Here is a 144,179-nt window from a genome sequence, read left to right on the forward strand (position 1 = left end):
AGAGAGATCCCCCCCTAAAATCAATAAAAACTGTTCAACATCTCGACATTTAATAGTGAAGCTTGCAATATCCAAAGATAAAGAGAAGATCCTTAAAGCAGCAAGAGATAAGAAATCCCTGACTTTTATGGGGAGGAATATTAGGGTAACAGCAGACCTCTGCACAGAGACCTGGCAGGCCAGAAAGGGGTGGCAGGGTATATTCAGGGTCCTAAATGAGAAGAACATGCAACCAAGAATACTTTATCCAGCAAGGCTCTCATTCAAAATGGAAGGAGAGATAAAGAGCTTCCAAGACAGGCAGGAACTGAAAGAATATGTGACCTCCAAACCAGCTCTGCAAGAAATTTTAAGGGGGACTCTCAAAATTCCCCTTTAAGAAGAAGTTCAGTGGAACAATCCACAAAAACAAGGACTGAATAGATATCATGATGACACTACACTCATATCTGTCAACAGTAACTCTGAAGGTGAACAGGCTTAATGACCCCATCAAAAGGTGCAGGGTACTTAATGCAAAAAAAAAAAAAAGGTGCAGGGTTTCAGACTGGATAAAAAAGCAGGACCCATCTATTTGCTGTCTACAAGAGACTCATTTTCGACAGAAGGACACCTACAGCCTGAAAATAAAAGGTTGGAGAACCATTTACCATTCAAATGGTCCTCAAAAGAAAGCAGGGGTAGCCATCCTTATATCAGATACTAAAATTTACCCCGAAGACTGTAGTGAGAGATGAAGAGGGACACTGTCTCATACTTAAAGGATCTATCCAACAAGAGGACTTAACAATCCTCAATATATATGCCCCGAATGTGGGAGCTGCCAAATATTTAAACCAATTAATAACCAAAGTGAAGAAATACTTAGATAATAATACACTTATACTTGGTGACTTCAATCTACTCTTTCTACCCTCAATAGGTCTTCTAAGCACAACATCTCCAAAGAAACGAGAGCTTTAAATGATACACTGGACCAGATGGATTTCACAGATATCTACGGAACTTTACATCCAAACTCAACTGAATATACATTCTTCTCAAGTGCACATGGAACTTTCTCCACAATAGACCACATACGGGTCACAAATCGGGTCTGAACCAATACCAAAAGATTGAGATCGACCCTGCATGTTCTCAGAACATAATGCCTTGAAATTAGAACTAAATCACAACAAGAAGTTTGGAAGAACCTCAAACACGTGGAGGTTAAGGACCATCCTGCTAAAAGATGAAAGGGTCAACCAGGAAATTAAGGAAGAATTAAAAAGATTCATGGAGGGATCCCTGGGTGGTGCAGCGGTTTAGTGCCTGCCTTTGGCCCGGGGCACGATCCTGGAGACCCGGGATCGAATCCCACGTCAGGCTTCCGGTGCATGGAGCCTGCTTCTCCCTCTGCCTGTGTCTCTGCCTCTCTCTCTCTCTCTGTGTGACTATCATAAATAAATAAAAATTAAAAATTAAAAATTAAAAAAAATAAAAAGATTCATGGAAACTAATGAGAATGAAGATACAACCATTCAAAATCTTTGGGATGCAGCAAAAGCAGTCCTAAGGGGGAAATACATCGCAATACAAGCATCCATTCAAAAACTGGAAAGAACTCAAATACAAAAGCTAACCTTACACATAAAGGAGCTAGAGAAAAAACAGCAGATAGATCCTACACCCAACAGAAGAAGAGAATTAATTAAGATTCGAGCAGAACTCAACGAAATCGAGACCAGAAGAACTGTGGAACAGATCAACAGAACCAGGAGTTGGTTCTTTGAAAGAATTAATAAGATAGATAAACCATTAGCCAGCATTATTAAAAAAGAAGAGAGAGAAGACTCAAATTAATAAAATCATGAATGAGAAAGGAGAGATCACTACCAACACCAAGGAAATACAAGCTATTTTAAAAACATATTATGAACAGCTATACGCTAATAAATTAGGCAATCTAGAAGAAATGGACGCATTCCTGGAAAGCCACAAACTACCAAAACTGGAACAGGAAGAAATAGAAAACCTGAACAGGCCAATAACCAGGGAGGAAATTGAAGCAGTCATCAAAAACCTCCCAAGACACAAGAGTCCAGGGCCAGATGGCTTCCCACGGGAATTCTATCAAACGTTTAAAGAAGAAATCATACCTATTCTCCTAAAGCTGTTTGGAAAGATAGAAAGAGATGGAGTACTTCCGAATTCGTTCTATGAGGCCAGCATCACCTTAATTCCAAAACCAGACAAAGACCCCACCAAAAAGGAGAATTACAGACCAATATCCCTGATGAACATGGATGCAAAATTTCTCAACAAGATACTAGCCAATAGGATCCAACAGCACATTAAGAAAATTATTCACCACGACCAAGTAGGATTTATCCCCGGGACACAAGGCTGGTTCAACACTCGTAAAACAATCAATGTGATTCATCATATCAGCAAGAGAAAAAACAAGAACCATATGATCCTCTCATTGGATGCAGAGAAAGCATTTGACAAAATACAGCATCCATTCCTGATCAAAACTCTTCAGAGTGTAGGGATAGAGGGAATATTCCTCGACATCTTAAAAGCCATCTACGAAAAGCCCACAGCAAATATCATTCTCAATGGGGAAGCACTGGGAGCCTTTCCCCTAAGATCAGGAACAAGACAGGGATGTCCACTCTCACCACTGCTATTCAACATAGTACTGGAAGTCCTAGGCTCAGCAATCAGACAACAAAAAGACATTAAAGGCATTCAAATTGGCAAAGAAGAAGTCAAACTCTCCCTCTTCGCTGATGACATGATACTCTACATAGAAAACCCAAAAGCCTCCACCCCAAGATTGCTAGAACTCATACAGCAATTTGGCAGCATGGCAGGATACAAAATCAATGCCCAGAAATCAGTGGCATTTCTATACACTAACAATGAGACTGAAGAAAGAGAAATTAAGGAGTCAATCCCATTTACAATTGCACCAAAAGCATAAGATACCTAGGAATAAACCTAACCAAAGAGGTAAAGGATCTATACCCTAAAAACTACAGAACACTTCTGAAAGAAATTGAGGAAGACACAAAGAGATGGAAAAATATTCCATGCTCATGGATTGGCAGAATTAATATTGTGAAAATGTCAATGTTACCCAGGGCAATTTACACGTTTAATGCAATCCCTATCAAAATACCATGGACTTTCTTCAGAGAGTTAGAACAAATTATTTTAAGATTTGTGTGGAATCAGAAAAGACCCCGAATAGCCAGGGGAATTTTAAAAAAGAAAACCATATCTGGGGGCATCACAATGCCAGATTTCAGGTTGTACTACAAGCTGTGATCATCAAGACAGTGTGGTACTGGCACAAAAACAGACACATAGATCAATGGAACAGAATAGAGAACCCAGAAGTGGACCCTGAACTTTATGGGCAACTAATATTCAATAAAGGAGGAAAGACTATCCATTGGAAGAAAGACAGTCTCTTCAATAAATGGTGCTGGGAAAATTGGACATCCGCATGCTGAAGAATGAAATGAGACCACTTTCTTTCACCATACACAAAGATAAACTCAAAATGGATGAAAGATCTAAATGTGAGACAAGATTCCATCAAAATCCTAGAGAGGAACACAGGCAACACCCTTTTTGAACTTGGTCACAGTAACTTCTTGCAAGATACATCCATGAAGGCAAGAGAAAAAAAAGCAAAAATGAACTATTGAGACTTCATCAAGATAAGAAGCTTTTGCACAGCAAAGGATACAGTCGAAAAAACTAAAGACAACCTACAGAATGGGAGAAGATATTTGCAAATGACGTATCAGATAAAGGGCTAGTTTCCAAGATCTATAAAGAACTTCTTTTTTTTTAATTTATTTTTTATTGGTGTTCAATTTACTAACATACAGAATAACCCCCAGTGCCTGTCACCCATTCACTCCCACCCCCCGCCCTCCTCCCCTTCTACCACCCCTAGTTCGTTTCCCAGAGTTAGCAGTCTTTACGTTCTGTCTCCCTTTCTGATATTTCCCACACATTTCTTCTCCCTTCCCTTATATTCCCTTTCACTATTATTTATATTCCCCAAATGAATGAGAACACCAAAGAAACAAACAATCCAATCATGAAATGGGCAAAAGACATGAAGAGAAAAATCACAGAGGAAGACATAGACATGGCCAACATGCACATGAGAAAATGCTCTGCATCACTTGCCATCAGGGAAATACAAATTAAAACCACACCGAGACACCACCTCACACCAGTGAGAATGGGGAAAATTAACAAGGCAGGAAACCACAAATGTTGGAGAGGATGTGGAGAAAAGGGAACCCTCTTACACTGTTGGTGGGAATGTGAACTGGTGCAGCCACTCTGGAAAACTGTGTGGAGGTTCCTCAAAGAGTTAAAAATAGACCTGCCCTACGACCCAGCAATTGCACTGTTGGGGATTTACCCCAAAGATTCAGATGCAATGAAATGCCGGGACACCTGCACCCCGATGTGCAGGTGTCCACAATAGCCAAACTGTGGAAGGAGACTCGGTGTCCATCGAAAGATGAATGGAAAAAAATGTGGTTTATGTATACAATGGAATATTACTCAGCCATTAGAAACGACAAATACCCACCATTTGCTTCAACATGGATGTTACTGGAGGGTATTATGCTGAGTGAAGTAAGTCAATGGGAGAAGGACAAACAGTGTATGTTCTCATTCATTTGGGGAATATAAATAATAGTGAAAGAGAATATAAGGGAAGGGAGATTAAATGTTTGGTAAATATCAGAAAGGGAGACAGAACATAAAGACTCCTAACTCTGGGAAACGAACTAGGGGTGGTGGAAGGGGAGGAGGGCGGGGGGGTGGGGGTGAATGGGTGATGGGCACTGAGGGGGGCACTTGACGGGATGAGCACTGGGTGTTATTCTGTATGTTGGTAAATTGAACACCAATAAAAAATTAATTTATTAAAAAAAAAGACCTTGGTGCTAGATTCGATCACTTTACTTCCCTCATTTGCTGGGTGGCCATCTGCCTTTCCTAAGTCCTTCCTGTTCAGTCTTTTTTTATCCACATAAAACCCCCAAGGCATTTGGTGGGAGATACTGCTATGCTTTATTTTTAATATTTTTTAAGATTTATTTATTTATTCATGAGAGACACAGACTGAGAGAGAGAGGCAGAGACATAGGCAGGGTCCTCCCAGGGAACCCGATTTGGAACTCAATCCCAGATCCTGGGATCACGACCTGAGCCCAAGGCAGGCACCCAACCACTGAGACACCCAGCCATGCCAGTGCTATGCTTTAATTAGCAAAAGAAAATCAATACAGAGAAAGGTGGGATCTTATTAGCACAAAGCAAGTCCAAAGCAAATAGATACGCAAACTGCACTTCAGTCTACCTATGGGGAGACTCAGATGCATCAGATAGACTCAAGACTTGGGTCTGTTTGGATGGCCAGAACTGTTAGTAAGGTACACAGTGTTCTTCTAGTGTAGCAGGATAGGATGTACTGTCATATTAAAGAAAATCCGATCCTTTGGAATGAGAGAGTATCAAAGGAAAAACTCTGTGACATGGCCAAAATGTAGCTCCAGGGCAGAACTTACAGATCTGCCATAATGCAAATCACCATTAAGTTCTAGGCCTTTGAACCTTGTTTTTCTGCTCTTCTGTCCTGGTTCCAGGTCACAACCTCCTCTCCCCCTCCCCAAGTAAGAAGAGGCCACATAAAAGAGCTATCAGCCAGTTCCTCACACACTCAACTCAAACACCTTCAGAGGTAAGTAAAGATAAGGGTCAGGAGGCACCAGCTTTTATTGATGGCTTGTTTGGATGAGTTCTCTGAATAGGTGGCATCAGCACTATTCCTGTGAGATGGAGATTACTGTCTCTGGTGTTTGAATAAGAAACTTGAGACAGAGGGGACATACCTGTCTGAGGTCTCACAGGTAAAAGGGGCATACATGAAACAAGATATCTGTATTCTTGACTCTAAATCCAGTACTTTCTCCTCTTTAACATTATCTGGTAAGCCCAGGATCCTGAATTCTGAGGGGAGCAGTTGGTCTGTGTCTTTGCAAACCTAGGGGTTTTGTCATTATCCTACCCTCGATCTCAAAATGACCAAAGAATTCACCCAGAATTCTGTATGTGAGTAGGACCCACCCTGGACATGATTATATATTTCTTCTGGCTTGTTAGTGCACCTGAGGTGTGCAAAGAAGAGGATTGAGCATCCCCAGGATCCTGAGCACCCTTTAAGGGCAAGTACAGAACTCAGAGAACTGGACTAAGAGTAAGGCCTTTTCAATGAACAGATCTCAAAGTTCTGGAAAACTGAGATCTAGAATGAAAGTTTTATATTTTTAAAATATTTTTTCTTTTGTTTTTATTTAAGTTTGATTTGCCAACCTATAGTATGATGCTCATTCCATCAAGTGCCCTCCTCGGTGTTAGAAACAAATACATACATAGCTTCATGGAACCCATGGCTTTGGGTTTACTGTGTTTCTGTCAGTGTGCACTAGTTTTCCTCCTTCTTTGAGCAAAGGCAGTGTCCAGGAATGCAGCCCACCCCAGGGCCTACTCACCTTCACCCAGCTACCTCCTACCTCATATCCCCACCTGAAAGTGGCTGACACAGCATCTGCATTGCTCATCTGCCTTGCTATGCACTGCTGCTTACACTCTGAGCCAGGTTGAGGAACTGGATATCCTACCACCTGAACTGACTTTTTTTTTTGCTAACTATGTGAGTGATTTATAGGATTTCTGACAATCTACCATGCTCCAAGATAGTTGGCCTTTGGCCTGGAGCTTTTCCAATTAGGTTGTATCCCTTGGTAAGTATTGCCCAGTGGTAAATGAAGTCTTAATACCTTCAGTTGGCAGTTCTCCTTCATGGCAGGGACACAGGTTCTGAATATAGAAGGTTGGAGAACAGATGTAAGCAGCTAAGAGTGGAAGCCCTCCAGCCTCAGATCTTTTACATTTTAAAGGCTATCCTCCTCCTTTGCTTTCTCTCCATAATCTCCTTCTCTTGTTCTTCTCCTCAGGTCTTCTAAATCTAATCTGCTCACAGTCAATGTGTCAAATGTTCATATGCCTAAAACTTGCATTTTTCCAGCTTCTAAATTTCACTTTTTCTGAAAGAATACATTTTCAAAACTGCCTTTGAAAAATTTTATGCTTTTAAATGATCTCTAGTCAACACTTGCTTTTGAGCAGAGGAATTTTCCTTGATTCATCTCGAGCACTGTTGTTCACTAGAACTCTCAGGGATGTTGGAAATGTTATATGTTTGAGCTGTTCGGTATAATAGCCATTAGCTACATGTGGCTATTGAATGTGTTGAAATGAATGGAAGTCAGATTTTAAATTTAATTGAAATTGTCACTTGTGGGTAGTGGCTATCGTTACTGGACAGTACGGGGGAGGCTTTTCTGTTTGGTGGAAAACTTCTGAACAAATATAAAGACTTCTAAGGAGAAGGACAATCACTGCCTTGTGGCCATGTAATTCATAACATTGGAATTTTATTCTTCTCTTGGACTCTTTTATTTTTCTTCCTCTTTATTTCGGAATATGAATATATTTCCTTATTAGGATGCTCACAAGAATGACACACTAGCACTGTCCTTCTGATGTGATAAAGAATACATACATCTGACCCTGACCCACATTCTGGCAGGAAACAGGCGTAAGGGCTCTCAGAGCTGGTACCAAGTATCCATTGAAGGCAACTCCATTCACCAGAAAGGATGTTTCCTTGATTCCAATGTCTCTGCTATAGCTTCCAGTCAGGTCTCCATGATTTGCTCAGACTTCATTCCAGTGTCAGTGGGCCCTCTTTTTTTTTTTTTTTTCTAGCCACTTCTCAACTCCTTACATCAGCTGCCCCATGTCTAACTCACCCAAGTAGCCTCTGGAATTCTGCAGCACATCTCTTTGGTATGCTGCTGCCCTGCCGCCCTCAGGGGCATGGTTGGGATTTGGGGGAAAGGGGAACAACATCACATTACCAAAGCAAACAGCAGGAGCATTTTGGCAAATGACACTTGAACACACACCTAACAACCTCAAAGAATACATGCTTTCTCCCCTAATGATTCATAATCCCTTAGAGACCAAACACATATGGCATGATTTTGTACTCCAGGCACAAAGGATACAAAGTGAATGGTGTTTACATCCATCATGTCCTACATGCAACAGGCAGTGAGCTCAAACCAGATCTCTGACGAGGCTCTTCCTGCCTCTGAATGGTGTCACCACTCTGTTTCTGCCTGTTCTTGGCATTAGTTCATTTTTCAAAAGGGAGGATAGGATGGTAGAGAGAGAGTAGAATGGGAGATGGAGGTGGGGTGGGGGATTAATATACAGATAACAACCTGTAAAACAAAAATAATACAAAAATGCAAAACCCGAATTTAGTACTAGAATATAACAAGAGAAGGTAGCTGGAGAAACTACATGCGAACACACATGATATGATACACAACCCCAGGGGGAGGACTCACTGAGGAGTGGGACAGAGGCCAGTGGTTTACACTAAGAGCCTTTCAATGGACTGCTGAACGGACTGGATCTGCTGCTTCAGCTGGGAGCCTTCTTTGATGGTGACAGAACAGGAGGCGATGACAGGCCTGGACACCCAGCAGGCCCACCCAAGGGCCTGCTTGGAGCACACAAACATGTAGGGCATGTCCTTATCTTCACACAGCAGCGGAAGGTGCAGGATGATCTCCAGGGGCTCAGCGTCTGCAGTCATCACGATGAACTCAGAGATGCCTCTGTTGAAGGTTTCGGTGGCTTCGTTGGCTCCTTTCTGAAGCTGCTTGTAGTTACATGACTGCTCCATTCACCAGAGAGGATGATCCTGAGAGGATGGAGAGGAAGGCCCAATAGTTTCTTGTTGAGGTGGGCATCTGCAAAGGGGTAGGCCTTCGCATTTACATCAGCCTCAGTCATATCTGCGATTCTGCGGTCCCGCCACCCCTCCTTTTTCTTCCTCTTTGATTTCAGGATGGTGAAGCAGCAGATAAAGGCTAAAGGAGGCAGATGGGAGAGCTCTGGGAATTTTAGCAGTAATTAATGCTCCTGCTTCCAAGGCCTATGTCTGTGCCCCACCCCCCACCTCAGCTGCCAGTTGTCAGCAGGCTATTTCCTCTTCTGCTTCATTGTTTTCTCTTTAACAATTACCACCATATATGGAGGAATGATAGTGATATTGATAGTTGGATTGTTGGCATGACTTGTGTGATGTGATCATATTATTTTGTCTCTCTTGCCTGTATACTTTATTCAGATTGGCTAGTTGTTTCCTTGCCTCTTTAGGAAAACTAGGTGGGACCCCCTAAATTGTGTGACTCTCCAGTCACAAAACAGCTCAACTTAATAATTAAATGTGCAGGCCCATGTAATTAGCCACAATTCCAAAACTGTTGAGAACTGTGGACTCTCTCCTCCCTCAGAAGCTCTAGTTATAAGAAATGATGTGGTATCTCCACCTTGGGCTCTTCATGATTCTGTTCCTTCACATCTATCTGGCTAAAAAAAGTTTCTGTCTCCTAGGTAGTAGAGGCAGGAAGAACCAATAAGTAGGAGTAGGACAGTTCTCACACAGTACACTACTATCAAAAGCTAGATTTGTGCTTCTGGCACTCTTCCATGGGAGATTTCAAGGGTTCACTGAAGAGTGAACTAGATGCCAAAATGGTATCTAGCCATTTACAATTCAGCTGGACTCCAACTGCAGTTCTCTTCTTTGGTACTGAAGGCCACTTTAGCCAGATTTCTTACCCTTCCAAGTCTTCAGTTATGTTTCAGGTCTACAGGATCACTACAAACTTCTGGAGATGCACAGTAAGCTCTATGAGTAGTATCCACCAAGTCTTTTCTGTCCACTTGGAATCAGAAGACAGCTTCCTCACTTCTTGAACAGATCTTCTTACCAATAAAATCTTCAAAACCTCTGCAACTTCTTCAACTTTGGGTCATCTATTTAAATGAAAGTTTTAAGAGTCCACTAACTAATATCTGGCCATCAACTTTCTCAAGTCTTACTGAGTAACCCATCTCCCATAACTCACTCTGGAATCACTCTGGCACTCTGGCTTAGGGTCAGGACCAACACTTTCATTGTATTATAATATTACATATGTTCTTACGTAAAAACATCAGGATCCTTGATATGTTCAGCTATTCCAAGTTTATAGAAATTCTGAGACCGAACATACACAGGGTATCCCTAGGTAGTGAAATCTAATGCTTATCTGTTTCCTTTTTGTATTTTGTTGTCGTCATTTGACAAATTATACAAGCTGAAGATTTATTGCTTTTTAATCAGAAAAGAAAGAAATGGATTTTTAAAAGAAGCAATTTTGCAAAGGAAATGGCTTGTAATGTGAGTTGAGGAAGTAGTCTACAGAAGCCAATGGCTAGCTTGATACGTTGTTAGGTGCCAGAGGGTGAAAAGGAAAAATAGGAGAAAGAATAACCCAATATTCACAAGAAATTTCTATCTCCTTCTGATCCTAGTCCCCTGAATTCCTGTTCTACCTCAGGTGGCATTAGGAGAAGACCTATCTTCTGCCAGAAGTTAACCCAAACACACAGAGTGACAACCATGAAGCCCCAGGTTCTCCTACACATCATGCTCACAAATGGGTTTGTGATGCTTCTGCCTGTGCTGGGAGGTGTCAAGGACAAGACTTTTTGTAGGTGGTATGACATGGGAGGAGGGGTCTCTGCCCAGGCCTGGGATGACGGGTGTAACTGAGACTGAGTGTAACTGGGACTACCTTTTCTGAACCACAACCTCCTTAAAGCAGGGATATCCAAAAGATTTAGGATATGTTTCCAGTTTGGTGCCCCTCTAAATCCCCCTCTGAGATCTGAAAGTGATAATGAGCATATGGAAAGGGAACCTAGCTTTGCCTATAAGTACATCCCATAAGCTATCAGAAATGATAATTTCTAGTATTAGACTACCTTAGACAGGGGAAACACCAACACAGAGCTGCCCTCTGAGTCCATATTTTCAGGTCTCTTGCCTTTGATGAATACCAAAGGACAATATTATTTACTTGGAAGGGAAGAATCTTTTAGAATATGAAAAAATGGAAAAGACAAGAAAGGGATTCTTAGGAGTTAAAGTTTGGGGACAGATGATAAAGAGGGGATAATGAAGGAAGGGTTGTGGGCTAGTAAAAGATATGGAAAGTAGAGAGAGGTTGAGTGCTTAGGTGGTATGAGCACAGAAGCAAAGAGACAAGGGAAAAGATAGTACCTATTCTCCCTCAGCTCAGTTTTCCATTCTGTAAACTGGGTACGGATAGTGGAGCTAGAGAATATTGCAGGCCCTGAAATCCCAAGTACTAAAGAAATAGACTGGTGAGGTAGTACCATTGTTGTGAAGTTGTCCTGGGTCGTATCTTTAGGGAGCTAGGGGAGGGTCCAAAGGCCTGCAGTGCTATGGGGACATGTGCAAAGAGGGAAAGCATGTGATGCAACAAGGGTCTCCTGTGAAAAGACTCAGCTAGAATTCAAGGAAAGGATTTTCTTAAAATGAAGGGAAATATTTTGTTTGTGACTTTGAGCTCAGGATTCAGAGCTTGAGGATTATTAAGCTTGGGAAAGGTGTGTGTTTTCTCTAAGTTGTGGGTGATGGATCTGCCAACATCTACCATCTCAGTTCCAGTTGGAAGAAGAGCCACTGAGCAGTGCTGGGTACAGCCTCTGTTAAAGTATTGTAAGAAGAGGTGCACTAAATTACAGGAGTGTTTATCTCCCAATCATACATGTTGCTGGACCTTCTGTGGAAATATCTGCTTGGACAATGAGTGAGTTGGTTGGAGTGGGAAGGTTGGGCTTGGACATGCTTCCTCAGTACTGGTCACCCTCATTCAGAAGCTGTAACATGGAACAGAGTCACCAAAATCCTGGTCAAAGAAATAGGCACTCTAATCTCAAAGAAATAGGTACTCTAATCTCTATACTGAGACTGCCATTCAGGGCAAAAAACCCAAGACACCAATGTAGGGGTGGGGGGTTCACTTTTCTTCCTTTGCTCTCATTCAGTTCCCCCAAAGGGTCATCCATCGGTTTGTTCATCCCTCCTTTGTCCAAGGTCCAGACTATTGCCTCCTTCGTCTGGCCTTTCCATTGGCCCCTTGAGGCAGGCAGGCCCAAAGAGTCCTGGGCTCCACCTATCTCCCCAGTTGGGAAATCTCTTTGGAGAAATTGCTTAAAATGGGTAACTCCTCATCTTACAGAAAGAATTTCTGTTCCCATTAAGAGGGACCAGGGTGCTATTAAGTTTGGCTGTCCCCAGGGCTCCCTGCATTTTAACCACTTGACTTTTCTCTTCCAGAGAACCCTTTAAAAGCATGCTAAACCCCTAGGTTCTAGCAGGCCCACCACTAGTGTGGACTAGAGGATGACAGTTTAACCTAAGAAGAGTGCTACCTGGCTCCCTACTGGGTTATTCACTTGCCCTGGCTGAGGATCCTTCCGTTCTCCCCTTGATCTCTTTGTCCTGAGAAGATCCAAGTGTCTGCCAAATAAACTGCTAACCAACCTGAGGGCCCTGCTTTGTCTTATGCTGCATTCCTGTAGTTACCTTCTGTTTTATGATGACCAACTGTTGTTCCCATCTGATCACCATTGGGTGTATAGGCACCCAACTCTGCCTTCCCGGTTAGACCTATATATTAATCAATAACCTCACAGCTGTAACAAAAATGCAGAGATTTATAAATATCCCAGTAAATGAAGTAAAAGCTTATTCTCAATTCACTGAGCCTGTGCAGTGAATGACCCCATGCCATGTATGATTCAAAATCCTGCATCCTTCTATCTATAACTCAATCATTATTCAGGGTGGCATCTGCAACCAGACAGCAGATTGGAGAAAATGGAAGTATGGAGGCTCTTACAGAAGCTTTTTAAGGGACAAGCATAGAAAGGGAACTCTATTTTTATCTACATTCTGTTTGCCATAAGGTCATCACACAGTCTTCTTATTTGCAAAGGAGACTGGCAGATATAATCTATCTGTATTCCCAAGACAATACAAAGCAGGGTTTGGTGAACTCACAGCAGTCTCCGATTTATCTAATAATAGAGAGCCAAACTCCTCAAGGAAGACCCAATACCCTGCCCTCCACATCACTGTCCAATGGAGCAAGCATCCCCCTGTCATTAGAGTAGGCATTACTGCCCCCAAGGTGGGCACTCTGAGCTTCCAGAATGATCCTTCCTTCTGCTGTGTCTGTATCCTCTTACTCCATACTCTAGCCTATTTTGTCTGCCTGGCAGTTTATACTTGGCTATAGTACTCATATACTGGATGTCTGGTAATGCAAGGCAGGCTTTCCAGCCCATGCTGTCCCCCTAGCATGTATTTGAATTTCTACCATAAGTATCTTGAAGGTCAAAAAAAAAAAAAGTATCTTGAAGGTCATTTTAATGATGTAACTTTCCGTGGATGAGGAGATTATAAAGTCCCTACAATGTGTTCATCTCTGTGCCTCTTTCTGGTCTAGAGAATGAGATATTCTCATTTAGATGAGATGAGTCAGCACCTCACAGTTATCAACTACAGAGCCCATGGTAAGGTTCCAGGATTGGATACAGAATAGACTGAGGCCAGGCAAGGGACTAAGGCCTACCAGAACCCTAGTTAGTGTCTTAGAGCTCAGACTCGGGGTCTCAGGGAACCATCCTGCAGGAGTGGGGCTTTGTCTTGATCTTCAGGGATAAGGAGCACTTGGAGTGCTATCCAGTGAAAGTAGCTATTCCTTCTCAACAAAAGTAGTAGAGAGGAATAAAGGGTTAGAGACCCCTAGGGGAAGGACAGGGAAGGAATGTGTTGTTCCCTTGGGTATCCTAGATATTATGGGGAAGGGAAAGCAGTTTCCCGCTATCCTTCTGGGTTCATGGCTAAGACCCCCTGCTACAAGAGACAGATAAGCAGGAGAAAAGGAAACACAAGTCTACTCACAGGGATACAGACAAGGAAAACTGAGTCACTTCCCCAGATGATCCAAGCCATCTCCTTAAATATCATCTGCAGCTAAAGACAAAAGATGTGGAAAGGAAGGGGCAGGTCAGTTATGAGAGGTCACGAGGAAGGCACAGTGAACAATGGTATGGTTGTCATACAGATTTCTCCTACAGGCTCCACTGATAAAAAGAGTTTATAGAGGTTGAAAGTCATCCTCCTCTTTCACTTACAGAGAGAGAGAGAGAGAGAGAGAGAAACCCTTACAAATGGAGATATCCTCATCCATGTAAATGTCACTTATGAAGGGGAGAAAATTTTGCTAAGCCAAGTTATGCCTCTTTGGCACATTGATTATTTGAAGCTGGTGATTTTTAAGAAACACCAGACACAGGTGAAGCTCTGAAAAGTGAATAGAGGTTACTTCTTTTGTAAGAACAAAGATTTTTGTCTAATGCAATCCTGGGTCATTTAGAGGTGGAAGGGAGAGAAGATGTGTTGCCCCAGGTGAGCAGTTGCTTAACTTTGGAGTTTTAACACTCTTTTTTAAAAAGCATCTTCTCCTTATTTCCATCCCTTTGAACATCTGAAGGGATTTTATTTGGTTCATCTGGGGCATTCCAAAAAGGATGTCACTTTAAGGAGGACAGTTCCTTGACAATCAGAATGGTACACTTTTTGTCACCTCTTCTATTTCTCTTTCTACCTGGGACAGAAATGGTAACACACTGGCATTAAGAGGGTAGAGTCAAAGAATGCACCCCTAGCTGAAGCCGCTCATCCTAAGCATCCTGTAAGTAGTTGCTTTTCCTTTGTGGGGGCTCAGAAAGGCCTCAGCCTCTGTACCAGTGTTTCTCAGCTCCAGGGCCATATCCAGCAGCACTGGGGACTTCCCTTCACCATCCTCATGGTGGAACTTCAACTCTCCTGGATTACAGAGCCTGTTTCCTGGGTCCTACCCCTCCCTCTTCTTAAAGACCTCATTTTGGTAGCATACACCCCAGAGGGGCTTCCTGAGAGAGTACATGAGAAATAAGTAAAATAGAGACATCTTACGCCTCCATTCTACATTAATACACACTTTGGCTGGTATTTCAGGTTGAATAAGTTCTGACTACATGATGACCTCAACAACAACAACAACAACAACAACAACAACAACGAGAATAGTGGCTTAAAGAAGACAGGTCAATTTTTGTTCACCTGGAAAATTCAGGTGTTAGGTATCCAAAATGAGTTTAGGGACTTCACAAGACCATGGACCATCCAGGCTCTTGCACCTTTTTCTCCATTCTCCTGACATGAAGTTTCCATTTCCAAGATCATCACCTCATGATTCACAAGGCCTAAGCGAGATATTAAATATCCCCCTCAGCCAAGAATAAAATTCAGACAGAGTTGGTGGGAATGTGATCTGGTGCAGCCACTCTGGAAAACTGTGTGGAGGTTCCTCAAAGAGTTAAAAATAAATCTGCCCTACGACCCAGCAATTGCACTGCTGGGGATTTACCCCCAAAGATACAGATGCAATGAAATGCCGGGATACCTGCACCCCGATGTTTCTAGCAGCAATGTCCACAATAGCCGAACTGTGGAAGGAGCGTTGGTGTCCATCGAAAGATGAATGGACAAAGAAGATGTGGTTTATGTATACAATGGAATATTACTCAGCCATTAGAAATGACAAATACCCACCATTTGCTTTGACTGGATGGAACTGGAGGGTATTATGCTGACTGAAATAAGTCAATTGGACAACAAACATTTTATGGTCTCATTCATTTGGGGAATATAAAAAATAGTGAAAGGGAATAAAGGGGAAAGGAGAAAAAATGAGTGGGAAATATCAGTAAGGGAGACAGAATATGAAAGACTCCTAACTCTGGGAAACGAACTAGGGGTGGTGGAAGGGGAGGTGGGTGGGGGGTGAGGGTGACTGGGTGAGGGGCACTGAGGGGGGCACTTGATGGGATGAGCACTGAGTGTTATTCTGTATGTTGGCAAATTGAACACCAATAAAAAATAAATTTATTATTAATAAAAAATATTTTTAAAATTTAAATTCCATTTAATTAACATATAGTGTATTATTAGTTTCAGAGGTAAATTTTGGTGAGTCATTGATTTTATATAACACCTGGTGCTCATTAAATCAAGTGCCCTCCTTAATGCCCATCACCAGTTACTCTATCCTCCCAACACACCTCCCTCCAGTAACGTTCAGTTTGTTTCCCAGAGTTAGGAGTCTCTCATGGTTTGTCTCGCTCTCTAATTTTTCCCACATAGTTCCCCTCCTTTCTTTTATAATCCTTTCACTATTTCTTATATTCCACGTATGAGTGAAACTGTATGATGGTTGTCCATCTCTGATTGACTTATTTCACTCAGCAGGATACCCTCCAGTTCCATCATTCTTTTTTTTCTAGTTAACTATAGTGTAATATTGATTTTAGGAATAGAATTTAGTGATTCATCACTTTCATATACTACCCAGTGCTCATTACAATGAGTGCTCCCTTCAATACCCATCACCCTTTTTAGCTCATCCGCCACCCTCCTAACTCCATCAACCTTCAGTTTGTTCTCTATCCTTAAGAGTCTCAACACCACCTCACATCAGTAAGAATGGCTAAAATTAACAACTCAGGAAACAACAGATGTTGGCGAGATTGTGGAGAAAGGGAACCCTCTTATACTCTTGATAGGAATGCAAGCTGGTGCAGCCACTGTGTAAAACAGTATGGAAGCTCCTCAAAAAGTTAAAATAGAGCTATTCTACCACTCAGCAATTGCACTACTAGGTATTTATCCAAAAGTTACAGCAGTAATTCTGTGGGATACATGCACCCCAATACTTAGAGCAGTAATGTCCACAATAGTCAAACTATGGAAAGAGCTCAGATGTCCATTGACAGAAGGGTGGAATGGATAAAGATATATATAAACAAAACAGATGAACATAGAAGGAAGGGAAGGAAAAATTTAAAAAGACAAAAAGAGAGGGAGACAAACCAAAAGAGCCTCTTAATTTTAGGAAACAAACCGAGGGTTACTGGAGGGTTGTGGAAGAGGGGGTGGGTGAGGAGATGGGGTAACTGGATGATGGGCACTGAGGAGGGCACTTGATGGAATGAGTACTGGGTGTTATACTCTATGTTTGCAAAATGAATTCAAATTAAAAAATGTAATAAAAAAGAACATGTATAAACCACCCTCTGTCCACAAAAGCAACCACAGCTAAGTGAATTAAAGGCAGTTTGAGTTCATCACCTACACTCCTTCCACTTCACTGGGGTTTCAAACAGACCTAAATTTAATTTCTAATTCTTACACAAATTAGCTCTATGGAATTGAGCAAATTATTAATTTTTTTAGAGTTTATTTATTTATTCATAGGGACACAGAGGGAGAGAGAGAGGCAGAGACATAGGCAGAGGGAGAAGCAGGCTCCACGCAGGGAGCCCAATCCCATGTCTCCAGGACCAGGCCCTGGGCCAAAGTCAGCCCTAAACCTCTGAGCCACCCAGGCTGCCCTTGAGCAAATTATTTGATCTGAACTTGACTGTTCTCATCTCTGATAAAACAATAATACAAATTTCATGGAGATGTCAGATGATTACCTGAGATAATGAAGATCAAGATGTACCACAGAATCTGGCATTTATGTGTTTCATAGGTGACAACAGTTGCTGATTACAATTACTAAATCTCCCATATGTAACAGGGATTGAGTATGCAGTCAAGGCCTGAGTATCAGCATCAATAAAACACAAATTAGCCAAAATAAGAAGGAGGAAGACGAGGAGGGGGAGAGGGAGGGGGAGGAGGAGGAAGAAGACAGAAAAAGAAAGAAAGAAAGAAAGAAAGAAAGAAAGAAAGAAAGAAAGAAAGAAAGAAAGAAAGAAAGAAAGAAAGAAAGAAAGAAAGAAAGAAAGAAAGAAAGAAAGAAGAAAGAAAGAAAAGAAAAAAGAAAAGAGAAGAAAAGAAGGAGGCGGGGCAAGATGGTGGAGGAGTAGGGTCCCCAAGTCACTTGTCCCCACCAACTTACCTAGATAACTTTCAAATCATCCTGAAAACCTATGAATTCGACCTGAGATTTAAAGAGAGAACAGCTGGAACGCTAAAGAGAGAAGAGTTTGTGCTTCTAACAAGGTAGGAAGACAGAAAAAAAAATAAAAATAAAAAAGAATCAAGTGGGGGAGGGCCCCGTGAAGAGCCGGGCTAGGGCCAGGCAGCAAAAGCCTCCAGACAGGAAAGCCCAGTCCCGGAGAAGCAAGAACTTTAAAAATCCGCACCAGATTCTTCCCAGAAGGAAAGGCATTTAGCAGGGAACTTGGGCAGAATCGCAGGAGGGGCAGTGGAGCCTCCAGGTTCCCAAGGTCACTAACAGAGGAAGTGTGCCCAGGGGAAAGCGCACCACACACCTCATACTGAGCTTGGTAAAGGGCTGGAGTGCGCCCAGTGGGGCCTCGGGAGAAGCTCAGGCAGCAGCTCTGAATGGAGGGGGCTGTGCCCTGCTGCCTTCGCGGGCCACCGCCCCGGGAGCGCAATTCCAGCAGCACAGGCCTGGGATCCCAGGGCCCTGGGGGACATAGCCCAGGATCCTGTGTTCCCCCTGGAAAGACAGAGGCAGGGAGGGCACAGGACAGCAAGGATACTCCTGTTGCCCGGTGCCCCCAAGCTGTGCACCCCCTGCCCCCAGGAGCATCCAGGGCACTGCAGACTGGGAGACTGCGGTAGTTACTGTGGGCGCTGACTCCAGGGCTGGAGAGCTGGCCCCGGCCAGTGTTCTCCCTCCTGGTGTCATCCTGTGCATGGAACGGAGCAGGGCCGCCAGGGAACAGGGGCCTCACAGGATAAGCAGCTCCCACTGAGCCCTGCACCTGGCAGGGGGTGGGGCAGCGTCCCCAGGTGCACACACCTGAGAATCAGAACAGCAGGCCCCTCCCCCAAAAGACCAGCTGGAAGGACAGGGGAAGAGCAAGTTCTTGACCAGCAGCGCTGGAAAGCTCCAGGGGAAGTTGAGGGATTTACAATATATAGAACCAGAGGATACACTTCCTTGTTTTTTTTTTTTCTTCTTTTTTCCAGTACAACTCGTTTTTAGCCAGTCTGCAGTGAGCAAAATGACTAGAAAGAAGAACTCACCACAAAAGAAAGAATCAGAAACAGTACTCTCTCCCACAGAGTTACAGAATTTGGATTACAATTCAGTGTCAGAAAACCAATTCAGAAGCACAATTATAAAGCTACTGGTGGCTCTAGAAAAAAGCATAAAGGATTCAAGAGACTTCATGACAGCAGAATTTAGATCTAATCAGGCTGAAATTAAAAATTCAATTAAATGAGATGCAATCTAAACTGGAGATCCTAAAGACAAGAGGGTTAATGAGGTAGAAAAGAAACAGTGAGTGACATAGAAGTTGATGGCAAGGAAGGAAAAAAAGAGAAAAACATGAGTAAAGGCTAAGGGAAATAAATGACAGCCTCAGAAGGAAAATTCTACATTTAATTGGGGTTCCAGAGGGCGCCAAGAGGGACAGAGGACCAGAAAGCATATATGAACAAATCATAGCTGAGAACTTCCCTAATTTGGGGATGGGAACAGACATTGATATCCAGGATATAGAGAGATCCCCCCCCCCAAAATCAATAAAACCACTCAATACCTCGACATTTAATAGTGAAACTTGCAAATTCCAAAGATAAAGAGAAAATTCTTAAAGCAGTAAGAGACAAGAGATCCCTAACTTATATGGGGAGAAATGTTATATTAACAGCAGACCTCTCCACAGAGAACTGGCAGGCCAGAAAGGGCTGGTAGGATATATTCATGGTCCTAAATGAGAAGAACATGCAACCAAGAATACTTTATCCAGCAAGGCTCTCATCCAGAATAGAAGGAGAAATAAAAAGCTTCCAAGATAGGCAGAAACTGAAAGAATATGTGACCACCAAACTGGCTCTGCAAGAAATATTAAGGGGGACTCTGTAAAAGAAAGAGGACACCCAAAGAAATAATCCACAAAAACAGGGACTGAATAGGTATCATGATGACACTAAATTCATATCTTTCAATAGTAACTCTGAACATGAATGGGCTTAATGATCCCATCAAAAGACACGGGATTTCAGACTGGATAAAAAAGCAGGACCCATCTATTTGCTGTCTACAAGAGACTCATTTTAGACGTAAGGACACCCACAGCCTGAAAATGAAAGGTTGGAGAACCATTTACCATTCAAATGGTTCTCAAAAGAAAGCAGGGGTAGCAATCCTCATATCAGATAAATTAAAGTTTATCCCAAAGACTGTAGTGAGAGATGAAGAGGGACACTATATCATACTTGAAGGATCTATCCAACAAGAGGACCCAGCAATCATGAATATTTATGCCCCAAATGTGGGAGCTGCCAAGTGTATCAATCAATTAATAACCAAAGTTAAGACATACTTAGATAATACACTTATACTGGGAGACTTCAACATGATGCTTTCTACAAATGACAGATCTTCTAAGCACAACATCTCCAAAGATCAAGAGCTTTCACTGATACACCAGACCTGATGAATAGATATTTACAGAACTTTACGTCCAAATGCAACTGAATACATATTCTTCTCAAGTGCACATGGAACTTTCTCCAGAATAGACCACATACTGGAACACAAATCAGGTCTTAACTTATACCTAAAGATTGGGATCGTCCCCTGAATATTTTCAGACCATAATGCTTTGAAACTAGAACTCAATCACAAGAAGAAATTTGGAAGAAACTCAAACACGTGGAGGTTAAGGACCATCCTGCTAAAAGATGAAAGGGTCAACCAGGAAATTAGAGAAGAATTAAAAAGATTCATGGAAACTAATGAGAATGAAGATACAACTGTTCAAAATTTTGGGACACAGCAAAAGCAGTCCTGAGGGGGAAATACATCGCAATACAAGCATCCCTCCAAAAACTGGAAAAAACTCAAATACACAAGTTAATCTTGCACCTAGACGAACTGGAGAAAGAACAGCAAATAAAATCTACACCCAGCAGAAGAAGAGAGTTAATAGAGATTTGAGCAGAACTCCATGAAATAGAGAACAGAAAAACTGAGGAACAAATCAACAAAACGAGGAGATTGTTCTCTGAAAGAATTAATAAGATAGATAAACCATTAGCCAGCCTTATTAAAAACAAAAGAGAAAAGACTCTAATTAATAAAATCAAGAATGAAAAAGGAGAGATCACAACAAATACCACGGAAATACAAACAATTTTATTTATTTTTATTTTTTATTTTTTGTTTTTTTAAACAATTTTATTTATTTATTTTTATAAATTTATTTTTTATTTTTTTAATAATAAATTTATTTTTTATTGGTGTTCAATTTGCCAACATACAGAATAACACCCAGTGCTCATCCCGTCAAGTGCCCCCCTCAGTGCCCGCCACCCAGTCACCCCCACCTCCCACCCTCCTCCCCTTCCACCACCCCTAGTTCGTTTCCCAGAGTTAGGAGTCTTCAATGTTCTGTCTCCCTTTCTGATATTTCCTACCCATTTCTTCTCCTTTCCCCTCTCTATTCCCTTTCACTATTATTTATATTCCCCAAATGAATGAGACCATATAATGTTTGTCCTTCTCCAATTGACTTATTTCACTCAGCATAATACCCTCCAGTTCCATCCACGTTGAAGCAAATGGTGGGTATTTGTCATTTCTAATGGCTGAGTAATATCCCATTGTATACATAAACCATATCTTCTTTATCCATTCATCTTTCGATGGACACCGAGGCTCCTTCCACAGTTTGGCTATTGTGGACATTGCTGCTAGAAACATCGGGGTGCAGGTGTCCCAGCGTTTCATTGCATCTGTATCTTTGGGGTAAATCCCCAGCAGTGGGTCGTAGGGCAGATCTATTTTTAACTCTTTGAGGAACCTCCACACGGTTTTCCAGAGTGGCTGCACCATTTCACATTCCCACCAACAGTGTAAGAGGGTTCCCTTTTCTCCGCATCCTCTCCAACATTTGTGGTTTCCTGAATTGTTAATTTTCCCCATTCTCACTAGTGTGAGGTGGTATCTCATTGTGGTTTTGATTTGTATTTCCCTGATGGCAGTTTTAAAAATAAAACAAAAAAGTCTTTTATGGTTTTCCTTCTAGTACATTCTTCTCTTTATTTCCCTTCCACACATCCACCTGTTTTGTTTAGTAAATTCCACATGAGTGAAATCATGTGGTATTTGTCTGTCTCTGATTTATTTCACTTAGTATCATACATTCTAGCTCCATCCATGTTGCTGCAAATGGCAAGATTTCTTTCTTTTTGATGGCTGAGTAATGTTCCACATCTATATAGCATATCTTTATCCATTCATCAGTCAATGGACATTTGGGCTCTATCCATAGTTTGGCTGTTGTTCATAATACTGCTATAAACATTTGGGGTCCATGTACCCCTTTGAATATGTATTTTTCTATCCTTTGGGTAAATATCTTAGTGCGATTGCAGAATTGTAGGGTAGTTCTTAATTTTTACTTTCCAAGGAACCTCCATACTATAGAGAATGACTATACCAGTTTGCATTCCCACGAACAATGTAAGAGGTTTTCTCTTTCTCCACATCCTTGTCAACGTCCTTTGTTTCCCATGTTGTTCATTTTAGCCATTCTGACAAGTGTGAGGTGGTATCTCACTATCATTTTGATTTATATTTCCCTGATGCCAAGTGATGTTGAGTATCTTTCCACGTGTCCATTAGCCATCTGTATGTCTTCTTTGAAAAAATGCCTTTCCATGTTTTCTGCCCATTTCTTAACTGGATTACTTGGTTTTTGGTTGTTGAGTTTGATAAGTTCTTTATAAAATTTGGATACTAACCCTTTATCAGAGATATCATTTGCAAATATCTTCTCCCATTACTTAGACTGCCTTTTAATTTTCTTGACTCTTTCCTTCTCTGTGCAGAATCTTTTTATCTTGATGAAGTCCCAATAGTTCATTTTTGTTTTTGTTTTCCTTGCTTCTGGAGACATGTCAGGTAAGAAGTTGCTGTGGCCAAGGTCAAAGAGGTTGCTGCCTGTGCTCTCCTCTAAGATTTTGATGATTTCCTGTCTCACATTTAGGTCTTTCATTCATTTTGAATTTATTTTTGTATATGCTGTAAAAAAGTGGTCCAGTTTCATTCTTCTGCATGTGGCTGTCCAATTTTCCCAACATTTATTGAAGATGCTATCTTTTTTCCATTGGATATCCTTTCCTTCTTTGTCAAAAATTAGTTGACCATATAATTGTAGGTCCATTTCTACATTTTCTATTATATTCTCTTGATCTATGTGTCTGGTTTTGTGCCAGTACTATACTGCCTTAATGACTATAGTTTTGTAATAGAGCTTAAAGTCTGGAATCGTGATGCCTCCAGCTTTGCTTGTCTTTTTCAGGATTGCTTCAGCTATTCAGGGTTTTTCTGGTTCCATACAAATTTTAGGATTGTTTATTCTAGCTCTGTGAAAATGCTGGTGGTATTTTGATAGGGATTGTATTATTTTTTAATAATAAATTTATTTTTTATTGGTGTTCAATTTGCCAACATACAGAATAACACCCAGTGCTCATCCCGTCAAGTGCCCCCCTAAGTGCCCGCCACCTAGTCACCCCCACCCCCCGCCCTCCTCCCCTTCCACCACCCATAGTTCATTTCCCAGAGTTAGGAGTCTCTCATGTTCTGTCTCCCTTTCTGATTGTATTAAATGTGTAGCTTGCTTTGGGTAGTATAGACATTTTGACAATATTTTTTCTTCCAATCCATAAGCATGGAACTTTTCCCATTTCTTTGTGTCCTCTTCAATATCTTTCCTAACAGTTCTATATATATCTTCAGGGTACAGATCTTTAACCTCTTTGGTTAGGTTTATTCTCAGGTATCTTATGGGTTTGGAGCATTTATAAATGGATCAATTCCTTGATCTCTTTTTTTCTGCTTCATTATTGTTGTATAGAAATGCAACAGATTTGTTTTGGGTTTTTTTTTTAATTTATCAAACTTTTTTTATTGGAGTTCAATTTGCCAACATATAGCATAGGACCCACAGATTTGTATATGTTGATTTTCTATCCTGCAATTTTGCTGAATTATTGTATCAATCCTAACAGTTTTTTTGGTGGAGTCTTTTGGGTTTTCTACATAAAGTATCATGTCACCTGTTAAGAGTGACAGTTTCACTTCTTTCTTGCTAATTTGAATGCCTTTTATTTCTTTTTTGTTTTCTGATTGCTGAGGCTAAGACGTCCAGTACTATGTTAAATAGTAATGGTGAGGGATGCCTGGGTGGCTCAGTGGTTGAGTGTCTGCCTTCAGCTCAGGGCGTGATCCCGGAGTCCCAGCATCAAGGCCCACATAAGGCTCCCCGCTGGGAGCCTGCTCTCCCTCTGTCTGTGTCTCTGGTCTCTCATAAGTAAAATAAAATAAAATAAAATAAAATAAAATAAAATAAAATAAAATAAAATGTAATGGTGAGAGTGGACATCCCTGTCTTGTTCCTGACCAAAGAAGAAAACTCTCAATTTTTTCCTACTGAGGATAATATTAGCTGTGAGTCTTTCATATATAGCCTTTATGATGTTGAGGTATGTTCCATCTGTACCTCCTTGTTGAGAATTTTTATCAAGAATGGATGCTGTGTTTTGTCAAAAGCTTATTCTGCATCTGTTGAGAGGATCACATGGCTCTTATCCTTTCTTTTATTATTGTAGTGTATTATGTTGATTGATTTGTGAATATTGAACCACCCTTTTAGCCCATGAATAAATCCCACTTGATCATGGTGAATAATTCTTTTAATATACTGTTTGATTTGATTTGCTAGTATCTTCTTGAGAATTTTTGCATACATGTTCATCAGAGATATTAGCCTGCAACTTTCCCTTTTTGTGGGGTTTTGTCTGGTTTTGGAGTCAAGGTGATGCTGGCCTCATATAAATAGTTTGGAAGTTTTCCTTCCATTTCTTTTTTTTTTTTTTTTTTGAACAGTTTGAGAAGAATCGGTATCAATTCTTCTTTAAATGTTTGGTAGAATTCCCCTGGGAAGCCATCTGGCTCTGGACTTTTGCTTGTTGGGAGATTTTTGACTATGTATTCAATTTTCCTTGCTGGTTATGGGTCTGTCCAGATTTTCTATTTCTTCCTGTTTCACTTTTGATAGTTCATATGTTTCTAGGAATTTGTCCATTTCTTCTAGATTGTCCAGTTTGTTGGTATATAATTTTTCATAATACTCTCTTATAATTGTTTTTAATCCTGTGGTGTTGGTTGTGATCTCTCCTCTTTCATTTGTGATTTTATTTATTTGGATCCTTTCTCTTTTCTTTTTGATAAGTCTGACCTAGGAGCTTGTCGATTTTATTTATTCTTTCAAAGAACCACCTCTTAGTTTTGCTGATATGTTCTACTGTTTTTTTTTTGTTTCTAGATCTTTATTTCTGCTCTAAAATTTATTATTTCCATTCTTCTGCTGCCTTTAGGCTTTATTTGCTGTTCCTTTTCTCAGTCTTTTAGGTATAAGGTTAGGTTGTATATTTGAGACTTTTCTTCTTTCTTCAAGTGGGCCTGTATTAATATATACTTCCCTCTTAGGACCACCTTTGCTGCATCCCAGAGGTTTTGGACCATCGTGTTTTCATTTTAATTTGCTTCCATGTATTTAATTTTCTGGTTAACCCATTCATTCTTTAGTAGGTTGCTCTTTAACCTTCATGTATTTCTGGTCTTTCCAATTTTTTTCTTGTGGTCGACTTCAAGTTTCATAGCATAGAGGTCTGAAAATATGCATGGCATGAGCTCAATCTGTATTTTTGAGAGCTGATTTTTGACCATATGGAATCTATTCTGGAAAATGTCCCATGTGCACTTGAAAAGAATGTGTATTCTGCTACTTTAGGATGAAATGTTATGAATATGTCTGTTAAATCCATTTTGTCCAGTGTGTCATTCAAGTCATTGTTTCCCTGTTGATTTTCTGCTTACATAATCTGTCCATTGCTTTAAGTGAGGTGTTAAAGTCCCCCACTATTATTGTATTATTATCAATGAGTTTCTTTATGCTTGTTATTAATTGATTTGTATATCTGGGTGCTCCCAAGTTGGTGGAATAAATATTTATGATTGTTAGATCTTCTTTTGGATAGATCCCTTAATTATTACATAATGTCTTCATTCATCTTTTATTATAGTCTTTGGCTTACAATCTAGTTTGTCTGATATAAATATGGCTACTCCACCTTTCTTTTTTTACATCTGTTAGCATGATAGATGGTTTTTCTTACCCTCACTTTCAACCTGGAGGTATCTTTAGGTCTAAAATGAATCTCTTATAAGTAGTATATAAAAGGTCTGGGTTTTTTTTTTTTAATCTATTCGGATACCCTGTGTCTTTTGACTGTAGCATTTAGTCCATTGCTGACCTAAAAAGTCAGCATTTATGAAGATTTTCTTTGTTCCTTTCTAGTCTTTGTTATACTTTTTGTCTTTTTTCTCCACTTCAGGGGTCCCCTTTAATATTTCTTGCAGAGTAGTTTAGTGATCACAAACTCCTTTATGTTTGGAAAGCTTTTTATTTCCTCTTCTATTCTGAATGATAGCCTTGCTGGATAAGGTATTCTTGGCTGCTTATTTTTCCCCTTCAGCACATTGATTATATCATGCCACTGTCTCCTGGCCTGCTGTGTTTCTGTGGACATATCTGTTGTGACCCTCATCTCTCTTTCCTTGTAGGTTAGGGATTCCTTTCTCCTGTTATCTTCAGGATTCTTCTTCTGTATAGTCGTTTGTATTCTTTCCTATCTTCTATATTATGCAAATTTTACTACAGTATGTCTTGGTATTGGCTGGCTTTTGTTGAATTTGATGGGTGTTTTCTGTCCTTTATGGATTTAGATGTCTGTTTCTTTTTCCATATTAGGAAAGTTTTCAGCTATAATTTGCTCAAATAAATTTTCTACCCCTTTCCCCCTCTCTTCTTCTTCTTCTGTGACTCCTATGATAAAAATGTTATTATGCTTTATGGAATTCCTGAGTTCCTTAAGTCTACATTTGTGATCTAATTCTTTTCTTTCTCTCTTCTCTTCAGCTTCATTATTTCCCATAATTTAATCTTCTGTCTCACTTATTTATGCCTCTGCTTTGTCCATTCTTGATGTCATTGCATCCAGTCAGTTTTTCATCTCAATTACAGCAATTTTATTTTGGCCGGACTCATTTTTAGTTCTTTTATATCTGCAGAAAGGGATTCTCCAGTGTCCTCTATGCTTTTCTCAAACCCAGCAGCATCCTTGACACTTGTTTTAAATTCTGGTTCAGGCATATTGCTTATATCTGTTTTTATTAGATCCCTGGACATAATGTCTTCCTGTTCTTTCTTTTGGGATGAATTCCTCCATCTTGTCATTTTATCTAGGTCACTGTGTTTTATGTGTTAGGAGAGCTTGTTTATTTCCTATGCCTGAGAGTAATGGCTATATTAAGAAGATATCCTACACTGCCCTGGCATGGCATCTCAAGAAGTGTTTCAGAGTGTGCACTCTGTTGTTATGTTTTGGGTGCTCCTTCCCTCAGGTTTCTCTACAGAGTTTCTCTTTGCCTGCAGTGGAGGTGTTTGGATCTTGTCCACACTCTGGCAAGTTTTAACTAGGTATGTTTTGGTCTGCATGTTAAGAGGCTAGATCCTATTTTCCCTAGAACTGAAGCTTTGAAGCACTCTTCACGGTAGACATGGTGTGTCTGAGGGGTTTGTGCTGGTCTTCTGGGGAGGGAGCTGCTATGCTGGTTCTCAGGCTAATTTGCCCTAGTAAAAATGCACCTGCAGGGTGCAGGGTGCTGTGTCTTGACATAAGTGACTCCAGTCTCCCTTGAAGGAGCTGTGTTCTTCACTGAAATCTGTCAATGTTGATGGGCAGGGAAAATGTGTCACTGAGCTTGCTTATCCATAGGGTGGGGACTTCTTACACACCACTTTTCTGTGAGCAGTGCTCACAGAAGAGCTGTACTGGTCATGGAGCCTAATTAGGACACTCTCTGCCTCTCCCTCAGCCACTCTCCCAAAGTTTCTACTCTATCTCTCAAAAAAAATAAACTTGGAAAAGGCACATGTCATTATAAGCTAGGGAAATAATTTGGAGGCATTAGGTGATGGAAGGATTCAAAGGACCAAGGAAAGTGAGCAGGGAAAGTTATCTGAAGCCACAAAGGAAGTGGCCTCAAACAACGTAAGTCCTTACCTCCCAACTGACCCTCACTTCCAGGAAAACCTCCTATAGAGGAGAGACTGCAGCTCCTGTGAACCCATATTTCACTCTTTTATTAGATGAGGAAGTGGTCTCCTCAAAGGAGAGAAAAAGAGGCAGCAGGAGCACTACACTCCTCCAGAAGAAGGTGGCACTGTGGAGAGAAGGCTCCTGTGTGAGATGAGAAGAGGCATGGGGATTCAACACAAGCCAGACAGACACACAGACCATGAGCTGAGAATTGTGGAGATAGTCCACCAATTCTCTCAGTTCACAGATGAGAAAACCAAGATGCACAGTGGGGAAGGGGTTTGTCTGAGGTCACGTGGAGAGTAGGGCAGGACCTTCAGGCCCAGGATCCTCCCAGTGGCCCCACACTCTGCCATGGTCCTGAACCATGTCCCACCAGGACACTTGCCCATTGTCTTGCTCCTCCATGAAGGATCACCAGGATTTGTCTGGAACAGTTGCAGGGCTGGTTTTTGCTCACGTCATTCCCAGGGCAACCCCAGACATGAGTGAATACCTTTTCCTTGCTCCACTGTTGACAAGAGACTGGTGGTATGAGATCTTCAACAGGTCCTGAGCATGTCCCCCAGGGTCTTAGTGCCCCAGGAGCAAAAAATCCCAGGTGACTTTGGGTGAAGAAAAGGATACCACAGCCTCTTTCTGGTGTTACCAAGTCTAGTTTCTGATACTCCCAGAGCACTCCACACAGATGACCCTCCCCACTCACTCAACCCCATTTTCACATGTCTCTTCTTTGTCCTTATGTACCTTTTAGATTTGTGATGTGAAGAGCTGATAATGCTTTACCATGTTCCTCTCACAGACTAAATGCATCTTGAAAACAGCAAGAGAGAGAGACAGAGGCAGAAAGGAAGGGAGACAGAAAGAGAGAGCGGCAGAGAACGTTGTTATGCCCAGGAAGGCACCTATGTTATTTGTGGAACTTCAGACATGGGAAAGGCATAAAGTCTTTTCCAGATCTCCTGAAACCATATTATGGGGCTGCCTAAGACTAAAGACTTATAGCAATGTCTTCATTTTTGTCCCCAGAATTCTAATCCTGCATCCTCCCCACATTTTACAACAGTGCCTGGGCTGTTCAGTAATGACAATTATGGCCCCAAACTCAGTGACGCTAATTTTTGGTCCTGGCTGGTAACTTAGCACTGTAGCTGTCTCTTGAGCCTTAGTTTCTTCATCTGGAAAATGGAAATGATACGACCTATCTGGCAACTTTGGCATCACTGTGAGGATTAGATGAGATTGGGTGAAGAGTATTCATGAAGTGGCATGGCATGGTCAAAAATAGTGCTTGGAGTTGAATCTGAACTCATGTGGTGGATCCCCCACTTGACAGCTCCGCCTATTGGCTCAGCACGAACCTCACTGAGCCTTTGTCTGTCTGTCTTTCCTTCTTTTGTTATTTTTTTAGTTTTTTTCGTGGTTTCTGTTATGATTTTAGTTACAAGTAATCTCAGCAATTCAGCAGCGTGGCAGGATACAAAACCAATGCTCAGAAATCGGTGGCATTTCTTTAAATTTTTTTTATGATAGTCACACAGAGAGAGAGAGAAGCAGAGACACAGGCAGAGGGAGAAGCAGGCTCCATGCACCGGGAGCCCGATGTGGGATTCGATCCTGGGTCTCCAGGATCGGGCCCTGGGCCAAAGGCAGGCGCCAAACCGCTGCGCCACCCAGGGATCCCGGCATTTCTATACACTAATAATAAGACTACAGAAAGAGCAATTAACGAATCTATCCCATTTACAATTGCACCCAAAAGCATAAGATACCTAGGAATAAACCTAACCAAGAGGTAAAGGATCTATACCCTAAAAACTACAGAACACTTCTGAAAGAAATGGAGGAAGATACAAAGAGATGGAAAAATATTCCATGCTCATGGATTGGAAGAATTAATATTGTGACAATATCAATGCTCCCCAGGGCGATTTACACATTTAATGCAATCCCTATCAAAATACCATGGACTTTCTTCAGAGAGTTGGAACAAATCATCTTAAGATTTGTGTGGAATCAGAAAAGACCCTGAATAGTCAGGGGAATATTGAAAAAGAAAAACCAGAGCCAGGGGCATTACAATGCTGGATTTCAGGTGGTACTACAAAACTGTGGTCATCAAGACAGTGTGGTACTGGTGCAAAAACAGACACATAGATCAATGGAACAGAATAGAGAACCCAGAAATGGGCCCTCAACTCTATGGTCAACTAATATTCGACAAAGGAGGAAAGACTATCCACTGGAAAAAGGACAGTCTCCTCAATAAATGGTGCTGGGAAAATTGGACAGCTATGTGCAGAAGAATGAAACTAGACCATTCTCTTGCACCATACTCAAAGATAAACTCAAAATGGATGAAAGATCTAAATGTGAGACAAGATTCCATCAAAATCCTAGAGGAGAACACAAGCAACACGCTTTTTGGACTTGGCCACAGCAACTTCTTGCAAGATACATCTATGAAGGCAAGAGAAACAAAAGCAAAAATGAACTATTGGGACTTCATGAAGATAAGAAGCTTCTGCACAGCAAAAGAAACACTCAACAAAACTAAAAGACAACCTACAGAATGGGAGAAGATATTTGCAAATGACATATCAGATAAAGGGCTAGTATCCAAGATCTATAAAGAACTTATTAAGCTCAACAGCAAAGAAACAAACAATCCAATCATGAAATGGGCAAAAAACATGAACAGAAATATCACAGAGGAAGACATAGACGTGGCCAACAAGCACATGAGAAAATGCTCCACATCCCTGGCCATCAGGGAAATACAAATCAAAACCACAATAAGGGGATCCCTGGGTGGCTCAGTGGTTTAGCACCTGCCTTTGGCCCAGGGCGTGATCCTGGAGTCCCGGGATCAAGTCCCATGTCGTGCTCCCGGCATGGAGCCTGCCTCTCCCTCCTCCTGTGTCTCTGCCTCTCTCTCTCTCTCTCTCTCTATGTCTATCATAAATAAATAAATCTTTTAAAAAAAACACAATGAGATACCACCTCACACCAGTGAGAATGGGGAAAACTAACAAGGCAGGAAACCACAATATTGGAGAGGATGTGGAGAAAGGGGAACCCTCCTGCACTGTTGGTGGGAATGTGATCTGGTGCAGCCACTCTGGAAAACTGTGTGGAGGTTCCTCAAAGAGTTAAACATATATCTACCCTATGACCCAGCAATTGCACTGCTGGGTATTTTGCTCAAAGATACAGATGCAGTGAAACGCCGGAACACCTGCACCCCAATGTTTCTAGCAGCAATGTCCGCAATAGCCAAACTGTGGAAGAAGCCTCAGTGTTTATTGAAAGATGAATGGATAAAGAAGATGTGAGATAGATATATATATCGGATTATTACTCAGCCATTAGAAACGACAAATACCCACCATTTGCTTCCACGTGGATGGAACTGAGGTTATTATTAATTATTAATTAATTAATAACTGTGGTTATTATTCTGAGTGAAATAAGTCAATCGGAGAAGAACAAACATTATATGGTCTCATTCATTTGGGGAATATAAATAATAGTGAAAGGGAATAGAAGGGAAGGGAGAAGAAATGGGTAGGAAATATCAGAAAGGGAGACAGAACATGGAAGACTCCTAACTCTGGGAACGAACTAGGGGTGGTGGAAGGGGAGGTGGAAGGGTGGGGGTGAATGGGTGACGGACAGTGAGGAGGGCACTTGACGGGATGAGCATGGGTGTTATTCTGTATATTTGCAAATTGAACACCAATAAAAAATAAATTTATTATTACAAATTTTTTTAAAATAAAAAAAAGAAACGACAAATACCCACCATTTGCTTCGACGTGATGGACCGGGAGGGTATTATGCTGAGTGAAATATTCAATCGGAGAAGGACAAACATTATATGGTCTCATTCATTTGGGGAATATAAATAATAGTGAAAGGGAATAGAAGGGAAGGGAGAAGAAATGGGTAGGAAATATCAGAAAGAGAGGCAGAACATGAAGACTCCTATATCTGGGAAACTAACTAGGGGTGGTGGAAGGGGAGGTGGAAGGGTGGGGGTGACTGGGTTATGGGCAGTGAGGAGGGCCCTTGACGGGATGAGCATGGGTGTTATTCTATATGTTGGCAAATTGAACACCAACAAAAAATAAATTTATAAAAAACAGTCAATCGGAGAAGGATAAACATTATATGGTCTCATTCATTTGGGGAATATAAGAATTAGTGAAAGGAAATAAAGGGGAAAGGAGAGAAAATGAGTGGGAAATATCAGTGAGGGTGACAAAACATGAGAAACTCCTAACTCTGGGAAATGAACAAGGGGTAGTGGAAGGGGAGGTGGGGGGGGGATTGGGTTAACTGGGTGATGGGCACTGAGGAGGGCACTTGACAGGATGAGCAATGGGTGTTATACTATATGTTGGCAAATCAAACTCCAATGAAAACATATACCAAAAGAAAATAATCTCTATACCCAACTTGGTGATTATACTCACAAGCCTGAGATCAAGAGTTACATATTCTCCAACTGAGCCAGCCAGTTGCCCTGCACCTCAGTTTTCCTTTTACCCCTATTTACTCTTGTAAAGAACGTATATTCCCCAGTAATTCTGAACCTTTTTGATACACAGCAGTTACTTGTTATTTGTGTTGTTCAAATATTCTAGATCCTTCCTGGGTTTGTTGTATTTTGTTTTGTTTTGTCCTGCCTGTCTATTGGTAACTGAGAAGTGTCTCCAAAGTGTCTGCTGGTCAATTATGCTTCTGGCAATGGCAGGCAAGTTGACTTGGGACAAATCCTTCCAAGAATGCAAAATGAAATCTCCTGGGGGGCTCCAGCCCCAGATTTGCTACTGGTCACCTCCTAATTCTGCTTCCAGAGTAGGTTAACTCTGAGCTTTGAAGTGAGACACTCAAAAGCAAAGTCTCCATGTATTCCTTAATGTACCCACCAGATAATGTGTCCTATCTGCCGGTGGCTCCAGAGTCTTTCTCAACTGCTTCTTTTTGTTAATTGCTTAGCAGGAAATAGTTCATTGGTTTTGTCCTAAGGCAATCACCCCTGCTAGTTCAGGAGAACACTATGGACCTGTCCTCCTCCGCCCATCTCAGCTATCACTCTTCCCTCACAGTGCCCGTCCCCAACCCTATTTGCCACCAGATCCCCTATTTTATTTTATTTTATTTTTTTGGTATATTTTTTATTGGAGTTCAGTTTGCCAACATATAGCATAACACCCAGTGCTCATCCCGTCAAGTGCCCCCCTCAGTGCCCGTCACCCAGTCACCCCATCCCCCCTCCCACCTCCCTTTCCACCACCCCCCGCCCGCTTCCCAGAATTAGGAGTCTCTCATGTTTTGTCACCCTCTCTGATATTTCCCACTCATTTTCTCTCCTTTCCCCTTTATTCCCTTTCATATTTTTTATATTCTCCAAATGAATGAGACCATATAATGTTTGTCCTTCTCCGATTGACTTATTTCACTCAGCATTGACTTATTTCACTGGAACCCTCCAGTTCCATCCACGTTGAAGCAAATGGTGGGCATTTGTTATTTCTAATGGCTGAGTAATATTCCATTGTATACATAAACCACATCTTCTTTATCCATTCATCTTTCGATGGACACTGAGGCTCCTTCCACAGTTTGGCTATTGTGGACATTGCTGCTATAAACATCTTGGTGCAGGTGTCCCGGTGTTTCACTGCATCTGTATATTTGGGTAAATCCCCAGCAGTGCAATTGCTGGGTTGTAGGGCAGGTCTATTTTTAACTCTTTGAGGAACCTCAGATCCCCTATTTTAAGCACATCTCTGGCCCCTGACATACATGCATTTCAGGAAACTCAAGTATAGGAACATGTAGACAATGAGGTCTACATATCTATTTGTCATCAATCTGCTGAGTGGACTTGAGTAGGTTCAGCCACCTGTCTGTGCCTATTGGTTTTCCTTTGTTAATTTTAGCAAGTGTGTGCTGCAGTATTCATGGGTATAACAACAGAGATCAAAAATGAGACTTGGCAAGTTACTAGGGTAGGGTGATAGAGCCCATAATCCACTATTGCCCACAACTTCATCTGTGGTGTCAGGGACAGAAGGAAGGTTTGTTATATCCTTCAAGTTATATCCTTCAAGTTATATCCTTCAAGTTCCCTTTCTTCTCCCCCCCAGTCTATATTTAATCCTGTCATGGAGGAAAACTAACTTTCATTTCAGTTACCCCAATTCCTCCTTACCCCTCAAGGTATGACCAAACATCTCTTCTTCCAGTAAATCTGATACCACGACACATGTAATGATCTCTCTGTACTTATATCTTAAGGCACTAACTATATATCCCATTTATCCCTTTTTGCCAAGACCCATCCTGGTTTCTGCTTGTTTGGGTCATAAGACTTGGCCTATATGCCAACAGAGAGTTAGTCACACCTCCATGCATGGGAAGCGGTCCTTGCCATGAGCCTGAGAACAATGTAGGTTCTCTATAACCTTCCAAAGTTTGCCTCTTCTTTCTAGAAGTATTTACACTTGAAGATATTTCTATAGATTTCAAGTGTTTGAGTAAATAATGCTGACATAAAGGCATTGAGTACTGGGTGTTATACGCAATTGATGAATCATAAAACTGTACCTCTGAAACTAATAATGCACTGTATATCAATTAATTGATTTTAAAGGAAAGAAAGAGGAAGATGAAAAGAAAAGAAAAAGAGAAAAGAAAGACCTTTTCAAGACCTCATTAGAAGTTATGGTAATAAAAAACTTCTTTCTTGAAAAAAAACGAATATCAAAAACAAAACAAAAAAAAAAGTGACTTGTCTGAGCGGAGGGCTTGGAGAGGCCAATGGCATTTCCTTTCAATTCTAGACCATGGGCACTGTCACCTGTAAGAAAAATTGTACTTCCCTGGATTAAAAGGTGGCCACTTGTGGGAACCTACTAGAATCACAGTCCTGAAAAGGAAAGAAAGGCTGCACCAAGAAATTCTGGGGAACCAGAGGGATGGTGTTTCCTATAGCCAAAAGAACATCCCACACATAGCAGTTTTCCTCAGAGATGATAGTCAATGAACAATAGAGTACAGGAGTCTTGGCTAAGGAGTTCAATCTTCTGAATGGTGAAAGGGCAGAGAAATCCACCGGGAGGCAGGAGTTTGGGGCTTAAATAAAAGGTGGAGGGAGCTAATGGTAGTAGGACTATAGAAGAAGAGACAGATGTTCTGGGTTACTGCCACTGTTTATTTGTCAATGAACTGAAGCTGACAATATAATTGTTCAGAGAAGAGGGTTGACAAGTAGGGGAGACATGTCCTCCTCCTTCCCCCAACCCACCGAGACAAAACAATGGTCCCACTGATTATCAGGTAGTGTTATGATGATGATGCCTCTGGAACATCTCAGTGAAATTCAAGGGAACAACAGTAGACACCACCGTGGTGCTAGGGTGGTTGCTATCACTGAGGGTCTCTGAAAGAGAGAAGGGGTAGGTATTCAGTGACCACAAAGTAAGCTGAAACACATTTCTTTGAGAGAAACAGATCCTCCCAAACCCCAGGAGCAGGGATATTTTCTGTGGTTTAGGAGATGCCACACAAGGCTTCCCTCAGGCTATATGTATTAAGTCCAGTGATCAAAGAGACATAAATATCTGACTCCTGAGTTTCATATAAATCAGCAGGCTTGAAAGTGAACAATAAAAATGGGGGCTTGGACTGGGAAGAAGGAGTGGGGATCCCCATGCTGGAATGGGTACTGAGACTAGGGAGGCATAGTATCCTTCTGACTGTTCCCTCACATTTAGGGGTTCCATGGTCTTTCAGAACCAAATTGCAAGAGAGGGGTGATTCTTAGATCTTACCAGGTTCTGGCATTTTCATGCAGATTTTTCCACAGACAGACAAGCAGCATTCATTGCCAATACCACAATCTGAGTAAAAGTCGCACTGTTTCTTGCAATCATAGTAGTTAGGCATATCCGGGCAATGTAATAGTTGTGGTGTACGTATAACTGAGAAGAAACACATGAGCAGTGACTCCAATAAGAGTTTTTTCTCACTATTATCAGCCCCTCTGAGGCCCTAGCACCCATTGCTTTCTCTTCTTCTCCCTGCCTGGGGTCTTGGTGGCTTGTCCATTCCCAGAGTCAAAATCCAGCTTCTACCTCCCAACAAACCAGCAACCATGAGGCCACCTCTATGGAATTCACCATCATATGACCGGAGTCCTGAAACCCAGTTTACAGAACAAAGAGGACCAAGAGATTCTCTGGTCTCCTGCTCTCATTTTACCAAGGGAGAGAAACAGAGTCCCAAAGGAAAGGAAGAACTGTCTCATTCTTTTCCCTGTCTGGCTGAGACAACCCTCCAAACCTAGCTGTTCCTCAGAAACCTTTGCCAGACAGTAGGACCTACTACTCTCCTCTCAAATCTGTTGATTTCAATTCTTTTACCACAGGCATTCCAAACTTCTCTTGGTCAATCACCCATTTTAGTTCTCTTCCCCACACCCAATGTTCTAAAATACTCAATTTGGTAAACAAAGGACATATTTCAAGAAATAATTACTCCCCCTTGCCCAATTTGGTGCTCATCCTTGGAACTCCCAAGTGGAGGACACGAACTCCTGATGGTTCAAGCTAGGCACCCTCTATGCGGGCTTTGAATCCTGTGCAGCTTTCCACGGCTATGAGTCCTCTTCAACAGAAACACCATGTAGGCACCACAGTCCCCACAACATACAGAAAAACATCATTACTTGTCACATCAGGAGTCCCTCAAACTTGAGAACTGCACATCCAGCTTTCCTCAGGTATCCTGGCTTAAAAAAGGAACCAACATTTTCATTATGCCAGTGCCTGGCTCCTCGTTTTCTAGCCCCTCTTCAGATTGAAGCTCCACCAAAATACCTACTGTAAATTGGAGATGAAGTTACAATCTCAATTCTTTCTTTCATTTTTCCTGTCACTGGCATGATGACCAGGCAGTAGAGTGTCACCACCTGGAGAAACAACCACTTCATGATGTTAACTCTGGATGTCTGAGTGTGAGCCTGGCAGCAGACCCAGTATTTTACCAGGTCTTGCAGGGGTTACCGAAGGGCTTTGGGGTGTGGAGTTTGAAGAACATGTGACTGGTCTCTCACTGCCCCACCTGGTTTTGCTTCATCTCCTCCAGGCACCATTCCTTGGCTGGGCACTGCCATCTCCTGAGGTACTTTTCTTGTCTTATGCTTTCTACTCCTCTCATTACAGAAATGAATTCTTCATAATTTTATCATTATTTAACTTAGAGATTTGAAAAACACAGAAAAGCACAAAGAAAACTAATCAGATATAATCAGTTATCCACTACCTAGATACATAATGATGTTATTTGTCTTTCATGAAAGACAGCTTTAGAGTTGAACCCCCAAATCATACATATTTATTATAGAAGTGTTCTGGTATATTTGGAAAGCCATTTAAGAATATCAGTAAATGGGGGTACCTGAGTGGCTCAGTTGGTTAAGCATCTGCCTTTGGCTCAGGATCTTATCTAAGGTCCTGATATCAGAGTCCTGTTATGGATCCATTTGTTGGGCTCTCTGCTCAGCAATGAGTCTGCCTCTCCCTCTCTCTCTGCTCCCCGGCCCCTTCTCAGGCCTTCTCTTTCTCAAATAAATATAGTCTTTTTCTAAAAAGAATGTCAATAAATATGTTAACTAAAATTTAAAAATCACCAGAGACTTTTAAAAATTGATTATAAAATTTGAAGTGGACAACTTTTTCTAAGCCTGCATTTCCCCAACATTTTCTGGGTTCCACAAGAATTAGTTCCTAAATGATAGCAGCACATTACATTTTGAAAGAATACTGAATTTAGTTTTTATAGATACACTAATTCTATTTCATTCAATTTCATTAAGGTATTTTTGGGAGTGACATCAGCAAGATGACTGAATAAGACTCCTGTGCTTGAGCCCACACACACACATGCAACATTTGGAATCTACTCACAGACAAAGGTACCTTTGTGGAAGCTGTGAATCCAGCACCATATGCCAAGGGACCAAGGAGGAGTCTCAGCTATGGATTGGGTCATAGGCATGGAGATCTCAGGCTTGGCACAGGACCCTGAAGTGGCCTGAGAACTGGCTCTATCTCTCCTCCACCACAGACCAGGAGCCACTGGAGAACACACATTTAGACAATAACCCACAGGTGACAGAGCTTTGTGGCTGTCCAGGCTTGTAACAGAGTTCCACCACACTGATGGAGAAAAAAATCCAAGTGTGGATGCAATGGAGAGGTTAAATATAACAGTTTGACTCTACCCACTTCACACCTACCCAGACTTTTAAAAAATATTTTCTAAAGAACTATGAATGCAAAAATGTTTATCTATGCACTCAGGGAAAATGATATATAGTCACTGCATCAAACTTAAGCTCATTTCATGCTCACATCATTTACACATATTGTGCATTATCAGTTTCTTCCCCAGATTACTAACTGAAATATTTTCTATAATAGTAGAATCTTATGAATGAGGTTGACATGAGGCAACAATAACTCTGCCTTTCCTCGTGACCTCCCATAACTGGCCAGCCCCTTCCTTTCCACATATGTCTCTACGGTAATATGAGACAGACAAATAGAATGTGGATAGAAACAGAGCTGCGCTTATGGACCTGGTCCTCAAAAAGCTTCCGTAGGAGCCTCAATGCTGCCATTTTCTCCAATCTACTGTCTGATTGCAGAGGACCCCCCAGAAAATGATGGAGTTATAGGGAGAAGGATGCAGGGTCCCTAAATCATGCATGGAATGGAGGTCATTCACCGAAAATGCTCAGTAAATGTATTGTGAAAGAGAATAAACTTTTACTGTTTTTACTGAGATATTTATAAGTCTCTGCATTTTTGTTACAGCTATAAGGTTATTGATTAATATGTTGGTCTAACTGGGAAGGCAGAGTTGGGTGCCTATACCCATGGTGATCAGATGGGAACAACAGTTGGTCATCATAAAACAGAAGGTAACCACAGGAATGCAGCATAAGACAAAGCAGGGCCCTCAGGTTGGTTAGCAGTTTATTTGGCAGACACTTGGACCTTCTCAGGACAGAGAGATCAAGGGGAGAATGGAAGGATCCTCAGCCAGGGCAAGTGAATAACCCAGTAGGGAGCCAGGTAGCACTCTTCTTAGGTTAAACTGTCATCCTCTAGTCCACACTCGTGGTGGGCCTGCTAGAACCTAGGGGTTTAGCATGCTTTTAAAGGGTTCTCTGGAAAAGAAAAGTCAAGTGGTTAAAATGCAGGGAGCCCTGGGGACAGCCAAACGTAATAGCACCTTGGTCATAGGTACTATCTTTACCCTTGTCTTTTTGCCTCCGTGCTCATACCACCTAAGCACTCAATCTCTCTCTATGTTCCATATCTTTCACTAGCTCACAACCCTCCCTTCATTATCCCCTCTTTATCATCTGACCCCAAACTTTGACTCCTAAGAATCTCTTTCTTGTCTTTTCCTTTCTTGTTTTTTCATATTCTAAAAGACTCTTCCCTTCCAAGTAAATAATATTGCCCTTTGGTATTCATCAAAGGCAAGAAACCTGAAAATATGGACTCAGGGCAGCTCTGTGTTGGTGTTTCCCCTGTCTAAGGTAGTCTAATACTGGAAATTATCATTTCTGATAGCTTACAGGATGTACTTATAGACAAAGCTAGGTTCCCTTTCCACATGCTCATTATCACTTTCAGATCTCAGAGGGGGATTTAGAGGAGCACCAAACTGGAAACATACATCTTAAATCTTTTGGATATCCCTGCTTTAAGGAGGGTTGTGGTCCAAAAAAGGTGGTCCCACAATCAGTTACACCCGTTATCCCAGGCCTGTGCGGAGACCCTTCCTCCCATGTCATACCACCTACAAAATGTCTTGTCCTTGACAAGTACAGGCAGAAGCATCACAACCTCATAGAAGAGCATGCTGAGTAGGAGAACCTGGGGCTTCATGATTGTTACTCTGTATGTTTGGGTTAAGTTCTGGCAGAAGACAGGTCTTGTCCCAATGCTACCTGAAGTAGAACAGGAATTAAGGAGTTAGGGTCAGAAAAAGAAAGTCTTGTGAATATTGGTTTGTATACCTTGAAAAATACTGCCCAATGGTAAATGAAGTCTCAATACCTTCACTTGGCAGTTCTCCTTCATGGTTGGGACACAGGTTTTGAATGGAGAAGTTTGGAGAACTCCCACTCTCAGATGTTTACATCTGTTCTCCAACCTTTTCCATTCAGAACCCATGTCCCTGCCACCTAGCCTCAGCATGGCTTGATGAAGGAAAACTTCATCAATATAATACTTGCCAATGGACACTACCTAATTGGAGAAGCTCCAGGCCAAAGGCCAACTATCTTTGAGCATGGTAGGTTGCAGAAATCCTATAAATCACTCACATAGTTAGCCAAAAAAAAGTCAGTTCAGGGTGGTGGGATATCCAGTTCCTCAGCCTGGCTCAGAGTATAGTTGTGATCCTCTGGAGTCAGCAGTGCATAGCAAGGCAAATGAGCAATGCAGACTATCTGTCATCCACTTTCAGGCAGAGATATGAGGTAGGAGGCAGCTGAGTGAAGGTGAGTATGCCCTGGGGTGGGCTGTATTCCTGGACACTGCCTTTGCTCAAAGAAGGAGGAAAACTAGTGCACACTGACAGAAACACAGTAAACCCAAACACTGAGGAGGGCAATTGATGGGATGAGCACTGGGTGTCATATAAGTTGGCAAATCAAACTTAAATAAGAACAAATGAAAATATATATATATATATAACTATCATTCTAGATCTAAGTTTTCCAGAACTTTGAGATCTGTTCATTGAAAAGGCCTTACTCTTAGTCCAGTTCTCTGAGTTCTGTACTTGCCCTTAAAGGGTGCTCAGGATCCTGAGGGTGCTCAATCCTCTTCTTTGCACACCTGGTATGCTAACTGAGCCAGAAGAGATATATAATCATGTCCAGGGTGGGTCCTACTCACATTCAGAATTCTGGGTGAGTTCTTTGGTTATCTTGAGATAGAGTATAGGACAATAACAAAACCCCTAGACATCACAAAGACACAGAATGACTGATCCCCTCAGAATTCAGGATCCTGGGCTTTCCAGATAATGTTAAAGAGGAGAAAGTACTGGGTTTAGAGTTAGGAATACTGGTATCTTGTTTCATGTATGCCCCTTTTACCTGTGGGACCTCAGACAGGTATGTCCCCTCTGTCTCAAGTTTCTTATTCGAACACTAGAGACAGTAATCTCCATCCCACAGGAATAGTGCTGATGCCACCTATGCAGAGAACTCATCCAAGGAAGCCACCAATAAATGCTTGTGCCTCCAGACTCTTATCCCTACGTACCTCTGAAGGTGTTTGAGTTGAGTGTGTGAGGAACTGGCTGATAGCTCTTTTATGTGGCCTCTTCTTACTTGGGGAGGGGGAGAGGAGGTTGTGGCCTGGAAACAGAGACAATGGACCAGAAAAACAAAGTTCAAAAGCCTAGAACTTAATGGTGATTTGTGTTGTGGCAGATTTGTAAGTTCTGACCAGGAGCTACATGCTAGCCATGTCACAGACTTTTTCCTTGGATGCTCTCCCATTCCAAAGGATTGGATTTTCTTTAATATGAGCAGTACACCCTGCTTAGCTAGGAGGAAAACTGTATACCTTACTTGCAGTTCTGGCCACCCAAACAGACCCAAGTCTTGAGTCTATCTGATGCATCTGAGTTTACCGATAGACTGAAGTGCAGTTTGTGTATCTATTTGTCTTGAACTTGCTTTATGGTAATAAGATCCCACCTTTCTCTGTATTGATTCTCTTTTGCTAATTAAAGCATAACACCGGGAAGCCTGGGCGGCTCAGCGGTTCAGCATCTGTCCTCAGCTCAGGGCATGATCCTGGAGTCCCTGGATCCAATTCCACATTGGGATCCCTGCATGGAGCCTGCTTCTCCCTCTGCCTATGTCTCTGCCTCTCTCTCTCTCTCTCTCTGTGTGTCTCTCATGAATAAATAAATAAAAACTTTTTTTAAATAAGAATAAAAAGAATAGAATACAATAAAGCATACCACCATCTCCCATCAAATGCCTTGGGGGTTTTACATGGACAAAAGAGACTGAAAAGGAGGGACTTTAGGAATAGAAAATGGAGGATGCCTGGGTGGCACAGCAATGGAAAGTCTACCTTTGGCCCAGGGTGTGATCTTGGGATCCGGAATCGAGTCCCATGTAGGGCTCCTTGCAGGGAACCTTGCTTCTCCCTTGGCCTAAGTCTGTCTCTCGTTTCTCTCTCTCTCTCTCTTTCTCTCTCTCTCTCTCATAAATAAATAAATAAATAAATACATACATACATAAATAAATACATAAATAAATAAAACCTTAAAAAAAGGAGTCCAGGTGCCAAGGGCCAGGGCTCCCAAGGAACAGACTTCCTTCTTTCAAACTCTATGTCCAAGAATATTTCATACACGGCCTGGAGACATCCATGTATAAGCGATTTTTCCTAGGATTCATCAGATGCATTGAACAGTAGGAAATGTACGTCAGGGTCCTGGGGACTTGGCTGCGGAGGGTAGATTGTATAGAGACAAAAGGCAGAATTTGGGTACCTGGGTACAAAGGCGTGGGAGCAAACAGAAGGGAACTTTGATGGGTGGGGACTACAAAGGCTGCCACACCTAAAATGATTGTGTTATGGAATCCCAAGACCTCTTTTTCTATGGCCAGGTAATAATGTTCTGTGTGGGGCAATCACAGCTCTGCCCTGCATCTGGTCCAGATATTGGCGGGACCCTAGTGGTCTGTTTGAGGAGCAGAGTCACTGAGAGCACCAAGGAGGTTCTTCTGGGGACTCTTGCCATGCTTGGTTCTGGACTATGCAGATGGGTCTGCAAAAAAGCTGTGTAGATTTTAGGAAAACAGCAGGCTCCTGATCTCTCACTATGTAAATATTTTATACACACAATACACATGTATATGCACACATATATGTATATATGTACATATGAACACATAATATATACACACAACAGGGGGAGGAGCAAGATGGCGGAAGAGTAGGGTCCCCAAATCACCTGTCTCCACCAAACTACCTAGAAAACCTTCAAATTATCCTGAAAATCTATGAATTCGGCCTGAGATTTAAAGAGAGACCAGCTGGAATGCAACAGTGAGAAGAGTTCGCGCATCTATCAAGGAAGGAAGACGGGAAAAAGAAATAAAGAAACAAAGGCCTCCAAGGGGGAGGGGCCCCGCGAGGAGCCGGGCTGAGGCCGGGGCGAGTGTCCCCAGGACAGGAGAGCCCCGTCCCGGAGACGCAGGAGCCGCACCGACCTTCCCGGGCGGAAAGGGGCTCGCAGGGAGTTGGAGCAGGACCCAGGAGGGCGGGGATGCCCTCGGGCTCCCCGGGACAGTAACAGCAACTGCGCGCCCAGGAGAGTGCGCCGAGCTCCCTAAGGGCTGCAGCGCGCACGGCGGGACCCGGCGGGACCCGGAGCAGCTGAAGGGGCTCGGGCGGCGGCTCCGCGGAGGGGGCTGCGCGGCCCCGGGAGCAGCTCGGAGGGGCTCGGGCAGAGGAAGAGGCTCCGTGCGGAGGGGGCTGCGCGGTTCCAGGAGCAGCTCGGGGGGGGCTCGGGGGCGGCTCCGCGGAGGGGGCTGCGCGGCCCGGGAGCGCGAATCCACCAGCGCAGGCTCCGGAGCACTGGGCGCCGGGACACAGCCCAGGATCCGGCCTCCCCCGGGACAGGCAGAGGCCGGGAGGGCCCAGGACAGCAAGGACGCTCCCGCCCCAAGCTGAGCAGATCAGCGGCCCCGCCCCGGAGCCTCCAGGCCCTGCAGATGGAGTTCCTGCCGGAGCTGAATCCAGGTTTCCAGAGCTGCCCCGCCACTGGGGCTGTTCCTCCTGCGGCCTCACGGGGTAAACAACCCCCACCGAGCCCTGCACCAGGCAGGGGCACAGCAGCTCCCCCAACTGCTAACACCTGAAAATCAGCACAACAGGCCCCTCCCCCAGAACACCAGCTAGACTGACAACTTCCAGGAGAAGCCAAGGGACTTAAAGAACACAGAATCAGAAGATATACACACAACAAACAATACATATATACACATACATATATGCATATATGTATAAACAGACAAGCATGTATATACATATACATGTGTATGTATATGGATTTATGTATACATCTACATTAGTGTATATATACATAATTATTATTGGTACCTTTTGACCCCGTCACCCATTTTGTTCACACTCTACCTGCCACCTCTGATAACCACTAGATTGTTCTTTGTAGGTATGAGTTTGGGCTGTCTTGGTTTTCTGGCTACATATATGTGAGATCATACAGTATTTGCATTTGTAAAGGATCCAATCTCCAAAGAAAAAATGGCCGATGTTGGAAATTTAAGCATCCCTTAGGAATTCTTTTTGGACAGGGAGGTCTTTACAGTTGACCTCAGGTTAAAGGGTAAGATTGTGTGTCTATCCCACCTAGAAAATGTTGAAAGAGGAGACACCTGCGGAGCTCTCCCCACAGTCACTAGGGTGAACAAGGAAAGAAGAGGAGGCAGGGGAGAAGGAAAGGCTGAGGGGTTCTCTCCAAGGGAGTAGGTTGGTGGAGCTTGTCAATGGGAAGAAATAATTTAAGTTGGGGATCCCTGGGTGGCGCAGTGGTTTAGCGCCTGCCTTTGGCCCAGGGCGCCATCCTGGAGACCCGGGATCGAGTCCCACGTCGGGCTCCCGGTGAATGGAGCCTGCTTCTCTCTCTGCCTGTGTCTCTGCCTCTCTCTCTCTCTCTCTCTCTGTGACTATCATAAATAAATAAAAAATAAAAAAATAAAATTTGAAAAAAAAAATAATTTAAGTTGAAGGAAGGGTAGAGTGATTGACCCTCCACCTCACAGAATGTGGAAAGGAACCTTCTCAGAATTCACCTCCTCCCTCCAAAATACCAGAACAAATTCCCCACATTTGCTGTTCTTTCAGAGAGTAGAGGTAGTTCATTTGAAATGGCTGTTTTGAGTTCCTCTATCTACTCCTGGCTCTGCTACCAATCCATGTGGAGTTGGCAGATCTGCTTGGATAAGCATGCAAATCTCACCGACTCCTGGACCAAACAGTTTCTCTTCTAAGAGTCCAATTCCAGGGCTGGATCTTAGTACCCAGTGTAAACGATGAGGTAAGAGAGTCCTTCTGGTCCCTAGGACTTGCTATGTGTTGTTGGGAAACAAGATTGGAGACATGACAAAGGTACTGATTGAGCACCTACTGTGTGCCAGGTACTATGAGGGTGTATATAAGATGTCATCTTATTTCATCCTCACCATGGAAGTGTCAAGAATTAATGAATGGGAGTGAGGCGGGGAAAGATGGCAGAAGAGTAAGGTCCCCAAGTCATCTGTCCCCACCAACTTACCTAGATAACTTTCAAATCATCCTGAAAACCTACGAATTCGGTCTTAGATTTACAGAGAGAACAGCTGGAATGCTAGAGTGAGAAGAGTTTGCGTTTCTATCAAGTAAAACTTGGTTTTGGCCACTCTGCACTGAGCAAAATGACTAGAAGGAAAAACTCACCACAAAAGAAAGAATCAGAAACAGTACTCTCTCCCACAGAGTTACAACATTTGGATTACAATTCAATGTCAGAAAGCAAATTCAGAAGCACAATTATAAAGCTACTGGTGGCTCTAGAAAAAGCATAAAGGATTCAAGAGATTTCATGACTGCAGAATTTAGATCTAATCAGGCTGAAATTAAAAATCAATTAAATGAAATGCAATCCAAACTGGAGGTCCTAACGACGAGGGTTAACAAGGTAGAAAAACGAGTGACATAGAAGACAAGTTAATGGAAAGGAAGGAAACTGATGATAAAAGAGAAACAATTAAAGGCTCATGAGGATAGGTTAAGGGAAATAAATGACAGCCTCAGAAGGAAAAATCTACGTTTAATTGGGGTTCCCGAGGGCGCCGAAAGAGACAGAGGTCAGAAAGTGTATTTGAACAAATCATAGCTGAGAACTTCCCTAACTTGGGAAGGGAAACAGGCATTCAGATCCAGGAGATAGAGAGATACCCCCCTAAAATCAATAACAACGTTCAACACTTCCACATTTAATAGTGAAACTTGCAAATTCCAAAGATAAAGGGAAGATCCTTAAAGAAGCAAGAGACAAGAAATCTCTAATCTTAATAGGGAGAAGTATTAGGATAACAGCAGACCTCTCCACAGAGACCTGGCAGGCCAGAAAGGGCTGGCAAGATATACTCAGGGTTTTAAATGAGAAGAACATGCAGCCAAGAATACTTTATCCAGCAAGGCTCTCATTCAGAATAGGAGAGACAAAAAGCTTCCAAGATAGGGAGAAACTGAAAGAATATGTGACCACCAAACCAACTCTGCAAGAAATATTAAGGGGGACTCTATAAAAGAAAGAGGACGCCCAAGGAAACAATCCATAAAAACGGGGACTGAATAGGTATCATGATGACACTAAATTCATAGCTTTCAATAGTAACTCTGAACGTGAATGGGCTTAATGACCCCATCAAAAGGCACAGGGTTTCAGACTGGATAAAAAAGCAGGACCCATCTATTTGCTGTCTACAAGAGACTCATTTTAGACAGAAGGACACCTACAGCCTGAAAATAAAAGGTTGGAGAACCATGTACCATTCAAATGGTCCTCAAAAGAAAGCAGGAGTAGCCATCCTTATATCAGATAAACTAAAGTTTATCCCGAAGACTGTAGTGAGAGATGAAGAGGGACACTATATCATACTTAAAGGATATATCCAACAAGAGGACTAAACAATCATCAATATATATGCCCAGAAGGTGGCAGCTGCCAAGTATATCAATCAATTAATAACCAAAGTTAAGACATATTTAGATAATAATACACTTATACTTGGTGACTTCAATGTAGCGCTTTCTACAATCGATAGGTCTTCTAAGCAGAACATCTTCAAAGAAACAACCTTTAAATGATACACTGGACCAGATGGATTTCACAGATATTTACAGAACTTTACATCCAAACGCAACTAAATACACATTCTTCTCAAGTGCACATGGAAATTTCTCCAGAATAGACCACATACTGGCTCACAAATCAGGTCTTAACCGATACCAAAAGATTGGGATCATCCCCTGCGTATTTTCAGACCATAATGCTTTGAAATTAGAACCAAATCACAAGAAGAAGTTTGGAAGGATTTCAAACACGTGGAGGTTAAGGACCATGCTGTTAAAATATGAAGAGGTCAACCAGGAAATTAGAGAATTAAAAAGATTCATGGAAACTAATGAGAATGAAGATACAACCGTTCAAAATCTTTGGGATACAGCAAAAGCAGTCCTGAGGGGGAAATACATCCCAATACAAGCATCCATCCAAAAACTGGAAAGAACTCAAATACAAAAGCTAACTTTGCACCTAAAGGAGCTGGAGAAAAAACAGCAAATAGATCCTACACCCAACAGAAGAAGAGAGTTAATAAAGATTCGAGCAGAACTCAACGAAATAGAGACCAGAAGAACTGTGGAACAAATCAACAAAGCCAGGAGTTGGTTCTTTGAAAGAATTAACAAGATAGATAAACCATTAGCCAGCCTTATTAAAAAGAAAAGAGAAAAGACTCAAATTAATAAAATCATGAATGAGAAAGGAGATATCACTACTGACACCAAGGAAATACAAATGATTTTAAAAACATATTATGAACAGCTATACACCAATAAATTAGGCAACCTAGAAGAAATGGATGCATTTCTGGAAAACCACAAACTACCAAAACTAGAACAGGAAGAAATAGAAAACCTGAACAGGCCGATAACCAGGGAGGAAATTGAAGCAGTCATCAAAAACTTCCCAAGACACAAAAGTCCAGGGCCAGATGGCTTCCCAGAGGAATTCTATCAAACGTTTAAAGGAGAAACCATACCTATTCTACTAAAGCTATTTGGAAAGATAGAAAGAGATGGAGTACTTCCAAACTCGTTCTATGAGGCCAGCATCACCTTAATTCCAAACCAAAGACCCCACCAAAAAGGAGAATTATAGACCAATATCCCTGATGAACATAGATGCAAAAATTCTCAACAAGATACTAGCCAATACTCATCTGAGATTTAAAAAAAAAAAAAAAAAAAGCTCGGACACAGGCAGGGTGAACACAGGGTTTTGACACCAACTGCAGAGACATGAGGGCTTGATGGCTCTTCTGTGAAGGCTCACTGCAGACTGGGGGGCAGGATGTTCAGCTCCAGAGCCAGAGAACTCAGCGCCCCCTACACACACACACACACACACACACACACACAAAAGATACTAGCCAATAGGATCCAACAATACATTATGAAGATTATTCACCATGATCAAGTGGGATTTATCCCCGGGATGCAAGACTGATTCAACACTCGTAAAGCAATCAATGTGATTGATCATATCAGCAAGAGAAAAAACTAGAACCATATGATCCTCTTAATAGATTCAGAGAAAGCATTTGACAAAATACAGCATCCATTCCTGATCAAAACTCTTCAGAGTGTAGGGATAGAGGGAACATTCCTCAGCATTTTAAAAGCCATCTACAAAAAGCCCACAGCAAATATCATTCTCAATGGGGAAACACTGGGAGCCTTTCCCCTAAGATGAGGAACACGACAGGGATGTCCACTCTCACTACTGCTATTCAACATAGTACTAGAAGTCCCAGCCTCAGCAATCAGACAACCAAAAGAAATAAAAGGCATTCAAATTCGCAAAGAAGAGGTCAAACTCTCCCTTTTCGCCGATGACATGATACTCTACATAGAAAACCCAAAAGACTCCACCCCAAGATTGCTAGAGCTCATACAGCAATTTGGCAGTGTGGCAGGATACAAAATCAATGCCCAGAAGTCAGTGACATTTCTTATACTAACAATGAGACTGAAGAAAGAGAAATTAAGGAGTCAATCCCATTTACAATAGCACCCAAAAGCATAAGATACCTAGGAATAAACCTAACCAAGGATGTAAAGGATCTATACCCTCAAAACTATAGAACACTTCTAAAAGAAATTGAGGAAGACACAAAGAGATGGAAAAATATTCCATGCTCATGGAATGGCAGAATTAATATTGTGAAAATGTCAATGTTACCCAGGGCAATATACACGTTTAATGCAATCCCTATCAAAATACCATGGACTTTCTTCAGAGAGTTGGAACAAATTATTTTAAGATTTGTGTGGAATCAGAAAAGACCCCGAATAGCCAGGGGAAGTTTAAAAAAAAAACCATATCTGGGGGCATCACAATGCCAGATTTCAGGTTGTACCACAAAGCTGTGGTCATCAAGACAGTGTGGTACTGGCACAAAAACAGACACATAGATCAATGGAACAGAATAGAGAACCCAGAAGTGGACCCTGAACTTTATGGTCAACTATATTCGATAAAGGAGGAAAGACTATCCATTGGAAGAAAGACAGTCTCTTCAATAAATGGTGCTGGGAAAATTGGACATCCACATGCAGAAGAATGAAACGAGACCACTCTCTTGCACCATACACAAAGATAAACTCAAAATGGATGAAAGATCTAAATGTGAGACAAGATTCCATCAAAATCCTAGAGAAGAAGACAGGCAACACCCTTTTTGAACTCGGCCACAGTAACTTCTTGCAAGATACATCCACGAAGGCAAAAGAAACAAAAGCAAAAATGAACTATTGGGACTTCATCAAGATAAGAAGCTTTTGCACAGCAAAATATACAGTCAACAAAACTAAAAGACAACCTACAGAATGGGAGAGGATATTTGCAAATGACATATCAGATAAAGGGCTAGTTTCCAAGATCTATAAAGAACTTATTAAACTAAACACCAAAGAAACAAACAATCCAATCCTGAAATGGGCAAAAGACATGAAGAGAAATCTCACAGAGGAAGACATAGACATGGCCAACATGCATATGAGAAAATGCTCTGCATCACTTGCCATCAGGGAAATACAAATCAAAACCACAATGAGATACCACCTTACACCGGTGAGAATGGGGCAAATTAACAAGACAGGAAACAACAAATGTTGGAGGGGATGCGAGGAAAGGGAACCCTCTTAACTGTTGGTGGGAATGTGAACTGGTGCAGCCACTCTGGAAAACTGTGTGGAGGTTCCTCAAAGAGTTAAAAATAGATCTGCCCTACGACCCAGCAATTGCACTGTTGGGGATTTACCCCAAAGATACAGATGCAGTGAAACGCCGGGACACCTGCACCCCGATGTTTATAGCAGCAATGTCCACAATAGCCAAACTGTGGAAGGAGCCTCGGTCTCCATCGAAAGATGAATGGATAAAGAAGATGTGGTTTATGTATACAATGGAATATTACTCAGCTATTAGAAATGACAAATACCCACCATTTGCTTCAACGTGGATGGAACTGGAGGGTATTATGCTGAGTGAAGTAAGTCAGTCGGAGAAGGACAAACATTATATGTTCTCATTCATTTGGGGAATATAAATAATAGTGAAAGGGAATATAAGGGAAGGGAGAAGAAATGTGTGGGAAATATCAGAAAGGGAGACAGAACGTAAAGACTGCTAACTCTGGGAAACGAACTAGGGATGATAGAAGGGGAGGAGGGCGGGGGGTGGGAGTGAATGGGTGACGGGCACTGGGGGTTATTCTGTATGTTAGTAAATTGAACACCAATAAAAAATAAATTAAAAAAAAAGAAAAACCAAAAGCCTCCACCCCAAGATTGCTAGAACTCATACAGCAATTTGGCAGCGTGGCAGGATACAAAATCAATGCCCAGAAGTCAGTGGCACTTCTATACACTAACAATGAGACTGAAGAAAGAGAAATTAAGGAGTCAATCCCATTTACAATTGCACCCAAAAGCATAAGATACCTAGGAATAAACCTCACCAAAGAGGTAAAGGATCTATACCCTAAAAACTACAGAACACTTCTGAAAGAAATTGAGGAAGACACAAAGAGATGGGAAAATGTTCCACGCTCATGGATTGGAAGAATTAATATTGTGAAAATGTCAATGTTACCCAGGGCAATTTACACGTTTAATGCAACCCCTATCAAAATACCGTGGACATTCTTCAGAGAGTTGGAACAAATTATTTTAAGATTTGTGTGGAATCAGAAAAGACCCCGAATAGCCAAGACCCCTTGCCATAGCTGGCGGCATCACAATGCCAGATTTCAGGTTGTACCACAAAGCTGTGGTCATCAAGACAGTGTGGTACTGGCACAAAAACAGACACATAGATCAATGGAACAGAATAGAGAACCCAGAAGTGGACCCTCAACTTTATGGTCAACTAATATTCGATAAAGGAGGAAAGACTATCCATTGGAAGAAAGACAGTCTCTTCAATAAATGGTGCTGGGAAAATTGGACATCCACATGCAGAAGAATGAAACGAGACCACTCTCTTGCACCATACACAAAGATAAACTCAAAATGGATGAAAGATCTAAATGTGATACAAGATTCCATCAAAATTCTAGAGGAGAACACAGGCAACACTCCTTTTGCACTTTGCCACAGTAACTTCTTGCAATACATCCACGAAGGCAAGAGAAACAAAAGCAAAAATGAACTATTGGGACTTCATCAAGATAAGAAGCTTTTGCACAGCAAAATATACAGTCAACAAAACTAAAAGACAACCTACAGAGTGGGAGAAGATATTTGCAAATGACATATCAGATAAAGGGCTAGTTTCCAAGATCTAGAAAGAACTTATTAAACTCAACACCAAAGAAACAAACAATCCAATCCTGAAATGGGCAAAAGACATGAAGAGAAATCTCACAGAGGAAGACATAGACATGGCCAACAAGCACATAAGAAAATGCTCTACATCACTTGCCATCAGGGAAATACAAATCAAAACCACACCGAGACACCACCTCACACCAGTGAGAATAGGGAAAATTAACAAGACAGGAAACCACAAATGTTGGAGAGGATGCGGAGAAAGGGGAACCCTCTTGCACTGTTGGTGGGGATGTGAACTGGTGCAGCCACTCTGGAAAACTGTGTGGAGGTTCCTCAAAGAGTTAAAAATAGATCTGCCCTACGACCCAGCAATTGCACTTCTGGGGATTTACCCCAAAGATTCAGATACAATGAAACACCGGGACACCTGCACCCCGATGTTTATAGCAGCAATGTCCACAATAGCCAAACTGTGGAAGGAGCCTCGGTCTCCATCGAAAGATGAGTGGATAAGGAGGATGTGGTTTATGTATACAATGGAATATTACTCAGCCATTAGAAATGACAAATACCCACCATTTGCTTCAACGTGGATGGAACTGGAGGGTATTATGCTGAGTGAAGTAAGTCAGTCGGAGAAGGACAAACATTATATGTTCTCATTCATTTGGGGAATATAAATAATAGTGAAAGGGAATATAAGGGAAGGGAGAAGAAATGTGTGGGAAAGATCAGAAAGGGAGACAGAACGTAAAGACTGCTAACTCTGGGAAACGAACTAGGGGTGTTGGAAGGGGAGGAGGGCGGGGGGTGGGAGTGAATGGGTGACGGGCACTGGGGGTTATTCTGTATGTTAGTAAATTGAACACCAATAAAAAAAAAATAAAACTGTAAAAAAATAAATAAATAAATAAATAAATAAATAAAAAGAATAGGTAAATCCATACAGACAAAGCAGAGGGCCTGGGGCTGCAGGATAGGAAAACATGGGGTGACTGCCTAGTGGGTTCACATTCCATTTGGGAGTGATGAACTGGTTTAGGGGACCAAGGGGGATGGTTGCACAATGGTGAATGTACTAAATACCACAGAAATGAACACATTAAAATGGTTAATTGAAAAAAATAAATAAAAAATAAAATAAAATGGTTAAAAAAAAAAAAGAAACGACAAATACCCACCATTTGCTTTGACGTGGATGGAACTGGAGGGTATTATGCTGAGTGAAGTAAGTCAATTGGAGAAGGACAAACTTTGTATGTTCTCATTCATTTGGGGAATATAAATAATAGTGAAAGGGAATATAAGGGAAGGGAGAAGAAATGTGTGGGAAATATCAGAAAGGGAGACAGAACATAAAGACTCCTAACTCTGGGAAACGAACTAGGGGTGGTGGAAGGGGAGGAGGGCGGGGGGTGGGGGTGAATGGGTGAGGGGCACTGAGGGGGGCACTTGACGGGATGAGCACTGGGTGTTATTCTGTATGTTGGCAAATTGAACACCAACAAAAAATAAATTTATTATTAAAAAAAATAAGTCAATCGGAAAAGGACAAACATTGTATGGTCTCATTCATTTGGGGAATATAAAAATTAGTGAAATGGAATAAAGGGAAAGGAGTGAAAATATCAGTGAGAGTGACAAAGCATGAGTGACACCTAACTCTGGGAATAGAACAAGGGGTAGTGGAAGGGGAGGTGGGCAGGGGGTTGGGGTGACTGGGTGATGGGCATAAAGGGGGGCACTTGGTGGGATGAGTACTGGGTGTTATGCTATATGTTGGCAAATTGAACTCCAATAAAAATAATTTAAAAAAACAAATATTTGAGGTTAAATAATAAACTGTCTTAACAAACAAACAAACAAAAAAAGAATTTATGAATGGACTAAGTCTACAAAGGTCATAGGACTGTCCCAGTGTATGATGCTGACAAATATTGGGGTCAGTTTCAACTCCCCATCTGACCTAGCACAAAACGTATGAACATTCCTCTGCTTCGCAAATTTTTATAGGCAATAGAGGGCTGATTCCTGCCCATTATCTCCAGACTTACACCGTGGTGCCTTAAAAGGTTTGAGGAAATTGACACTCATCCTCTGTTGAGTTAAACATGATTTATACATGTTTAATTACAAAACTAATACATACATGTGTGTGTGTATATATAGGTATACCAGCATACAGAATGTATTTATTTATTTATACTTACAATGCCTACTTGATCTTAAGCCCATTATTCTACCTTTTTTATATTAGTCTAAAAATAAAATTTTTATTTTATTTATTTTAAATATTTTATTTTTCCCTGATATTCTAAAAAATAAAACAGGCTGTGGGGTGCCTGGGTCATTCAATCGGTTAAACATCTGACTCTTAGTTTCTGTGCAAGTCATGATCTTAGGTTCATGAGATTGAGCCTTGGGTCAGTCTCCCTGCTCAGCTTGAGGTTTGCTTGATATTCTCTCTCTCCTTTTCCCTCTGCCCCTCCCTCTGCCGCTCACTCTCAAATAAATAAATATATCTTTTTAAAAAAAGATTTTGGTTGTATATGTTCAACATAATATATTATCTAGGTAATCAGTAATTAGTACAATGCAAATGCTTAACAATAGGTTTTTATTTTAAATAAGATATATACAATTATGGAACACCACATTTTGAAATATTTACTGGATTAAATGAGAGTGGGACAAGATGGGTAACAAAGGGTGGATGACTCCGAAAGAGAAAACAATCGATTAATTATATTAAATTTGCAAAATATGGTAATGCAAAGAGACACGCCTTAATTCTCTGCATTTAGATTATCATACTTTTTTAAAATGTTACTTTTCTTTTTTTCCTGTAAATTATCATATCATTAAAAATGTAGGAAAAAATTATTTGCAAAGGAGGGGGTTAGTTATGTGAGGGGAGGAGTGATCTGCAGAAGCCCAAGTCTGACAAAGAACAGGCAGACAAGGTAAGGGCAGACAAGGGGAAGAAACAAGGCTCCTTGTTTGCCCAGTAAAAGCAAGGAGCCAAGGGTAACAACCCAACTCTCCAGAGAAGTCTGTGCCAGACTGAGAGCCCTCCATTCTAGCCAATCATGTCAACCAAGCTCTGCTGCTCATCCTGCTCTTCTGTATGCTGCTGCTGCAAGTCCAGGGAGGGTACCATGAACTGAAGAGGAAGCCAAGTAGGTGATGCCCTAGGGGACAAAAAGGGGAAGGAGGCCAGGAGGGACTATGTCCCTTTTGAGGAGGACCTGGGAATTGGAACCTAACAGCACATTCTGCTCAGACTACAGCACTTGGTCCTCTCAAACCATGGCCCTCTGGCCCCTTTACCCAGCTCTGGGAATATGATGTGGATGGAAGGGGAACTTATATCTTTTGATTCTCCATTCCAAATACCCAGATACAAATGGTACATACAGAAGTGAAGGGTATATAACGGCCTGAGAATCACAAGGGGAAACCAAACAACTGTTCTTGGATTTCTGCACATAGGTGACACGTTACATCCAGAAATGTTGGTGGGAGTAGGTACAGAATGAAAGGACCCCGGGAAAGCAAGTTTTGGGGTGTACAGAGTCATGTCCAAGTTATCATTGGAGGTACCAGGATGGTGACAGTGGAAGGGAAATAGTGCAAGTGATATTTTCTGGGGAAGGGCAAGGGCCCTGGAGTCAGTGACAATGACAGGAGAGAGAGGGCAAAGTGGCAAGTCATCTTCCTCTCTGGACCCTGCAAATTCTGGAGAGTGGGGAGGGTCTGCAGGATGTCTCAGACTCTGCTGAGTTCTCAGAGTGCAGATTCTATGGGGCAACTTCCTCAAGGCCATGACTAACATGGGAGACAGGGTCCTGGCTGCAGAGTATGGAGACGGACCAGCAAGGCCAGGTATTGAGATCTCTTTCCCCCAAGAGATCTCAATACCTGGCCTTGCTGGTCCGTCTCCCCCCCCCCCCGCGCCCCCCCCTCCCCGCCAGGCCCCTGAGGCTCAACTTCACTGTTGATCTGCTCACTGAACCGGTACTCTCAGGGGAGAAACTGCTCATGTGTGATATCTCCCAAACTAACAAGAACACTCCTTAACCTGGATCAGAAAGGCCAAGTTGAACATGAGGGAGGTGGGGCTAGACATTGGTCACAGAGTAGGACGCTCACAATGAGGCCTCTTCTTAATTGATCCACACCATACTATTCTTCTTATTCTCCTTGTGAGGTTCAGATTACTGTCCCTTTAAAACAATGAGGAAAACTAATCCAAGGGACGTTAAGTGACATGCTCAAGGCCAAGAGACTGAGAGATCATGATATGGCTAGAGGAGAATGCTTGCCTGGACTCCCTGTTTGCTCACTGCTCCTCCATTATGGTGAGAACACGGCCATGGAAGTGAATGCCTTCACTAACATCTCCTACCCCATCCTCTAGCAGCATGGCCACTCTTGGGATGGGGCCTGGAACTGGATGCCAGCACCTGAGACTCCAGTGCCTTCCATCAACTGAATGGTCCACACTTTTCCCCAATATCCCTCCATATGGTCTCATTCTCTCTCTTTTTTAATCCAGGGAGAAGCCACATGGTAGGGAACAGGGGGCTCATGGTGATGCTACCAAGGATTAATTGCCTATTGAGGGTAGCTATGGGTGTTGCCCATGGTCTCATGGTGAATCAGTGGACCTTAATCATTGGACAGACTCCTGACCACTCTGTGCCAGCAGAGAGGCTCTGAGGTGGTCATGGGACTAAATCCAGAGACTGGGTCACATAGGCCCAGTGGAAACATGGAGTCAAGTGCAAAGAACTCAGGAAGGCAAGCAGGCCTTGCTGGAGGCAGGTGTACACTCCAGTCCAGTGCTTCCTGCTGGGCAGCAGGGAAGGATTGTCCAGAGGAGGAAACCTGCCTCTTTCAGGCCAGAGCCTCTGGCCCACCTCAGAAGCATCCCAGGGCTCCTAGTATAAGAGGAGCTTCTCCACCTCTCCTAGGAGCTGCACTTGACCAGGAGGCCTTAGGAAAGAGAGATCAAGATCAAGCAGCAGCACAGACATCATCAGATGTAGATGGGCGGTAAGAGCATGCTCTGCAGGAACTCTTTCTTAGTGCTTCCTCACATAGCCTGACTCTGCAAGCATCTTCCCAGTGCTTGGCCATGCCCCAAACACCCTGGGAGAGACTATTAAGAAAGACAAAGTTCCTGCCAGGGCCCATATAGGAAATAAGCTCCCACATCCATATCTAGTGTTCCCTATCATGTGACTACACCATGCTGCCAGCTGACCTATTTCTTGCCCCAGCGTGAGCACCTTGGACTATGAATTCTACTGGAAACAGCTGGTCTTCTCCATCAGGACAGCTGGTGTCCCAGCCTGTGTTCTACAGAGCTCTCTCGACACTCCACCCCACCCAGTGACAAAGAGGCTACAGCTAGAATGCTTTGGCTGGGAGGAATGTTTCCCTGGTCAGCACTCCATGTTCTGTCCTATGGAACAGCTGTGTGCCCCTGTGGTAGGGCGAGTGGGGGAGTGAGACCCCTACAAGGACTGAATCTCACGGAGGCAGAGGAAGGAGCAAATGTACATTCTGCCATGACCTGGTGTCCAAACACCGAGTCCTGGCCTGCAGAGAATCATTGATCAGGCTGCTCTGTGTGACAAACACACAGCCTCACAGTTGCCATGGCTTCTGCATTGATTATTCTTTTCTCATCCTCCAGTCATGCTCCTTCTCTATGTTAGTACATATGAGAGATTCTAGAAGTATCCTCCTGCCTCATACACCCACGATGTTGGTTAGTTTCTACCTGATTTCCATCCTTTGGCTCCTCCCACTGCTCACAGGTGGGTCCATACTGATGCCTTCACCCCAAAGTGCATCCCATCTCTGCTTCTGGTGATAGTACATGTGATAGCAAAGCCAGGGTGCCTAATTAAGGAGCTACAGGAAGTTATCTGGGATGCAAGGGTTGGGTTTAGGTGTTAAGTGCAATATCTGTCACCATGAATTGCCCATCACCCCAAATATAATTAGTATGGGCATGACATGCAAGATTCAAGGAAAGCTCTAAGCCTAAAATCCTACCATTATAATTACATTCTCTAGGAGTGTATAGCCATCAGTGAGTGTAGTGTAGTGTCTGTCCAGTGTTTTAGCTTGGGAAGGCTCACTGCTGAGTGGGTGTAAGATGGTAGAAGAGCCTAAGTGAGAGGACACCACGCATCTGATATCTGAGGCTATTCTGGGTCACTGTTGCTGAGGATATGGTGGTCCCTTTTTATGCAGATTCAGGTTTCTTTTATGGATGAAATGTTTTCTTGGATTATAGGTTTTTTTCTTTTAACTTTGTTTTTAATATTTTCAAGGCCTGTGGGTGTCCATTTGTGCTGTTTGTCTTCTTTTTTTAAGATTTTTTTAATAAATTTATTTTTTATTGGTGTTCAATTTGCCAACATATAGAATAACACTCAGTGCTCATCCCATCAAGTGCCCCCCTCAGTGCCCGTCACCCAGTCACCCCCACCCTTCACCCACCTCCCTTTCTACCACCCCTAGTTCGTTTCCCAGAGTTAGGAGTCTCTCATGTTCTGTCTCCCTTTCTGATATTTCCCACTCATTTTTTCTCCTTTCCCCTTTATTCCCTTTCACTATTTTTTATATTCCCCAAATGAATGAGACCATATAATGTTTGTCCTTCTCCGATTAACTTATTTCACTCAGCATAATACCCTCCAGTTCCATCCACGTCAAAGCAAATGGTGGGTATTTGTCGTTTCTTTTTTTTTTTAAATAAAATAATTTTTTATTGGTGTTCAATTTACCAACATACAGAATAACACCCAGTGCTCATCCCGTCAAGTGTCCCCCTCAGTGCCCGTCACCCACTCACCCCCACCCCCCGCCCTCCTCCCCTTCCACCACCCCTAGTTCGTTTCCCAGAGTTAGGAGTCTTTATGTTCTGTCTCCCTTTCTGATATTTCCCACACGTTTCTTCTCCCTTCCCTTATATTCCCTTTCACTATTGTTTATATTCCCCAAATGAATGAGAACATACACTGTTTGTGCTTCTCCGATTGACTTACTTCACTCAGCATAATACCCTCCAGTTCCATCCACGTTGAAGCAAATGGTGGGTATTTGTCATTTCTAATGGCTGAGTAATATTCCATTGTATACAAAAACCACATCTTCTTTCTCCATTCATCTTTCGTTGGACACCGAGGCTCCTTCCACAGTTTGGCTATTGTGGACATTGCTGCTAGAAACATCGGGATGCAGGTGTCCCAGCGTTTCATTGTACCTGTATCTTTGGGGTAAATCCCCAGCAGTGCAATTGCTGGGTCGTAGGGCAGATCTATTTTTAACTCTTTGAGGAACCTCCACAACTGGTTTTCCAGAGTGGCTGCACCAGATCACATTCCCACCAACAGTGCAAGAGGGTTCCCTTTCTCCTCATCCTCTCCAACATTTGTTGTTTGTTTGTGATATTTTTCCATTAACTTTATAACATCTTGTTTTAATAGACCAACAGAGACAGTTCTATGCTCAAATTGTTCTAGGCTTTGGTCACTGGGAGCTTGTTAAGGTTGGTTCCTGTTTTGCATTCTTTGACTTTAAGAGCATTTCCTTACTTTCTGACCCTGTAAAATACTCCAGTTTCATTTTGTATTTTCTAAGCCTATTTCTAGAATCAGCCATTTCACCAAGAAGCCTTCACCCATTTATTGGAGAATGGTAATAAAAAACAAGATCTAGGCTCCTGGTGTATTTATTGCTACCATGGTATCACTGCTTCCAGGCATAGCCAGGAAATATATACATGTGCAACTAATCCATGTCTACACAGTCATCTATTTTACTTCTGTATCAGTCTCTCTGTATATATATATTGAGCTGAATGTGGGTTCATATTGATGTCTCTGACTCAAATCCTGGGGCTCATTCTAGCCTTCCATTTTGCTTATTTGTAACTTCTTTTCTCTTACAGTTAGAAACATGGCTCATATCATCCCCACTTATTTGCTTATTTGTTCAATCTTATATCCATGTAAAGTCGTTTTAGAATTGATTACCCGTGGGCATCTGGGTGGCTCAGTTGGTTAAGTGTTCAACTCTTTTTTTTTTTTACGTGTTCAACTCTTAATTTTGGTCCAGGTCATGATCTCAGAATAGTGAGATCAAGCCCCATGTCCATCTCCAACCTGGGTATAAGGTCTGCTTGGGATTCTCTCTCTCCCTCTCCCTCTACCCGTTCAACCTGCTCATGCATGCTTTCTCTCTCTCTCTCTCAAAAAAAAAAAGTGTTGTTTACCCATACCTTGTGAGAAACAAATTTACCAGAGACCTGCTCGCTAAAAAAAAAAAAAATTAAAGGGCTACTTGCCAGTTACCCACATTAAAATGAAGTATGAGAAATAAATAAACTTCTATTCTGTGAAACCCTGGAGATTAGCTTATCAGTTCTAAGGTAAGCAACTAAGGAAGCAAGAGATAAAAGCTATGTAGCCTGTAGGATGGGGACAATATTGGGGGATGTGATAGGGCAATCAAAGATAGTGGAATGGAGTTGAAAAAGCTGAAAGCTACTATTGATAAATGAGTTTATTTGTCTAGGATTTGCTCTTGCCCAGCCCTTAGTGTGAACAGACTGGTATCCTACTGGGAGTTTAGGGTTTTAGACTTCATGCAAAGATTTTCTGCAAGACACAAATGTTATATACTCAAAAGCTAAGGGAACTCTGAGGAACAAGCATTCATTCCCAAGCCTAATATTATCTATCTCCACCAGACCCTGGGACATGAGCACCTTATGCAATGATAAGAATTGTCCACTTCTGGTGTGGTGAGATGAGTCTGGTTTATGAAACAGAGGAAGGTAGAGATTTGTGGCCTGGTTGGGCCAAAAAAGTTCATGGAAAGGTCTGACTATGGAGGCCTTGGGTAGAAATTTGTAAAAAAGAAAAAAAAATAGGAGAAGAGAAAATGATTGCATAATATAATGAGGACAACATAGGCATTGATTATATAATGAAAGCAACAATGTGCCCTAAGCTGGTGTCTTGGCTTATTCACCAGTGAGCTGATGTCCAGGCTTAGGGTACATTGTCTTCCACTATTTTTGTTCCTAAGATGTGGGATGCCTCAATCTTCTCTTTATGAATAACAGCATCTGGGAATCAGTGAAGACCCATGCCCAAGCACACTTCCCAACTCACCTCATTTTTCCAGCAGATGTTTCCACAATAGGTCCAGCAGCATGTGTAATTTTTGTTTGAACATCTAAGGGCTCTAGAACACTTCCTGGTACATTCAATGACATTGGGTTCTCCCCAGCACTCCTCAATGAGCCTTTCATCCCCTGTAATTGACATGAGATGGAAAGAGACTGACAGAGGCCACATAGCCAAGGTGGGAAGAGAAGTCCTTCATCAGCTTAACAGCCCCTCCTAGAATCCAAGCCCCACCAAGCCCTACCCAGGTATTCATCTGCCTTATGAGAATATCCCTCTGCTGAGGCTCCTCATTACATCTTCATAGATCTCTGCCTTTTCTGCTCCCCTAGGCCTCTGGGCCCTCATCAAACATCCTGGAGACAGAACTCAGAATACCCCCACATTCTTGTGTCCTCCTATAAAATCTACATTTCTGTAACAGGAGACCTCAAGGCCCAAGGCAGCCTCTAGCCTCTTTATACCTATTCGCTAATGTGGGAAGCCAGACCAGGGAGAATATGGAAAAGATTCTCTCCTTTTCTCTTCTCTTTCTTGCTGATCCTGCTTTAAGAACAGCTTCCCACCAAATTCTTCTCTCTCTCACCCAATTTTCTTGGCACCCTCCACTGATTCCAATTTCTCATCATATGGCCCCCAACTCTGACCCACCAGGGACACATCTCATGTCTCTTTTCTATCTTTTCACGTGTATCTTCTAAAAGACCATACCCACTGAAACTTAGGGTATATATTAAGAAATCCCCCTATAGTATTCAGTAAAGTACTCACAGCTAAGACACAGAGCTTCTGGAAGTATGGAAAGATATGGTATCCTGATATGGAAAAATATTATATCCTTGTAACTTATGGAATAAAAGGTGACAGGTACCCATTACCATTTTCAAGATTGGAAGAAGCAGCAGCAAAGGACCTCAATTTGGTCATTTCTTAGATCTCTATGCACAAAAAAGTCTCTGAATCTCCAATAGGTGACCCAGGGAAGGTGGGGCCTGAGTCCTGAGTCAGGTGTGCCAGACATAATACCCCTTCACTTGTCCAGGATCAAGCACAGTATCCCCATCTCCCAGTATCCCCACCCCCAGTCTAATCACCTACTGCTATGTTTTTCCTTCAGCACTCCCAGCACAGACAGTAGCACCATACAGAAGAATATCATGAGTTGAGGTGTCCAGAGCTTCATGATGCTGACCGTATGTGTCTGAATATATATTGTCAGGATGTTGTTTTCCCTTTCCAGTTGCTGCTGGAGACTGAGAGATATAAACAGAATTGTAAGGCAAAAAGAAATGTTTATAGAATTTCTTTACTCTTTGTCTACCTATTCCTCCTTGCCTCCATCCACTCAACAACAGGCACACACCTAAGCTGAGCATTGGCTTTGCTAAAATGTTTCTCCACATTGCACATTTCATGCCTCCCTTTTGTAGAAAAAAATTATTTTAAAAAGATATTGCCTTCCCTTAATTAAAAGATAATTCAAATCCAGCTGATAAAATTCTTAAAATAAAAAAGTACAGAAAAGACAAATATTTACTTCTAGTAAATCCACTATATTGGTGTATGTTATTCTGTCTTCTATATGTGCACATAAAACTGCAATCATATCATGCTTGATGTCTATATCTTGATTTTTTATTTAAAAATGTGTAACAAGATATTAGAGGTGACTGAGTGGCTCAGTCAGTTAAGTGTCTGACTCTTGATTTAGGGTCAGGTTATGATCTCGGGGTCATGAAATTGAGCCTGTGTTAGGGTCCATGCTGAGCTTGAAGCCTACTTAAGATTCTTTCTCTCCATCTCCCTCTGCCACTCTCCTACCCCCCAATTTGTGTGCTCTCTCTATATATAAAAAATGATAATAATTTTTTTTAATTAAAATGTGTAACAGTATCAAAATTAAAGTTTTGGCCAAGACCCTTGGATAGCCCCTAAAATGAGTTTGTGAGACAGATCAACTTAGAGTTTAATGAAAATCTGCTCAAAAATCACCTTGCAAAAAATATGTCAAATACCTGGCCATTTTCCACGTTTAAAACAAGTCAGGATTTTAAGAGTTACCAACTATTTTTTGGCCATCTTTCTCTCTTGTTTTTAAAGGATGTTGTGCTCTTTTAATTCCAAGTCACTAGAAAGGCTTTAAGATTACCTCACATAGAGCTTTATATGTGCCCCAAGGTTTTGTGGAGACATAGTGGCACATGTATAAGTCACAACAGAGAAACAAAGAGTAAAAGACTGGCTGAAGTGACCTATAACTTGCACTATGGCATTTGATAGGGCAATGTACACAAGAAAGCCACTATGGGTTTGCACTAGATTCGTGTCAGGCAGGCTGCCTAGGAAGGACATGGAACCTCAGCAGAAGGAGTAGAAAGTGAGTGGCCAGATTCCTAGGGTCTGGAAAAGGTGTCAGAAAGGAGGTAAATTCATCCATATCAAGACAACCACAGGGAAGAAATTTCCATCAGTTGGGGTTGAGGGAAGACTTAACTCATGAAACCACCCATTACAGAATCAACTTTAAGTAATACCAAGCCCAGAAAGTACAAAGCACAAAGGTACAGTACTCCCTGCTGTTCTGACCTCCTCATTCCTTCTCCCTCCTCTACTTCCTTTTTTTTTTTTTTTTTAATTTTTATTTATTTATGATAGTCACAGAGAGAGAGAGAGAGAGAGGCAGAGACACAGGCAGAGGGAGAAGCAGGCTCCATGCACCGGGAGCCCGATGTGGGATTCGATCCCGGGTCTCCAGGATCGTGCCCTGGGCCAAAGGCAGGCGCCAAACCACTGCGCCACCCAGGGATCCGCCTCCTCTACTTCCAAAATGGCACTTAGCCAGCTGTAGCAGAGGAAACTGGCCACTCTCTTCCCCAATCGTGGGTTCCTAGGTATGGGGGAAGCCACGATTTTAATTCAATTTTAGTATTTCGACTGTTGCATGGGCTTAGACTTTTTTCATATATTCTAAATTTAGGCAGTGTCTAGAAAAGTCAAGTTCTATACCCAAGCTCTATATAGAGGAAGGAAAAGAAGTAGCTTTAATGAGTAAGTTTAAATGAGACAAAGGACAAGCTTTTCAACACATTATCAATAATACTCCCTGTGAAAATTTTCCCAATATACTAGTTACACATATCACTCATATTTTCCCATTGATAAGACATCTGAGGGCAGGGGGTGGGGGTGACTGGGTGGCGGGCACTTAGGGTGGCACTTGACGGGATGAGCACTGGGTGTTATTCTGTATGTGGGCAAATTGAACACCAATAAAAAATAAATTTATTATTTAAAAAAATAATAAATAAATAAATAAGACATCTGAAAATTTGTAATTTCTCTTTGTTAGGAAAAAAAACTCAGTAGGAACCATCTTGCAACTAAAATTCAGTTAAATCCAATATTAGCTTTAGAGTACAAATGTATAGCTCTAGAAGTTCTGAGTAAAGGGTACTGCCTCTTTCAAACCCTACATAGTAGTTGCCAGTTTTCTTCTTCATTAAGATTGTTAGTGTTAACCAGGGCAATTTACATGTTTAATGCAATCCCTATCAAAATACCATGGACTTTCTTCAGAGAGTTAGAACAAATTATTTTAAGATTTGTGTGGAATCAGAAAAGACCCCAAAGAGCCAGGGGAAGTTTAAAAAAGAAAACCATAGCTGGGGGCATCACAATGCCAGATTTCAGGTTGTACTACAAAGCTGTGGTCATCAAGGCAGTGTGGTACTGGCACAAAAACAGACACATAGATCAATGGAACAGAATAGAGAATCCAGAAGTGGACCCTCAACTTTATGGTCAACTAATATTCGACAAAGGAGGAAAGACTATCCATTGGAAGAAAGACAGTCTCTTCAATAAATGGTGCTGGGAAAATTGGACATCCACATGCAGAAGAATGAAACTAGATCACTCTCTTGCACCATACTCAAAGATAAACTCAAAATGGATGAAAGATCTAAATGTGAGACAAGATTCCATCAAAATTCTAGAGGAGAACACAGGCAACACTCTTTTTTGCACTTTGCCACAGTAACGTCTTGCAAGATACATCCACGAAGGCAAGAGAAACAAAAGCAAAAATGAACTATTGAGACGTCATCAAGATAAGAAGCTTTTGCACAGCAAAATATACAGTCAACAAAACTAAAAGACAACCTACAGAATGGGAGAAGATATTTGCAAATGACGTAGCAGATAAAGGGCTAGTTTCCAAGATCTAGAAAGAACTTATTAAACTCAACACCAAAGAAACAAACAATCCAATCCTGAAATGGGCAAAAGACATGAAGAGAAATCTCACAGAGGAAGACATAGACATGGCCAACAAGCACATGAGAAAATGCTCTGCATCACTTGCCATCAGGGAAATACAAATCAAAACCACACCGAGACTCCACCTCACATCAGTGAGAATGGGGAAAATTAACAAGGCAGGAAACCACAAATGTTGGAGAGGATGCGGAGAAAAGGGAACCCTCTCACACTGTTGGTGGGAATGTGAACTGGTGCAGCCACTCTGGAAAACTGTGTGGGGGTTCCTCAAACAGTTAAAAATAGATCTGCCTTACGACCCAGCAATTGCACTGTTGGGGATTTACCCCAAAGATTCAGATGCAATGAAACGCCAGGACACCTGCACCCCGATGTTTCTAGCAGCAATGTCCACAATAGCCAAACTGTAGAAGGAGCCTTGGTGTCCATCGAAAGATGAATGGATAAAGAGGATGTGGTTTATGTATACAATGGAATATTCCTCAGCCATTAGAAACGACAAATACCCACCATTTGCTTCGACGTGGATGGAACTGGAGGGTATTATGCTGAGTGAAGTAAGTCAATTGGAGAAGCACAAACAGTGTATGTTCTCATTCATTTGGGGAATATAAACAATAGTGAAAGGGAATAAAGAGGAAAGGAGAAAAATGAGTGGGAAATATCAGAAAGGGAGACAGAACATAAAGACTCCTAACTCTGGGAAACGAACTAGGGGTGGTGGAAGGGGAGGAGGGCGGGGGGTGGGGGTGAATGGGTGACAGGCACTGAGGGGGACACTTGACGGGATAAGCACTGGGTGTTATTCTGTATGTTGGCAAATTGAACACCAATAAAAAATAAATTTATTATTAAAAAAAAAGAGACAAAAGCCCCTGAAAAAAACTAGAAAAAAAATAAATATGATTGATTCTTTAAAAAAAAAAAAAAAAAGATTGGTTTATTCTACCAATATTATGCACATCTTGTCTTGCCATAAAAAAGAAATTCTCTCCCACTTGTTACCACACTGAAGACCGTCAATACTATATAGGACAGAGAATGAAACATGGGTATTGGAGTCAGACCTGGGCCTGAAACCCAGCACCAATGCATTGAGCTTAATTTAAATTTTGGAATTGGCCTACCTACCACCTAACTTCTCAAAGCCTCAGTTTCCTCACCTGTAACATGCTGGAATCCACATTGCAAATGTTCAATCTATAAAGCACGGACCATAGTCTGGCACATGGAATGTGCCAAATAAATGGCCTTTATTGTTACTATTAGGCTCAGACTCTTCTCTAGAGGAGTGATTGTTAATCTCATTAACTTTATTGTAATCTTTTTGTTTAAAAAAAAACACTATTTAACCATTTGAAATTAATTCTGGTGAGTGGGGGTCCATATTTCACTCATCTGTCTTAAATTTATTCATCCCACAAATATTTATATTTAGTGACTACTACAAGCCACTCTTCTAAGCACTGAGGATACAGTAATGGACAAAATTACAAAAACCTCTGCCCTTGTAAAGCTTATATTCTAGGACAGGGGATAGAAGATAAACAAGACACTCAAAAGGATAAATACATAATAATAGATGGACATCAATGTGAAGGAGGAAAGATAAAGATAAAGAGGATCTAGGACCTGGAATGCAGAATATGCAAAATAAGTGCTGGCTGTTATTTTAGGGAGATCACTGGTGATAAGATTCAGGGTTCTGAAGGAAGAGATTAAATACTATTCCCCCAAATTCTCAGTCTTCTCCCCACTTCTCTCTGACTCCCAGCCTGGTGCTTCACACTCCTGAGGCCAAACAGAAGGGCAGATAAAGGAAACAAAGACAAAGGAGAAGTCTGGATACTATGAATTATACAGTCACAGGGGAGTAATTGTCTCTTTCCCAGCAAGTGACCAATTTCCCTTCAAAGTCTTTATTTTTGCTTCCACTTTTTCAACAAAGCAGAAGATAACTTTCATACACATTGGTTGAAATCTCTTCAAATGCTCAAAAATAGACATAATATATAGAGACGTTTCCAAAGGGGCAAAATTCTTTAAAAGGTCTTATTCTCTTCTTTGGCACAAGTGAAAAGTTATAAAATAGGAAGATAAAATTTGAGGAATATGGACCATTAGATGAGTTGCCTTTAAATTATTAAGAACTATTATTTGGAAATAATTTCAAAGTTATAACAGTAAAAATAGTATAAAAAGCATCCGTATACCATTTGCTCAGAATCATCTATTTTAGGTATTCATCCATAATTACCTCCTCTGTCTCTTCCTTCTTCCCTCTTACATATATGTGTATATATACATATATATATATGTATATATATATTTATTTATGTGTATTATATTTTATTTATATATAATATATTTATGTATTTTTTATATTTTATATTTAGAAATAATATTTCTGTATTACAATACTCTACAATTATAATTACAATTGTACAATACAATTATAATACAATACTCAAAAATTCTCTTACATGATCATAGTACAATCAACTTCATTAAATTTAACATTGAAAAAATATACTTTTATTCATTTACTAAGCTACCATAAGTATTCCATTTTATAAGTTCACCCAACAGTGTCCTTTGTCTCTTATGACATTGAAATTTTTGAAGAATACAGTCAAACTTTTCTTTTAGTTGAACATTCTTCATTTTGGGGTTTGTCTGAAATTTCTTCATGGTTAGACTCAGCTTATACAGGGTCAGTGGGGATGCTATCTAGGCAATACATAGTGTCCTTCTCAGGATACTACACATGAAGGGACACAGTATTCATCTACATCATCTTTCTTTCTTGGTTTCTCCATTTTTTAAAAGATTTTATTTATTTATTTGAGAGAGAAATGGAGAGCATGAACAGGGAAGGGGGCAAAGGGAGAGAGAGAGGGAGGGGCAAACTCCCCCCTGAGCAGGTAGCCTGTCATGGGCTAGATCCCAGGATCCTGGGATCATGACCTGAGCCAAAGGCACTTGCTTAACCACTTAACTGACTGAGCCGCCCGGGAGTCCTTTGGTTTCGCCATTTGAACAACGAAGACAAGAATCTCTTCCAAACAGGGGTAGTGTTGGCATGATCTGGAGGCATAATTTGGACAAGGAACTCATCCAACCAAGCCACAAACAAGTGTTTGCATGCTTCCACTTCTAGCCATAGGACTCTGACCTCCACCTACCTCTGAAGATGTTCAAGTTAGAAGCGCTGCTAATTATTTGGCTGATGGCTCTTCTTCCTGGTTTCTGGGAACCACAGAGTCTCTGCATGGGGCAAACGATGGGCAGAACAGATTTCAAAGAATCAGAATGTAATCATAGTTCTGGCTATGGCAGATCTGTGAGTTCTTTCCCAAGTCATAAATTGGGTACGTTCAGAACGTTATCAGTGACTTCTTATTCAAGGAGTACTTCCTCTTTTCTCTTTGCAGCAGGTAATATAGACAGAAACAGAACACTGTGGATTGCTGGAGCCTCCCCTCCACCAACACACACATTTCTGGAAATCTGGGTGATTATGGAGGTGGGAAAGGATTTACGTATCTGTTTTTCTCTAGCATCTGTGTGAAGACTTTTATAAAGCCCCATCTGTCTTTGATATTAATTTCTCTTTTTTTTTATTGGTGTTCAATTTACTAACCTACAGAATAACCCCCAGTGCCCGTCACCCATTCACTCCCACCCCCCACCCTTCTCCCCTCTACCACCCCTAGTTCGTTTCCCAGAGTTAGCAGTCTTTACGTTCTGTCTCCCTTTCTGATATTTCCCACACATTTCTTCTCCCTTCCCTTATATTCCCTTTTTTTTTCCTTATATTCCCTTTCACTATTATTTATATTCCCCAAATGAACGAGAACATATAATGTTTATCCTTCTCCGACTGACTTACTTCACTCAGCATAATACCCTCCAGTTCCATCCACATTGAAGCAAATGTGGGTATTTGTCATTTCTAATAGTTGAGTAATATTCCATTGTATACATAAACCACATCTTCTTTATCCATTCATCTTTCGTTGGACACCGAGGCTCCTTCCACAGTTTGGCTATCGTGGCCATTGCTGCTATAAACATCAGGGTGCAGGTGTCCCGGCGTTTCATTGCATTTGTATCTTTGGGGTAAATCCCCAACAGTGCAATTGCTGGGTCGTAGGGCAGGTCTATTTTTAACTCTTTGAGGAACCTCCACACAGTTTTCCAGAGTGGCTGCACCAGTTCACATTCCCACCAACAGTGTAAGAGGGTTCCCTTTTCTCCGCATCCTCTCCAACATTTGTTGTTTCCTGCCTTGTTAATTTTCCCCATTCTCACTGGTGTGAGGTGGTATCTCATTGTGGCTTTGATTTGTATTTCCCTGATGGCAAGTGATGCAGAGCATTTTCTCATATGCATGTAGGCCATGTCTATGTCTTCCTCTGTGAGATTTCTGTTCATGTCTTTTGCCCATTTCATGATTGGATTGTTTGTTTCTTTGGTCTTGAGTTTAATAAGTTCTTTATAGATCTTGGAAACTAGCCCTTTATCTGATATGTCATTTGCAAATATCTTCTCCCATTCTGTAGGTTGTCTTTGAGTTTTGTTGACTGTATCCTTTGCTGTGCAAAAGCTTCTTATCTTGATGAAGTCCCAATAGTTCATTTTTTCTTTTGTTTCTTTTGCCTTCGTGGATGTATCTTGCAAGAAGTTACTATGGCCAAGTTCAAAAAGGGTGTTGCCTGTGTTCTTCTCTAGGATTTTGATGGAATCTTGTCTCACATTTAGATCTTTCATCCATTTTGAGTTTATCTTTGTGTATGGTGAAAGAGAGTGGTCTAGTTTCATTCTTCTGCATGTGCATGTCCAATTTTCCCAGCACCATTTATTGAAGATATTAATTTCTCCATTGCTAGCATCAACTTACACTACCTTATCACCAATATCTTGTGTCTTTTGTACTGATAAGAAGAGAGAGGTCTACCAAGAGAGCTTGCAAAAGGCAACATAACATAGAGATTTAAAACACAGACTTAACCTGAATCCAAATCCTAGCTCCCATTTATTTTGAGGAAGTCACTAGCCCTCTCTGTGCCTCAATTTCCTCATTTGTTAAATGGGTATAACAGCACTTTCCTCATGAGGTTGTTGTGAGGGCTCTATTAGTGATTATCTGTAAAGCACTTAGAGCTAATGTCTGGCATAGAGGTCGTGCTATGTTTGTTAAATAAATGAATGAAACACCCAGTGAAGTGTCAAGAATCATTCAGTTTAAGACCAAGTTCTGGGATGCCTGGTGGCCTAGTAGTTTAGTGCCTGACTTCTGCCCAGGGCGTGATCCTGGAGACCCGGGATCAAATCCCACACCGGGCTCCTTGCATGGAGCCTGTTTCTCTCTCTGCCTGTGTCTCTGCCTCTCTCTCTCAGTAGCTCTCATGAATAAATAAATAAAATCTTTAAAAAAAAAGACCAAATTCACTATGTGTTAGATGTTTAACATGTATTTTTTAAAGAACAAATTTTGTTTTTTTAACTTATTTTTATTATTTTAAAGATTTTATTTATATTTATTCATGAGAGACAGAGAGAGAGAGAGAGAGGCAGAGACACAGGCAGAAGGAGAAGCAGGCTCCCTGCAAGGAGGCTGATGTGGGACTTGATCCCGAATCCTGGGATCAGGCCCTGAGCTGAAGGCAGACACTCAACCACTGAGCCACCCAGGCATCCCTAAGTACAGGATTTAAAAGGAAGTGAGTCTAGAACCATATGCCACATGGTCAAGACCCCAGATTCTCTTGGGACTGCAAGCCATGATATTCCTTGGACCCATTTCTTATCACCAAGATTACTCTCTCCAGGTGTACTTACAATATTAGCAGAGGATCAGAGTGGGGAAAGGAATGCCAGGGGCCAAGCTGACTATGGATAGCACTGGGTAAGTCCTGGCTTAGAGTATTCTCAGAGTTGCTTGGCTATAATGCAAAGAATGGAGAACAAGAAAGAAGCAAAGCCTTATGGGTTGCCTGAACGTTCCCCCACCCCCTGCCCCCGGTAGGTTTGTTTCCTTGTCTTTCCCCACTTTACAACATACCCTTGGCCTTCACTTCTTCTTGAGGCCTCTCTTTACTTCATCCCATTTACTTCCTTCTGTAAAAAAATTAAAAAATAAATAAGTTTCTTTCCAGAATACCATCTGTTGCTTATGTACTACTAAAAAGGCAGCTCATGCTTAAAGTACATACCTTGTAAAAATTTTAAGTGACAGAAAAATTTAAAAACTACTGCTAATTTTGTCAGCCTGTGCCAACATATTTGTGTATATCCATGTACTATCTATATATAGATACAGAAGTAATTGATCAAAAAAGCTATAAGGCACATAAAAAATAAATGGAGAGATGACATAAATAAGTCCCTCCTTATCAGTAATTATTTTAAATATAAATGTTAGACTATCCAATCAAAAGTCAGGTTGATGGAATAAATAAAAACACATGATCCAATCATATGTTATCTACAAAAGACTCACTTTAAATGGTGCAGCCACTCTGGAAAACTGTGTGGAGGTTCCTCAAAGAGTTAAAAATAGACCTGCCCTAGGACCCGGCAATTGCACTGCTGGGGACTTACCCCAAAGATACAGATGCAATGAAACGCCGGGACACCTGCACCCCGATGTTTCTAGCAGCAATGTCCACAATAGCCAAACTGTGGAAGGAGCCTCGGTGTCCATTGAAAGATGAATGGATAAAGAAGATGTGGTTTATGTATACAATGGAATATTAGCCATTAGAAACGACATATACCCACCATTTGCTTCGACGTGGATGGAACTGGAGGGTATTATGCTGAGTGAAATCAGTCAATCGGAGAAGGACAAACATTATATGTTCTCATTCATTTGGGGAATATAAATAATAGTAAAGGGAATATAAGGGAAGGGAGAAGAAATGTGTGGGAAATATCAGAAAGGGAGACAGAACATAAAGACTCCTAACTCTGGGAAACGAACTAGGGGTGGTGGAAGGGGAGGAGGGCAGGGGGTGGGGGTAAATGGGTGAAGGGCACTGAGGGGGACACTTGACGGGATGAGCACTGGGTGTTATTCTGTATGTTGGCAAATTGAACACCAATAAAAAATAAATTTATTATTAAAAAAATAAAATAAAATTTTGAGAAACTTCCAAAAAAAAAAAAAAGACTCACTTTAGATCCAAAGACAAATAGATTGAAAGTAAAACTATGGAAAAAGATATTTTATACAAATAGTAGCCAGAAGAGAGCAAGACTGCCTATGCTAATATCAGACAAAATAGACCTTAAATAAAGACGATAAGGGACAAAGACCATTGCATATTAATAAAAGTTCCAATACAGGAAGAATTGTATAATTACAATTATAATCACTCATGTAGCTAATGACAATCATCAAAATATATGAAGCCTCAACGTGGATGGAACTGGAAGGTATTATGCTGAGTGAAGTAAGTCAATCGGAGAAGGACAAACATTGTATGTTCTCATTCATTTGGGGAATATAAATAATAGTGAAAGGGAATATAAGGGAAGGGAGAAGAAATGTGTGGGAAATATCAGAAAGGGAGACAGAACATAAAGACTCCTAACTCTGGGAAACGAACTAGGGGTGGTGGAAGGGGAGGAGGGTGGGGGGTGGGGGTGAATGGGTGATGGGCACTGAGGGGGACACTTGACGGGATGAGCACTGGGTGTTATTCTGTATGTTGGTAAATTGAACACCAATAAAAAATAAATTTATTATTAAAAATAAGAAAGAAAGAAAGAAAGAAAGAAAGAAAGAAAGAAAGAAAGAAAGAAAGAAAGAAAGAAAGAAAGAAAGAAAGAAGAAGGAGCTCCTCTCAGGGTCAGAAAATTAAAAAAATATATATGAAGCCTAAAATATATATATATATATATATGTGTGTGTATATATATATATATATATATATATATATGAAGCCTAAACTGACAGAATGGAAAAGTAGATAGTTCTACAATAATAATTGGAGACTTCAGGGGATCCGTGGGTTGCTCAGCGGTTTAGCACCTGGAGTGCTTCAGCCCAGGGCATGATCCTGGAGTCCTGGGATCAAATCCTGCATCAGGCTCTCTGCATGGAGCCTACTTCTCCCTCTGCCTGTGTCTCTGTCTCTCTGTCTCTCTCTCTCTCTCTTCCTCCCTCTCTCTCTCTCCCTCTGTGTGTTTCTCATGAATAAATAAATAAAATCTTTAATAATAATAATAATAATAGGGATCCCTGGGTGGCGCAGCAGTTTGGCGCCTGCCTTTGGCCCAGGGCGCGATCCTGGAGACCCGGGATCGAATCCCACATCGGGCTCCCGGTGCATGGAGCCTGCTTCTCCCTCTGCCTATGTCTCTGCCTCTCTCTCTCTCTCTGTGACTATCATAAAAATAAATAAATAAAAATTTAAAAAAAAATAATAATAATAATAATAATAATAATAATGAGACTTCAATACTCCACTCTCCATAATAGACCCACTAGATAGAAGGTAAGTAAGGAAATAGAGGATTTAAACAATACAATAAAACAGCTAGACCTAACAAATATATACAGAATACTCAACACAACAACAATAGCACACACATTCCTGTCAAGTGCATATGGGACACTCTCTGAACGAGACAAATGTTAGACCACAAATCAAGTCTCAAGAGATTTCAAAAGATAAATATTATCCAACCACAGTGAGTTGAAGGTAGAAATCAATAACAGAAGTAAAACTGTAAAATTCATGAATTTGTGGAAATTAATACACTCTTTAAAAACCAATAGATCAAAGAAGAAATCATAAGGAAAATTAGAAAATACTAGAGCTGAATGAAAACCAAAATGCAACATATCAAAATTGTATGTGACACAGCAAAAGGAATCCTAACAGAAAGTTATAGCTATAAATGCTTATATTTAAAAACAAGAGGTGTTGGCAAGGATGTAGAGAAAGGGGAACCCTCTTACACTGTTGGTGCAACCACTCTGGAAAACAGATTCCTCAAGAAGTTAAGAATAGAACTAGGCTATGATGCAGCAATGTGCTGCTAGGAAGTTACCCAAAGAATATAAAATTACTAATTCATAAAGGGGAAAGGAGAAAAAAATGAGTGGAAAATATCAGAAAGGGAGACAGAACATGAGAAACTCCTAACTCTGGGAAACGAACAAGGGGCGGTAGAAAGGGAGGTGGGCGGGGGGGTGGGGGTGACTGGGTGACGGGCATTGAGGCGGGCACTTGATGGGATGAGCGCTGGGTGTTATTCTATATGTTGGCAAATTGAACAACAATAAAAAATAAATTTAAAAAAGTTATTAATTCAAAGGTATGCATGCCCCCCATTGTTTGTAGCAACATTGTCTAAAATAGCAAACTATGGGAAACAGCTGAAATGACCATCAATGGGTGAATAGATAAAGAAGAGGTGATATATTCATATATATATTGGAATATTCAAATATATATGTTGGAATATTGGAATATTTATTTATTTATTTGTGAATATTGGACTATTACTCAGCCATCAAAAAGAATGCAACTTTGCCATTTGCAATGACATGGATGGAGCTAGAGAGTATCATGCTAAGTGAAATAAGTCAGTCAGAGAAAGACAATATATACTTTCACTCATATATGGAATTTAGGAAACAAAATAGGAGTACCTGGCAAGCTCAGTCAATAGAGCATGCAACTCCTGATTTCACGGTTGTGAATTCAAGCCCCATGTTGTACATAGAGATTACTTTTAAAAAATAATATCGTTTTAAAAAGAAGGAAACAAAGCAAATGAACAAAGGGAAAAAGAGAGAGAGAGAAATAGAAACCAAGAAACAGATTCTTAACTATAGAGAGCAAACTAATGGTTAGTGGAAGGAAGGTGGTCAGGGGAATGGGGTAAATAGGAAATGAGCATTAAGGAGGGCATTTGTCATAACGAGCACTGGATATTGTGTGTAAGTGATGAATCACTAAATTTTACACCTGAAACTAATATTACACTGTATGTCAACTAACTGGAATTTAAATTAAATTGTGGCGGGAAAAAGACAAGAAAGACTTCAATGAACAACTTAACTTTACAACTTGAACTAAAAAAAGAACAAACTAACCCAAAACTAGCAGAAAAAAGGAAATAATAAAGATTAAGCACAGATCAACAAAATAAAAAAACAGGGATCCCTGGGTGGCGCAGCGGTTTGGCGCCTGCCTTTGGCCCAGGGCGCGATCCTGGAGACCCGGGATTGAATCCCACGTCGGGCTCCCGGTGCATGGAGCCTGCTTCTCCCTCTGCCTATGTCTCTGCCTCTCTCTGTCTCTGTGTGTGTGTGTGTGTGTGTGTGTGTGTGTGTGTGTGTGTGTGTGACTATCAAAAAAAAAATTTTTTTTTAAATTAAAAAAAAATAAAATTAAATTAAAAAAACAATGAAGAAAATCAACAAAACCAAACGTTGGTTCTTTGAAAAAAAATCAACAAAATTGACAAATATTTAGCTAGATAGACTAAGGGAGGAAAAGCAATTCTCATATTACTAACATCAGAAATGAAAGTATAAACATTACTACTGATTTTAAAGAAATAGAAATGATTATACGACTGTACTAGAAGCAACTGTATGCCAACAAATAGGATAACCTAAATGAAATAGATACATTCCTTGAAACACAAACCCTACCAAAACTAATCATGCAGTACAGAAATCTGGATATATTTATATAACTAATTTTTAAAATTGAATCAGTAATTTAAAATCTCAGCAAAAATCTCCATCAAAGAAAGTTCTGGATCTCAGCAAAATACTATCAAACTGAATTAAGCAGTATATTAAAGGATTATACATCATGATCAAGTTAAATTTATTTCTGAAATTCAAAGACAGTTTAATGTATGAAAGTCAATCAATATAATATATCACATGAACAGAATGAAGGGGAGGAAAACCACAAGATTATCTCAACTGATACAGAAAACGCATTCAACAAATTTCAACACCCATTCATAATAAAAGCAAACTAGGACTAGAAAGACACTCCCTCAACATAATAAAGGCCATATGTGAAAAAGCCACAGCAAATATCATATTCAGTGATGAAGGAATTAAAGCTTTTCCTCTAAGATCAAGAGGAAGAGAAGGATGCCTGCTTTTACCATTTCTATTCAACATAGTACTGGAAGTTCTAGCTAGAGCAATTAGGGAAGAAAAAGAAATAAAAGTCACCCAAACTGATAACGAAGAAGTCAATCTACCTCTGTATGCATATTATAGGATGTTATATATAGAAAATCCTAAAAATTCCACAAAAAAATCAGAGTTAATAATTGAATTCTGAAAAGTAGCAGATACAAAGTCAACACACAAAAATCAGTTGTGTTTCTATCACTGAACAACCTGAAAAAGCGATTATGAAAACAATTCCATTTATAATACCATCGAGAATAATAAAACATTTAGGAATCAATTTAACCAAGGAGATGAAAGACTTGTACAATGAAAACTACAAAACATTGCTGAAAGAAATTGGAAGATATAAATAAATGAAAATATATCAATGTTTATAGATTGGAAGAATTAATATTAAATGTCAATACTACTCAAAGTGATCTGCAGTTTCTTTCTCTAGCACTTTATTTATTTATTCATGAGAGACACAGAGAGAGAAAGGCAGAGACATTGGCGGAGGAAGAAGCAGGCTCCATGCAGGGACCCTAATGTGAGTGGGACTCGATCCCAGGACTCCAGGATCATGCCCCGAGCCAAAGACAGATGCTCAACCGCTGAGCCACCCAGGCGTCCCTGATCTGCAGTTTCAATGCAATCCCTATTAAAATTCTAATGATGTTTTTGCATAAATAGAAAACCTCATCCTGAAATATGTATAGTATCCCAAAGGGACTCCAAATAGCCAAAATAATCTTGAAAAAGAAGAATAAAGCCAGAGGACTTACAGTTCTTGCTTTCAAAACTTAATACAAAGCTTCAGTGAATAAAACTGTGATACTGGCATAAAGACAGACATATAAACCAATGGAATGGAATGGAAATCCCAGAAATAAACCTTTGAATGTATAGTCAAATGATTTTTTGACAAAGATACCAAGACCAGTCAATCGGAAAGGGCAGTGTTTTCAACACATGGTGCCGAGGAACTACATATCCATTTGCAAAAGAATGAAGTTGTACCTTCACCTAACACTAAACAAAAAACAAATCAGAATTGGATCAAAGACATAAATGTATGACCTAAAACTACAAAACTCTTAGAGGAAAATACAGGGGAAAACTTCATGACACAGGGAAGAACTTCACGACTTTGGATTTAGCAATGATTTCTTGAGTAAGGCAGGAAAGGCACAGATAAAAGAAAAAGTAAGGGATCCCTGGGTGGCTCAGCGGTTTAGTGCCTGCCTTCGGCCCAGGGCGTGATCCTGGAGGCCAGGAATCGAATCCCATGTCAGGCTCTCTGCATGGAGCCTGCTTCTCCCTCTGCCTGTGTCTCTGCCACTCTGTCTTTCATGAATAAATAAATAAATAACTTAAAAAAAAAAGAAAAAGTAGATAAACTGAAAATTTAAAACCTGTGCATCAAAAGACATCATTTCTAATGGCTGAGTAATATTCCATTGTATACATAAACCACATCTTCTTTATCCATTCATCTTTCGATGGACACCGAGGCTCCTTCCACAGTTTGGCTATTGTGGACATTGCTGCTATAAACATCGGGATGCAGATTACTCAGCCATTAGAAACGACAAATACCTCCCATTTGCTTCGACGTGGACGGAACTGGAGGGTATTATGCTGAATGAAATAAGTCAATCGGAGAAGGACAAACATTATATGATCTCATTCATTTGGGAAATATAAAAAAATAGTGAAAGGGAATAAAGGGGAAAGGAGAAAAAATGAATGGGAAATATCAGAAAAGGAGACAGAACATGAGAGACTCCTAACTCTGGGAAATGAATAGGGGTGGTGGAAGGGGAGGTGGGAGGGGAGTGGGGGTGACTGGGTGATGGGCACTGAGGGGGGCACTTGATGGGATGAACACTGGGTGTTATTCTATGTGTTGGCAAATTGAACACCAATAAAAAATAAATTTATAAAAAAAAGACATTATCAACAGAGTAAAAAAGACAGAACTCTTAAAATTCAACACCAAAAGAACAAACAACTAGATTTTAAAATAGGCAAAGACTAAAATAGACATTTCTCCAGAGAAGATGTGCAAATGGCCAACAAGCACATGAAAAGATGTTCCACATTACTAATTATTATGGAAATGCAAATCAAAACTTCAGTGAGATACCATCTCATCCCATTAGGATGGCTACTATCAAAGCAAAATAAAAAAAAAAGTATTAGCAAGTATGTGAAAAATTAGAACCTTGTACACTGTTGATGGAAATGGATGTACAATGGTGTAGCCTCTGTAGAAAACATTATGGCAGTACCACCAGCATTTTTCATAGAGTTGGAACAAACTATCCTAAAATTTGTATGGAACCAGAAAAGACCCCAAATAAAGCAAAGGAATGTTGAAAAAGAAAACTGAAGCTGGAGGCATCACAACTCCAGATGTCAAGCTGTATTACAAAGCTGTAATCATCAAGACAGTACTAGCACAAAACTGGTGCATAGAGTAATGGAACAGAATAAAAAACCCAGAAATTGACCCTCAACTCTATGGTCAACTAATCTTCCACAAAGCAGGAAAGAATATCTAATGGAAAAAAGTCTCTTCAACAAATGATGTTGGGAAAATTGAACAGCCACATGCAGAAGAATGAAACTGGATCACTTTCTTACACTACACACAAAAGTAGACTGAAATGGATGAAAGATCTAAATGTGAGACAGGAATCCAACAAAATCCTAGAGGAGAACACAGGCAACAACCTCTTTGAACTTGGCCACAGCAACTTCCTGCTAGACATGTCTCCAACGGCAAAGGAAACAAAAGCAAAAATGAACTTTTGGGACTTCATCAGGATAAAAAGCTTTTGCACAACAAAGGAGACAGTCTACAAAACTGAAAGGCAACCTATGGGATGGGTGAAACTATTTGCAAATGTTTTCTCAGATAAAGGGCTAGTATCCAAAATCTATAGGGAACTTGTCAAGCTCAACACCCAAAATCCAAAAAATCCAGCCAAGAAATGGGCAGAAGACATAAACAGACATTTCTCCAAAGAACACATACAAATGGCTAACAGACACATGAAAAAGTGCTCAGCATCACTTGGGATCAGAGAAATACAAATCAAAACCACAATGAGATACCACTTCACATCAGTCAGAATGGCTAAAATGAACAACTCAGGAAATAACAGATGTTGGTGAGGATACAGAGAAAGGGGAACCCTCTTACACTATTGGTGGGAATGCAAACTGGTGCAGCCACTCTGGAAAACAGTATGGAGGCTACTCAAAAAGTTAAAATAGAACTTCCTTAGGACCCAGCAATTGCACTAGTAGGTATTGATCCAAAGGATGTAAATGCAGTAATTCAAAGGGGCATATGCATCCCAATGTTTATAGCAGCAATGTCCGTGATAGCCAAACTCTGGAAAGAGCCCAGATGTCCATCAACACATGAATATACAATATATGGTATATAAACCATATCTTGTTTATATATATATATATATATATATATATATATATATATATATATATATACCCTATCCTGTCTACACACACACACTGGAATACTAACCCATCAAAAATGAAACCTTGCCATTTGCAACAACCATGGAACTAGAGGGTATTATGCTCAGTGAAATAAATCAGTCAGAGAAAGACAAATACCATATGATTTCACTCCTGTGTGAGATTTAAGAAGCAAAACAGATGAACAGAGGAGAAGGGAAGGAAAAATAAAATAAGATAAAAACAGAGAGGGAGGCAAACCATAAGAGACTCTTAACTATAGGAAACAAACTGAGGGTTGCTGGAGGGGAGGGAGGTGGAGAGGATGAGGTAACTGGGTAGTGGGCATTAGGAGGACACTAGATAAGGAGCACTGGGTGTTATATGCAACTGAAGAATCACTCAATTCCACCCCTGAAACTAATAATACACTATATGCTAACTAAATTGAATTTAAATTTTAAAATAAATTTTTAAAAAGAGATACTCAGTACATTCTGCCCTCATATCTGGATGCAGAGCAGGACCTGGGAGAAGATGGAAAGAAATATCATCACAAAGACTCTGATCTCTTTCCCCATCTAACCATCCCCTTCCATCTCCTGTAGGGAAATAAAAGCTTAGGAGAAAACCTCCAACCCTTCTTCTGTGTAGCCTTCTCTGGGTCTGGTAGATCACTTTCTCCATATGAAATTCCATATCCAGTACCCTGAAACCTGTCCCATCTACCAGGCTCTCTTCATCAGATCCATTCATGATCTGGCCGCTTCCAAACCTCATTAATTCTATCTCCTGTTGCCAGAATCATTATCCGCAAGTACCATTTCTGTTTTTCAGGCTCTTGATCCGAGACATGCAGTGTCTGTGGTTAAAATTTTAACCTAATATCCAGGTCTCCCGCATCTGCCCCATATTATTACTCTTTCCTACACTGGGCTTTTGTCTCAACTTCACTAGTCTTTTTATGAGTAGCATGGATTTTGAGAGAGGAAAGCGACCTAAAAGATCCTCTAATCCAATTCTGACCTATTGTACATACTGGAATTGAAGGTCTGAAGTGTGAGGTGACTTGACAAATGCCCCATTGTATCTCAGAGTTTCCTTTTTGTCTTATACCTCTTATACATCAACATATATATATATATATATATATATAACATATATATATGTGTGTGTGTGTGTGTGTACGCATATATACATATATATAACAGAATATTACTCAGCCATCAAAAAAAGAAATCTTGCCGTTTGCAATGATCTGGCTGGAACTAGAGGGTATTATGCTAGGTGAAATAAGCCAGTCAGAGAAAGACAAATAGCACATGATTTCACTCATATGTGTGATTTAAGAAAGAAGACATAGGAGAAGGGAAGGAAAAATAAAATAAGATGAAAATTGAGAGGGAGGTAAACCATAAGACACTGAACTCTAGGAAACAAACGGGGTTGCTGGAGGGGAGATGAGTGAGGAGAAGGGATAATTAGATGATGGGCATTAAGGAGGGCACTTGAAAAAAAAAAGGAGAGCATTTGATGTAATGAGCACTGGGTGTTATATGCAACTGATGAATCACTAAATTCTACCTCTGAAACTAATACAAACCCATACAGATCAACGAGGAAAGCAAATAAATCAATCCATAACCCATAGCCGCAGTATATTGAGGAAATAGAGAATGCTGCACGTTTCAAGCAATCTATGAGCAAAGAAATAAAACATGGAAATCCAGCAGATTTGGACTAGTACTACTGGGAGTCTATAGATGCAGTGTGAAAATTCGTGAAAAAACTCACTGAAATTAAGTTGGAAAGCCACAAGAGGGAGCTCTCACACCACACTCTTCGTCCTCAATTGTGGCGCCAACAGGAAATGTTCCTCGCAAGTGGGTAGTACCTTAGCTGTTTAGTACTTTGCGATCACAGCAAGAGAAAGGTTTTCCTCTTCCCCTGGCAATAACATAGTCAATAAGAGATTATCACAATGAAAAGCCATTCTACTTGGAACTCCCAGTTACCTCTATAAAAAAGATTCCTCTCCTTTGATCTCTGGACTGGCCTATGGTTCTGTCAAAGCTTATTTGCCCTAAATTGCAATTCTCTGCTATTTCCAAATTAACCCATTTTTGTTAGTAGGATAACTGACGGTTTTATATTTAAGGTTAACAGTATAATACATTGAAATTTAAGAAATAAAACAAATAAGCAGGGGGAAAAAGAGAAAGAGGCAAACCAAGAAACAGACAGGTAACTATAGAGAAATGATGGTCACCAGAAAGGAGGTGGCTAGGGGGATGAGTTAAGTTGGAGATGGCAATAAAGGAGTGCACTTATTGTGATGTTTATGGGATGTTGTATGGACATGCTGAATCACTATATTGTACATCTGAAACTAATATTTACACGGTATCTTCACTAACTCATTTAAATAAAACTTCCAAGAAAAAAAAACAGTATAATACATTATATTAACATAATATAATAACAATATAAAATTGATGGTTTTGTATTTAAGGTTATATTTAAGGTTAACAGTATATTTACACGCAGAGACTTCAGAGACTGCATGGAAATGAGGAGATGGGAGCAGAGGGCTTAGCATAGAGGAAATGAGGAGATGGGAGCAGAGGGCTTAGCATAGATAAAATCACCCTCACAAAAATAAAAGTCTGAATATGAATGGAGGAATACTGAGAATAAGGCTGACACTTGGTAGATTGGATCTCTGGTTCCTGAGAAACCATAAGGAAAAGATTTCAAAGTATGAGGGACACAAACAGGCAGACATGGGAAGACACCACTTCTTGGGGAATGCATGGTGGTGTGGAAAGGGAAGCTGCTCTTGAAGACTTAGTGGCAATGGGTGGGCAAGAATGAAGCAAGAGGAGACATCAGTGGGTCCTTAGGGCCCAAACACCTGATTACATAAGTTACTCATTTCCAGAAGAAAGAGTCTGAATGAGCCCATTCTCACTTAAACCATTTCCATTTGACAATGGACTGCCTCTGTGCACATCCCGTTTTAAGACTTCGTAGGTCAGATAATTCCCAATTTATGATGGAAAATTCAGACGTTCAGTCTTTTACCAGCGTCCACTAGCAAGTAAAGAGCTGCTTCTCAAATGGAAAGCATCTGTCAAAAGAAGAGGACAAGGCTTGAACTCAATACTCCAAGTGTTTGTTCTCTGATTCTCCTACTTGGACATGCAAAAGTTCTATCCATCATCTTAATCTACCATGGACACATTTAGTAAAATGTATATGCTAGGTGCTAAGACCCAGCTGGCAGGCAACTTTCAACACATCCTGATCATGCTGCAAAATATTTTCTTAATTTGGATCTCACACAAAACTAGCAGCTTTACATTCCCCTAAGGAAATAAATGAGAGGAGAATGCCCAAAGTGTCTTTTGGTATCTCCAAAATCCAAAGACACCCACCACACATTGTATCTTTCTTCAAGGTGAGCAGTACAAGGTGCAGAAACTTGTCGCCTGTCTCAAGGGACTATCCCCATATGCACCAACCCACAGGATCTCTGGAAATTTACTAATATTAAAAGTCCTGGATATCATCAGGTGTATCTCCTATACTCTGGCATGCACATGGTAAAGCACCTAGGATACCTACTACTTCCCCAGGATCAGTTAGCACAATGTAAATGACATGAGAGACCAGCATGATTTCCTCTGGGATGTCAAGTGATCAAAGTCTCTTCAATCTCTATTATGTCACAGAGCTGAGGAGATGACTTAGTCCTGATTAAGAGAGTGAGATACCACCTCACACCAGTGAGAATGGGGAAAATTAACAAGGCAGGAAACAACAAATGTTGGAGAGGATGCAGAGAAAAGGGAACCCTCTTACACTGTTGGTGGGAATGTGAACTGGTGCAGCCACTCTGGAAAACTGTGTGGAGGTTCCCCAAAGAGTTAAAAATAGATCTGCCCTACGACCCAGCAATTGCACTGTTGGGGATTTACCCCAAAGATACAGATACAATGAAACGCTGGGACACCTGCATCCCGATGTTTCTAGCAGCAATGTCCACAATAGCCAAACTGTGGAAGGAGCCTCGGTATCCATCGAAAGATGAATGGATACAGAAGATGTGGTCTATGTATACAATGGAATATTCCTCAGCCATTAGAAACGACAAATACCCACCATTTGCTTCAACATGGATGGAACTGGAGGGTATTATGCTGAGTGAAGTAAGTCAATCGGAGAAGGACAAACAGTGTATGTTCTCATTCATTTGGGGAATATAAATAATAGTGAAAAGGAATATAAGGGAAGGGAGAAGAAATGTTTGGGAAATATCAGAAAGGGAGACAGAACATAAAGACTCCTAACTCTGGGAAACGAACTAGGGGTGGTGGAAGGGGAGGAGGGCGGGGGGTGGGGGTGACTGGGTGACGGGCACTGAGGGGGGCACTTGACGGGATGAGCACTGGGTGTTATTCTGTATGTTGGTAAATTGAACACCAATAAAAATTATTTTATTAAAAAAAAAGAGAGTGAGGTACGTGGCTGAGTCTCTACATGTGAGAAAGCTGCTTCTGATTATCAAGACAAAGGGTTGGGAAGAGAGAATTTGCTAGGCGCATGGCTAGAGTAGGAGAAGACAATAAAAATACAGAAGCCATGACAACCCTGAGGCCATGTGTTTGTCACACACAGCAGCCTGATCAATGATTTTCTGCAAGCCAGGACTTGGTTTTTTGGACACCCAGGTCATGGCAGAATGTGCTTTTGCTCCCTCCTCTGCCTCCGTGAGATTCAGTCCTTGCAGGGGTCTCACTCCCCCACTCGCCCTACCACAGGGGTACACAGCTGTTCCATAGGACAGAACATGGAGTGCTGACCAGGGAAACATTCCTCCCAGCCAAAGCATTCTAGCTGTAGCCTCTTTGTCACTGGGTGGGGTGGAGTGTCGAGAGAGCTCCGTAGAACACAGGCTGGGACACCAGCTGTCCTGATGGAGAAGACCAGCTGCATCAAGTAGAATTCATGGTCCAAGGTGCTCGTGCTGGTGGCAAGAAATAGCTCAGCTGGCAGCATGGTGTACTCACGTGATAGAGAGCACTGGATGTGGATGTGGGAGCTCATACCCTAATGGGCCCTGGCAAGAACTTTGGCTCTCTTAATAGTCTCTCCCAGGGTGTTTGGGGCATGGCCAAGCACTGGGAAGATGCTTGCAGAGTCAGGCTATGTGAGGAAGCACCAAGTAAGAGCTCCTGCAGAGCATGCTCTTACCGCCCATCTACATCTGATGATATCTGTGCTGCTGGTTGATCTTGATCTCTCTTTCCTGAGGCCTCCTGGTCAAGTGCAGCTCCTAGGAGAGGTGCACTTAATTTGGATCTCACATAAAACTAGCAGCTTTATATTCCTCCAAGGAAATAAATGAGAGGAGAATGCCCAAAAGGAGAGGTGGAGAAGCTCCTTTAATACAGTAGCCCTGTGATGCTTCTGAGGTGGGCCAGAGGCTCTGGCCTGAAAGAGGTAGGTTTCCTCCTCTAGACAATCCTTCACTGCTGCCCAGCAGGAAACACAAGACTGGAGTGTACCACTGCACACCTGCCTCCAGCAAAGCCTGCTGGCCTCTGAGTTCTTTGCACTTGACTCCATGTCCCCACTGGGCACATGTGACCCAGTCCCTGGATTTAGTCCCACGACCATCTCAGGGCCTCTCTGCTGGCACAGAGTGGTCAGGAGTCAGTCCCCCAATGATTTAGATCCACTGATTCACCATGAGAGCATAGCTCCCCTCAATAGGCAGTTAATCCTTGGTAGCATCACCATGAACCCCCTATTCTCTACTATGTGGCTTTTCCCTGGATTAAAAAAGAGAGAGAGTGAGACCATATGGAGGGATATTGAGGAAAAGTGCATCCCGTTCCAGGTCCCATCTCAAGAGTGGCCATTCTGATGGAGGATGGAGTGGGAGATATTAGTGAAGGCATTCACTTGTTTTCACCATAGTGGAGGAGCAATGAGCAAACAGGGAGTCCACGCAAGCATCCCCCCCCCCCCAACCAGCCATATCTTGATCTCTCAGTCTCTTGGCCTTGAGCATATTACTTAACTGCCCTTGGATTAGTTTTCCTCATGGTTTTAAAGGGACAGTAATCTGAACCTCACAAGGAGAATGGGAAGAACGGGAAGGGGTGGATTAATTAAGAAGAGGCCTCATTGGGATCCCTGGGTGGCGCAGCGGTTTGGCGCCTGCCTTTGGCCCAGGGCGTGATCCTGGAGACCCGGGATCGAATCCCACATCAGGCTCCCGGTGCATGGAGCCTGCTTCTCCCTCTGCCTGTCTCTCTGCCTCTCTCTCTTTCTCTCTGTATGACGATCATAAATAAATAAAAAATTAAAAAAAATAAAAAAATAAAAAATAAAATAAAATAAAATAAAAAAAAGAAGAAGCCTCATTGTGAACCTCCTACTCTGTGACCAATGTCTAGCCCCACCTCCCTCACGTTTAACTTGGCCCTTCTGATCCCAGGCTAAGGAGTGTTCTTCTTAGCTTTGGGAAATATCACACATGAGCAGTTTCTCCCCTGAGAATACCGGTTCAGCGAGCAGATCAACAGTGAGGTTGGGCCTCAGGGGCCTGGCAGGGGTGTTGCGGCCAACAGGAGAGAGAATAGAAAAGTATGACAAGGGGAGAGAAATCAGAGACCTGGACCCAGCAAATGGGGCCACTCTGGGGTCTGCCCTAAGTCCTCAAGGATCACAAGCACTGGGAGTAAAATAAGCAGGTGTGTGGACATTTGTTCTGGTTTATTTGACAGAAACAAGTTCAGACAGCAGCGAAGGTGCATTCTTGTTGATATCCTCCTGCCTAGGATCTGAGGTTCTTGTTCCTTGGTGTGAAGAGAGCAGAGGAGCAGGATGCACAGCCCAGTCCCCTTGCCCACTCACTAGCGACTCATGCAAACATTCCCACAGAAGGTTGGACAGCATATAGCGTTCACTTCTGGACACTTTAGAAAATATGAACAATGATTGCTGCAAAGGTCCATGCTGGGCTTCTTCTCACAGGCCTTTTGACCTAAAAGGAACAGGAGTAGGAGCAAGATCAGTGGAACCAGATCTCTTGAGAGCACTCCTTTCAAGCTTAAAGCCTCTCCAAAGACCCCAGGACCTAGGTCCCACTCACATCATCTTGGACTTTTAAGGGAACTCACTTTCTGCCCTTCACCCAATCCTGGCAATTGGTAGTATCTTAAATTCTATAATCTCTTTCTGTCCCTCAACAGATAAATCTCAGTGCCTAGCCTTCCTGGGCCCTCTCCATACTCTGCAGCCAGGACTCTGTCTCTCCTGTTAGTCATGGCCTTGGTGAATATTCTCCCTAGAATCTATACTCTGAGAAACCAGCAGAGTCTGAGACATCCTGCAGATGCTCTCCACTCTCCAGAATTTTCAGGGTCCAGAGAAGAAGACTTGCCATTTTGCCCCCTCTCTCCTGTCACTGTCCCTGACTCCAGGGCCCTTGCCCCTTCACAGAAAATACCACTTGCACTCTCTTTCCCTTCCACTGTCACCATCCTGGCCCCTCCAATGATAACTTGGACTTGACTTTGAACACCCCCAAACTTGCTTTCCCAGGGTCCTTTCATTCTACACCTACTCCCACCAACATTTCTGGATGTAATGTGTCACGTATGTACAGAAATCAAAGAATAGTTTTTTGGTTTCCCCTCATGATTCTCAGGCCATGATGTACCTTTCACTACTGAATGTACCATTTGTGTCTGGGTATTTGGAATGGAGAATCAAAAGGTAGAGGTTCCCCCTCCATCCACATCACATTCCCAGAGGTGGGTAAAGGGGCTAGAGGGCCATGGTTTGGAGGACCAGAGTCTTCATAGTGCTGTGGTCTGATAGGTTTCAATTCCCAGGTCCTCCTCAAAAGGGACATAGCCCCTCCTGGTCCTCTTCCCCAGTCTGTTCCCTAGGGCATCACCTACTTGGCTTCCTCTTCAGTTCATGGTACCCTCCCTGGACTTGCAGCAGCAGCATACAGAGGAGCAGGATGAGCAGCAGAGCCTGGGTTGGCATGACTCTGGTCAGAGTGGAATGCTCTCAGTCTGGCCCAGACTTCTCTGGAGAGTTGGGAGATCCTCCTTGGCTCCTCCCTCCCTCCACTGGCCAAACAAGGAGTCTTGTTTCCTCCCCTTTGCCTGCCCTTACCTGTCCTGTTCCCTGTGGGACTTTGGCTTCTGTAGGTCACTCCTGCTGTCACATGACTAACCCCTTCCTTTGCAAACAGAATTTCTCCCTGAAAGATGTATTTCTATATTCTAGTTACAAGATAATTTACAGAAAAGAAGAAAGCATTATTTTTGTAGGAAGATATAAAAACAACCTCAGTCCATCAATGGATGAATAGATGAAGATGTAGTATAGATATAGAGATAGATCAATAGATCAATAGATAGATTATTCAACCCTAAGAAGGAAGGAAATCTTGCCACTTTTGACAACTTGAATAAAACTTGAGGCACTGTGATAAGTAAAAATGTCAGACATAAAAAGACAAATATTGTATAATATCGCCTCCATGGAATCTAAAAATTCTGAACTGCTAGAAACAGAGTAGAATGATGGTTACCATGGGTTGCAGATTGGGGAATGGGGAAATGTTGGCAAAAGTATAAACTTTCAGTTATAAGATGAATAGATTCTGGGGATCTAACATACACCATAGTACTTATAGGTAACAGTACTACTTGAAAGTTACTAAGACACTAAGTCTTTTGTGTTCTCACCACAGATAAGAAATGATAATTATGTGATGTGATAGAAGTGTTAGATCACTTTACAACACATAAGTATATCAAATACATTGTACACCTTAAATTTATACAGTGTTATGTCAATTATATCTTAATAAGGCTAGAAAACAATATATTACATATGTTTTATATATATATAATTATATATATTACACACATGTACTTTTCCCAGCTTGAAAAAATTTTGAAATATACCAATTATATCTGGTAAAGCTGGAAATATATATTAACACATATTTTCCAGATTTACTAATATATTAATTATAATTAATAAAATATAATTAATAAAATATTATTATAATAAAATATCTAGAGAAAGACTAGAGGAAGACATGAGAAAAATAGGGGCACATAGTAAGTATCTTAGAGCTCAGACAGAAGAGGTGATCTGTCAATCAAGAGGAGGTGGTCATTGACCATAAATATTGTGGAGAAATATTGTGGGCTCTCAGAAGCGAAGTTGATTTTCCCCTAAGAAGAGCAAAAGGGGAACCTATTTTTGGACTGGACTCCCAATAGGCATTGAAACTGGGAAGAAGATAGCAATGAAAAGTTGAACCCTATTCTGATATTCTAAACTAATACAATCTCCTTCAGTACAGAGGTATAGTTAATTTTTAAAATCTATGATATTTGTATTTTTTAAATTTTTTTATTGGAGTTCAATTTGCCAACATACAGCATAACGCCCAGTGCTCATCCCATCACGTGCTCCCCTCAGTGCCCATCACCCAGTCACCCCAACCCCCAGCCCACCTCCCCTTCCACTACCCCTTGCTCATTTCCCACAGTTAGGTGTCTCTCATATTTTGTCACCCTCCCTGATATTTTCACTCATTTTCTCTCCTTTCCCTTTATTCCCTTTCACTAATTTTTATATTCCCAAAATGAATGAGACCATATAATATTTGTCCTTCTCCAATTGACCTATTTCATTCAGCATAATACCCTCCAGTTCCCTCCACATCGAAGCAAATGGTGGGTATTTGTCATTTCTAATGGCTGAGGAATATTCCATTGTATACATATACCACATCTTCTTTATCCATTCATCTTTCAATGGACACTGAGGCTCCTTCCACAGTTTGGCTATTGTGGACATTGCTGCTAATAAACATCGGGGTGCAGGTGTCCCAGCGTTTCACTGCATCTGTATCTTTTTTTATTGTTTTAATGAATTTTTTAAAGACTGTATTTATTTATTCAGGAGCGACACAGAGAGAGGTGCGAAGACATAGGCAGAGGGAGAAGCAGGCTCCCTCCAGGAGCCCCGGGACCATGACCTGAGCCAAAGGCAGGCACTCAACCACTGAGCCACTCAGGCATCCCTGATACTCATATTTATAGTTGCAGTGATATGTAATAAAATTCATCAATAGAATGAAGGGAGGGGATCACACAATCATCTCAACTGAAACAGAAAAAGCATTTTACAAAATGCACCACATTCACAAAAGTAGTAATACAAGGAACTTCCTCAACATAATTAAAGATGTCTATGAAAAATACACAATTCTCATATTCAATGGTGAAAAACTAAAATCTTTCCTCTCCATATCAGGAATAAGACAAAAATGCAGCTTTCATTACTGCTAGTCAATATTGTATTGGAAGTTTTAGCCAAAGCAATTAAGCAAGAAAAAAAAGCCATCTAAATTGGAAAGGAAGAAATAAAACTCTATTTGCAAATGACATGATCCCATGTAGAGAAATTCCCAAAGAATCCACACAAAAAAATTAGTAGAATAAACAAATTCAGCAAGTGTGTTCTAAAACCCGCAATTAGCAATCCAAAAACAAAATTTAAAAAAACAATTCACTTTACAATAAAATATAAAAGGATAAAATACCTAAGAATAAATTTAACCATGAAGGTGAAAAATTTGTGCACCAAAAAATACAAAACATTGCTGAAAGAAATTAAGGAAGACCTAAATAAATTAAAAGATATCTCATATCTGTGGATTGAAGGATCTATGACATTAAAATTGCAATACAATGTAATCCCAAATAAAATTCCAATGGCTTTTCTTGCAGACATGAAAAGCCAATCCTCAAATTCATATGGAATTTCAATGGGCATGCCATATATACAAAACAATATTAATAAAGTACTACAAATTGGAAGACTCATATTTCTCAATTTCAAAACTTACTACAAAGCTACAGTAATCAAAAGAGTGTAGTACTGGCATAAGGATAGACATATAGATGGATAAATAGAATTGAGAGTCCATAAATAAACCCACACATCTAGGGTCAATGATTTTTAACAAGGGTATAAAGACCAAGAATAGTCTCATCAACAAATGGTACTGGGACCCTTGATATTCACATAGAAAAGAATAAAATTGGATCCCCACCTCACATCATATACAAAAATTAATACAAAGTTGATCAATGATTTAATTATAAGAGTTATAAAATTCTAAGATGAAAGCATAGAGATAAATCATCATGACCTTAGATTAGGCAATGAATCATTAGAAAGGGCATCAAAAGCATAGCAACAACATTAATAAAATAGATAAATTGGACATTATCAAAATTAAGAACATTTGTGCAGGGATCCCTGGGTGGCGCAGTGGTTTAGCGCCTGCCTTTGGCCTAGGGCGCGATCCTGGAGACCCAGGATCGAATCCCACGTCGGGCTCCCGGTGCATGGAGCCTGCTTCTCCCTCTGCCTGTGTCTCTGCCTCTCTCTTTCACTGTGTGCCTATCATAAATAAATAGAAAAAAAAATTAAAAAAAAAAAAGAACATTTGTGCATCAAAGATTCTATCAAAAAAGTGAAAAAACACCCCATAAAGTGGGAGAAAATAGTTGAAAATTATATGTTTGATAAAAAGTCCAAAACCCAGAATATAAAAAGAAGTCTTACAATTCAAAAAAGATAAATAGCCCATGTGTAAAATTGCAAAGGACTTGAATAGACATTTCCCCAAAGAAGATACAGAAATGGTCAGCAAGCACATGAAAAGATGCTCAGAAGGGAAATGCAGATCAAAAACCACACTTAGATACCACTTCACACTCACATGAATGGCTATAATCCAAAAGAATGAAAATAGAAGAGTTGGCAAAGATGTAGAGAAATTGGAAATCTTATGTGTTAGTGATAAAAATATTAAATAGTACAAAGAACTATGGAAGCAGTCTGAAATTTCCTCCAAAGTTAAACATATGACCCATCAATTCCACTGACAGACTTACACCCAAAAGAATTGAAAATAGGTACTAAAAAAATACTTGTACACAAACATTCACGCTGCACTATTCACAATCACCAAAGGGTGGAAACAACCCAAATGTCTATTAACAGATGAATGCAAATTGTAGTATATACATGCAATGGAATAGTATTCAGAGATAAAAATCAATAAAGTACTAGTGCATACTACAACATGAATTAATGTCAGCAACTGCAGAGATAACATTTCTCACTTAGTTTGGCAAAAATTTAAAAACATGACCATACATGCCATTGTGGGAAACACCCATGCTCACATGGTTGGTGGCAGTACCAAATAGTATAAACTTTATGGAGTAGAATTTAGTGGTATTCCAAGAAAACTATGTATAAATTTACCCTTTTAAACAACAATTACACTTGTAGAAATTTACCTTGGTGTTACACCTCCAACAATACAGAAAATATGCACATGGCTGTTCATTGAAGCATACCTGTAATAGCAAAATCTTGGAAAATACAAAAATGCCCCTATAAAGGAGATTGACTGAATGTCTAAGTTTGTGTGCACATGGTAGTATACAACACAATTGTAAAAAGGGGGAAATTGCTATGAACTGCCTCAAGGTAATTTTCAGGATATATTGTTAAATGAAAACAAGTTACAAATGAGTGTATTGGTGCAATAAGAAAAAAAGGAAATTAAGGATTCAAGTAACTGATTACCTTTATCTTACACAAAAGTTTCCACAAAACTGCTATTCAGCACTTTCTATGAAGTCAGTGCAAATTTACTACAAAACCAAGCAAGGACAGTGTGAGAAAGGAAGGTTACAGTCCCAGCTCTTATGAACATAGGTGTAAAATTCCTTAAAAATAGCAAACTGAACCAAATGATATGAAAATGATAATATCCAATAATCACATTAGATATGGGAGAAATGCAAGAATGATTTAAGGTTAGAAAATCTGAAGTGGGAGTGCCTGGCTGGGGCCAGTCAGTTGAGCGACAGACTCTTGGCTTTGGTTTGGGTCATGATCTCAGGGTTGTGGGACCAAGCTCCACGTAGGGCTCTGAGCTCAGCATGGAGTCTGCTTGGGATTCTCTCTCCCTCTACCTCTACCCTTCCCATTTGTGTGCTTGTTCTCTCTCTCTCTCTCTCTCTCTCTCTCCCGTAAATAAATCTTTTTTTTAAATAAATCTTTAAAAAAAGAAAATATGAAATATAATTCAACATATTAACAGGAAAAAAGCAATAAATATAATTTCACATAAATTAAAGAAATTTTTCTTGTCAGGAATGAAAGAATTTTCTAAACCTATGATAAAAGATGTCTATGAGAAACCTAAAACAGACACTATCCTAAAAGGGGAAATTTAAGAAGCTTTCATTTTAAATCAGGTATCAGACAAGAATATGCACATCCTTACTTCTATACAAGTCCTGGCCTGCACAAGGAGGCATTTGAAATGGCATAAAGTTTGAAGAGAAAAAATACAATTGCCATAATTTGCAGATGATGACTGACTACCCAGAACACTATAAGGACCACATCAAAAAATTAAAATCAACAGAGAATTTAGCAAGGTAGCTAGTAACAGACAGTACATAAAAGTCATTTTTCTACATTAGCAACAGAAAGAAGTACTAAAAAAAATTATCCACTGCTTACAATTTTATTTTTAAAGTCCAAGTCCATAGGAATAAATATAATGAAGACATGCCAGAACTCTACATGGGAAAGATTATTAAAATTTTGTAAAAGGACATTAACAAGACCCAAACAGATGAAAGACATAATAAGGCCAAGATTAGAGAATGAAAGGAGGGTAGATGTGAAAATACTACCTGGTCCTGAGGAGGATGTGGTTGGGAGGTAACTTGGATGTCTGTCATTGGAATACACAAAGAAAGGCTGGTCACAGCATGCCTCTGCTTTGCCCTCCTTCATTCTCTCGTCCTCTGAGCTGTGTCTGGTCAAATCCAGCAGTCCTCAGCCAAGACCTACCTACTCATCCTGCCAGCAGCATGAAGTCTGCACTGCTTCTCCAACTCCTATTGATTCACTTAACACCACAGCAGGTGCCTGGGAGCCCCAAGCAACATTTTATGAGTAGGTTCTGGGTCTGGGCTCTGGGGAGGGATGCAGCATTTGTAGAGATGAGAGGATCTGAGGGCTGAGGATACACATTATGGAAAAAATACAGTATCATGTTCAAGGGTCCTAGTTTTACTGTCAGTAAGATCCAGGTTTGAATCTCTGCTGTGTGCTTACTGAGTGGTCTTGGACAAAGTGTCCGGGCCTCAGATTTTATCTTTGCAATGGATATAATGACACTGGGACAGTTGGGAGAAGAAACAGAAATAATGCATGCATACTAGAGCACTCTTAATGGACCATGATAAATGCTCAATAAGAACTACTGTAAATGTTATCAGCCTCATCACCCAGTGTAGTCTTGCTGCCCTAGTTTCTTCATGGATGCTTGCACCAACTTTTCAAGCATTAAAACCGAAGCGCCTGGGTGGCTCAGTCGGTTAAGAGTCTGACTCTTGGTTTCAGCTCAGGTCATGATCTCATGGGTTGTGAGATTGAGCCCTGCGTTAGGCTCTGTAGCCATCAGAGAGTTTACTTGAGATTTTCTCTCTGTCCCTCCTCCCCTCTCTAAAATAAATAAATAAATCTTAAAAATAAAACAGAGAAGAAAATTAAGTTGGTAGAACTCAAGCCAGAACCTACAAAATCTCTGCCTTGGAAAATATTTGGGAAGGAAGGAAGGAAAGTCTTACATTTTATTGCACATTTTAAACATTCAGAGGTACCTACACAATTACCAGTGACTATCACCAATGGCAAAGTATAGAGTCCATCTCAGCAGCCACCATTGCCCAGCTTAACCTAATGAGTGCTGACCACAGTTATGTTGACCTTGACCAATACCAAATGGGAAATGAACTATTATCCACTATACCTCCACTCTCCTATGAGGAAAGCATCCTCAGAATACTGAGGGCTCAGAGAGGGGTATGTGTACTATCTCAAGTGTCTAGGGAGGCAAGTTTCTGTTTTAAGAATTTCAGAGAGGGCCCACACATTTGTAAGACTGAGGGAGGCTAAGCTAGATGGGAAAGAATGGGGGAAGGGTAAATTTGGAGAATCAAGGACTAAAATTTGAAGAGAAACACAAAAAGGTCCCTGAAAGACTGGTAAGTCTTTGTAAGTAAGACTGGAATCACATACCCAGAAGAGGAGGTAAACCTGAGAAGGTCCACCTCTCTGAGATCCCTGGCTCACAGACTCCTTCCCCACACTGTCCTATTGATTCCCAAACTCCCCAAAGTGGGAACCAGTTCCAATTTTTTTGCACTGAGCTAGTGAGCCATGGGATGACCAGGAGACCCAAGGTGAGTGCTGTATACTGGCCTCTGCCAAATTGTCAACAATTTGAGCCTTGGATTTTTTTCTCTAGTGCCATTTGCTGTTCCAATTATAGCCCCAACTTCATTTTTTTCTTTTTTTTATAAATTTACTTTTTATCGGGGTTCAATTTGCCAACATATAGAATAACACCCAGTGCTCATCCCGTTAAGTGCCCACCTCAGTGCCTGTCACCCAGTCACCCCCACCGTTTTTTCTCCTTTCCCCTTTATTCCCTTTCACTATTTTTTATATTCCCCAAATGAATGATACCATATAATGTTTGTCCTTCTCCAACTGACTTATTTCACTCAGCATAATACCCTCCAGTTCCATCCCCGTTGAAGCAAATGGTGGGTATTTGTCATTTCTAATGGCTGAGTAATATTCCATTGTATACATAAACCACATCTTCTTTATCCATTCATCTTTTGATGGACACCGAGGCTCCTTCCACAGTTTTAGCCCCAACTTCATTAATCATTTGTTTCTTCCAGGTCAATATGATACCCTATGGACTCCCTTCTAATTGCAAATACTTGCAAAGCAATAAGTCAACCGGGGCTTATAGAATACTCCACCTATAGATTTGCCCCAGAGAAAGGTCAAGTCACAAGGTACAAAAATTATGGCCTGGCTGGGCTTCAACAACAGGGATAATTGTACTTATCCTTAATGCCTTGGTGTTCAGGAACAGAGATAAGAATGTGAGTTGGAGCCCTACAGAAGGATCTCCTGGTGGAGGTATTCTTGACTTTGACCCAAATACTGAGGGATGAGGGAAATGGGATATTAGCATGAAGATGTTTATTCTTCTCTAATAGTAGAAAATGGGACAACCTGGTGCTCTGGCTTCCTTAGCAGAAGAAACCTGAAAGAAAGAGAAGCCAATCTTTATACCTTATTCCAAAATACTCACCCTCGGACAGGATAAGCACTGAGTGTTATACTATATGTTGGCAAATAAAAAATATACAAAAAATAATAATAATAAAATTAAATTTTAAAAAATAAAAACAAAACACTCACCCTCAATCCCACGGAATAAGTTACCCCTAGAACTCACTTGTGATTTGGGTTCTAGCATTCTGATTCCAGTATCTTCAGTGTATTGTTTGGTCTTTATCATTTCCCAAAATATTCCTTCCCATTCATTCTTTCTCTACACAAATAACATACGTTAGGTCAACTTTAGGACAAACTATGTTGTTAGTGAGAGGTTGTACAACCCACTTGGGGCTACACAGTGAGTCAGTGCAAATGCACCTACACACCCCTTTCTTGCTTACCACAAACTGTTCATTTCCTCAAATATGAAGTATCTGATCTTGCAAGGATGTTGAATTGTCAATGAGTGCAGGGTTCTGCTGACCTCTGTCTCCAATCAGATACCCAAGCCTCAGTTTTCCCTGCCAAGAACTCAGAGAAAGGCAGCAGCTAAGGACAACATCTGATTCCACCTCCCTATAACTACAGGGGGAAGATCAGGGAGGCTGGTTTTCTGATAGTTCCTAGGACTTTTGGAGTTCTGGATGTTACTCCAGTCCATTGTTTAGGCACTTCTCTTTTCTGTTCTGTATTCCAGAGTATATCTTGGAACCCCCACCCTGCAGATCAGATCCTGGAAACTGCACTCAATTCTGTACAATGCAGGAAGATTGCAAAAACGGACTTCAGTGCTGTTCTGCCTTCTGTGGGATAGTCTGTTCATTAAACAAGAATATAAATTATGACAGGTAAGGGGCTTCTCTTGCCCAGTTCTAACCCAGTTGCTTTGGGAACTCAACAGAAGAGTCTCTTACCAGCCCCTATACTGGATCTATTTTTCTAACATTCTCCTTCTCTTTACCAAGGATAATTTTCTTAAATGCCTTGAGTAAAAGAGGCTTTCTCCATTCCCAAACTACATAATGTTTCTCATCACCACATTTGTAAATCTCAAAATATGCCTCTCTAAACACAACCACAAACCACTCCATCAACAGACCCTCCCTGTCCCAGAATCCACCTTTATCCTGAGGCCTGGGACATTATATCTGGGCTACAAGTCTCACCAAAATCCCAAAGCCAATCTGTTTTCTTTGTTTTTTGCTTTCCCTCTTTCACCAAATACCATCCTTTGGCCCCCAGTTTCCTGGGCTCTGGGGATTCTTCAGCCTGAGCAAAGCTTTGGTTAGCTGCTGAGGCATTAGCACTGGCCCCAAATCTGCTGAATGGAAGTGTTCCTAGAGCAGAGAAAGGGCATTAGGGAGTTATGAGACAACTGGTTTCTAATTCTATCTTTCAACTATGACTTTCTACTACCGTGAGGAATACAATTCTCCATGTTTGCCTTTCTTTCTAATGCATAAGATGAGTACTCTTTATTCTAGCCTTGTGAGGTTGGTACAAAGACTCACAAGGCAAGAGACTCAATCAGTGACCCTCTAAATTGTCTTGTTCTTTGCTGTATTCCCTCCCCTGAGCACAATAACCAACCTATGAGACAAGACACAGAGTGATGAAGTAGGGGCTCAGAGCCAGATACTCAAACCCAAATCCTAGCTCTACCACTTCTTAGCTGAGTAAACTCAGACAAGTTAATCAACCTCTCTCTCTGAGTGTCAGCTTCCTTATCTTTAAGACTTGAACAACAATAGTGACATGAAAATAAATAACACATGCAAACTCTAAAGACATTACTTGACATCTATTAATTATTCAGTAAGTTTTACAACTAGGCAACCATATCTCATATCTCTCTTAAGAGATTAGTCTTCAGAGTGAAACTTCATACCTTTCAGGCTCTACCATGCAACACAGAAGCATAAGTATGACTCTTTGTTGTCACTTGTTTCTTTGAGGTTCTGCTTTCCCCATGGCAAGAAAGCTTAGCTTCATGGTCTAGTTTTAATGAGGGAAGTAATGGAAAATTAAGTATTGTATTTCTAAGAGAAAAACTGCACCAGAGAATATTTGAGAATACTTTTTTTCTACAGAACCAGTCACAAGAACATAAGAAAGGTCATGGTACAACCTAACCTTACACCTAAAATAATTGGAAAAAAAGAACATCAAATAAAGCCTAAATCCAGCAGGAGAAGAGAAATAATAACAACTAAAGCAGAAATCAATGGTATAGAAATAAAAAAACACTAGAAACAGATCAACAAAACTAGAAGCTCTTCTTTGAAAGAATTGACAAGATTGATAAACCCTTAGGCAGACATCAAAAAGAAAAGGGAAAGGACCCAAATGAATAAAATTGTGATTGAAAGAGGACAGATCACAACCAACATCACAGAAATACAATTTTAAGAGGATATTATAAGCAATTATATGCCAACAAATTACACAATTTGGAAGAAATGGATAAATTCCTAGAAACATATAAACTACCAAAACTGAAACAAGAAGAAATAGAAAACTTGAACATACCCATAACCAGCAAAGAAATTGAACCAGCAATCAAAAGTCTCCCAAAAACAAGAGTCCAGGGCCAGATGGCTTCCCAGGGGACTTCTACCAAACATTTCAAGAAGAATTAATACCTATTCATCTGAAACCGTTCCAAAACATATAAATGGAAGGAAAATTTCCAAGCTCTTTCTATGAGCCAGCATTACCTTGACTCCAAAACCAGACAAAGACCCCACCAAAGAGGAGAATATCCCTCATGAACACAGATGCAAAAATTCTCACCAAGATACTAGCTAATAGGATTCAACAGTACATTAAAAGGATTATTCACCACAACCAGGTGAGATTTATTCCTAGGCTGCAGGAGTGGTTCAACATCTGTAAAATCAATCAATGTGACACACCACATTAATAAAAGAAAGGACAAGAACCATATGATTCTCTTGATAGATGCAGAAAAAGCATTGGACAAAATCAGCATTCTTTCTTGATAAAAACCCTCCACAATGTAGGTATAGAGGGAACATACCTCAATATCAGAGAAGTCACACACAAAAACTCACAGTGAATATCATCCTCAATAGGGAAAAACTGAGAGCTCTCCCCCTCTTCCCATTCTCACCACCGTTGTTCAACATAGTACTGGAAGTCCTGGCCTCAGCAATCAGACAACAAAAAGAAGTAAAAGGTATCCAAGTTGGCAAAGAAGAAGTAAAACTCTTGCTGTTTGCAGACAACAGGATACTCTATGTAGAAAACCCAAAAGACTCCACCCAAAAATTACTAGAACTGATACAGGAATTCAGCAAAATAAAATCAATGAACAGAAGCATGTTGCATTCTATATGCTAACAATGAGGCAGAAGAAAGAGAAATCAAGGAATCGATCCCTTTTACAACTACACCAAAAACCAAAAGATACCTAGGGATAAACATAACCAAAGAAGTAAAAGATCTGCACTCTGATATCTATTAGAACCCTTAGGAAAGAAATTGAGGAAGACACAAAGAAATGGAAAAACATTCCATGCTCATGGATTGGAAGAGCAAATATTGTTAAAATTCCTATGCTACCCAAAGTGATCTACACATTCAATGCAATCCCTATCCAAATACCACCAGCATTTTTCACAGAGCAGGAAAAACAATCTAAAATTTGATGGAACCAGAAAAGGCCCCAAATAGACAAAGAAATGGAAAAAGAAAACCAAAGCTAGAGGCATCACCATTCTGGAATTCAAGGTCTATTACAAAACTGTAATCATCAAGACAGTATGGTAATGGCACAAAAACAACACATAGAGCAATGGAACAGAATAGAGAACACAGAAATGGACCCTCAAAATTCTATGGTCAACTAATCTTCCACAAAGCAGGAAAGAATATCCAATGGAAAAAAGACAGTCTCTTCAACAAATGATGTTGGGATTGGTCAGCCACATGCAGAAGAACAAAACTGGATCATTTTCTTACACCATACACAAAAATAGACTCGCAACGGATGAAAGACCTAAATGTGAGACAGAAATCTATCAAAATCCTAGAGGAGCACAGGCAACATCCTTACTGAACTTGGCCACAGCAACTTCTTGCAAGACACATCTATAAAGGCAAGGGAAACAAAAGAGATAATGAACTATTGGGACTTCATCAGGATAAAAAGCTTTTGCACAACAAAGGAGACAGTCTACAAAACTAAAAGGCAACCTATGGAATGGGTGAAACTATTTGCAAATGTTTTATCAGATAAAGGGCTAGTATCCAAAATCTATAAAGAACTTACAAACTCAACACCCAAAACCCAAAAAATCCAGTCAATAAATGGGCAGAACATTTATGAACATTTCTCAAAGAAAGATGTACAAATGGCCAACAGACACATGAAAAAATATTCAATATGACTCGGCATCAGGGAAATACAAATCAAATCCACAATGAGATACCACTTCACATCAGTCAGAATGGCTAAAATGAACAACTCAGGAAATAATAGATGTTGGTGAGGATGCAGAGAAGGGGGAACCCTCTTACACTGTTGGTGGGAATGCAAACTGGTGCAACCACTCTGGAAAACAGTATGGAGGCTATTCAAAAAGTTAAAATAGAACTTCCTTAGGACCCAGCAATTGCACTAGTAGGTATTGATCCAAAGAATACAAACACAGGGGGATCCCTGGGTGGCTCAGCGGTTTAGCGCCTGCCTTTGGCCCAGGGTGTGATCCTGGAGTCCTGGGATCGAGTCTCACATCGGGCTCCTGGCATGGAGCCTGCTTCTCTCTCCTCCTGTGTATCTGCCTCTCTCTCTCTATGTCTATCATAAATAAATAAATCTTAAAAAAAAAAAAAAGAATACAAACACAGTGATTCAAAGGGGCATATGCACCCCAATGTTTATGGCAGCAATATCCATGATAGCCAAACTATGGAAAGAGCCCAAATTTATTGACAGATGAATGGATAAAGAAGATGTGGTATATACATGTACAATGGAATATTACTCAGACATCGAAAAGAATGAAATCTTGCCATTTGCAACAACCTGGATGGAACTAGAGGGTATTATGCTAAGTGAAGTAAGTCAGTCAGAAAAAGCTAAATATCATATGATTTCACTCATATGTGGAATTTTTTAAGATTTTATTTATTATTCATGAGAGGCACACAGAGAGGGGGGGCAGAGACACAGGCAGAGGGAGAAGCAGGCTCCTCACAGGGAGCCTGAAGTGGGATTCAATCCCCAGATTGGGATTATACCCTGAGCCAAAGGCAGATGCTCAACCTCTGAGCCACCCAGGAATCCCTCATACGTGGAATTTAAGAAACCAAACAGATTAACATAGGGGAAGGGAAGGAAAAGTAAGATAAAAACAGAGGGAGCAAACCATATGAGACTTTAGGAAACAAAACAGAGGGTTGCTGGAGGGGAGGGGAGGCAGAATGGGGTAATTTGGATGATGGGCATTAAAGGAGGGCACATGCTGTAGTGAGCACTGAGTTTTATATGCAACTGATGAGTCACTGAATTCTACCCCTGAAAGTAATAACACAGTATATGCTAACTAAATTGAATTTAAATAAAGAAGATGTGGTTTATGTATACAATGGAATATTACTCAGCCATTAGAAACGACAAATACCCACCATTTGCTTCAACGTGGATGGAACTGGAGGGTATTATGCTGAGTGAAAAAAGTCAATCGGAGAAAGACAAACATTATATGCTCTCATTCATTTGGGGAATATAAAAAATAGTGATAGGGAATAAAGGGGAAAGGAGAAAAAATGAGTGGGAAATATCAGAAAGGGAGACAGAACATGAAAGACTCCTAACTCTGGGAAACGAACTAGGGGTGGTGGAAGGGGAGGTGGGCGGGGGGTGGGGGTGACTGGGTGACGGGCACCGAGGTGGGCACTTGACGGGATAAGCACTGGGTGTTATTCTATATGTTGGCAAATTGAACACCAATAAAAAATAAATTTATATTAAAAAACATAAGTGCAAGAGAAAATATTTGCTTCAAATACATATTACACTAAATGTCATATTATTTTAAATAAATAAAACACTGCTGAAACCAAAATAAATAAATAAATTTTAAAAATTTAAAAAAAGAATGAAACATCTCGGCTGGCAACTAAGGCTTATCTCCTAGAACATTTTGTAAGTATTGGGGTTTGGCCTGGCATTCCCAGTGTGGCCTCTTCCAGTTTCCCTCCTCTAGCCTCTCTGATATCCCCACATCAGAATAGCCTTTAGTCATCCCAGTTGCACCCTCCTCCATTAACCCACCCCACCCCCACCAGGCTATGCTCTCACTCCCTGGGGCAAGATGTTGTTCAGGGTGAGTTCTGGCACACAGAGCAACATAAGGAGGCAGAGTCATGGCCCAGGGGGGAACACAGGGCACTCACATCTGAGCCTTTGCCAAGGAACAGGCTCTGCCAGCCTTTGGGTTAATGATAGCCCAGCGGAAAAGTCACGCTGAACCCTTCATACTCTGTGTGGCCTTGGTCAGCTCACTCCACACCTTTGAGACTAACAGCTTCCTCGTGTGAGAGATGAAGAGGACATCCATACGTCGGGTTTTGTGAAGATAACATGAGGCTGTATGGAACGGAAGAACTTGATCATTGTAAAGTCTCTGTAAAGGTTAGGAGCTGCCAGTAATTCACTCCTTCTGGGTTCCAGATTTTTATTCTTAAAAGAAAGGAAGATCAGGGCACCTGGATGGCTCAGCAATTGAGGGTTTGCCTTTGGCTCAGGTCATGATCCCAGAGTTCTGGGATGGAGTCCCACAATGGGCTCCCCACGGAGGGCCTGCTTCTCCCTCTGCCTACGTCTCTGCCATTCTCTGTGTCTCTCATGAATAAATAAATAAAATATTTTTTAAAAAAAGAAAGGAGGATAATTTTTATTATTTTACCAATGTTACAAGAAAGCAAGAGAGCAAAATAGAGTCCTCTATAACTCCATCATAAAAACAAAGCTACAATTCATAACTTGGTGGATCTTATTTCAGACTGGGAAAAAGGAGGACCTTAAGATCTTCTAACAGTCCTTCTGAAGTCATCAGAGTTTCCAAGGGGCATTTCAGCTTAGACAGTCCTTTTATTAACTCTCTATAAAGGAGTTCAATAAATGATGACAAGTGAAGGCCAGTGGAGGAGACTATGTGCATGAACACCACCTTGTACAGACCCTGGTGAGTCAGCCATGCTAACTTCCTCTGCACCTTGTACATGATTAACTCCTCAGGCCACACACTGACCATCCATCAGTGAATCAGCATTATCACATAATCTGTGGCCCACCAAGTGGGAAGATACTGAGCATGTAGTAACAACCCAGGCATTCCATCCAGGTGAAAGGTAACAGAAGGTGGCTGGTGCAACTATATAGGGTATTTTTATTGTAGCTTCAGGGTTGCAATGGCTATGGGTATATGAGCATTAGCAAGCCTCATCTCAAAGTATTGCCCAGAGAGACAAGACTTCATCTTGGACAAGCCGAAAAACACTGCCATAGACCTGAGTGTATCTTCTACAGAAACAAGCATCTCCATCTTGCTATCTTCTGGTAGGCTCAGCTAAGACCATGCCCTTTGATGTATCACATTAACTGTAATATCTGTTAGATCCACACATCAGAATGTTTGCTCTCCCCAATCCTGTAGCCTGTCCTCTGCAGAACAGTTTCCCTTGACTAACCATCACTGCTCTGAAAGCCCTGGTATTGGCTGGGAAGCTCAAGTAAGGGAGGAGATGGCAGTGGCAGTGAGGACCTGAGAAAAATGTTCAACTTATTCCCAGAAAGTGCAGTGTTGAGCTTCCTGAGGTGACAGAATGGAAGACAGAACAGCTCAGGCAGATCTTGCCAGCATTTTCCATAAAACCTGGGCTTTGGTGGGCGTTGCCAAGGGATTCCAACATTTGAAATGTGAGCTAACAATTTAGCAATGACATGTTTCATCTGACTAGGTCCTCATAGCAACCATCATTCCCAGTTTACAAACAAGGAAACGGAAGATGAGAGTTAAAGTCACATGCACAGCATTAGCCAATGGGCCAGTTGTAGAGCTGAAATATAAACCCAAGGATTGGGATGCCTTCTTCCCAAGGGATTGCCACCCTGAGCAGCCAATTTTACTGCTGCTGAATGGATATTCACATTTTCATGTTTCCACTGAATTTTACTATTGACACTCTTCCCCCTGCTTCCAACTCAGGCCTTATAACTCCTTATTCCCCTTTACACTTAGAAAGCTGCGAAAGGAAAGAAGAAAGAAAGAAAGAAAGAAAGAAAGAAAGAAAGAAAGAAAGAAAGAAAGAAAGAAAGAAAGAAAGAAGGAAGGAAGGAAGGAAGGAAGGAAGGAAGGAAGGAAGGAAGGAAGGAAGGAAGGAAGGAAGGAAGGAAGGAAGGAAGGAAGGAAGGAAGGAAGAAAGAAAGAAAGAAAGGAAGAAAGAAAGAAAGAAAGAAAGAAAGAAAGAAAGAAAGAAAGAAAAAAGAAAGAAAAGAAAAAGAAAAAGAAAGAAAGAAAGAAAGAAAGAAAGAAAGAAAGAAAGAAAGAAAGCAAGCTGCCTCATTCAGGTTGGTGTCCCTCCAAGGCCCCATGCCCTCTGTCCCTCTATGCTCAAACTCTAGTTTTTCTCTCTGCCAGAATATTTCTCCCACTTTCCTGATGAGCTCCCATTCATGCTTCAAGCCTCATATTAAATTAAAAATCTCCATGGAACCTTCACCAATTCATCCCAGATGGAATGGGGCACTCTCTGTCCTTTCAAAGTACTGTATCTTTTTTTAAAGATTTATATATTTATTCATGAGAGACACAGAGAGAGGAGCAAAGACACAGGCAGAGGGGAAGCAGGCTCTTTGCAGGAGCCTGATGCGGTACTTGATCCCAGATCCCGGGATCACAACCTGAGCTGAAGGTAGCCACCCAACCATTGAGCCACCCAAGTGTCCCTCAAAGTACTATATATTCTCACATTGTCCCATATTCATTTAACTTAGTATTTTTCTATCTAGAGAATGAATCTCATAAAAGTAGGAGCTGTGTCAGATTTCTTTGCCACAGAACCCTAGAACCTAACACCATGCCCTGCACATAGTGAGGATACAATTCTGACTTTTTCAAATGGGATGAGAAAGAAGCTGGCAAGGAGTAGACTAATCCTAACACTTGATGCCTTGCTCTCACAAAATTTTCACTGCACAGTCCAGAACCACTCAGATATCAGCTGACTACTCTACTGGTAGTGGGCTGGACTCAGCCTTCTTTTATAAATTACTTTTCTTAAAGACAGATTTTTATTTGCTTTTGGAAACTTAGAATAGGTTGAAAAATAAACCCCCTCCAAAAAAAAGCTTGTAAAGCTGTTCATAAAGGATGGTAGGACAGAATAAAGGTCCTGCTCTGGGACTCAGACTAGCTTTGTTCTTGCTGGCCTGGTGAAGCTGGACATCTCCAATTCCTTAGGGCCTCAAACTCTTCATCTGTAAATGTCATTGAATAACACCTACCCTCAGGTGCATCATGAGACCAAAGGAGATGATGCAGGTAAATCATGTACCACAGTGCCTGGTAGAGAATCTGAAGAGAATGTTACTATCATTGTTCAAGTCTTCTCAATTCCTCTTTAAAAAAAAAAAAAAGATTTTATTTATTTATTCATGAGAGACACACACACACACATTGAGAGAGAGAGAGAAAGAGAGAGAGAGGCAGAGACACAGGCAGAGGGAGAAGCAATCTCCATGCAGGTAGCCTGGCGTGCGACTCGATCCCGGGTCTCCAGGATCACACCCTGGGCTGAAGGCAGCACCACACCACTGAGCCACGGGGGCTGCCCTCAATCCTTCCTTTAACAAAAATTCTTGTTTTAGAAAAGAATCAAAGCATATCTTCCACCTTAAACTCTATGTTTTAAAAAAACTTCTCAGGATGCCTAGGTGGCTCAGCAGTTGAGAGTCTGCCTTCGGCTCAGGGTGTGACCCTGGGGTCCTGGAATTGAGTCCCTCATTGGGCTCCCTGCGAGGACCCTAATTCTCTGTCTACTTAGGGCTCTGCTTCTCTGTGTGTCTCCTGTGAATAAATAAATATTTTTTAAATTTATTAAATAAAAATAAAAAATTTCTCTAGGTTCTATATAAATTAGCTCCCAGAGTGGCTGCACCAGTTCACATTCCCACCAACAGTGTAAGAGGGTTCCCTTTTCTCCGCATCCTCTCCAACATTTGTCGTTTCCTGCCTTGTTAATTTTCCCCATTCTCACTGGTGTGAGGTGGTATCTCATTGTGGTTTTGATTTATATTTCCCTGATGGCAAGTGATGCAGAGCATTTTCTCATGTGCTTGTTGGCCATGTCTATGTCTTCCTCTGTGAGATTTCTGTTCATGTCTTTTGCCCATTTCATGATTGGATTGTTTGTTTCTTTGGTGTTGAGTTTAATAAGTTCTTTATAGATCTTGGAAACTAGCCCTTTATCTGATATGTCATTTGCAAATATCTTCTCCCATTCTGTAGGTTGTCTTTGAGTTTTGTTGACTGTATCCTTTGCTGTGCAAAAGCTTCTTATCTTGATGAAGTCCCAATAGTTCATTTTTGCTTTTGTTTCTTTTGCCTTCGTGGATGTATCTTGCAAGAAGTTACTGTGGCCGAGTTCAAAAAGGGTGTTGCCTGTGTTCTTCTCTAGGATTTTGATGGAATCTTGTCTCACATTTAGATCTTTCATCCATTTTGAGTTTATCTTTGTGTATGGTGAAAGAGAGTGGTCTTGTTTCATTCTTCTGCATGTGGATGTCCAATTTTCCCAGCACCATTTATTGAAGAGACTGTCTTTCTTCCAATGGATAGTCTTTCCTCCTTTATCGAATATTAGTTGACCATAAAGTTGAGGGTCCACTTCTGGGTTCTCTATTCTGTTCCATTGATCTGTGTGGAGGTTCCTCAAAGAGTTAAAAATAGATTTGCCCTACGACCCAGCAATTGCACTGTTGGGGATTTACCCCAAAGGTACAGATGCAATGAAACGCCGGGACACCTGCACCCTGATGTTTAAAGCAGCAATGGCCACAATAGCCAAACTGTGGAAGGAGCCTCGGTGTCCATCGAAAGATGCATGGATAAAGAAGATGTGGTTTATGTATACAATGGAATATTACTCAGCCATTAGAAACGACAAATATCTACAATTTGCTTCAACGTGGTTGGAACTGGAGGGTATTATGCTGAGTGAAGTCAGTCGGAGAAGGACAAACATTATATGTTCTCATTCATGTGGGGAATATAAATAATAGTGAAAGGGAATATAAAAGAAGGGAGAAGAAATGTGTGGGAAATATCAGAAAGGGAGACAGAACGTAAAGACTGCTAACTCTGGGAAACGAACTAGGGGTGGTAGAAGGGGAGGAGGGCGGGGGGTGGGAGTGAATGGGTGACGGGCACTGGGGGTTATTCTGTATGTTGGTAAATTGAACACCAATAAAAAATAAATTTAAAAAAATTAGCTCCCAAAGACTTCTTCTATGCCAATTTGAATGCCTTTTATTTCTTTTTGTTGACTGATAGCTGAGGCTAGAACTTCTAGTACTATGTTGAATAGCAGTGGTGAGAGTGGACATACCTGTCGTGTTCCTGATCTTAGGGGAAAGGCTCCCAGTGTTTCCCCATTGAGAGTGATGTTTGCTGTGGGCTTTTCATAGATGGCTTTTAAGATGCTGAGGAATGTTGCCTCTATCCCTACACTCTGAAGAGTTTTGACCAGGAATGGATGCTGATACTGCACATAGAAAACACAAAAGACTCCACCCCAAGATTGCTAGAACTCATACAGCAATTTGGCAGTGTGGCAGGATACAAAATCAATGCCCAGAAGTCAGTGACATTTCTATACACTAACAATGAGACTGAAGAAAGAGAAATTAAGGAATCAATCCCATTTACAATTGCACCCAAAAGCATAAGATACCTAGGAATAAACCTCACCAAAGAGGTAAAGGATCTATACCCTAAAAACTACAGAACACTTCTGAAAGAAATTGAGGAAGACACAAAGAGATGGAAAAATATTCCATGCTCATGGATTGGAAGAATTAATATTGTGAAAATGTCAATGTTACCCAGGGCAATTTACACGTTTAATGCAATCCCTATCAAAATACCATGGATTTCTTCAGAGAGTTGGAACAAATTATTTTAAGATTTCTGTGGAATCAGAAAAGACCCTGAATAGCCAGGGGAATTTTAAAAAAGAAAACCATAGCTGGGGGCATCACAATGCCAGATTTCAGGTTGTACCACAAAGCTGTGGTCATCAAGACAGTGTGGTAGTGGCACAAAAACAGACACATAGATCAATGGAACAGAATAGAGAACCCAGAAGTGGACCCTCAACTTTATGGTGAACTAATATTCGACAAAGGAGGAAAGACTATCCACTGGAAAAAAGACAGTCTCTTCAATAAATGGTGCTGGGAAAATTGGACATCCACATGCAGAAGAATGAAACTAGACCACTCTCTTTCACCATACACAAAGATAAACTCAAAATGGATGAAAGATCTAAATATGAGACAAGATTCCATCAAAATCCTAGAGGAGAACACAGGCAACACCTTTTTTGTTTTTTGGGGTTTTTTGTTTTTGTTTTTGTTTTTGTTTTGTTTTGTTTTGCAACACCCTTTTTGGACTTGGCCACAGCAACTTCTTGGAAGATACATCTATGAAGGCAAGAGAAACAAAAGCAAAAATGAACTATTGGGACTTCATGAAAATAAGAAGCTTCTGCACAGCAAAAGAAACAGTCGAAAAAACTAAAGACAACCTACAGAATGGGAGAAGATATTTGCAAATGACGTATCCGATAAAGGGCTAGTTTCCAAGACCTATAAAGAACTTATTAAACTCAACACCAAAGAAACAAACAATCCAATCATGAAATGGGCAAAAGACATGAACAGAAATCTCACAGAGGAAGACATAGACATGGCCAACAAGCACATGAGAAAATGCTCCGCAACCCTGGCCATCAGAGAAATACAAATCAAAACCACAATGAGATACCACCTCACACCAGTGAGAATGGGGAAAATTAACAAAGCAGAAAACCACAAATGTTGGAGAGGATGCGGAGAAAGGGGAACCCTCCTACACTGTTGGAGAGAATGTGAACTGGTGCAGCCACTCTGGAAAACTGTGTGGAGGTTCCTCAAAGAGTTAAAAATAGATCTGCCCGATGACCCAGCAATTGCACTGCTGGGGATTTACCCCAAAGATACAGATGCAGTGAAACGCCAGGACACCTGCACCCCGATGTTTCTAGCAGCAATGTCCACAATAGCCAAACTGTGGAAGGAGCCTCGGTGTCCATCGAAAGATGAATGGATAAAGAAGATGTGGTTTATGTATACAATGGGATATTACTCAGCCATTAAAAACGAAAAATACCCACCATTTGCTTCGCTGTGGATGGAACTGGAGGGTATTATGCTGAGTGAAGTAAGTCAATCGGAGAAAGACAAACATTATATGGTCTCATTCATTTGAGGAATATAAAAAATAGTGGAAGGGAATAAAAGGGAAAGGAGAGAAAATGAGTGAAAATATCACTGAGGGTGACAAAATATGAGAGACACCTAACTCTGGGAAACAAACAAGGGGTAGTGGAAAGGGAGGTGGGCAGGGGTTGGGGTGACTGGGTGGCAGGCACTGTGGGAGGAACGTGGCGGGATGAGCATGGGTTTATGCTATATGTTGGCAAATTGAACTCCAATTAAATAAATAAATAAATAAATAAATAAACAAACAAACAAACAAATAAGCTCCCAAAGAAGACAAGCACCATGTCTCTGACCTTTGAAACATCTTCTCACATGGGATATGGCATAGTTATAGAAAGTACTCCATCCCTGAGAGATATGATTAAACTACATGATGATGGAGCAGGTGTTTTAACAATGATCTCGATTCCTCTACTAAGCCTCTAGCAACTGTAGATTTTGCTTCACACACACACACACACACACACACACACACACACAAATCCCATGTAAATGTACTAACTTGGAAATTTGTGGTCACCTAGTCTCACAATACGACTCCGCCAACCACATCCCATCCAAATGAACATTTCCCTAGATAAATCTGTCACAATTCCATGTCCCACTCCTCTCTCTCTTCTGTTTCCCCGTTCTAATCTGACCTATCCCTGGTGACCCCTGACCCAGAGCTGGAATCATTGTTCAGAAAACTCTGCAGGCTCCTTCAACCAATGTGGTTCAAGTTGACCTAGTAGCCAGGCTTCTCATACTAAGAGTGGTCCATTTAACTGCAGCTATAACTGTTTGAATAACCTGAGCTTGACCTATCTGCCCATTACAAGGACACTGAGCACAGAAGGCTATTTAAATGTAAATTTATATTAATTACAACTCAGTAAATAAATTATTCCATCAGTTCCTCAGTCTCACTAAACACATTTCAAGTGATCAATAACCTCATTTGGCTTGTGGCTACTGTTGGTAAAAAAAAAAAAAAAAAAAAATGCAGGGATCCCTGGGTGGCGCAGCGGTTTAGCGCCTGCCTTTGGCCCAGGGGGTGATCCTGGAGACCAGGGATCAAGTCCCACGTCGGGCTCCCAGTGCATGGAGCCTGCTTCTCCCTCTGCCTGTGTCTCTGCCTCTCTCTCTCTCTCTCTCTCTGTGTGTGTGACTATCATAAATAAATAAAAATTTAAAAAAAAGAAAAAAATGCAAACAATAACATTTCACCATGGCAGAAAGTGCTATTGGAAAGCATTGCTTTGACCTATATAGAGTTGATATCTAAATAATAATGGCAAAATAAAGATCATAGTGTCAGATAATTTTACAAGGGTTTACTGTTACAGATTTTTTTTACATTTAATGTATTATCATTTAGTTCCAATTATCTGTGAAGAAATAAAATTCCAAGATATGTACTAATTGTTGACACATGTATTTGAACTTTTTGCTCTTGGTATAGTATATCAGTGTAATATGAAAAGAACCTGAAGTGGGAACAGGCAATGAAGGCACTGGCAAAATAGAGATCTCCTATCTTTAGAACTAAGAAATGCTGTGCTTCCTGCCACGCTGCCCAGAGAGGAGCTTTATATGAACCAACCATTGATGGGTGAGTTGAATCTTCTGCCAGAAGGGATGACTGACATTCTAGCCCCATGCTGAGTGCAGCTGAACTGCAGAAACAGGAGATCCTCTACCATGCTACTGTCCAAGCAGGGCATGAAAGAGTGCCTAGACGAGATTGAGGCGTGTCCTCTGAGACTGAAAGGCATAGACTATTGTCTAGATGATGAGAAGCAATGGGAGGTGCTTCCCATCCAGAGTCTGAAAAGACTTGGAAGCCTGAGTCTTCATGTGAGCCAAGGAAATAACAGAGAAGTAGCCAGGCTTGAGACATCTAGGAAAAACTTCAGCAAGAAGACTGCCAGCATTGGACATCTTGAGGGTGTTGCCAGGGCATTTATAGAAAAAATTAGCAAAGAGCATTTCACCTTATCAGGGAATGCTGCAGTCTGGAAATGAAAATGCCTTTTGGACTGAGAATGATGGGTTATGGAAATGCCTTGAGGGAGGATAGACTAAAAGTCTTCCAAAGACTCATCAACCCAAGATTCCCAGTTCCCCTTCTGTCTTATCACAAATCTTTCTTCTAAGGCTCCAAAAGTGTCCACAACAATGGCAATTGTGATCTACCATTTTGGTTTGGCATTTTTTAGGGGGTTTGGGGGCTTGGGGCATTTGTTTTTTTATTCTTTGGTTTTGGTTTTGGGGGGTTTAATTATTTATTTATTTATTTATTTATTTATTTATTTATTATTTTAATAAATTTATTTTTTATTGGTGTTCAATTTGTCAACATACAGAATAACACCCAGTGCTCATCCGGTCAAGTGCCCACAGGGGAAATTAACAAGGCAGGAAACCACAAATGTTGGAGAGGATTTAGAGAAAGGGGAACCCTCTTGCACTGTTGGTGGGAATGTGAACTGGTGCAGCCACTCTGGAAAACTGTGTGAAGGTTCCTCAAAGAGTTAAAAATAGATCTGCCCTACGACCCAGCAATTGCACTGCTGGGGATTTACCCCAAAGATGCAGGTGAAACGCCGGGACACCTGCACCCCGATGTTTCTAGCAGCAATGTCCACAATAGCCAACTGTGGAAGGAGCCTCGGTGTCCATCGAAAGATGAATGGATAAAGAGGATGTGGTTTATGTATACAATGGAATATTATTCAGCCATTAGAAACGACAAATACGGGCAGCCCCGGTGACGCAGTGGTTTAGCGCCGCCTGCAGCCGGGGGTGTGATCCTGGAGACCCGGGATAGGGTCCCACATCGGGCTCCCTGCGTGGAGCCTGCTTCTCCCTCTGCCTGTGTCTCTGCCTCTCTCTCTCTCTCTCTCTCTCTCTCTCTCTCTCTCTGTCTATGAATAAATAAATAAAATCTTTAAAAAAAAAGAAAGAAAAGAAAAGAAATGACAAATACCCACCATTTTCTTTGACGTGGATGGAACTGGAGGAGTTATGCTGAGCGAAATAAGTCAATCGGAGAAGGACAAACATTATATGGTTTCATTCATTTGGGGAATATAAAAAATAGTGTAAGGGAATAAAGGGGAAAGGAGAAAAAATGAGTGGGAAATATCAGAGAGGGAGACAGAACATGAGAGACTCCAAACTCTGGGAAACGAACAAGGGGTGGTGGAAAGGGAGGTGGGGGGGGGGCGGGTGGTGACTGGGTGACGGGCACTGAGGGGGGCACTTGATGGGATGAGCACTAGGTGTTATGCTATATGTTGGCAAATTGAACTCCAATAAAAAATAAAAATAACTTGTGGTGGGGACAAGGGGTGAGATGGTGGTGTAAACAGTAAATGGAGGATATGAGGATGAGCTCCTACATTCAGAAATCCCAAGAGTTACAAGGACAACAACACAACAACTCAAGCGAACTTAATAGGAAGTGCTATGAAGAGAGACTTGGAATTGTAATCATGGTTCTTCCCAAATTTTGCAAACAATTGGCACTAGATGCCCCTGTTCATTTGAAAATCAAAGAAAATCCTTATTTCTAGACCATCACTCATGTAAACCCCCCACCACCACCAAACTCTTACCTTTTGGCTTCTCATCTGTGGCTCTTATAAATTATTAGAACCTCTGAATTCCTTTACTTTATGAGATTCCTACTTTGAGAATGCACAGGTGACCTTACGTGCCTCTTTGGTCAGAAAGCTACAGTTATAACAACTGCATTCTCCCTTGTGAGCTTCTGATAATTTGGGTATGAAGCTTAAGTATGATCTGAATAGTTCAGAAAAATGTCCAATTTTCCTTAAGTTCAACACTCTGGCCTAAGAAAGAAAAGAGTGAGGGTGTTTTTACAAACGTCGTTTGTTATTTTGTTGGGAGAGTAATTGGAACCCAAAAGGTCCCTCCTCCAAAAGACTCAAGAAGAAAAAAATATGCACAACAAAACAAATAAGATTGCAACAACTGAGACTTATTAAACGCTAACTTTGGGTTGGACACTGTACACATGTTATCACCAACTTCATGACTCCTTAGCTCTCAGATTTGTTAAACAAGAGGAGATATGTGTACCAGGATCTAGGAAGGAAATCAAAACCATGATAACCCAAACCCAGAGACTGGCCTCCAGCCTCCTTGACTGCAAGAGATTTCATAGTTCCACCTAATATCAAATTTGTGTCCCCATTTCTGTCCATGGAACCAACAAACAAGCATCAAGCTTTTCGTGGCCGGGTTCAACCATGTCTAGACTCCCATCTCCAGCATGGTAGTGTGAAGCAGCTGAAATACTTCTCTCTACACAGTTGCCCAGTCTTTTAATCACATATTTTTATTACTGGCCACCCCAGACTTATTTCCTTTTTTACCCTCAAATTCATGGTTGGAAACAGACACAATGTATGAGATGATGTATAAGGAACAGTGGCCAGGGAAGTGATTGGGATTCCATGAAGTTTTGATACCATTAAATTCATGTTGTTCCCCACTTCCTGACTCAGGTAGATTTGTCTGTACTATTGGCATGTCCATTCCCACTATCAGTTGGAGTCAGTTTATCAAGCGTTGATCAAACACAAAGTACCTAGTTATTCCCCTGGATCATATTCCAGAAAACTGTCCACTCGGTAGAGTCAGAGATAGGTCCTACATTCCATCAGTATTTTATCAGTTTTTAGGAGCTTTTTCCAAAATTGAGAACAAAATTGTGGGTTTTGACTACAGGAAAGAATACCTCCTAGGGCATTAGGAAACCCTAGAGTCTAGCCTCACAATATTCTAACTCTTTTTAAGGGTAAAGGCTAGGGCAGGAATATAACCCCTCCTGGGGTCTCAGTACTGCTCTTACCATCAAGTCTAATATTCTGGAGCAGTGAGTAAAGCACCCAGAAGGGTTCAGATGAACCTCCTAGTTGATGCTATCAGGACAAGATGGGAGAACTTTTATCTGAGCTGAGATTATTCTTTTAAATTGGGACTTAAATTTTTTGTGGCTCCTCTTAGATTTAGTTCCTATCTTCCCCACTTAACAACATTTCAGCCCTTGGGACAGGACAGGATGTTCCCAGTAGCTAATGAACCAAGGGAGACCTTGTGTCCCAAGAGCCCCATCCCATTCTTTCCACCTTCAAAGCAGCTTGGTGTCCTGGAAAAAAAATTTTACTTTAATATGAAGACCTGGGTTCAAATCAGTTTATGGTTTTTATTTTTTTATATTCAACCTTGTTTTGAAGAATGTAAGGCAGCTTACCAGGATTCATAATATGTAATATTTTTTTAAAAAACAAATCGAGGGGCACCTGGGTGGCTCAGTCAATTGATTGTTGGACCCTTTTTTTTTTAAAGCTAATCTTATGCTTACTCTAAAGGTTGTAACTGTGTTCTTATTGTATAGTTATTACAAAAACTTATAGCCAATTTTATGATACCTCATAGCAAGTGTCTGTGACCTTGTAGCATGTATTTGCTATGCTAATCTCCTATGTAGTTCTACCATACTTTATTATTTTCGTATCTTCTTTCCTCTACATAAAGAGCCCAAAAAATAGGCTAATTTTTTTTATTTTAAAATATTTTTGTTTGTTTATTTGAGAGAGGGAGAAGGAGAGCATGTGTGCAAGTGGGGGGAGGGGAGAAGGAGGTAGAGAGAGAGAGAAACAGAATCTGCATTGAGTATGGAGCCTGGCATAGGGCTTGATCTCAGAGCCCTGAGATCGTGACCTGAGCCAAAATCAAGAGTCTAACACTTGGGATGCCTGGGTGGCTCAGTGATTTAGCTCCTGCCTTGGGCCCAGAGCATGACCCTGAGGTCCTGGGATCAAGTCTCACATCGGGCTCCCTGCATGGAGCCTGCTTCTCCCTCTGCCTGTTTTCTACCTCTGTGTGTGTGTGTGTGTGTGTGTGTGTGTGTGTGTGTCATGAATAAATAAAATATTTTTTTAAAAATTAATTTTAAATGGATAAGGACTTAAACATAAGACCTGACAATGTAAAACTTGTAGAAGACCTAAACATAAGACCTGACAATGTAAAACTTGTAGAAAAGCATGAGGAAAAAGTTCCTTGATATTAGTCTTTGGTAATGTTTTTTTTGTTATGACACTAAAAGCATAATCAACAAAAGCAAAAATAAACAAGTAGGACTACATCAAGTTAAGAAGCTTCTGCAAGCAAAGGAAACAATCACAAAATGAAAAGGCAATCTATGGATTAAGAGAATATATTTGCAAACCACATATCTGTTAGGGAGTTACTGTCCAAAATATATTAGAAACTCATACAACTCATTAGGTGGGGGGGAAAGCCAAGTACTCTGATTTTTAAATAAGCAAAGGACCTGAATTGACATTTTTCCAAGAGACTAATAAGTAGCCAACAAATACATAAAAAGGTATTCAACATCAGGGGATCCCTGAGTGGCTCAGTAGTTTGGTGCCTGCCTTTGGCCTGGGGCGTGATGCTGGAGACCCGGGATCGAGTCCCACATCGGGCTCCTGCATGGAGCCTGCTTCTCCCTCTGCCTGTATCTCTGCCTCTCTCTCTCTCTCTCTCTCTGTGTGTCTATCATGAATAAATAAATAAAAACCTTTTTAAAAAAAGGTATTCAATATCACTACTCATGAAGGAAATGCTTATGCTAGACATAAGATTAATATATAATATAAATTACGGTTTTGTACATCAGAAACAAATAGAAGTATAATGTTTAAAGATACCATTTACAATAATACCAAAAATATAAATAAGGTTACAAGACCTGTTTGGGAAATATTGTAAACCTTGCTAGGAAGTTATTAAGAAAACCAATATAAATGAGGAACTACTGTATTTATGCAAGATAATATTGTAAGGATGTTATTCTCCTCAAATTGACCTGTAAATCCAAAGCAATTAAAATCAATATCCAAGCTGGGTCTTTTGAAGAACTTGACAAACTGACCCTCAAATTTATGTGAATATGCAAAATCCTAAGATAATACAAAATTCAAGTAATCAAGAATGGCTTTGGAGCAGGAATATACAGTAGAGTAAAATAAAGAGCCCAAAAATAATCCCACATGTATAAAAGAAGTTATCATATAAGTAGATAAAAGTTGAATTCATCAACAACTGGGTCTGAAGCCACTGAAAAATTAAATTGTATCACACCTTATTATTATTTCACACCTTACCAAAAATAATCAATTTCAGGTAGTCTAAGAGTTTAAATGTGAAAGCCAAAATTCAAAAGCCTTACAAGAAAACAAAACCAAGGTGTCCCATATTCCTAGGTAATATAGTATAGTGAGTTCAAATTTGATTGCACATATAACTTAGCCTCAGCCTCAGTTTTTTCATCTGTGATAATAATAATTGCTCCTAACTCATGAACTGCATATGCTTTTTGTGAGAAAAAAATTTTTGTTTTTGAAATTTAATGATTTTATGCAGATGGATAGATAATAGTGTCTCACATGAAGGAAGTACCATAAGGGTTAGTTACTATCATTACTACTATTGGTTTTATTACATTCTTCCTGTTTCACCGGGATCAGTCACTTCCTTGTTGTGGAAGATTGAAGAGAGAAAAGAAATCAATCTTTTTTTAATTCATTAATCATTCTATCTTCCATGATTAAGCTTATGCTACAATCTCTGATCCTTTTGTTTTTATGGTTTCTAAGATGAACATGGGACTCACTATCAGGGGTCTAATTGGCCTGGGATCTTCAGCTTCATGGCTGGGCACCCAAGCATTCACTGTTCAACTCAATGCCTAGTAATGCCCTGGGGTAAGTGGGCTTAGCCCTCTCAAGTATCAAGCCCAAAATATAACATCAGTTGATACCAAGCCTCTCCTACCTTCTGCTTACTACATCATGAAGCCTCCTGAGTTGGGATTTCTTCTAGGGTTCTTCATCTTCCTCTTGCTGACTACCCCATTAATGGGTGGTGTTGCTAAACTTGCTGAAATGATATGTGGAGACCTCAAAGGTATGAACTTAAAGTAGAAAATAAATGCAAAAACCAATTATGAATGGGGGAGAGAGTGTCAAAAAAATGTGATATCCAGCTGGTCCAGAAAGGTCCCCCTTTTGTGTTAATAACCATTAACACTTAGTCCCTTGACTCCAGGCATTACTTACTCTGGGTATCTTGTAGATGTCTGATGAGAAAAAACAATGAGGCAAATGAATCCAGATGGGGCTGTCTTTTAGATGGTCCAAAGGATCAAACATATTTTGAATTAGGGGTTTCATGACAAATTTTGAAGATCCAAGACCATTTAAGAATACATATTGAGAGGAGAGTAAAGGAGGGCTGGAAATGGAGCAAACTGAGGCATTTTCAATATCTGGGCTATGGGCGCAGAGAGAACACTTGAACCCATGGTCCCTGTTAGAGAAGTTCACAATGTAGATGTGAAAGATAATGAAGTTTTCTTCCACAGGTAATGTGTATAGGCTTGGTGCTTCTGGAGCATGGGGAGGTGGCACAGTCTACGCTGTGAGTCAGACACCCCAAATTCTGGCCCTGCCACTTAGCAAATGTGTGCCCTTGGTCAAGTCACTCAATCACCTTCCACCCAATTCCAAACTAATGTGAGGAATTTTTAAGGGCCCTGGAAGGCAAAAATCTCCTGCTAAGTCCTAACTCATTCCGCCTAATGCAATGGGAACCTTTCGTGCAGATCCTTGCAAAATGGATATGAAAACTGGTAGCTGCTTTGAAATTCACTTTAGATATTTCTACAACCGAACCTCCAAGAGATGTGAAAGTTTTGTATTCTCTGGATGTGATGGCAACCTTAACAACTACAAGCTTAAAATAGAATGTGACATAGCCTGTGTCAAAGAATACAAAATAAAGTAAGAAATCCCACCCTGCCCTTGGCCCTTGGGGGAGAGGAAAAGGAGAGGTTCTTAGATCCTAGGATCCCTGGCTTGGGATGGGAAGTGGGAGGATTGTCCTCATTAAAAAACTTAATAGGTTAGATCTCAGGATCATTTGTCATTTTTCCTTAGGAAATCCAAAGTCCAGAGAAAAATTAGTAGTCACCATTTATCAGATAATTACCATGTGCCAGGCACTGCACTAAGCAATTTACATATATTGATATAATTTAAAATTAAAATCACCCTAAGGGAGATTTGTATCATTATTTTAGAGTGGCAAATGAAGAAACAAAGTCCATTAGAGGTAATGGACTGGTATGAATGGTATGAACTGGACCAAGTTCATATTAAATGGTTTCTAATCAGATGTGATGGTCACCAGGGCTTGACTATTTTACAAGCACAAGTTCACCCAAAACCAATCCTTGTAATCTCAGACCTATGAACTCTCCATAGCAACATGCTGTTTTATACAACTAAGCTCTCAGCCCACACTTGACCATTTCCCAGTCATTGGAACTAGAAGAAGGCCCATGGAGGCTTTGGTATGGCTGATTCCCAAGAAAGTGAGATGGAAAGTGATCTTGTGAGTAACTCAAAAACAAATTTTGTTTTATTTATTTAATATGCCTTGTGAATTTTTGCAATGCCTGGCACATAGTAGTAGACAATTACTAAGTTTTAGGGAATGAAAGAATAAGATATCAATAAATGGAACAGGAGAGACATTGAAAGATATGATATCCTCTGGACTTGTTTTGGGATAAAAATGACTTAAATTAATCCAGGGAGACTTTCCAAAACCTTTAACACAGATCTGTTTTGTTGTTGTTGTTGTTGTTTGTTTGTTTGTCTGTTTTTGCTTTAACAGAGACAATAAGCCGAGAGGTTAGAGTTGATACACCATTCTGAAACATAGTTGTAAGAAAATTCAAATCAATTTTAAGACCTTTGTAATATTTCCATAATCCTGGAAACTTCCATATGTTTGCTATTTTCCTAACTTGAGGTTTGCCTTTCCTGAGAAATAATTGTATGACCATTAAAATGAAAGCAACTTTGTGTCAGCCTTCCCTACTCTCTGAATGTCTCTTCCCTTCCTCTGCCTTATTTAGAGTTGAATGTCAACTGGTCCCATCCTTTAGTTGCCCTCTATCCCATCAACCATTTCTCATATATGTGTATGGTGTTTTAGGTGTGACAAACCCAATCTGTATAGGTTTGTATCACCTCCCTTCTCATGTTGAACTAGTTAGTAGAACCAGAGCACCAAACTAGTGCTCTTTTTTTTTTCCTTAGAACCAAATTGTGCAGTGAACCTAACACATGAAATTTATGTCCACCAAGTCAGGAGTCCCAGTTAGTTTAACTAGCCTCCTGACCTGATCCCTAATAATAAGTAGTTATTTAGACATTGTTTAGTACCCCAGTCAATGAAATTTGACTTGGCTGTTCTCAGTCCTTCTGGAAAAACAACCCTCAATTTCAATCCAATGACTGTGTTTTAGCCGCCAAGAGAATAATCACCCAAACACTGGTTACCAAGTTTCCTGAATGCTACAAGGTTCAACATGGCCATCTTCCCAGCTGTAGGACACACAGCCTGACCATTTCATCTCTGAATTTATCCAAGCATCCCTTTTCTGCATACCTTCCCTGTCCATCTTATTGACTAAGTCCAATCCCTTACGTGTGAATGCATCCTGGACTATTGGTAGCTAGGGCCAACATCAGAGGCATTATAAATGAGATCCTGTAACTAGGCATGCAAACCTGTCTTTTCTCAATCTTAAGAATAGGAAAACTAGTCCCCTAAATTGATACCATTTTCTGCAAGATATCTGACTACTTCAAGATCAGACCATTATCCAAACAGGATTTATTCTGAACAGGTAAAGCATGTTCCAACTTTAGTGAAGACCTGGGAATTATAAACTATTCTTCAGCTAAATCAGCTGCTGGAAACATGCTATGAACCTGAAATAATAGGAACTGGGCTAACATGACTGGTTCACATAAATGGAAGTTCTGAGATTTTCCTGTTGTGAGTCATGAAGCTGGATGTCCCAGAAATAAACAATCTTTCAGGGACAAAATAACATATTCCCATAGCCCATTTGCTTCCTTTTCCAGCCAAATCCTGGAAAAGTGAGACAACTAAAAATAAGGTGAATGGGGGGGGTGCCTGGGTTGGTTGGTATCCAGCTCTTGATTTCGACCCAGGTCATGATCTCAGAGTTGTGAGATCAAGCTCCACCTTGGGCTCTGTGTGGAGTGTGGAGTCTGCTTAAGATTCTCTCTCTTCGGAAAAAGGCTAGGGGATGACAAAGACAGATTTCCAGAATTACCACATTATTAGGTTCAAATGTCCAGTTTTCATTAAAAATAAATCACAAAGCTATATGTTGGCAAATTGAACTCCAATAAAGAAATATACAAAAATAAAATTTTTTAAAAAATCACAAAGCATAAAAAGAAACACAAAAATATGGCCCATTCAAATAAAAATAAACAAATCAACAGTCCCCAAAAAAGATCCAATGGCAGATCTTCTAGACAAAGATTTTAAAACACCTATCCTTTCATAAAAAGGAAGAAAATGGGGCAGCCCCAGTGGCGCAGTGGTTTAGCACTGCCTGCAGCCCAGGGTGTGATTCTGGAGACCCGGGATCGAGTCCCACATCAGGCTCCTGCATGGTGCCTGCTTCTCCCTCTGCTTGTATGTGTGTCTCTCTCTCTCTGTCTCTATGAATAAATAAATAAAATCTTTTAAAAAAAGGAAGAAAATGAAAAAAATAACAATAAATAAATAAATAAGACAACTATCTTTAAGATATTTGAAGTACTAACATGGAGAAAATCAAGAAAACAATGTATGAACAAAGTGGAAATATTAATAAGGAAATTTTTTTGGTCTTTAAAAAAACTGAAAAAAATTTGAAGATAAAAAGTACAATAACTGAAATGAACATTTTAGTAGAAGTGTTCAAAGGCAGATTGAAGTAGACAGAAGACAAAAAGCAATAAACATGAAGATAGAACCATGGAAATTACAAATCTAAAGAACAGGGATGCCTGGGTGGCTCAGTGAGTCCAGGGATTGAGCACCACATTGGGCTTCCTGCGGGGAGCCTGATTCTCCCTCTGCCTATATTCTGTCTCTCTCTGTGTGTCTCTCATGAATAAATAAAAACAAAATCTTTTTTTAAATGAATAAATAAATGAATCTCTAAAAAAAAACAGAAAGAAAAGGGTATCTGGGTGGTTCATTTGGTTAAGTGCCTGGCTGACTCCTGGTTTCTGCTCAGGTCATGATCTCACTGTTGTGAGATCAAGCCCCATCAGACTCTGTGCTAAGCACAGAGACTGCCTCAGATTCTCTCTCCCTCCCCCCTCTGCTTCTCTCCTGACTCATGCTCTCTCTCTCTCTCTCTGTCTAAAATAAGTAAATAAATACATAAATAAATAAAGTAAATAAATAAAATCTTTTTTAAAAATGAAGAACAGAAGGAAAAAATATTGAATAAAAGTGAACAGAGCCTAAGTGATGTTTGTACACCTTTGAATAAACTAACATATGCATTGTGGAAGCCCCAGAGAAAGAGAGAGAAAAGACCAGAGATAGAGTTTGAAGAAATAATGATTGAAAACTTCCCAAATTTGATGAAAGACATGAATATAAATATCAAAGAAGTTCAACAAATTGGAAGTAAGATGAACTCAAAGAAATGCACACTGAGACACATTATCATCAAACTTTCAAAAGCTTAAGAGAATCTTGAAAGCAATAAGAGAAAAGTGACACATCACGTACAAGGGATCTTAATTAAGATAACAGCAGATTTCTCATCAGAAACTTCACAAGTCAATAGGCAGCAGGATAATACAGGAAAAATGCTAGAAGAAAAAAAACCTGTCAACCAAAAATCCTATATCCAGCAAATTGTCCTTCAAAAGAGGAGAAGGTAGGGGAACAACCAAGATGGCAACATAGGATGCTCCTGAACTCCCCTCCTTCCATGAATACACTGAATATTCAGCTACACATGCAACAGTTACTTCTGAAAGAAATCCAGAAACTAAGGTGAGCAACTCCTACACACTGAGAAAATGAGAACATACTCATATTGAAACAGGTAGAAAAGCCTGAGATACTCTCATCATAAATCCCACCCCTAGCACAGCACCATACAATCAGGAAGGAATTCTCAATTCCCAGCCTTTTCTTGAGGAGCAAAGTATTTTTAACCCGAATTATTGCCCCAACTTTTAAGACTCCCCCAGGGTTCAATGCACAGGAATCAAGCAAAACTGCCTTCTTCTAGCCTTTCCCCCAAATGGGTCCATCTGCATACTTTGAAAGTTGCTGCCTTAAAATCAGGCTCCTAATTTAGTACACGTCAAGAGGCTAGCTGTGATCCTTCCCAGAGACTAGGGAAACCAGTAGACACAGGAGCACTGCATCACTGCCCATGGGCAGTCCATGCCAGCAGAGTGAAGACAGGAATCTGATGGAAGACTAACCACAAGAGGGGAGATTTTTTGCTCTTCTGTGAGGGCTTTCTGAACAGCAATTGGAGCAAAATCACCTCTCCAGGGAAGAGAGCACACTGGTGGTTTTCACCCCTCCCATCAGTACAGATGGACTTCAATGCAGAGTGCACACAGTGGAGGCTTGAGCCACTGATACCAAGCCCCACCATCCCCCGCCATGCTCTACAGGTGTCTTTTTTAATAGGACAAATGTGATTGAGAACCAAAGCAGCAGCAGGCCCCTCCCCAAGAAGACTAGTACAAACCCTCTCTCCATACACACACACACACACACACACACACACACACATACTTACACACACACCAGTGTCCACTGACCACTGAGTGCTGCAAAGCTTCAGCTCTAGTGAAAATGGGACCACAACACTATCTGGAGCTGAATCAGACACCCTGTGCCTCAATTTCCTCAAAGATACATGGGGATAGTAACTGTACCCATTCCATAAAGTTGTGCTAAGGATTAAATGAGTCTATAAACAGTTAATGCTGAAAATTAGGAATCTATAGGACCCTCCATCTATATGGAAAAGAAGGCATATGCATATACACCTGAAGCTACAATAAGGCTGTCCAGTAGAAAGGATAGAGAAGTCTGGGAAGTTGGAGGAGTCTTTGAGTGCCACAGGTAGAACATGTGAGCAGTCACTCATGTTGCTCATTCAGGGGCAGCCCTGGATATTCTTTAAACCTTTCCAGGACATTCCACTGGAATTTGTTCCCTAACCACCTTATTACCTAAAGGAGCTCCTTTTACTCTCTCTGACTCGTTTTTATCAGATACCAATCAGACTCTAATCATGTAATTTAAACTTTTAGGGCAGCCCCGGTGGCTCAGCGGTTTAGTGTCGCCTTCAGTCCAGGATATGATCCTGGAGACCTGGGATCAAGTCCCACGTTGGGCTCCCTGCATGGAGCCTACTTCTTCCTCTGCCTGTGTCTCTGCCTCTGTGTGTGTGTGTGTATGTGTCATGAATAAATAAATAAAATCTTTAAAAAAAAAAAGAAAAGAAAAGAAAATGGGACCACATGTAGGCTTTACTAAGAAGACAGAGACCTAAACAAAATGCCAAGACTGAGGAATTCATCACAAAAGAAAGAGTCAGAAGAGGTCACTGCCAGGGAGAGCATCAAAATAGATATAAGTAATATGCCTGAACTAGAATTTAAAACAACAATCATGGGCAGCCCTAGTGGCTCAGCAGTTTAGTGCCACCTTCAGCCCAGGGTGTGATCCTAGAGACCCAGGATCCAGTCCCATGTCCAGCTTCCTGCATGGAGTCTGCTTCTCCCTCTGCCTGTGTCTCTGCCTCTCTCTCTCTCTGTCTCTCATGAATAAATACATAAAATATTTAAAAAATAAAAATAACAAATAAATAAAACAACAATCATAAGGATACTAGCTGGGCTTGAGAAAAGCATAGAAGAAACCAGAGAAACCCTCACCATAGAAATAAAAGAACTAAAAACTAGTCAGGCCAAAATTTAAAAATGTTATAAACAAGATACAAGACTGACTGGATGTAATGGCCACAAAGATGGAAGAAGAAGAAGAAGAATAAATAACTGATATAGAAGATAAACCTATGGAAAATAATGCAGCTGAAAAGAAGAGGAAAGAAAGGTATTGGACTACAAGCGTAGACTGAGGGAACTCAGCAACTCCATAAAGCATAACATTCCTGATAGGAGTCCCAGAAGAAGAGACAAAAATGAGGCAGAAGGTTTATTTGAGAAAATTATGCTGAAAACGTCATTAATCTGGGGAAGGAAACAGACATCCAAATCCAGAAAGCACAGAACTCCCATCAAAATCAACAAAAGCCAATTAACACCAAGACATATTGTAGTAAAATTTTCAAAATACGGAAATAAGGAAAGAATCCTGAAGACAGCAAGGGAAAAGAAATCCCTAACCTGTAAGGGAAGACAAATCAAGTTCGAAGCAGATCTATCCACAGAAATATGGCAGGACAGAAAAGAATAGCATGACATATTCAATATTCTGAATGGAAAAAATATGCAGCCAAGAATACTTTATCTAGCAAGGCTGTTGTTCAAAATAGAAGTAGACATAAACAGCTTCCCAGACAAACAAAAACTAAAAGAGTTTGTGACCACTAACCAGCCCTGCAAGAAATATTAAAGGGGACTCTTTGAATGGGAAAAACAACACAAAAGCAACAAAGACTAGAAAGAAACAGAGAAAATCTTCAGAAACAAACAAAAAAAACCTATGCTTTTTTTTATTTTTTGTTTCCTTTCATTTTATTTTTTTATTATACACACCATAAAATATACATATATGTATACATATTTTTTCTACTTTTGGGATCTAGTTTCTTTTAACAAGCAGATCAAAACACACCTAGGATCTAGGGTTTTTTTGTTTTGTTGTTGCTGCTGCTGCTGTTTTTTCCTTTTTCTTTCTTCCTTTCTTTTCTGAACAAAATGATGAGACAGAGAAATTCACCCCAAAAGAAAGAACAGTAGGTAGTACTCACTGCCAGAAATTTAATCAATAGAGATATAAGTTAGATGTCAATAAGATAGAAAAACCCCTGGCCAAACTTATTAAAAAGAAAAGAGAAAAGACTCAAATTAATAAAATCATGAATAAAAGACGAGAGATCACAACTAATACCAAGGAAACACAAATGATTTGAACTGAAATTTAAAACGATTGTAAAGATACTAGCTGGGCTTCAAAAAAACCATAGAAGATACTAGAGAATCCATTACTGTAGAGATGAAAGAACTAAAATCTAGTCAGGAAAAATTAAAAATACTATTACAAGATGTAGTCCCAACTGATAACCATAAAAATGAGGGTGAATGAAGCAGAAGAGCAAATCAGTGCTACAGAAGATAAAATTATGGAAAATAAGGAAGCTGAGGAGGGAAAGAAAACTATTAGACCATGAGGGCAGACTTAGGGAACTCAGCAATTCCATAAAGTGAAATACTATCCATTTTATAAGAGACCCAGAAGATGAATAAGCAGGGAGATAAGGGGCAGAAAGTTTACTGAACAAGCTGAGAATTTCCCTAATCTGGAGAAGGAAACAGGCATTCAAGTCCAAGAAACACAGAGAACTCCCCTCAACAGAAATAAAAAAAAAAAAAAACAGGTGAGCACCTCAACATATTATAGTGAAACTTGCAAATTACAAAGATGAAGAGAAAATCCTAAAACCCACTCGGGACAAGAGGTCCTTGAGCTAAAAGAGTAGACACTTTGGCTGGCAGCAGACCTGTCCATGGAGACCTGGCAGGCCAGAAAGGACTGGCATGATATAGCCAATGTGCAAATTGGTAAAAATATGCAGCCAAGAATACTTTATCCAGAAAGGCTGTATTTCAGCATAGAAGGTGAGATAGAGAGTTTCAAAAGACAAAAACTAAAGGAATTTGTGAACACTAAACCAGCCCTCACAAGAAATATTAAAGGGGATCCCTTGAGCAGAAAGAGAGACCAAAAGTAACAAAGACTAAAAAGGAACAGAGAAAATCTCCAGAAACAAGGACTTTACAGGTAATACAATGGCACTACAATCACATCTTTCAATAATCACTCTGAATGTAAATGGACTAATTGCCCCAATCGAAAGACGTAAGGTATCAGAATGGATGAAAAAACAAGACCAATCTATATGCTGCTTACAAGAGACTCATTTTAGACATAAAGACACCTCTAGATTGAAAATGAGGGGATGGAGCGCCATCTATCATGCTAATGGATGTCAAAAGAAAGCCAGAGTACCCATATTTATATCAGACAAGCTAGATTTTAAGCCAAACACTGTAACAAGAGATGAAAAGGGGCATTATACCATATTTAAGGAGTCTATCTAAAAGAAGATCTAACAATTGTAAATATTTATGCCCCCAACTTGGGAGCACCCAAATATATAAATCAATTAATAACAAACATAAAGAAACTCAGTGATAATGATACAATAATAGTAGGGAACTTTAACACCTCACATACAGCAATGGACGGATAAGCTAGCAGAAAATCAACAAGGAAACAATGGCTTTGAATGACACACTGGACCAGATGGATTTAACAGATATATTCACAGTATCTCCTCCTAAAACAGCAGAATACACACTTTTCCAATGCACATGGAACATTCTCTAGAACAGATCACACACTAGGTCACAAATCAGGTCTCGACGGGTACAAAAAGATTGATATCATACCATGCGTATATTCAGACCAGAATGCTATGAAACTTGAAGTCAACCATAAGAAAAAAATTGAAAAGACCACAGTGTAGAGGTTAAGCACATCCTACTAAAGAATGAATGGGGAGGGCAGCCTGGGTGGCTCAGCGGCTTAGCACCACCTTCAACCTAGGGTGTGATCCTGGAGACCTGGGATTGAGTCCCACTACAGGCTCCCTGCATGGAAGCCTGCTTCTCCCTCTGTATGTGTCTCTGCCTCTCTCTGTGTGTCTCTCATAAATAAATAAATAAAATATTTAAAAAAAATAAAGAATGAATGGGGGGCACCTGGGTGGCTAATCCATTAAGTGTCTGCCTTTGGCTCAGATCATGATCCCGTGGTCTTGGGATCAAGCCCTGCATCAAGATCCCTGCTTGGCAGAGAGCCAGCTTCTCCCACTCCCTCCACCTCCCACTCCCCATGCTTGTACTCTGTCTTTCGCTTTCTCTCTCTCTGTGTCAAATTAATAAGTAAACCTTGAAAAAAGAAAAAAAAAAAGAATGAATGGGTCAACCAGGAAATTAAAGAAATTTTTTTAAATATATGGGAGCAAATGAAAATAAAAACATAAGAGTTCAAAACCTTTGGAATGGGAAAGCACTGGGAGCTTTTCCCCTAAGATCAGGAACAAGACAGGGATGTCCATCCACTCTCACCACTGCTATTCAACATAGCACTGGAAGTCCTAGCCTCAGCAATCAGACAACAAAAAGAAATAAAAGGCATTCAACTGGCAAAGAAGAAGTCAAACTCTCCCTCTTCGCTGATGACATGATACTCTACATAGAAAACCCAAAAGCCTCCACCCTAATATTGCTAGAACTCATACAGCAATTTGGCAGTGTGGCAGGATGCAAAATCAATGCCCAGAAGTCAGTGACATTTCTTACACTAACAATGAGACTGAAGAAAGAGAAATTAAGGAGTCAATCCCATTTACAATTGCACCCAAAAGCATAAGATACCTAGGAATAAACCTCACCAAAGAGGTAAAGGATCTATACCCTAAAAACTACAGAACACTTCTGAAAGAAATTGAGGAAGACACAAAGAGATGGAAAAATATTCCATGCTCATGGATTGGAAGAATTAATATTGTGAAAATGTCAATGTTACCCAGGGCAATTTACACATTTAATGCAATCCCTATCAAAATACCATGGACTTTCTTCAGAGAGTTAGAACAAATTATTTTAAGATTTGTGTGGAATCAGAAAAGACCCCAAAGAGCCAGGGGAATTTTAAAAAAGAAAACCATAGCTGGGGCCATCACAATGCCAGATTTCAGGTTGTACCACAAAGCTGTGGTCATCAAGACAGTGTGGTACTGGCACAAAAACAGACACATAGATCAATGGAACAGAATAGAGAATCCAGAAGTGGACCCTGAACTTTATGGTCAACTAATATTCGATAAAGGAGGAAAGACTATCCACTGGAAAAAAGACAGTCTCTTCAATAAATGGTGCTGGGAAAATTGGACATTCACATGCAGAAGAATGAAACTAGACCACTCTCTTGCACCATACACAAAGATAAACTCAAAATGGATGAAAGATCTAAATGTGAGACAAGATTCTATCAAAATCCTAGAGGAGAACACAGGCAACACCCTTTTTGAACTCAGCCACAGTAACTTCTTGCAAGATACATCCACTAAGGCAAGAGAAACAAAAGCAAAAATGAACCATTGGTTCTTCCTCAAGATAAGAAGACACCGGCACCCCGATATTTCTAGCAGCAATGTCCACAGTAGCCAAACTGGAAGGAGCCTTGGTGTCCATCAAAAGATGAATGGATAAAGAAGATGTTGTTTATGTATACAATGGAATATTATTCAGCCATTACAAATGACAAATACCCACCATCTGCTTCGACGTGGACGGAACTGGAGGGTATTATGCTGAGTGAAATAAGTCAATCAGAGAAGGACAAACATTATATGGTCTCATTCATTTGGGCAATATAAATAATAGTGAAAGGGAATAGAAGGGAAGGGAGAAGTAATGAGTGGAAACATCAGAAAGGGAGACAAAGCATAAAGACTCCTAACTCTGGGAAACGAACTAGGGGTGGTGGAAGGGGAGGAGGGTGGGGGGTGGGGGTGACTGGGTGACGGGCACTGAGGGGGGCACTTGACGGGATGAGCACTGTGTGTTATTCTGTATGTCGGTAAATTGAACACCAATAAAACATAAATTTATTATTAAAAAAAAAGGAAATATCAGAAAGGGAGACAGATCATAGAAGACTCCTAACTCTGGGAAACAAACTACGGGTGGTGGAAGCGGAGGAGAGCAGCGGGTGGGGATGACTGCCTGGCGGGCACTGAGGGGGGCACCTGACGGGATGAGCACTGGGTGTTATTCTGTATGTTGGCAAATTGAACACCAATAAAAAATAAATTTATTATTAAAAAAACGAAGCTTTTTCACAGCAAAAGATACCATCAACAAAACTCAAAGACAACCTACAGAATGGGAGAAGATATTTGCAAATGACGTATCAGATAAAGGGCTAGTTTCCAAGATCTATAAAGAACTTATTAAACTCAACACCAAAGAAACAAACAATCCAATCATGAAATGGGCAAAAGACATGAACAGAAATCTCACAGAGGAAGACATAGACATGGCCAACAAGCACATGAGAAAATGCTCCACATCCCTGGCCATCAGGGAAATACAAATCAAAACCACAATGAGATACCACCTCACACCAGTGAGAATGGGGAAAATTAACAAGACAGGAAACCACAAATGTTGGAGAGGATGCGGAGAAAAGGGAACCCTCCTACACTGTTGGTGGGAATGTGAACTGGTGCAGCCACTCTGGAAAACTGTGTGGAGGTTCCTCAGAGAGTTAAAAATAGACCTGCCCTACGACCCAGCAATTGCACTGTTGGGGATTTACCCCAAAGATTCAGATGCAATGAAACGCCAGGACACCTGCACCCCAATGTTTATAGCAGCAATGTCCACAATAGCCAAACTGTGGAAGGAGCCTCGGTGTCCATCGAAAGATGCATGGATAAAGAAGATGTGGTTTATGTATACAATGGAATATTACTCAGCCATTAGAAACGACAAATACCCACCATTTGCTTCAAGGTGGATGGAACTGGAGGGTATTATGCTGAGTGAAGTAAGTCAATAGGAGAAGGACAAACATTATATGGTCTCATTCATTTGGGGAATATAAGTAATAGTGAAAGGGAATATAAGGGAAGGGAGAAGAAATGTGTGGGAAATATCAGAAAGGGAGACAGAACATAAAGACTCCTAACTCTGGGAAACGAACTAGGGGTGATGGAAGGGGAGGAGGGCAGGGGGTGGATGTGAATGGGTGACGGGCACTGAGGGGGGCACTTGACGGGATGAGGACTGGGTGTTATTCTGTATGTTGGTAAATTGAACACCAATAAAAAATAAATTTATTATTTAAAAAAATGAGTTTCAAAAGACAAAAACTAAAGGAATTTGTGAACACTAAACCAGCCCTCGCAAGAAATATTAAAGGGGACCCCTTGAGCAGAAAGAGAGACCAAAAGTAACAAAGACTAAAAAGGAACAGAGAAAATCTCCAGAAACAAGGACTTTACAGGTAATACAATGGCACTACAATCATATCTTTCAATAATCACTCTGATTGTAAATGGACTAATTGCCCCAATCAGAAGATATAAGGTATTAGAATGAATGAAAAAAACAAGACCAATCTATATGCTGCTTATGGATGTAAAAAGATTGATATTATATCATGCATATATTCAGACCAGAATGATATGAAACTTGAAGTCAACCACAAGAAAAAATTTGGAAATATCACAACACATAGGAGTTAAAGAACATCCTACTAAGGTGATTAGAGCAGAACTCAATGAAATAGAGACCAGAAGCACTGTAGAACAGATCAACCAACCCCGGAGCTGGTTCTCTGGAAGAATAAGATAGACAAACCCCTGGCCAAACTTATTAAAAAGAAAAGAGAAAAGACTCAAATTAATAAAATCATGGATAAAAGAGGAGAGATCACAACCAATACCAAGGAAATACAAATGATTTTTAAAACATATTGTGAGCAAATATATGCCAAAAATCAGGCAATCTGGAAGAAATGGATGCATTCCGGGAAATCTATAAATTACCAAAACTGAAACAGGAAGAAATAGAAAACCTGAACAGGCCAATAACCAGTGAGGAAATTGAAGCAGTCATCAAAAACCTCCCAAGAAACAAAAGTCCAGGGCCAGATGTCTTCACAGGGGAATTCTACCAAACATTTAAAGAAGAAATAATACCTATCCTACTAAAGCTGTTTCAAAGGATAGAAATAGAAAGAATACTTCCAAACTCATTCTATGAGGCTAGCACTTTGATCTCAGAACCAGGCAAAGACCCCTTCAAAAAGGAGAGTTACAGACTTACCCTGATAAACATGGATGCAAAAATTCTCACTAAAATACTAGCCAATAGGATCCAACAGTACATTAAGAGAATTTTTCACCATGACCAAGTGGGATTTATCTCTGGGATGCAGGGGTGGTTCAATATTAATAAAACAATCAGTGTGACAGATCACATTAATAAAAGAAAAGACAAAAACCATATGATTCTCTCAGTAGATGCAGAAAAAGTATTTGACAAAATACAGCATTCATTCTTGATTAAAACTCTTCAAAAATGTAGGGATAGAAGGAAGATAACTCAATATCATAAAAAGCCATCTATGAAAAGCCCACAACAAATATTATTCTCGATTGGAAAAAACTGAGAGCTTTCCCCCTAAGGTCAGGAACATGAAAGGGATGCCCACTCTCACCACTGTTGTTCAACATAGTACTAGGAGTCCTACCTCCAGCCATCAGACAACAAAAAGAAATAAAAGGCATTCAAATTGGCAAAGAAGAAGTCAAACTCTCCCTCTCTGCAGAGGACATGATATTGTATATAGAAAATCCAAAAGAGGGGCACCTTTTGGCTCAGGGTGGCTCAGTGGTTGAGCATCTGCTTTCCGCTGTTTGTAATCCCAGTGTCCTAGAGTTCCACATCAGGCTTCCTACCTGGAGCTATGTGGCAGGTTACAAAATCAATGCCCAGAAGTCAGTAGCATTTCTATACACTAACAATGAGACTGAAGAAAGAGAAATTAAGGAGTCAGTCCCATTTACAATTGCACCCAAAAGCATAAGAAGCTTTTGCACAACAAAAGAAACAGTCAACAAAACTAAAAGACAACCTACAGAATGGGAGAAGATATTTGCAAATTACGTATCAGATAAAGGGCTAGTTTCCAAGATCTATAAAGAGCTTATTAAACTCAACAGCAAAGAAACAAACAATCCAATCATGAAATGGGCAAAAGACATGAACAGAAATCTCACAGAGGAAGACATAGACATGGCCAACAAGCACATGAGAAAATGCTCCGTCCACATCACTTGCCATCAGGGAAATACAAATCAAAACCACAATGAGATACCACCTCACACCACTGAGAATGGGGAAAATTAACAAAGCAGGAAACCACAAATGTTGGAGAGGATGTGGAGAAAGGGGAACCCTCTTGCACTGTTGGTGGGAATGTGAACTGGTGCAGCCACTCTGGAAAACTGTGTGGAGGTTCCTCAAAGAGATAAAAATAGATCTGCCCTGTGACCCAGCAATTTCACTGCTGGGGATTTACCCCAAAGATACAGATGCAATGAAATGCCAGGACACCTGCACCCCGATGTTTATAGCAGCAATGTCCACAATAGCCAAACTGTGGAAGGAGCCTCGGTGTCCATCGAAAGATGAATGGATAAAGAAGATGTGGTCTATGTATACAATGGAATATTACTCAGCCATTAGAAACAACAAATACCCACCATTTGCTTCAATATGGATGGAACTGGAGGGTATTATGCTGAGTGAAATAAGTCAATCGGAGAAAGACAAACATTATATGCTCTCATTCATTTGGGGAATATAAAAAATAGTGAAAGGGAATAAAGAGGAAAGGAGAAAAAATGAGTGGAAATATCAGAAAGGGAGACAGAACATGAAAGACTCCTAACTCTGGGAAATGAACTAGGGGTGGTGGAAGGGGAGGTGGGCAGGGGGTAGGGTGGGGGTGACTGAGTGTTGGGCACTGAGGCGGGCACTTGACAGGATGAGCACTGGGTGTTATTCTATATGTTGGCAAATTGAACACCAATAAAAAATAAATTTATAATAAAAAAGAAAAGATATAAAAAATAAAAATAAGAGAAAAAATAAATAAAAACTCTCTGTGTCTCTCATGCATAAATTAATAAAATCTTTAAAAGGGGGTGGGCACCTGGGTGGCTCAGTGATTGAGCATCTGCCTTTGGCTCAGGTCATGATCCCAGGGTCCTGGGATTAAGTCCCACATTGGGCTCCCTGTGGGAAGCCTACCTCTCCCTCTGCCTACATCTCTGCCTCTCTTTCTGTGCCTCTCATGAATAAATAAATAAAATCTTTTTTAAAAATGAACAGTTACCTGGAACATAAATAGTTTCATATTATGGGTCCACTTATTGAGCAAATTATTCTTCAGCAATAATCATGTACCATAATGAAATTCCATTCATATTTCCCTCCTCTAAAACTTGTTCTCACTAAGTTTCTAATCTTACTTATTCCACTACTCTTGCAATGTAGGCACACCATTACAACTGTCCATAAATCCATCATTTGGATTGTCCAGTTAAAGTGGACAAGGATGGATATTTCTTCAAGTCTGCCCACTGAGAAATTTTCCATTCCTGTCTTTCAGGGCACGGGATAAGCAGTTCATTTCTAATTGTCCTAAAACACTTATCGTGGAAGGATTATGCAAAATAATTTTTTCACCATAAGTCATCTGGTCTTTGGGAATTCCTGAAGAAGCCATTAGTATGGATTTCAAATTCTGTGACAACACAACACAACAAAAAGAGTATATTTCAAGAGCGGAGGGTGTAATTTGCTTGCTTATAAAATGTTCTTATGCCTTGGGGTCATCTCATATTCACTTCACAAAGTCAATTCTTTCCTTATTTTGATGGGCTTCTAATGGGTTCACTAGGTACTCCAGGCTTTTTTCTCAAGTGTTTTCCTTTCATAGGATTTTACCAGACAAATCAGGGAGTTAATGACCCTCACACACTGAAATGGAACATTTTATCCTCTCCTTGTGGACCTGCAGTTCAGAACATTCACTCCCATGCTTCCACATGACCATAGAGAAACTTCAGGAACCCAATATTTAAATAATAATGTTATCAGATAGCCCTTCTTCTGAACACACAGGGGAAGAATTCAAGGCATTCAACACTCCGGAATATATTTATTTCTCCATCACAGCCTAGGGCCTCTCCCACTCAGCCCTGCCACTACTCAGCCTTGTCCTTTATAGAGATAAGGAGTCAATGACCTGAAGAAGTGAAGATGCTGACCCTCTTGAAAACATGAAACTACCAACTCAGATTCTATTTACTATATAACCTCTGGCCCTGACCTTTCTCCACACTGTGGAGAATGTATTCCAGCCAACACCAGACACTTAGTCTCTACTCACTGACCAGGTTTCAAGTCCTTAATACAATTTCATTATAAAAGCCTTAAAATGGGAATCATGTCTCATTTGGGTCCCTCTAACAATGCATAACCTAGCACAGTAGAGAAATTAGGTAATTGTATATCAATTACGTTATCAGTGCAGCACAAGATCATGATTAACACCATAGAACACAAATATGCAAAAACAATTAGAGGTCATCAGAAATTTTTAAATATGAGCTTAATATTTTTCAAAAAGAATATCTCACCTATATCCATATTGGGGTTACTTAGATTTATTGCCACATAAAATGTATATTATTAATCATATGGAGATGTAAAGTCATAACATGTAACAGAATTGAAAGTTATACACACAAGCTGGACTTTTTTTTTTTTTTAAGTAAGCTCTATGGCTAATGTGGGGCTTATACTCATGACCCCAATAGTAACAATTACAGTCCCTACCAACTGAGCCAGTCAGGTGTCCCTAAGCTGGACTTTTTAAATACCTTCTCATTCATAATAGTCAAATACAAAATAAAGATTTACTTCCTTAGCAAAAAGAAAATATCCTAGCACCAATAAGCGAATAATATTAAGATTTGTTCAATGTGAACCAAAATCCAGATGAAAAATCCTGAATTTCCTGACTGTTACTCAAATATTCACAACTCTCAATCCTCCCATTCATGAGTTGTTCTTGCCCACACTCACAGGAAGGAAAAGATACAACATTGAGAGTCCAATACATGGAAGGACAGTTCTGCGAAGAAAAATTGGGATCCCATTACCAGAGGCATATAATGGGAGGATGTAATGCTCCCAAACAAACAGACAAAACCAAAAATACTCACTACATTCCACCTCTTGACTTTTCAACTCACATGAACTGCTTTCTATTCTGGTCATCACTGGCCTCACAAATCTTTGTGCATTGACCTCATTGCTTGCTGCCTTCTCTCTGGTAGAGTTTGGCACTCATATATATAATGGTATATAAAGAGTATATAATGAGCTGCAGCTTATTCCAAGTGGTCATTTTGGGCTATTAAAGTAACCAGTGCTGATGACCACAAACCTTACTATTGTCTCTTTCTAAAGTAAGCAAAGCACCCGCCCACATCCCAAAGGGAGACAAATCTCCATTTGCTCTTTCAACCATTTCCAGATCTAAGGGATTCAGGTCTCATTCTTACAGTACTGCGTGGATCTTCACAAAAAGCTCTGCAACATCTGGACTAAATAGTAAATTTTATTACTCAAATAGCCTAAAAAAATAAACATTCACACCCTAACTTAAGCATTGGGTTTTTTCTTTTAGTTTTGTAACACAACAAACACGGGAATAGAAGTTTTATTTGTGCCAATCAAGTAAGGTCATAGTGGGTCTTTATGCCATCCCTCCTCCGTTATATACCATATGTCTCTGCCTTCCACCAGCACCTCAGATAATCAGGATTCTTTACACCACCATGAACCAAACCTTCATTCCTTTTTTTTTTTTAATTTATTTTTATTTATTTATGATAGACAGAGAGAGAGGCAGAGACACAGGCAGAGGAGAGGGAGAAGCAGGCTCCACGCCGGGAGCCCGACGCGGGACTCGATTCCGGGACTCCAGGATTGCGCCCTGGGCCAAAGGCAGGCACGAAACCGCTGAGCCACCCAGGGATCCCCCAAACCTTCATTCCTAAAGAATAAGAGGTAACCCTGGATGGAAACAACCTAAGTGTCCATCAATGGGTGAATATATAAAGAAATCATATATATATGTGTATGTATATATCATATATGTGTGTATATACACCTACACACACGCAATGGAATATTATTCACCATCAAAAAAAGAGGAAATCTTGCCATCTGTGACATGGATGAATATAGAGGACATTATGCTAAGAAAATAAGCAAGACATAGAAAGACAAATACTAAATGATTTGCTTATATGTGTAATCTAAAAAAGTCAAACTCCTAGATATAGAGTAGAATGGTAGCTAAGAGGTGGGAGAAATGGAGAGATGTTGGTCTAAAGGTAAAAGTTTTCAGTGATACAATAAGTTCTAGGGATTTAATTTACAACATGGTAATTACAGTTAACAATAGTGTATTGTGTACTTGAAAATGCTAAGAGAAAAGATCTTAAGTTTTCACACCTCAAGGGAAAAAATGGTAACGATGTGAGGTGAGGGATATGTGTAATTCTCAAGGTATATGTATATCACAATATTACATTGTACACCTTACACATATATAATTTTTACTTATCAATTATACTTCAATAAAGCTGATGGAAAAAAGAGATAGATCTCAATAGTCACTTTATGTTTCTATATTTCAAACTTTCTATTTTCTATTACATTTTACTCCTTAATAGAATAATGTAATTAGGTGCTGGTCCAGGAACGCCATTCATATCCTTCATGTGCCCTATCGTAACACATTAACCATATTTTTCCCTGATAGGGTCAATTGAATAAAATTGAGAGAACAGAAATAAATCCTTACTTTTTTGATTAATTTATTTTCAACAGTCAAGATAATTCAGTCAGAAATGCAATAGTCTTCTCAACAAGTGGTGCTGGAATGATTTACATATGCAAAAGAGCAAGATTGGACCTCTATTTTAGACAAAAACTAACTCAAAATGGATCAAAGACCTAAATGTAAAAGCTCAAACTATAAAACTCTTAGAAGAAAACAGAGCAAATCTCTGTAGCCTTGGGTAAGGCAATGGCTTCCTAAAATGACACCAAAAACACAGTAGCAAAAGAAAAAAGAGATGCAAAGGACTTCATCAAAATTAAAAACTGTTGTGCTTCAAAGGGGACTATTAAGGAAGTTAAGATAACCCACAGAATGGGAGAAAATATTTACAAATTGTCTATTTGGTACAAGATTATCATCCAAAATATATAAAGAATTCTTACAACTCAAAAATAAGAAGACAACAATTAAAATAATTTTTAAATTGGCAAAGGATTTGAATAGACATTTCTCCAAAGATATATAAACAGACAATAAGCACATGAAAAGACCTCCAGCACCATCAGTCATTACGGAAATGCAAATCAAAATCACAATGAGATACTTTTCACATCCACTAGGATGGCTACAATTAAAATGTTAAATACCACTGAGGGGGGCACTTGATGGGATGAGCACTGTTGGTGGGAATGCAAGCTAGTACAGCCACTCTGGAAAATAGTGTGGAGGTTCCTCAAGAAGTTAAAAATAGAGCTACCCTATGAACCAGCAATTGCACTACTGGGTATTTAGCCAAAGACACAGATGTAGTGAAACAATGGGACAACTGCACCCCAATGTTTATAGCAGCAATCTCCACAATAGCCAAACTGTGGAAGGAGCCTCGGTGTCCATCAAAAGATGAATGGATAAAGAAGATGTGGTCTATGTATACAATGGAATATTACTCAGCCATTAGAAACAACAAATACCCACCATTTGCTTCGACATGGATGGAACTGGAGGGTATGAGTGAAATAAGTCAATCAGAAAAGGACAAACATATGGTCTCATTCATTTGGGGAATATAAAAAATAATGAAAGGGAATAAAGGGAAAGGAGAGAAGATGAGTGAAAATATCAGTGAGGGTGACAAAACATGAGAGACCCCTAACTCTGGGAAATGAACAAGGGGTAGTGGAAGGGGAGGTGGGCGGGGGCCTGGGGTGACTGGGTGATGGGCACTGAGGGGGGCACTTGGTGGGATGAGCACTGGGTGTTATGCTAAATGTTGGCAAATTGAACTCCAATAAAAAAATTAAAAAACAAAAACAAAACAAAATCGCAATGAGATATTTTTCACATCCACTAGGATGGCTACAATTAAAATGTTAAATACCTCTGAGGGGGGCACTTGATGGGATGAGCACTGGGTGATATGCTATATGTTGGCAAATTGAACTCCAATAAAAAATAATAATTAAAAATAAATAAAAATAAAAATAAAATGTTAAATACATTAATTCAAAAGGATACAAGCACACCCATATGTTTATTGCAGCATTTTTTATTATAGCCAAATTATGGAAGTAAACCAACTGCCCATCAATAGATGAGTGGATAAAGAAGATGTGGCCTATATACACAATGAAATATTAGTCATGAAAAAGAATAAAATCTTGCCATTTGCAGCAACATGGGTGAAGCTAGAGTGTATTATGCTAAGCAAAATAAATCAGTCAGAGAAAGACAAATACTGTATTATTTCACTCATATGTGGAATTTAAGAAGCAAAACAAAGGGTGAGGAGAGAAACTAAAAAGAGACTCCTAAACATAGAGAACAGAGGGTTACCAGAGGGGAGGTGGATGGAGGGATAGGTAAAACAGGGGTTGGGGATTAATAGTAAGTACACTTATCATGATAAGCACTGAGTAATATATGGAATTGTTGAATTACTATAATATACATCTGAAACTAATATAACACTCTATGCAACTACACTGGATTAAAATAATAATTAAAAATATTTTTTAAAACTTAGACAATAGAAAGTGTTGGCAAGAATATAGAGAAATTGAGGCAGCTGGGTGGCATAGTTGGTTAAGTGTCGGAATCTTGGTTTCAGCTCAGGTTGTAATTTCAGGGTCATGAGATCAAGCCCCACAACAGTCTACTTTAGATTCTCTCTTCCTCTTCCTCTGCCTTTCCACTCATGTGCTCGCTTGCTCTCTCTCTCTCTCTCTCATAAATAAATAAATAAAGCTTTAAAAAAATAATGTAGAGAAATTGGAGCCTTCATGAATTGCTGTGGAATTGAAAAATGGAGAGGCTATTTGGGAAAGCAGCTTGACATTTCCTCAAAAGGTTAAACACACTGCAATTCCACTCCCAGGAGTTTACTCAAGAGAAATGAAAACATATGTCTACTTGTACATGAATTGTTCATAGAAGTATCACTCATAATAGCCAAAAAATAGAAAAAAAGAATCTTCAATACTATGACATTTCTGTTAAAAGTAACCATAATTTTGTAAAGCCCTTCCTTTAGCTTCCTAGAAAAGGAATTAGAGACTCTAACGGAGTTTGTTGCATGCCTGCCCTTGCCCCACTGAAAGTTTTGCTGGACTCAGCTTTGGCAGTGCAATAGGAGCATGATTTAGAGGTTGCTAGGACAGCTGCTCTCCCAAATGAGGATGGTGACCTGTGAGAAAATGAAGCTGGAACCCAGCAACAGAAGTCTGGTATTAGGGATCCCTGGGTAGCGCAGCGGTTTTGCGCCTGCCTTTGGCCCAGGGTGCGATCCTGGAGACCCGGCCGGGATCGAGTCCCACGTCGGGCTCCTGGTGCATGGAGCCTGCTTCTCCCTCTGCCTGTGTCTCTGCCTGTGTCTCTGCCTCTCTCTCTCTCTCTCTCTCTCTCTCTCTCTCTCTCTCTCTGTGTGACTACCATAAATAAATTTTAAAAATTTAAAAAAAAGAAGTCTGGTATTATAGGAAAACCGTGATGTCAGTGGCACAACCTGTCTACTTCTATAAAGTACAGCTGAGAGAACATGTGCTTCCTCTTTAGGATGCTGAAGATGAACGGGCTTTGGAGTAAATGTTGCAGCTAAACAAAGCACCTTCATCTTTTGGATCTACATACTTAGCTGTTTTTTTTTTTAATTTATTTTTTATTGGTGTTCAATTTACTAACATACAGAATAACCCCCAGTGCCCGTCACCCATTCACTCCCACCCCCCGCCCTCCTCCCCTTCTACCACCCCTAGTTCGTTTCCCAGAGTTAGCAGTCTTTACGTTCTGTCTCCCTTTCTGATATTTCCCACAAAATTAGCTGTTTTAGAATGCAGCTGTTTCCTTCTTGAATTTCCAGTATAAGACTACTGCACTCCGATGTTTCTAGCAGCAATGTCCACAATAGCCAAACTGTGGAAGGAGCCTCAGTGTTCATCGAAAGATGAATGGATAGGGATCCCTGAGTGGCGCAGCGGTTTGGCGCCTGCCTTTGGCCCAGGGCGCGATCCTGGAGACCCGGGATCGAATCCCACGTCGGGCTCCCAGTGCATGGAGCCTGCTTCTCCCTCTGCCTCTCTCTCTCTCTCTCTCTCTCTCTCTGTGACTATCATAAAGAAATAAAAATTAAAAAAAAAAAAAAAAAAAAGAAAGATGAATGGATAAAGAAGATGTGGTTTATGTATACAATGGAATATTACTCAGCTATTAGAAATGACAAATACCCACCATTTGCTTCAACGTGGATGTAACTGGAGGGTATTATGCTGAGTGAAATAAGTCAATCGGAGAAGGACAAACATTATATGGTCTCATTCATTGGGGAATATAAATAATAGTGAAAGGGAATAGAGGGGAAGGGAGAAGAAATGGGTAGGAAATATCAGAAAGGGAAACAGAATATGGAAGACTTCTAACTCTGGGAAACGAACTAGGGGTGGTGGAAGGGGAGGAGGCAGGGGTGTGGGGGTGACTGGGTGGTGGGCACTGAGGGGGGGCACTTGACAAGATGAGCACTGGGTGTTATTCCGTATGTTGGCAAATTGAACACCAATAAAAAATAAATTTATTATTAAAAAAAAAAAAGACCACTGCAATCATGGGACGCCTGAGTGTCTCGACGGTTGAGCATCTGCCTTTGGCTCAGGACGTGATACCTGGCTCGGTATCGAGTCCCACATCTGGCTTCCTGCATGGAGCTTGCTTCTCTCTCTGCCTATGTCTCTGCCTCTGTGTGTGTGTGTGTGTCTCTCTCATAAATAAATTAATTAGTTAAATATTTTTTTAAAAGACCATTGCAATCACAGCACGATATTCAAGGGTGAAATCTTGTTTTCTGTCACTCCCATGCTTTTTCTTTCTTTTTTTTAAAGATTTTATTTATTTATTCATGAGAGACACAGAGAGAGGCCGAGACATAGGCAGAGAGAGAAGCAGGTTCCCCACAGGAATCCTGATGTGAGACTTCATCCCAGGACCCAGGGATCACCCCCTGTACCAAAGGTAGATCTAAATCACTGAGCTACACAGGCATCCCACTCCCATGCATTTTCATTTAGAAGCAGAATAAAGTTGTATTTCAAATGTCAGAAAAAAAAGAAGAAAGAAAGAAAGAAAGAAAGAAAGAAAGAAAGAAAGAAAGAAAGAAAGAAAGAAAGAAAGAAAGAAAGAAAGAAAGAAAGAAAGAAAGAAAGAAAGAAAAAAAGAAAAGATAGAGAGGAAAGGAGAGAGGGAAGGAGAGAGGGAGGGAGGGCAGGAGGAAGGATGGGAGGAAGGAAGGAAGGAAGGAAGAAGGGAGGGAGGGAGGAAGGAAGGAAAGGAGGAAAGGAGGGAGGGAGGAAGGAAGAAAATACTATGATACTAAGTTAGGATCCAGATACAAAAGACCCCAGATTGTAGGATTCTGTTTATGTAGAATATACAGAAAAAAGCAAATTTATATAGACAGAAAGATTAGTGATTGTGAGGTGCTGGAGCAATGGTGTAAAGGGTTTCTTTTTGGGGTGATGAAAATGTTCTGGAAGTAGATAAGGGTGACAGTTGCACAATTTTTTTAATATATTAAAAACCACTTTAAATTTGTGAATTTTATTAGAGTATGTAAATTATATCTCAATTTTAAAAAAAATAGTGCAGTGCTGGTACAGAAATGGAAACATTCATGGATACATCAATAGAAAATCCAGAAATAGATCCAAGTATAATTGAGAATACGATGAAGTAAACATTTCAAATCAAGGGAAATTTGACATATTCTTCAATAAATGCTAGGACAATTTGCTATTCATCTGATATGATAGTCAAGTTAAATAACCCACATCACATACAAAAATAAATTTCTAATATGTTAAGGTTATAATGTAAAAAAAATTAAATGATAAAGTACTAGAAGAAAATATTTTGTAAACATTTAACTTTGAGCTGATGGAGGACTTTCTAAGAAAACTCAGAAACCCCTAAATTTGTGCATGACAGATTTAATTATATAAGTATTAGAAGTACTCAGTTGAAGAAACTACAAGATAAGAGGGAATATAATATCCTGGGAGAAAATACTTACAGCAGATGTAACTATTAAGACTCATACTTTATAAAATATTCTTGTAAATCGGTAAGAAAAAAACAATATCCCAAGACAAAAATTACCAAAGTGTAAGAGGAAATTCAAAATGTCAATAATTAATCTCATCCCCACTAGCAGCCAGAGAAACCTAAATTAAAACGACAGTGGCCTACCATTTTTCATTCATTAGATTTACCAAAAAAATAAGTGTTATCAAGGCTGTGGTGAATTGGGTATTATCCATGAAACTTGTAAATATATATGCTTTTGATCCAGAAGGCCACCTCTAAAAGTGTATGCCACAGAAATAATTATACATAAAGACCCATGTACAAGAATATTTATTAGAGTATTATTTGTAATTAAATATCAAAAAACAACCCAATTGCCATCAATACAAAAAATAAAATAAGTTATCATACAGTGATATAATCCATGTAGCTACTTAAGAGGCTCAGCAATGTAACATTAAGAGATAAACCCAAGTCCCAGATCTACCTGCATAGCATGATTTCAATTATGTCTTTGTTTTTTTTTAATTGAAATAGAAGTTCTCTTAATGAAACCCACTTAATGAATTAATTAGCACTTCATTTCCTATATGAAATATACTGACTGATTTGTTCTCACTTTAAGAGACATTCATGTTAGTAGATGGGTAAACCATAATTTGTCCTCAAAAAGATGATTCTAACTTTTAAAGGAGCAAAGAATACTACTGATACTTACAGATAGGTTTCTAAGCATCTGAGGAAAAATTGGAGATCTAGGTGCAAGGACTGAGGAGAGAAGTAACCCTTCCCTTTCTCTAATTCAGTAAAGAAAATGATG

General features: G+C 40.5%; 5 protein-coding genes and 1 pseudogene across 22 annotated transcripts; 3 read left to right on the forward strand and 3 right to left on the reverse strand.

The window, feature by feature from the left end:
* The first annotated feature begins 5,569 nt into the window (after positions 1-5,569).
* Positions 5,570-12,572, forward strand: WFDC9 (WAP four-disulfide core domain 9). Of its 5 annotated transcripts, none has more exons than XM_072801222.1 (5): positions 5,570-5,767; positions 8,711-8,907; positions 10,554-10,706; positions 11,684-11,831; positions 12,362-12,572. In XM_072801222.1, the coding sequence occupies exons 3-5, from the start codon at positions 10,616-10,618 to the stop codon at positions 12,390-12,392; spliced, it is 270 nt and encodes an 89-aa protein (XP_072657323.1). In that variant the 5' UTR covers positions 5,570-5,767; positions 8,711-8,907; positions 10,554-10,615; the 3' UTR covers positions 12,393-12,572. The 5 variants fall into 5 exon arrangements, with proteins under 5 accessions (XP_072657323.1, XP_072657322.1, XP_072657319.1 ...); XM_072801218.1 differs by having other exon boundaries at positions 5,573-5,767; positions 10,528-10,706; XM_072801221.1 differs by lacking the exon at positions 8,711-8,907.
* LOC140617795 (NHP2-like protein 1 pseudogene) lies at positions 8,534-8,848 on the reverse strand (annotated as a pseudogene).
* Positions 12,573-35,512: 22,940 nt separating the features above from the next.
* Positions 35,513-94,540, reverse strand: LOC140618536 (protein WFDC11-like). 14 transcript variants are annotated; one of them, XM_072801226.1, is made up of 9 exons: positions 83,646-83,837; positions 83,180-83,338; positions 82,003-82,155; positions 71,617-71,672; positions 68,735-68,816; positions 62,370-62,524; positions 61,257-61,399; positions 36,145-36,294; positions 35,513-35,753 (listed from the first exon to the last, which is right to left on the reverse strand). In XM_072801226.1, the coding sequence occupies exons 6-8, from the start codon at positions 62,452-62,454 to the stop codon at positions 36,160-36,162; spliced, it is 363 nt and encodes a 120-aa protein (XP_072657327.1). In that variant the 5' UTR covers positions 62,455-62,524; positions 68,735-68,816; positions 71,617-71,672; positions 82,003-82,155; positions 83,180-83,338; positions 83,646-83,837; the 3' UTR covers positions 35,513-35,753; positions 36,145-36,159. The 14 variants fall into 14 exon arrangements, 12 of the variants coding, with proteins under 12 accessions (XP_072657327.1, XP_072657328.1, XP_072657332.1 ...); XM_072801227.1 differs by lacking the exon at positions 82,003-82,155; XM_072801231.1 differs by lacking the exon at positions 68,735-68,816.
* Positions 86,976-89,045, reverse strand: WFDC10B (WAP four-disulfide core domain 10B). The gene is made up of 2 exons (XM_072801238.1): positions 88,188-89,045; positions 86,976-87,265 (listed from the first exon to the last, which is right to left on the reverse strand). Exons 1-2 carry the CDS (start codon positions 88,276-88,278, stop codon positions 87,135-87,137), a joined length of 222 nt encoding a protein of 73 aa, XP_072657339.1. The 5' UTR covers positions 88,279-89,045; the 3' UTR covers positions 86,976-87,134.
* WFDC13 (WAP four-disulfide core domain 13) lies at positions 94,126-101,380 on the forward strand. Its single transcript, XM_072801224.1, has 3 exons — positions 94,126-94,320; positions 97,211-97,361; positions 98,604-101,380. Exons 1-3 carry the CDS (start codon positions 94,134-94,136, stop codon positions 98,761-98,763), a joined length of 498 nt encoding a protein of 165 aa, XP_072657325.1. The 5' UTR covers positions 94,126-94,133; the 3' UTR covers positions 98,764-101,380.
* Positions 101,381-117,878: 16,498 nt separating this feature from the next.
* SPINT4 (serine peptidase inhibitor, Kunitz type 4) lies at positions 117,879-120,039 on the forward strand. The gene is made up of 3 exons (XM_072801239.1): positions 117,879-118,075; positions 118,773-118,950; positions 119,849-120,039. Exons 1-3 carry the CDS (start codon positions 117,961-117,963, stop codon positions 119,868-119,870), a joined length of 315 nt encoding a protein of 104 aa, XP_072657340.1. The 5' UTR covers positions 117,879-117,960; the 3' UTR covers positions 119,871-120,039.
* The last annotated feature ends 24,140 nt before the right edge of the window (positions 120,040-144,179 follow it).

The sequence above is a fragment of the Canis lupus genome, chromosome 26, assembly GCF_048164855.1.
Source record: "Canis lupus baileyi chromosome 26, mCanLup2.hap1, whole genome shotgun sequence".
In the NCBI taxonomy this organism is placed as follows: domain Eukaryota; kingdom Metazoa; phylum Chordata; class Mammalia; order Carnivora; family Canidae; genus Canis; species Canis lupus.

Excerpts from the sequence above, each read along its gene's own strand:
- WFDC9 (XM_072801218.1), top strand. The coding sequence starts at position 8,861 with ATGATCCTGAGAGGATGGAGAGGAAGGCCCAATAGTTTCTTGTTGAG. Across the intron at positions 10,707-11,683 it reads TGTCAAGGACAAGACTTTTT|TTCCAGTTGGAAGAAGAGCC; the intron begins GTAGGTGGTATG and ends CTACCATCTCAG. Across the intron at positions 11,832-12,361 it reads AATATCTGCTTGGACAATGA|AGAACCCTTTAAAAGCATGC; the intron begins GTGAGTTGGTTG and ends TTTCTCTTCCAG.
- LOC140618536 (XM_072801233.1), bottom strand. The coding sequence starts at position 62,454 with ATGAAGCTCTGGACACCTCAACTCATGATATTCTTCTGTATGGTGCTA. Across the intron at positions 61,400-62,369 it reads GCTGAAGGAAAAACATAGCA|GGGATGAAAGGCTCATTGAG; the intron begins GTAGGTGATTAG and ends TGTCAATTACAG. Across the intron at positions 36,295-61,256 it reads ACATCTGCTGGAAAAATGAG|TTATACGTACACCACAACTA; the intron begins GTGAGTTGGGAA and ends GTTTCTTCTCAG.
- WFDC10B (XM_072801238.1), bottom strand. The coding sequence starts at position 88,278 with ATGCCAACCCAGGCTCTGCTGCTCATCCTGCTCCTCTGTATGCTGCTG. Across the intron at positions 87,266-88,187 it reads TGAACTGAAGAGGAAGCCAA|GTCAAAAGGCCTGTGAGAAG; the intron begins GTAGGTGATGCC and ends TGTTCCTTTTAG.
- WFDC13 (XM_072801224.1), top strand. The coding sequence starts at position 94,134 with ATGCCTCTGCTTTGCCCTCCTTCATTCTCTCGTCCTCTGAGCTGTGTC. Across the intron at positions 94,321-97,210 it reads CCCCAAGCAACATTTTATGA|AGTATATCTTGGAACCCCCA; the intron begins GTAGGTTCTGGG and ends TCTGTATTCCAG. Across the intron at positions 97,362-98,603 it reads AAGAATATAAATTATGACAG|AACCAGTCACAAGAACATAA; the intron begins GTAAGGGGCTTC and ends TTTTTTCTACAG.
- SPINT4 (XM_072801239.1), top strand. The coding sequence starts at position 117,961 with ATGAAGCCTCCTGAGTTGGGATTTCTTCTAGGGTTCTTCATCTTCCTC. Across the intron at positions 118,076-118,772 it reads GATATGTGGAGACCTCAAAG|ATCCTTGCAAAATGGATATG; the intron begins GTATGAACTTAA and ends CCTTTCGTGCAG. Across the intron at positions 118,951-119,848 it reads GTCAAAGAATACAAAATAAA|AGACAATAAGCCGAGAGGTT; the intron begins GTAAGAAATCCC and ends TTGCTTTAACAG.